Source organism: Anopheles marshallii, chromosome 2 (genome assembly GCF_943734725.1).
Source record: "Anopheles marshallii chromosome 2, idAnoMarsDA_429_01, whole genome shotgun sequence".
NCBI lineage: Eukaryota > Metazoa > Arthropoda > Insecta > Diptera > Culicidae > Anopheles > Anopheles marshallii.
The window spans coordinates 23,037,130-23,171,836 of record NC_071326.1 but is presented as its reverse complement, the minus strand read 5'-3'; the positions used below and the strand labels follow the sequence as shown (position 1 = coordinate 23,171,836).

General features: G+C 47.1%; 1 protein-coding gene across 1 annotated transcript; it reads left to right on the top strand.

Moving 5' to 3' along the window:
- Window positions 1–48,846: 48,846 nt before the first annotated feature.
- On the top strand, window positions 48,847–133,881 carry LOC128719714 (zinc finger protein 395). Its single transcript, XM_053813343.1, has 7 exons — window positions 48,847–49,317; window positions 92,182–92,360; window positions 103,789–103,925; window positions 103,992–104,248; window positions 132,544–132,641; window positions 132,792–133,263; window positions 133,341–133,881. Exons 1-7 carry the CDS (start codon window positions 48,847–48,849, stop codon window positions 133,788–133,790), a joined length of 2,064 nt encoding a protein of 687 aa, XP_053669318.1. The 3' UTR covers window positions 133,791–133,881.
- The last annotated feature ends 826 nt before the right edge of the window (window positions 133,882–134,707 follow it).

Sequence of the window (134,707 nt, the reverse complement as noted above, 5' to 3'; positions counted from 1 at the left end):
CGATAATGGTGACGCTACCCCATCTAATCTGGGTGCGAAGAGAAATGTCAGTTCAAAAACCGCGATAACGCGTTCACTCTGTTCGGAACGCTTGATTTACCCATGGCCAACAGTTCCATCGTTTAACCGTGACGGACGATAAGAGCCGTCGATGAGCTGTTGATGGCAGTGATAGGCTTTGATTCAATATGCACATGAGAAAACCCCCATTTTCCCCGGGCCACCATTAGAAACGGTAGGTTGATGAAGCAAAAGAAAACCATTCCACTACGGCCACGAAAGCCCACAGCCCAGTTCCAGCCCCAGCGAATCAACCATTCTTCCAGCATTGATTAACATTAACCCAGTTAACCAACGGTACGGACCGGTCCGAAAACGAGACACCGGTCCGGTGGGGTTCTTTGTTAGGTTTCCCATGCTCCACCCAAGCTACCGTCGGGCCGGACAGGTTCTTTGTTAAGGGTGCTGGTGCCGTGCGGGAGCAAAACGCATACGAGAACGTTAAAACCCACACGTTTCGTGGTAGCCTTCGCGCGCGTACCAATAGCGTACCAAAACAACTCCACACACACGCACGTGTTAAGTATTATTGTTGCGCTTGCTTACCGTCCCTCCCAAACCCAATATCTAGCACGGTTCCCGTCGGAAAAACGTGATAAACTTATTTGTGTACGATTGCCGGTCGCACGGGGAAGGGGACGCTCGGCCCGGAACAGACAGGACAGAGCAATCGGGCAAACAAACAAGGGAAAACAAATAGTACAGCACAGCGGATCGACCAAACAACCGCTACCGGCAGATAGCGAAACGAGCCCAGCGGTACCGGCCACCGAACGATCGTACCATGATCGATCATTAGCGAAAATGTGTAAAGAAAGATCAAATTTAAACCCCGAAAGGTGATATGGGATGTTTTGGCGGGCGTTTTTTGTTTTGCTCTTCTTGGAAAACCCTCGCCCATTTAGCATTACACAACCGATCACATGCTGCCACTATCGATCGACTCGTTAACAAGCCTGAACTTGACATTTACTTCCCGATCGCGCTCCGTAAGCCAGTGGTGTTTCCTCGTTTGAGTGGATGTGACATAATTAGTGTTAATGCCGTGAAACATAAGCTCTGCACGGGTACAGCATGTTCGGTACCGATGGATTCTTGTCCCGTCGCTAATCATGACGGAAAGGTTTGAAATGACTGCGAAGTATCGATTGCAACCAATGGGGCAACGCGTAGCCCTTCGTAGCTCGAAATCCCTATTGGACAGTCTTACATAAGTCAATGGTATGTGTGTACTTCCGGCCTTGTTGTCTTTGTCTGACAGACAAAGTAGCTTTGTGTTGCGTCGTGGTGATGCATCCGAGCTACTGAGCTAATCAACTGAGCCAAACAGAGCAAAGGCTTTGGCTCGCTCATCTTCTAACTCATATGTCCATCGTGGTCATTTTGCATCGAGTCTCTGTTTAAATGCAAGTCAAGAATCATCAGCAATTAAAAAAAAAATATTTAAAGTATTCAAAGTTTGAAGCACGCGGACCTGCTGCTGGGGTAATTTGAGCTACTCACGAGCAAGCCCCATAGTCATTCAAACTATTATTGCTAACCGGAGGTGGATCGTCCGGTTCCATTTTAATAACACGATCAGCACACTGTATCCAAGCACAAAAGATTTTTCGTAACCGATCGAACGAAACTAATTGATGAATTTTAAACATCTTCATAACATCATCATTTAAATCTATCCTCGAAACTTTGTCTTTAGTCATTGTCACGAAAAATTTTCGTGTTGTATAGTGATATTACGCTCAGTATAATTAATTATTTAGCTAATTTGTAATTATTGCATCATACTTATCTATCTTTCGTAGACAATCACTGGCATCGAAACAAGAATTCTTTGTAGCAAAAAAGATCAACAATGAAAGTGACAGTAATTCCCATAAATTATCAATTATGTCTATATTTATTGCAGGGGTGCAGAGGGTGGCCGGTGGTGTATTGGTAGTGGCGCCGGTCTCCATACGACAGGACCGGTCCAAAATCCCAATCAATCCCAAAATCTAAAATTGAGAAAGTAGTCGCAGTTTAAAATACCTGACGGGCAGATAAGGAATAGTATTACCTCCTCCGTCAAAGGTACTTTGTGAAAGAAGTGGCCAACAATTCACACAACGTCAGAGGATTGTAAGATCATAATATTGAAATTAAATAACACGAGATCAATTCTGTTTAATTACTGATTAATCGTTACGTTTAAGATCTAAGTTATAGTTCTATTAGACAACACAACGTAGAACCTTAATTTAACCGTCAATTAGTTCACAATCCGTGGCCTAGAATGCCAATTATAGTGAAGTTAAAATCAGTTAAAAGTGTGTCAGTAAAACCAATCAATTATGGAAAATTAAAGAACATTATGGCCATGCACGCGTAAGATGATGTATGGCTTACTTTACCAATGAATGATTGGTTTCGTCTGCAGGAAGGGAAAGAGAATAGCGGCAGAAGGTTAATTTGTGTCACCACCTACAATTCCATTACAAAATCAAAAATATAAATTCACACACACACACGCACATTAGCGTGATGGTAGACGTCACCCAGCCAGTTCCGTCTGCCATTGAAGTTTCACCATTTGCGAATCATTATCCGCTTGCGTGCGTCGTCTGTATCCTGTGCGTTCTACCATCCCGCATCACGACCGATGACTAATTTGCGACGGCAACCAGACGGCAACTAAAGTCCCGATACGTCATCAGCTCGCCGAACAACGCCGTGGGTAGCCGTAGGTTGGTTGATTATCAGCACACAACGAGTGCTGCGCAGACGGCACACCATCGACACGACGTCATCGGTTTGATTGTGGGCAGTACCGGGGATAGGGTGCGTCTTCCACTTTTCAGCACCCCGGGACGACATTGGTCAGCATTTATTGCCGACGAGCGCTGCCGGTAACCATTCTTACCGGTTTCTCCCATTTCCCTTTGCTGTTTGTTTTGTCACACAGCCATCAACTGAAGATGTAAGCACCGTCCCGCACCGACCCGCCCGACCCTCCTAATTGACCGGCGGGCGCAACTTGTTGTCGGGTGCTGTTGCTGTTGTCCCCGTTTCCGCTACCTCGATTAGGACTGCTGGGTCACGCCGGTGCTGATTTTGTTCTGTCCCCCGGGGGGGTACCTGCTGTTTGTTTTCGTCGTCGGGCTATCTGCGAACCTGCTGCTGCTGCTGTTGCGTGCGAGAGGATGATAAGTTGAAGGTGCATACGATTGGAAGCACATTATCGTTTGCTTAACCTACCTAGCCACAGTCCAGTTAGCCACCGCGCTGGTTGTGATAATTAATATGAGCCAGATATTGCCGCCATTGTGCGAGATTGTCTGCATCTACCTGGTCGCGGTGATGTCGTTGTTCAATTGGTGCTTGGATGACATTCATTGTTGACAATAAATATGATGATCAGACAGAAAAGGATCCTCGTAAAAAGCGATCAAGGGAGCCCATGCATTAAATACATTGCTAAGACGCTCGATAATGTATATTTACACTGCCGAGTGAAGGAATCTCTATGGCAACAGCAACCAAAAAAACCTCCTCATCCTCACACGCACAGGCCTCACCTCGTTAACACCCAACGCAACATGGGCTTGGCAAACCGTGGTGACAATCGGTTCGCTGTGCCGTTTGAAAGTAAAATTTCGTCCACTTTGGTTTCGCGCAAGCAGGCCACAACATTTCGCACGCCGGTTCTAATCCGCCTGGAACGATGGACGTAAAGCACGCAGATAGACGCAATGGCGCGTCATACGTCAACGTAAGTGACGGCCAGCAAGCAACAACAGTTCGTTCGTGAGGCTTCCCGCACGGGGCAGGTCTATTTACTATCGCTCTTCGGGGTGGCATACAAACACCACCATGATGGTTATGCGTGACAATGCCAGTTATGAAGACCGGGTGTGTAAACGCGGGATTAAAAAGGGTGTCTTTTTTGTCGGGAAGTAGAGAAACTGCCTCTACACAACGCCATCATGCTTACAAGTGTTTCCTAAAGACGAGCAGAACTATTGCGCTCCAGCCCGGATATTGTTATTCGTCAGTCGAAATGACGCATCTTGGGCTGTTTTTCGCTTTCGGCAAACGCGGTAACCGCGTGCCATTGATTCGTCACTTTCACACCGACCCGGTCCGGGTTGATTTTCGTTTGCTCCTAATTTAATTTTTAGCTGCATGCTGCGAAAAGTCATCGCGTGATGAGACGTGTCCCGGGACACGACTTTGACCTGCTTACGGCTGCCAACGGGCAGCCGTCCGGAATTCGGCTAATTGTCGGCCCATTTCCGTTCCGTTATCGACCGTTCGCGACGATCGCCCAACCTCCGTACCGGTGTCTGGAGTTTGTCATAATGTGGTGACACATCTCTTCGTCGCCAACCAAATTTTGGTGGCCGAAATTGGTTTTGTTTAGGGGTGGATGGTTATTCTTTCTCTTTCCGAACAACTCTTGGCAGTCTTGTTCAGGTGATTATAGCATTGCTGATGTATGGTTTCTCATTTAATAGTCTTAATGCGGTTTCAGTTTGCAGATGAATTATGTTGTGGTCAGTATTTGTATTAGCTGAATAGTCTTAACCTAATTACTGAGTGTACCTACTCGAGTTTTTGAATTAATGAAAGTATCACTCAACAATTTGGATGGTTGTGTGAACGTTTGTTCCATAATACTCTAATTTACTTACTAATCAGGCGCTTCAACCGCCTGCTCGTGGTCTTGGCCTGCTGTAGGGGTCACATTCGTCTGCCAATCCATTATCCCGGCCTTTTTGGCAGACTCATCTACGCTAATGTGGATCTCCTCTGTCCATGTGGACGACCTAAAAGGGCTTCACGGGCTGGGTCGTCCGGTGTCATCCTCATGTCCTGAACGATAGCGGGTTCTTCTAACGGCTCGTAAAGTCCATTATTGTAGCAGCTCCTCCATTGTCCATTCCACAAAGATGGGGCCGAAAATCCTTCTTAGCTCGCGACCCTCTCGAACGCGACTATGAGGGTTTCGTAAGTTTTAGACAAGGTCCATGTCTCAGAGGTGTATGTAAGTAATGGACCTATATAAATTATATGTAGTCTCAGCTTCGTATGGCTTTACAAAAGCTGTTTTGACCATAACCACTCAACTTATTCCCATATAAAATTCCAAAATCATCAAACTGTGATAGCATTCTCCTGGAGTTCAGTAAGCGAATAAAAACATCTTTATATACAAAAGTACCTAAATGTTTATATAGAATGTATGCAATGGTTGTAAGAAATTGAAACAAAAAAAAATTATTAAGTACGGCAATCTATCAATTTTGTGACGAAGAATATTGATCATCACACGTTCGCCATTTGTTCTTGAGCGTTTCGAAACAACTCGTCGGTAAGCGATGTCGCTTGGAGGGGCCGCTCGTTCCGAGGACACGCAACCATGTCTGGTAAACGAAGCAAACGTCCACCTTCGCATCACCACCAGCAGCAACAGATACCGCACTCAAACGAACAAACAAACAAACGAAAAAACCTCCATTCTCCCCACAGTTCAAATAAAACATTAACCAAAAAAAAACGAGGTCAAAACCATGTGAAGATTTGCGGTTCTCGCTGGGGGTTGGTTTGCGGGTTATCCCGCAACGAGGCCTTGGTGCATTCTTTTCCTTCCATTTCGTGTAGTTGCGTGTGATTTTTCCTCGCCTCGCTGACCGCTCCAGTCGCCGTATGGTTCCGCAACGAAAGTGAACGCCTTCGGTTCGCTTCCAGGCCCGGTGACAACAGGGTGGCCGTACAACCATTTGTACGCGTCGCTTAGATAGATTTGTGTGCAAACCACGGCTGGGAGCGTGCTATTTGCATTCGATGTTTCCGCTGCACCCATTTGCGTGGCCGAGAGTGAATGCAGTCCGATTACCGGGCCTGCCCGTCCCCATTCTAATGTTTTCGAGTGTTCGAATGTGTGTGTGCGAGTTTCGTACTGTGAGCGATCGTACAAAACGCACAAACTGCATCGTCTGTGGGTGCAGGAACGTAAGCTCGAAATCATCCATCCGTTTGCCAAAAAGAATGCCGGTGGTAGTGGGTGGGGTTATGCAAAACATCTAAACAGTTCCCTACCTAGACCAGAGGTATTAAGCCACCGGCAATACATGCGCCATTGCCGGGTTTCCAAGGCCTCAGAACATAACAGTACCGGCGGTACACCGTTTGAGATTGAGCGGGTGGAAAGGCCACCCAACAAAGTAGGCCATGGACTGACCGGATCCGGCTGTTGGAAAGTATGTGTGGCAGTGTATGCTTACGATTAAAGCAATTCTACATTTAAAAGCTAAACCTAAGCAAAATCTCGTAGATTACACACAAATTCTGCCAAAACACCCATTTCCATGTGTGCTTCCTTCATTCGGATCTCGTTTTAAACACTTATGAGGACCGTTTGTGGTTAAAGCCCATTTACCGACAAGACAAGCGACCTGGGAGAGACCAGAGGATCGGTTGGCTGGTCATTATGTAATCAACCCCCCCTTCCACCCCCCAGTCAATTATCACACAATCAGACGGATTTATGCAAAACACTTCAATGCTGACGGAATGTGCCACTGTACGGCAAAGCAAAAGGGTCGTCTTTTGTTTACACATGCTCTCCCGCCGCGGTGGTGGAACGGATTCAAAAGGGAAATCACCGGCCAATTATTCCACCACGCCATCGACAGTCGCCCTTTTCTCATTTGCATCGCGGGGTGTTTTTGATTGTTTCGCTAGCGGGACAGGTCGAAGGTGCCGACAAGGGTAAGCTGAAAGCAATGTACATTTTGGTTTAAAGTGTGGCCAACATGTAAGCCAAACCAACAACCTAAACAAGGTTAGCAAATAAATAAAGTATACAAGCGTAAACAGTCACTGCAGCAAATTTTGAAAGAACTGTAGCATTGAAGCATATGATATTACAGAAATAATGTGTTTTACAAACAGATAACAAAAAAAAAATCAAGTGAAATAGCACACAGAACTGATTGAAGAGAATCTTTGTCACCACTTATATTAATACAGTGCCTAATATAATGATACGTTTGCTTGATTTTATTTTGATAACAAATAAAATACTTAAAAAGATTGCAAAGCCTGTTTGAATAGGAAAATTATGCGATTACCCATGACTTTGGCATAATTTTGCACATACTTTTACATGTTTCCCTTTGTTCTAGTCTTTATTCTTTATCTTTTATCTTCTTATTGCGATATGGTGAATTTTATTTAGTTTCAAATATCTTTCTTTTATATCATATTTAGTAGATTAATTATAATTATATAGAATATTTAGTAGATTCAATTTCATATTCGTGCAGTCCTGCATATGTTACTAAGGTATATACAAACACACATTAGAGCAATTCTTTCAACCTTGGTACTCCTGCTTTTTACACTTCGCTGATAAAATACATCGGATGTATGAAACATCTTAATTCCATAATGAATTTATGTAATAAAAAGTAGTAAAGTAAAGTAAAAATGAAGTAAAATGTAAAATGTAAATGTAAAACTGTTCTTAAAATCTATCATTATCCGGGATGAGAAGAGTATTGCGCACCTTTTTTTATATATTTTCCCATACTTAATGTTTTACCTTCGTCTATCCTTTATTTCCCTTGGTATATCGTCATTTTTATTCATCTCTTCATCTTTTTTCACTATCATAACTCGAGCAGCTATTCAATTATGTTAAGTCGTTGCATTCAAAGTCGTTGCATTCCATGCTTTGCGTTACTTTAATAATGTGTTTCTGAAAAATAAACCATCACGGTATCACGGTATGTTTTGTTTTATCTGTTTCACATAACTAACAAGATTGCGTCGCTGCAAGCCTTTCCACCGTGGCAAATAGCATCGGAATGCACTGACGTTGCTACGTAACAGCAGCAGAAAAGTGAATAGTTTTCCTACCCCGACCCGTTCGTCCCACCGTTCGTGTTTTTTTTTTCGGGGGTGCTGATTTTCCTCACTTTTCGATTTCGTCACAAGTTTTCGGCTTTCCCTTTGCTGACGCTGTTTATAGCGTGCGGGTTGCGCGTTTTTTTTGTTTCGTCTGTTTATTTCACTTTTTATAATTCACTTCTGCATCATCCAAGCCTAACGAAGCTAATATCACGCTCACTTACACACTTGCAACGTTATATTCACGATCGTGTGAGTGTTTTTTTTTTCTTGGGGGTTTGTTTTTTCGTTGTGTCTATTTATGTTGCTATCTTTTGATTTTGTTCCCCCATTCCACCGCACGCCTTGGGGTCGGGTTTGGCCGTTCCGCGGTCCCGCAAACCCCATTTCCGCCCTGATGGGGCACCACCGCCTTACCCCATTAACCGAACGGATCGCTTTCGTTGGCATGAGTTGTTTGTTGTTGCGCGATGTTGCGCGATTTTATGCTGCCTTTCTCCACCCGTGCCCAGAGCTGCCCGGTCCCAGAAGATGGTAGCAGTGGCCATGGCTTCCCTATCCCCACTGCTTTCGCTACTAAACCTAAACTTCCTACATCCAGCCAGCGGCACAAACTTGAGCATTATTACCGCGTCATTGGTATTTGCATTTTTAAAGCATTGCCATGGCCTAGCCTCTGGCTTAGCCTAGGCCGGGTTGGCCTAGCGATGCCGAACCTGCATTTATGCTCTAGCACTTCACCCTTCCTATCGTCCACTCCCTACACCCTCCCCATCCGCAGGGTATGGGTATGGGTAAGGGGGATCGTGCCGGGTCGACTCCACCACTACGTCCTACTTCGCCGAACGGCATCACGGCACAAAAGTAGGTCAACGCAATAGCGCGTTGCACGTCGTTCCTCCATTTTGTTCCTCGTTCGCCGTTTCCCCCTCCCCACCTTACACCGTACGATCGAGATCGCGCCGTAGCGCGTTGTTGTTGTTGACTGTTGGCAATGGCGATGGCGATTTCCGTTTTTGGAAACTGAGGAGATACAGTTTGCGGTTGTTGTCGTACAGAAGATACACAAACAAAACACAGAACCGTGACTCAGGACGCAGTTTTGTAATTTACGCACAACGCCAATTACTTTCGCCTGGGTGACATTGGACGACCACTGACGAAAGATTCACCGGAGCATCTCCAACCGCACTGCGTGTTGTGGGGTAACAGCTTGGTTGGATTGATCGTGTACAACAATCTAAGACGATCATCTAGTGTGATTGCGTTGCATCAGAGTGATCTTTAACTATTTTGGAGCCGAGGTACGTTGCGACAGTTACGACATGCATCATCAGGGTGAAGATCATCACGCGACGGTGCAGCGAATGTGGTCCACAATTGAGGTGAAATATGTTTGCCTTACTGCAGCACCGTTAAGTCTGACGTTGCTTTGTAATGTTTATTTTGCTCCGTACAATTCCTTTCAACTTTTGGACGTACTTTTCATGCTGCACATGGATGCAAACGATGCTCGTCGATCCTCCCCGTGGCGCACTTCTTTGTGCTTTGATTTATTTATTGTGATTTTTGCAGTGTCTTTCGGACGTACATTACCCTCGGGGCAATGGTGTCCGGTTTCCACACATCTTGCACACTTAGCAAATGGCATGGCGAAAAATGCCAACCGACCGGGAGAAGGCATCCCGGGCACCCTTAACAGCCCGAAAAAATCGTGATCTACCCAAAAGGGAAAGGATGCGATGGAGTGATGCTCGCTTGTAAATGAATCTCACCAAATGCCAGCTAGTACAGCGTACAACATCATGTGCGCAGCTTCCGATTCCGATGCCCGAGTTGCTGCGGAACATCGTAGAAGATACAGACGCAAGATCAAACATCGTGTGGGACAAATTGTGCTAGAGTTCGCCTTTGTCAGGCGAACAAAGCGTCACGTCCCGTCCAGCGACTTGTTGATCGTTTCAAGAACGTGCGTGGTTCGTGTTCTCCCGATTAACCGCAGGGATATTACAACTCGGTTGGAGTTTTAGTACAAAAGTAGTTGGTTTTAGTACAAGAGCGAAGGCAGCGTCAAAGCTGCAACATTGTGCTGTTCTTCCGATCCAATTTTGCAACCTTTCTTTGGCTCCAAAATCCTTGAACGTTCGCAGTAAATAAGAATCGAACGGTCGTGTACACGCATTCTGGCATCTCGTGCCAATCGATTCCATGTGCCGTAATAGTGCCCTCGGACGATGCAGCGAGCGAGGCGCGTGGCACTACAATGAAACCTCCGGGGAAGACATTAAATAACACACAGCCGTCGTGCATTCGCGTGCCCTTCAAGACCGCTGACGGGCTTCCCGTTGCAGGCTTCCCACCAGCACGGAGCAAATTTGAATTTGTTGAATCATTCGCACGTGATGCTCGGATTTCGATATCCAATTTTCCATGGCCACCATGTGTAATGGTATTCGCTTACCCTCCACACCGCCCTTAGCGCATTTCCACGTGAGATTGGTACCAAAACGAAAAAAGAAGACGTAATACACAAGACGGATTAGTGCAGTACTTGAGCGAAGGGACTCTTCACAACGCTGAAGCAGAAAACCGATGCGTACGACGTTTTGCGTCACAAGGTTGTTGAGCGCGTTCGTTCGTTCCTTTGCCGCAAAAAAAAACGCATATAACACAAAATCAATCGACATCGTACTGCCTACCATTCCCTCACCGATGTACCGCATCACAACAACGCCACTGCGTACCGGCAGAAATTAGAACATGTCATTCAGGAACTGCGACCCCGTACCGGCCGCTAGCATGTTGTTTTGCATCATCATTCATGCGATCCCAGGTCCGCCTCCCCTTTGTGCTTGCGTCAACATGTTGCTGTGAGCCCTGTGTTTGCTCAAACGGTTGTTGTTTTGCCGTAGTTAAAGGTTTCGTTTTTGCGGTTTGCGTGCGGGTCACTGAATGCCGGCGCAAGTGACGAACGGCCCGTGTCTGTCTAGCCGATCACGTTGCACGGTTGTTTGAGATTGTTTTGATGAATTGAATTAATCAGAAACGATATGATGGGGGGGGAGGGGCCCGTCGTTACGTGTGTGCGTGTCGTTTTATTGAACGATCATACAACTGGCGGGTTGCGCTGTGAACGTTATCGCCACCAACAAACTGACACCCGAAGATGCCGGCCGGCCGGCATAGTCGCTCGAACATTGCTGGCTACGATAAGGACGCGGTTACGAGGCAGTAGATCATGAAATTTATGCACATTCTTGTTTTGTGTGATTGTCGCATGCCTTTTTTGTTGTCGTAATTTTGGGAACCAGTATAATATTTTTACTGGCCCGGATCACAACCGGTCACTGAGCGCTTTCCCAATAGCAATAAATGATGCAAATCGCTTAAAATACATCGTTTTTTTAACATGGATGACTCAATTAGTTTTAAAATTATAAACACAACTTGCTTATATATGATTTAACATTGTATTCGTTATTGATGTATTCGACGTTTTTAAAACAAAATGTGAGGTCTAAAGTTGATGTTCCTAACATCATGTAATATTATTGAAAAGACGAAAAACGATCACACTTTAGCTCTTTAATTTCAAACAAACTTATTGTCATATTTCGGTCAAAACTTGTGTTATTTTCATTCTGAAACATGCCTTTTAAAGGTTTAAACACTAGAACTATCAAGCGTTTTTCATTGACGATCACTTTAAAAACAATTTCGAAGGTCGGAATTATGTTTGAATATGTTTTGGAGTTTTCACTACAGAATAGAGATGAAAAAGACATATATACATTGCATTAGAACTGTTGAACTTCTGAAAATAATGTGGTAAAAACTAAGCGGCCAAAATGATGGGTCCGGTAGATCTACTTTTATATTAATTTTTCGAAAAAGTGCTTAATGTCAAAATGTTAAACAAACTTTAGGGAATTGAAACTTTTTTTTATGTTAATTATTTTCCCATTCTACTTCTCCCAATACACGAGGATTCAAAACCTCATGATTGGATGGTTTAATGTACAAATATTAACAATTTTATACGAAACTAATACGAATGAGAGTAAACAAATCAACTCCCCAAAACTGGATTCAACGCCTAATGTTCGATGCTGTTCCAGAACGTCACGGAAATGCATGCATGGCTCTGTGTGGCCATGAAATCAAACGTGAAGCGTGTGTGCCTTCATTCTGATCACTTATCGCTCGACCGGGCCGTCACTTACGGCGCGCAAAGAAATGGCGCACCAGTGCAATTGGTGGGTGAACTGGCGGACGGAATCAATGGTATTTTCCACTGCATACCGATGCGCAATCCGGTCATCGGTCGTTCGAGCGCGGGCACTATATGCCCTACACGTGACTCATGTGCCACGGCCGAGAGTTGAGTGTGTTTGTGTGTGATAGTGGCCGGCCGGCCGGTTGTCGTGTACTTGTCCGCAACGTGCCGACGTACGGGAAACTAGTAAGCTTAGTACTTTTGGCCCGAGAAGCCCATTGTCCCGGTTATCTTTGCCCGTCGGGTACAAATTCGGGTAGTGTACGCCGAAAAACGAAAATGAATACTGACCACTGATAAACCACCCTCGGTTGGGATGTCAATGACCGGATTAGCGCACAAGGCTTTGAGACCTGTGCGAGGGGCAGTGTCACGGAAGAACAGAAAAAAACACTATAAAAACAACTCATGTCTAGCAGCGCTCCCTTGAAGGGTGGGCGGAAATGATATGGTCGAGGACTTAGAAATGGAACCATAAGCGACACTGATAACCCTGTGGGGTGCGGGTAGTGCGACCGGAAGAAGGGCAGTGTGTTTGTTTGGTGGCGTGTATGAGGAAAACAAACCCGAACCGGTGCGCAAATGCAATCATTCACAAGATGAGTGCCTGCATAATGAGGTGATTGGAAAATGGTAAACAACGAGCTGTTATTAATGTGTTGCAAGCCGTGCAAGCTAATCCGGCACCAATTGTTGCGGCATCCACGTGCCGCACGTCAAAAAGGCCATCGTATTCAACATATGCCATTGACATTTCAGGGTTTCCCAGAAGGCGGAGCACTCACCCAGCGGGCAGCTCACTTTCGCACACGAGACTTCACAAATATTCACGCGAGAAATGTTATAATTATTTCGCTTCACCGTTAGCTGGGCATAATGCTTAATTGCAACGTGCAGAATTGCACACCCACCCATCCCGCCACCACCAACCTGCCCCAATGTTCCTGTGCTCGCGTCTTGGGCATTGTGTTGTGTGGCGTGCGCCGGCACTAACCGTGCACGATTTGATCTTAGCGCTGACTTTAATTGTTTCACTTTTTACTTTACCGTCAGCGAGCTGTTTGCAACATAATGGAGGGATCTTGTTGTGTTTTTTTTTGTGGTAATGTTGCTGACTGTTTTATCTCACGAAACATTTGAAGTGCGATCTTTTGGCTAGATCACGTACGCCCAGTTTGTTTGGTGAATGTGGCAAACGAATTGAGCCCGGGCTAGCATTATGACAGTGCGATCGCGGGCTGCAATTAAATGCATCACACAGCTGAAGTAGGTTATCTGCCGTCCGTCCAGCTCTAAGTGTGGCGGCAATCTAATCCCACTTCCAGTGAGCGAAGTAATGGAACGTGTGGTGGATAATAAACTCCACTCGCCCGTAGAGTAGGGCTTGAGTCACTGTCGAATGACTTTTGATCTAGAACAGGGCAGAACAATTAAATGCAAGATATCGATCGCAGAAGACCCGTACGAGTCCTCAATTTTCTTAGTGCTTGCTGCGTCTAGACAGAGTATGCGGGTTTCGACATTTGCGGGTAGATTCTTGTTCTAATCACAACACTGAAGGAAGAATGTTAATCGAATAAACATTATTCCGTTGGGAATTGTGCTCAACAATGTTCAATCCAGCGGTAAACATCTCGCGCTATTGATCTTGCATGAGCACTGAGCACTACACTTTGGATCGCGATTACCAGTGGTCTAATACTTGGGCTAAACCCTCCGGTAGCCATGTTTGGACAACGCCACAATTTGTACGTTGAAACACGACCGTACCGACTGCTTACAGAAACCGAACCGATCGGTGTATTTTGCGGGCAATAAGTTGCAGCACTAAATACGCAACCCAAGTATGGTTGATGATCGTGCCCCCCTGGGGGGCCGTTTCCCGACCAAGCCCCAAGCATCCCTTGCTGACGGGTACTTCCATAGCAGGAAGTAAACAATAGCATCCCTTTCGGCACGATAAATGCACACAATACACCCCATTTTGGCATGCAGTGCAATGCATTTGGTGTATGGATTTTGACCGAATGGATTAGTGGCAGCTGATAAGCCACTATGCTATGCCTAGGAGCTAAAGGGAAATGGGCAAACACACATCAAGATGCCCATTGCGGGTAGAATTCCACACGGCTGTGCGTGTGTTTTCGTCTATTGTAGGCTATCGGAATCGTTGGTGAAAATATGGTCATCTTATGTTTTATGGTCACGCGTACTGAGCAAACAGTGTGCAATTGTAAGCAATTGACCCGCGGGCAAAGTTTAATAGATAAAATAGCATAAGCACCATATTTGTACTGTCGCGCTCGCACGGGTGAGATCCAATAGGTCTTGCATATTGTTTATTAATGTAGGATATTATTCTCTGCGTATTTTTTGTTCGATATTATCTTGATACATCACTGAATTGGCGTTAAATAGATTCATATTTAACTAAAAACTTTAAACGTTCATTTCAAATCTTAACCTCTTCATGTGCATGCCTTTGTTGCAGTTTCTATGTAACAATACTGATTTGTTGGGATGGATGCGCTTGACTGATCATTACACATGTTAAAAACAAAAAAAAACAAATTATAGTTTTTTCCATTCCACCCCATGCTAGTGGTGCCATTTTTCATCCGTCTCCATATCGTGACGTGTGATTTACTGTGTTTCTCCTGGGTCATTTGGTTCGCTCGCATCGCAGCAACGCGCTCGTCATCAAGTCATCAACCCAAGGCTGCCACAATCGTCTCCACTTCAGCCACTGCTCCGTTCAACACAAACGCACGGTTTTCTCGTTCTTTCCCCATCGCCAAGATGCATCTTTATCTTGCTGGTCAGGCAGTGGGCCTGCAAGTTGCTTCCGCATTTCAGCGCCATTTGTCTTCCTATTTGCCCTTTTTGTGATCAACAATTATCACAAACACGTCCACCATCAGCCGCGTACAGCTTCATCGGGTCCGAAGCTCCTGCGGCGTGACATTTTTCCTTGCCACAGCGGTGTGTATTTTGCCCAGCCACAACTGACATTCGACGAAAAGCTAACATTTTTATCCATCACACACCCATCGCCTAAACTTTTGGTTCGCTCGATAACCCTCACAGCTAGACGGGTAAGAAAGTCGCGCCACTGGGTTTTTAGTGTCTCGCAGCTCGAACCAAGGACGTGAGGATGCTGCCTGAATGCATGGGATCGGTGCGATCGTGAAGATGATAATGAGGATGTTGATGGGCGATGATCATGACGATCATCGCAGCGGACGCTTGATGGAAGGTGACGCACCATTCGACAAAGCGGAACTGAATCCAATTCACGGTGTGAATCATGGCCAACGCGTAATGGTGGCACGGTTTGGAGTATCGTTCATAACGATAAAGCAAACGGAGTGGAGTAAAGTAATGCGTCGTGTTGTTTCTTGAAGATGTCCAGTGATTGTGCATCTTAACGATCGGTTTAATACGCCGAAGGTCGAGCATCGAATCTGGGCCGGTCAATCGTAGGAAGCAAAAGCCTGATAAGAAAAGTGGCTGTCGGGATGGTGGTGATCGTTTAACACAGAATAATAAGTAAAAAAAGTGTGATTTAAGTACATTATCAGAATTTTTTTAGGATCACTTCGAAGTATGTTCCTAGTTTCGAGCAATAAAGCAACAGCCCTTGGCGTGCTCGCAATCTTTGTGTGAAGGCTCAAGAGATAACTCATTAATAGTTCCTCCTGAGACAGAACACATCTGCTGGCTGTTCGGAAGTTCTCGCAAGTTGGAAGTCATAATCACATATCTCGTTGCATAAGCTCAACTCCCTTCAGTGGCGCATTTGTCTGAACATTAGCAATGTGCCAAAGTGAGTTGTTACTTCTGTTCCTCTTGTCTGAACCGTCTGTCAGGTCGTGCAATGGTCAGTCTTGCTCGGCTGAGTTTTACCAGTTTTTCCAACAGCCAGGTCTTGGGGAATTCCGGATGGGATTTACTATTGACATCGTTGCGTGAATTTCGTCGTGATGCCTATGAAGCTGGTTAGGTATGTGTGTATTCTTCTCCTTCTGGCAGATTGAGACAATAGGTCGAGGCTACCTTGGCGCTATTGTTGAGCCGAAGGTCGCCATTACTATCTATTCATAGATGCTTTGTTACCACTCCATAAAGAATGCTGTACAGTTATTCTTTTAAAGAAAAGGTCAAAATAAAAAAAAATATTTTAAAAAATGCTAAAAGTTTATAAAGATTAAATCATCATATAAGACTTCAGGGTTTTTTGGGGGTTAAGAAAAATGAGGTCTAAAGATTAAATATGATAAAGTTATAGTTATAAGGATATATAAGGATAAGGACAGAGCTTTGGAACATTTAAAGCAAGCCGTTTACTCATCAAATAATTATGTGTACCTTATGTTAGGCATCCCAAAACTTGTTGCATCATTAAATAATAACAAACTATTTCACAACCGCACAGTTTCGAACCAAAAAATTATGTTTTAGTAAACCTGAAAATAAGCATCCATCACGACTTTGTGCTTTGGTTTGTTCGTGTTGCTTGATTTTATTCGCTAATTTTCACACAAAAAATGTCGTGGTAAAATTACTGCTTTGACATCAATGCGTGAATTCAAGCGTTAAAATTCAATCAATAAAATGTAAAAGGAGCAACATATAAAATAATTATTTGTACGTGCATCAACTCGGTTGCCACAAAAACTGCTCACCCAGGTCGAAATAATCGACGGCAAATTAAACCCCATGAATCGATCCATCCCGATCGTCTACCGAAAGCGAAAGAAACCACCTAAAGCGTGGTTCAATTGCAAGAGCTAAGGTGCCCTTGTGGAATACGTTTCAGCCCTCAGGTTCGTCCATCAACCCTTTTTCGTACACACTAACGTCGATAAACTTCGACAGGGTTGGCCACCAGTAACCCCTACCCGGTGGTGATTAGACGATAAAGAACTCTAGTACGAACGGGACAACTGGCCCAAATAGAATGCGGTGCAAAAGGTGTTAATTACTCGGCAATGCAAACGGGGCATCCCGTGTCATCCCTTTCGGCTCATTGAACCATGGCCAGGCAGACCCATTTTCGGATTCTTTCTAACTTTTCCGACAACAGAAAACACAAAAACAAAACCAAACAAAACACACAGAAGACGTCCACGTTCATTGACCGGCCGGGTGGAACGAAAAGTGACATGAGAGTTGTACCCGAATGCATAAGCTTTGTGTGTTTGGGCCGTTGGGGGGAAAGGGGGGTAACACTCCTTAAAGGCAGTGTTTTTCTTTTTTGGCCCAGCAACATCGGGTGGAATTCCGGTTACCGAAAGCATTGTTTCACTCCCCGGCCCAAGCAACCATCAATTGCTGCTTCCTACTTGCGTGCGTTCGCGTTGCTTCCGTTCTACCGGGTCCGGGTTGTTTCATCGTTGAATGAATGCAAACGGAACGGAGGGCACCCGGGGATTCTTCAATTCGATTGTGGACGATTGCTTGGTCTTATTATGTTGCCAAAGTTTTGTTGTTTTTTTCGGGCTGTTACCACCGCATGCTAGCAATTGTCTTCCGTTCCCCTTACACCCACCCATGCTTGATCCCTCGCTCCGCCATCACATCCACACCGAGGGCTGATAATTGAATTCATTGACCTCCGGGGTAGGATCCATTGACGGCCGGCATCCATCTGCCCGGTGGCGTACAGCGTAGAACAGAACGAACGCATTCACAAACATCATACTAATGTGGGTAAAGGGAAGAGATAAAGTAAACTCCGGCCACTAAGAACCCACGTCCCCCTAAAAAAGCATCTTCTAAACGCATAGACAAAAAGGGGCGCCACACACTGGCCAAACGATTGTGTGTGCGACAGGGGAAAATCTGTTTCCATATTTCGGCTGCGTGAAGTTTATTGCTTTTGCCGTTGTTTCCCACCGGTGCAAAGCGTACGTTGATAGCGTTGCGTCCGTAAGAAAATATGGGTCAAAGCAAGCCGCGACGCAATTCGCGCATCGTTGAGAGGGACGAGCGTGCGGCTGTGTGCGAGTGTTTGACTTTCAACCAGCTTCCATTCGGTAAAGGGCAAGAAAGTTAGACGCACCGCGTATTGGTTGCCCTGCAATCACAATCGTACCGCTTTGTGCTGTTGCCGCGTGCGTCCATGAAAACAATCTCACCCACTATTCGGTGCGTCCACTTGGCGTTAGTGGAACCACACGCAGCACAAACACGGAGCAGTCGCATTTCGGCTGGTGTAAACAAAACACGCACGCACGCGACATTTCCTGTCCCATGCTTTCGTCGTACACTTTCCCTCAGCCAGCGTTCCCGTGCGATGTTTGAGCCATATTTGCGCTGCGGCTTGTTGCTTGGATGAATCAACAAATGGCTATAATCGAGTGGTTTTTTTTCTAATATCACACGCACACATACATACAAGAATGCGGTGGTCGAATCGATTCGGAAGTGAAAACCAAATCCGATTCCAACCCCGTGGCCCTATGCCAATTTGCTTTATGCGCTTGGTGAGTTGATTATATATGCACCAGCTTGTTTTGCCGCTGTATGGGTGTTGTTGTTGCTGCTGCTGCTGCTGCCGTTGGAATTTATCGTTCAAGGGAGCCGGGATCGGGAAGGGTAGCATGAAATGAACACACAGGGAATGTCACAAACATTCCCAAAGCCGAAGATCATCATTAGGAGATCACAAAACGGCGGGCGTTTCGCGGCGCTATTCATGCTTTTGGGAAGCGCACAAAGGGCGCATGCGCCTTCCAGGAAATGCACACAGCAACACAAGGCGAAACACGCTACGAAAAGGACAGAAAGGAAAACATGTTGGTCCAAGCGCATATTTTATATGTTTACGATTTATGCTACATTAGATTGGATGGATGTACAACAATGACTTTGTATCACAATGTCACACTACCAATTCCAGTGATGCAAAAAAAAAAACACCAACACAATTGATTGCCGGTGCGAGTGGAAAATGAATTTACCCTGTGTGGAGTTCATCCGCACAAGGAACACGCACATTTCTAATGTTTTGTTTATGCTGCCACGGTGCAGGGGCGCACAACACAAAGAAACCCTTCCGCACCTCCGAGCCCTTTTGATTGGATGCGGACGGGTGTATTGGTGTGTTCGCTGTAGTAGGCATTGATTTCGCACGCAACGGGGCCCTTCATATGCTGCCGTATAGATGTGTGAGTGTATGTTTGCTACCGCTTGATGAAGACCCTTTGATAGGCCGTCGATGTGAAATTTCATCAAGCAGGAAGAAGAATTAATAATGAAAAAAATGTGGTACTACAGAAACTACAGTGAGAGAACCCTTTTATGAAAAAAAATCACAGTAGCCATCCCTTTTCTTTGCGTAAAACAGTGTCAATTGACACATTTGCATACCTTGTCGAAGCGTAAAGTTCACGCTGAATGAACGCTGCCGCAGCATGCATTTGTCGGTGGGCTTTGTTTTGCATTCGATCGACTGGTGTAAATGAGTTTGCAATGAGCTTGTTGCATTGCGTGTGTAATGTCGCTTCCTGGCATGTGTGGCAGCTCGTCCGTTTGATGCGTTTCCATGCAAACCGCCATACAGCGCCCCTCGCTGACCGTCCCAATGCATGCCAATTATGAACATGACTTGTATGCGTCGTCTTTGTGCATGTGTGTGTGTGCTATATCTACACACTACGTTCATCGTATGTGTGCGCTTGTGTGTGTGTGGTTTGTATTTTGAATTTCTGTTGCATTGCTGTCGTACGAACATGACTGCGTCTGTGTGCGTTTATGCTACCACACGCGCGCATTATGTTGAGCGTTGTTTTCTTTTTTTTTTATGTCGCTTCCTTTCTTTCCCGCTTCAAAACGCCAGCCACACACTTATGCTACGACATTTGTTTACGTTTGCATGTTTTTTTTCTTTTCTCTCTCGCGACACCCCGCGGAGCCTTCTCCCTCCCTCCCTTGTAGCCAACGAGAGATCCCGTCTTTGTCTCATCGCGGCTCGTGCACATTGAGCATTGGTGTGTTAACGAACTCACCCCGCCTGGCCACCGCGCCTCACCTCATGTGTGCGTGTGTTTCTCTCGCTCGGCAGGCTCGGGTCTAATGTTGGGTTTGGCGTTGTAGAAATTGCGACTGACCACATCGCAACTTGGCGGCGGATCGTTTGGGAGGAGGTGGGTGTTCGTCTTCCAGCCTAAACAACGCTGGGGCCCTAGCAATGGCACGGCTCGCCGTGCATGTTGTGCTGCAATTTGCTTGTTTTGATTCCATTCCATTCGCCTGGCTAAGATGGCTTTTGCATTTTCCTATCACCATCATCATCATCATCATCACAGCAAGGGCTATGATTTGGGAGGTTTGATTTCGTTCGTTCCAGGGGCAAACCGAGCGTCCTCTAGACGCGCACCGAAAACCATTATTGGGCGCCTTCGGTATGGACGCACGAGCTGCCCGGAGACGCCTGCCGCCCGAGAGGGTTTTAATGCATCACGACACCCAACCTCCCATGTATGGTTACACACACTCTAACACACGGTTCGGCGGCAGTGCTGAGCCGTACAATGCAATTTTCTTGTCTCAAGCGTACGTCCTGTTGCGCAGTCCGAAACAAAAAAGGGATGCTTTTATTTTTTTTTCCAACGCAAAACTTAAGAAAACGAAAAAAAAAGTTAATATATTTAGGGGTTTGTTTTAATTATTTGACATCATTTTACTGCAACATTAAGATACTTTTTTAGAAGCGATCGATTTTGATTAACGGCTCCGGGCTATGGTGCATTTATCGAGTGCATCCCCTGCTTTCAACTTGGTATTTTGGCGCCATCTCGTGCTGGGCGCGACAATGTGGCGTGTACCGGCATTTCCTTGCTTTTTCTTCGTGTCACATTTAGTGCACACTCGTACCTCTCCATGTAAAAGATAATCTTGCTTAAAATTATGCAAATATAATCGAGAGATCTTAAATTGAAGCAAAAAAGGGGTTTCCTAAATAAAAACATAGAATTAGAGTAAAGTTTTTTCGGGTGTTAACAAACCGAATCAAAAAAAATCAAAGCAAACAAAACGATGGGTTTTATTCATCATCGCCTCTGTACTGAAAAATAATGACACGCGTGAATAAGACGCACAACTCTGTTTTGGTATCCCCAAGCAAAAAGGACAACTTGCACTCGTTACGACGTCACCGAAATTCCGCTCGGTTTGCTGTCTCTTTGTCGCCGGTCCGGTAATTTTCACCCTTGCGCATAGGGAAAAATTCAGCCTACCCCGTCGCCACCAACCCACCTACACCCGCACACGTGTTGGTGGTGAAGAAATTGCGTTTTAAATCCAACACCATGCATTTTCCCGGCCTCGGATTCAATATCCTGCTGTGGTGTACCTCGGCACGACTCCAGTTACTATTCATATACGTGTGTGTGTGTGTGTGTGTGTGTCTGGGTACGTTTTTCACGTTTTTCCCCTTTTCATTTCCCAAACATATGCGAAAACTAAAACCCTCCGGTCGTGCGCCGGTTGTTGTAATGTTGTGTTGGGCCATTTGACTGATTTTCGAGCAAGGAGCGCCGGCGGACTGGTGTGGCGGATGGCGTCGCGCCAGCAACTGGAGTTCATTGACCCAATCCAGGCTGCTGCTGCTGCTGGTACCGGGATGGCCGGTGCGTTGTGCCCATCCAAGCCATCCGTCCGCGGGGCAAGTGAGGGTAACGCGCCAAACGCGTATCACGCGCAACACGCGACGCTGCGTTCTCGCGCGGCGTAAAAGCGAGAAAATCGTTCAACCGCAACACCCGTACTACAAAACGAGCGCATAAGGGTACGCGAGCAAAACCGACGCCAAGCCACGGGGATCAAAAACAAAACATATCCCTTGCCCGGTTTTGGTGCAGCAGCCCGGTTTGCGTTTTTTTTGTGCTTTTGCCGCATTTTCTTGTATATTTTGTACCGGTTTTTCATTCCTTTTTCTTCTGGTGGGCCAGATTGTGCTGCTTCCTAGCCTTCCCGTCAGCTTATCGGGCCGTGTGCTCGCGTATCATGGCCACACCGGTACGCAATTGTCCGAAAACGGACATCCGAGCGGGCTGCAGCGCTCTGCTGGTCGATGCACTTTTCGCTTGCGCTTGCCGCGTACACAACAACATATGCTCAGCTGCTCAGTCAGCCACGTCTGGATCGTGGAACTCCGTGATCATGTTTATACGGCGTGGATCGTGCGAAGGTGCGAAGTACGGGCGCAGCAGCGGCAAAGCTGGGAGATGGGTTTGTTGTTGTCGCTTGCCTGGATGTTGAACCGGTTTTTTTTTCTGTTCGCGAAACGATGATCTTTGCAAAAACCTTACCCATCCACGGTCCGCTTCTTCATGCTGCGCTGGTCTAATCTCCTAAGGAGAGCGAAACAAACAAACAAAAAAATCATACAATGTTGCTGCCGGTTTGCAATCGAAACGAATCGGGGAAATGGCGCAGCAACTTCTAGCGGTGGGTTGGGAACTTTATTTAACTTTATCTAGGTAAATCATGCAACTCCAGCAAGAGAGTTGAAAGAGTCGTAATAAATGTTAAATTTAGGGTCGAATAATTATTCTCTTCGAGCGAAATATAATTCCATCTGCCATGAAACGTAAGGAATAGAAACAGCAACAAACGATGACGTTGTAAAGAAATATCATCCAAGCAACACACTGTGCGTCATTTCTGTCACTTCCAACGGCGACGGTGCGTGTATGTGTACAATTACCAAAAATCCAAGCATCAACGCAGTGACGTCATCGAGGCAAGAGTGATTAAAAATCTTCCTTCCTTGTTCTTCTTCCCGCTCGATCATACCAGTGCATGTTTATGCGTGGCGTCACTGTCAGACGAAGCTGCCGCTGCTGCTGCTGCCGAAATGGACCAAACACGAGCGAGATGGGAATGCCGCCATTCGCCGCTCTCGGTACGGTGTTTGTTGATAAACAAACCCAAAGGGCCGATTTGAAAATTCACATGCACACACACTCACGCGTACAATTCAACCTATTGAAGCAATGGCAAGAAAATTCATCCTTTTCGCTGTGTTGCAGGTGTGTGTGTATGTCGGTGCGTACATGCGTATATGTACGGACTCAAACAAAGAGGCATCGAAATGAACAAGCCGGTTATTCCAATAGAACACTACGCACACACAGGCCCAAACAGTATTCATCGCTGCCGTGTAATCTTTCCTGGTCACGCACACACATGCACACGCAGTTGCGTTTTCAATGGTAGTGGTAATAGCGATGGTACCGTCACTCAACGCAGGGACCGGGATGTAAACAAAGAAAAGCGGCTTCTGCGTGACCGATTCTATGACGCCCTTTTCGATGTGTATGTTGTTGGTATTACATTTTTCTTTTGCTAAAAACTTCAATACATTCTTCCGCAATTCAATTATCGGAGGAATAGCATTATTTAACCCACATCTGAGGTTTCTTCCCCATTTTGTCAATTTGGCGCGTCGTTGATAGATAAACGATCCTTGATGTTGTTGTCCTCACACTTTTATTTCTCTAACCGATAGTATTCTGTTTGTTTGTATCTTAAACGTTCCCTTACGTCGCATGCCGGCCGGCACTGAAACGCTACGTTTGTTTTGTGCCTATGTTTACTTAAACCGGAGAGATTAGACCGCGCTAGATGCGTCTAATCAAAGCTATAGAGATACGCATTCGTTGATTCGAAAGGCTTTCGAATCTTCTCCAACACCCTGGAACGTCGGCTGTTTGGGGTTTCCATTAGCAGAAATCCCTTGCCTTCCTGCACCCGCGACCATCATTACCGGGCCAAAAAGGTAATGATTAGCGTGGCTTTTTTTCTGGCAATGATTCCTCTGTACACCCCCGCACCTTCACACCCCGTCTCGGCATACTATCAAGCGCTTGTTATCGGTACAGTTTTGCCTTTCCACCATTATATCTTGTGTGCGTCTTTTCTATTACGACTTACGCGTATCGCACCCCGAAACACGCGTACACGCACAAAGTGCCGTGGAAGATGCGTATCAGCAAACGGCAACGGCAAATGGCGAAGTAGTTGCTGGTGGACCGTTGCAAAACACCTGCAGAACATCGGGCCCGTCCATATCGTGCGTACCGTGTCCCGCACCCTGCCCAGATAACGGCGGAGCAACATTGGAAAAGCAAACGGCACCGGATGTTCGGTTGATGACGCGGCCATTTCGTATGAATGAGGCTTCGCAATACGTCACCACGTACTTGTGACAGGCGTTGGAATTTCCCTTCGCCCGTATCGTACGGTATTGGGGATTTTACGCCTTGTGTCTGTTGCGAATATCTTCAACAAGTTACCTCTTACTTGTAGAGCTTTTTGATATTTAATTCGTAGCAGAGATTGCGGAATAGAATTTTGAGTCATTTTTTTAAATTCCATATCTTCTTGTTTTTTTTTAATGGCCAAACCAAAAAACCGTGATGTCGCATTAATGAAAAGGGATCAAAAAACGCTTTCAGAAGATGGGACGGTTTGTTTTTTTTTTTCTGTGTCATGCTAAACATTTCTTATCGCGATCGCATGGTGAGACTGGCACAATGAGTGAAGCACACTTTCCGGCGCGTGCTGTGTCATGTAGGAACGAGGGTTTTTCAATTTTCTAAACATGTCATAACTAAATAATTCAATCAAGACCACAAATTAAGATACTTTCAAGAGTATCATTGTGCATAACTAAAGCGATTAAATTCGATAAGAATTCATTGTCTAAGGCTAAAACTTCAATGAAATAAAACTATTCCTTTGGAGTCGTTGGACAAATTTTAAATTCTAATTCAGTCATCTTTCCATCTTCAACAGTTCATGTTGTGTTGCGGATGTACGTCACGCTTTGCTTTAGACTTTAATCTTTTTTGGGCCAAGGAACTGTTCGGTACTATTGAGGACCATCGGCTCCAGCCCAAAAATTTCTACTTCACGCTGCAAGGTAAACGGCCTCTTATCAGCCTATTTTCGAGTCGACTACTGTCCTCATCATTCGAAACATCAGGTAGCGAAGTGATTCTTACCGTCGAGCATGAGTAATTGCGTCGTGATGCACCGGCTTTGTTCTGACCGTGCATGCACAAACTTGTTCCCGACCGGTTCCGTTGCGTGCGTTTACATTGGTGGTTTGTTCAATTCCGTTGCGCGATAGGCAGCTGGGAGCCCAGCTGCCCAGTACAGCGCAATGTGCCCTAGAAGTTGGTCCTTCATTAAGGAAACGTTTTGATAACAATCAATACACACACACAGTGTAAGATATGGTTGTGGTAGTATCTTATCTAAGGGTTATCAAAAACGAAGAAAAACAAACCTGCCCGACAAAACAACAACTTCATCGCCCGTTTCCGGCAAATACAAAAAAAAAATCGGCACTTCGGGGAATTTCCTGTCGCTAATGCGAAGTTAATCAATTCGGCACGTATTGGTTGGGCAGCAAATAAACAAAGCAAGGAAACAGAGAAACTCGAACTCCCCTCGCATTCAGCACCATCACCGTCCGTGGCGGGTCTCCTGGTCGATCGGGAACAAAGCAAAAATCCTATAATGCAGTCACTCGCTGCCGGATCTACGTCCATTATCAGTTCAATTAAATTACTCTCCTACCGATTGCCCGTCGCCCTGCCTGACGTTGCGTCTGCTATCGTTCTGTTTGGGTGGTTGGGCTATGAAGATCCTTTCATGCGTTGTTTTTGTTTTACTTTGTGTGTGATTTGTCGACAATGCCATCACTTCATAATGATGCATCACGGTGAGGCTGCTTAGAACGATGGAAGTCTTCGATTGATTGAATGTTTGATTTTTTGTTCGCCTGCTTAAATGTGTTTGTGTGAATAAAGTTCCTGGAGTAATTTTAAAACAATTCAGAAAACTCATAATATACATAGTATTTTAAAGCATTGCTATAACAGATTTACACCCAAGAATGACCTTCACGAAGTCCAGTGACAAAAGAATAAATTTTATGAACATGATAGCTTCCATGGGATAACCGACGAAAGCAACGCGTTCCTATTGCCTTTACCCGGCCCAGGAGCTTTGTCGGTCCCTTTTCATCTCGGACTCTCCCAAAACTCCCACCCTGGGGGAGTTTCATCGTCCCTTTGCTTCATTGTAATGAACATTTCGTACCTTCTTCGATGTGGTCGGACGTCCTCCCCCAATGGAGCAACAAACCAAAAACGCATGTCACCGGCACTGTCCATGAGCCTGTGAAATATGTGCGTTACGGATCCCGTTTGATTCGTCCTGCTCCACTCCTCTGTCGGGCTGTTAGCCACAAAACCGATGCGAACGAACAACTGAATGGCGATGCGTGCGCTGTAATACGCCGATAAGCTGTCGGTGTTTCTTCCTGATCTGGCAAGGTTCTCGTGCTGGTCGTCGAATTAAATTACAACGCCTGCTAACAGTATCCCTTCGGTACGCTCGGTTACTCAGTACCGAATATACGCTTCTGATTGTTGTCACGATGTAATTGTACCGGGGCGTAAGTTCTTATAGGGAGAAGGAACGCGCCAAACGGAACGGTACTATCTGCGTATTTGATATCGGCCACATCAACGACGTCACAAACAATTGTTGGCTTGGTGAATGTTGCGTCGCTTGGTAGCTCCGTGGGTGGGCAGGGCTTGGTCTGAGGGTGTTGCGATGGGAAAACAGGCGTACTTTCACCCGCGAAGCGTTTGATTCTGTACAATGGCAATGTATCCATGTCAGGGTAAATGAATTCGGTCATTATGATTTCGTGAGGCGATTTGTATCATATTAAAAGAATTATTTACTTCTTATGTTCATTTGAAAAAAAAAACAAGAATTTCTTTTAGCAATTTACACAGTTTTGTGTAGGCCTAATCAATAAAAGGTTTGCTCACAATCCAACAGTAAACCAGCATAACAATCATGTGGTCGAATTTTGACCTTTCAAGGCAGCCTTTGGCGATGGTCACACGCAGCCCAAGATGTCACGGTCGGGATCCCATAAACCCTGAGATACCGTCACGACATCATCAACAAAATGAAGGAAGTTGAACGGTGCGTGTTTTGGGCAGCGCAAGCTTTTTTCAATCCGGAAACAACAGCACACCGCCAAACGTTCACCAACACACGATCACCTTGCGCCAGATAGCGGGCAAGCGCGTGAAGGAAGTGTTGCATGGTTCGGAAAATATTGCTGCCACACTGTTTGACGTAAAAATCATTGAATCATAATTTTTAAAACAACGTTTGTTTGAAATGAAATAATTCGGTTGTATAAATTCTTTACCCATCTCTTTCAGGCTTCTTTATTGAAGTTTGACATCGAGTACGATGAGCGTTATGTCAGAAGCTGCTAGCAGTTAGCAACAGCGTTCAGCTCACCTTTTCGCTTCACGAGGTCTGACCTAAACAAGCAATTCTTGCTCATGAGCCTTCGCTCTCGACTAGCTCATGACTCAGCTCCAACTAGGTAGTTCATGATGATAACATAATTGATTTTTGTGTCGTATATTTGGTAAGTTTTCGGCAAAGTGTTAAACACTATGAGCAAAAGGTCATAAGTTAACTGTCATCGGTAGCTCATATGAACTAGCGCTCGTAAAGCTAGTATATTACGATCACTCAGGAGTTCAAATAGATAATTTCGACACAACCTTAAGGGTTCGATTCGAGCCATGTTCTGACGTGCCAAGCCACATCAACTTAATCTCCGCTTAGCACCAATATCAAAGCTAATAAACCTTGAAAACAAACAAACTATTCGATTGATTGTTGAACTGACGTCACACGTCAGATCGTGCGTGATCGATAGACGCGATGCAAAAGCAGTAAATGAGTTCTGATCTACCTCCGCTTATCATAGTTGTTAATTTCCGGGCAATCGAAAGGGCTGCACGCTCAAAACCAAACCGGCATAAATCAAAATCGGATTGCTCGTTAGGTTATTTTTATTGGCTTATATTTATGCTTCCAGGTTTTTACGAGCCTTCATGTGAATAAATTAATATTTTTGTCAGTGTTGATTATGGTAAACGGATGGAAGGATGCATAATACACAAATCATTAAAAAATTATTGCCCACGATTTCTAATAAACCTATTTGGATGGCCGCCTCGGGTTCTTTAACATACGAGGGACCATTCGATGGGTTTAGTACGGCACCGTGACTATATAAAGCAGATAAAACCAAACCTGAAGCCGAACCGAAAATTTGGACGCGTTCGATCCATGGACTTATAAATGGGTGAAAGAGCGTAGAAAAAACAAGATATCCCTTCCTTCCCATAACGTTCCACATATTCGGCCACATGTTGGTGAGTTCTTCCAGGCGCAAATTTATGATGCTTTCTCGGCACACTCAGGGAAATGGGGTGAACCGTTTCCATAACAAACATGACCCACATTGCGGTCACGGGATGCAAATTGAAGCGCAATTCTCGAGGTGACAGTTGCAAACCTACCCGCCCTATCTGCCCCCAAACCCGGGACCAGGACGGGTGTGTGTATTGCTTTTGCTGAGCAGGCAACCGTTTTAAGTACGCGCTGTCACGCAGCAGGGATAGCTGGGTGGGTGGTGGTGGGTTTTTGCGCTTACATTTTTGTGCAGTGGCAAGCAAAGCGTGAACGCAACCGTGCTCTCAGCGTCCATTTAGAAGCAGCTCACCGAAGCGCCGCCGGAAGCATCCTGCTCGCATCCTGAGGTACGATAAGCACGATCAAGGAAGAGGAGGAATGTTTCACTCCTCGGTTCGGCAGTACCATCATGGGCACCAGTACAGTGTGTGCGAGAGACGTTTTTAGAAAATGATACGCACTCGGTCGCATCCAGCGACGCGCAATAAGATATCAATCGAGCGTCGTTTGTGCGGGACTGTGTGCGGGATGACAACTTGAGAAATGGTTTGTGCGGGCAGCATTCTGCCAACAGTGTCGTGGAAAAGGGGGCCAACCATCCAACGCTACCGAACTAATCGGAAAACTCCATCGCCAGTCAGGGGTATAATACACCCGAACCCCGAAACCCCGACCGGCGATGGAAAGGGAAAGCAATAACAACAAATCTTGCCAGTGTTGCAGTGTTGGGTTTGGAATTGGTAACCATAGGGAGGAGGGAAAAACAAATGGCTCCGGATGGTCCTCTCCCCTCTTACCCCCTGCTGTCGATTCTGGATGCTCCAGGCTCAGCGGCGAAGTGACTGGTCGCAGCAATTCTTTCCGATGGAGTTCGAGTTTTGCTTCGGGTTTCTTTGTTTCCGAGCGCCGCGGTTTAGGTTTTGGAGTGCGTCAGTGTGTGACCTAATTTTTACCCCAGCACGGATCACACGGATCGCGCCTGGTTGCGTTTGTACTAGCCCACTGATTAGTGTATGTGGCGGGAGGGTCTTCAGACTCATCAGTCGACCCCAAGAGGGAAACAAGGAAAAAAAAACACAAATCCCGCGGGCGATAACAAGAAGCTGCTGTGCATGTTCGTGGTCTTTGCGGCAGGCGGCAGAAAAAGGTTTCTTCTTCGCTCTCGCGCAACCACTACCAGCATGATTCGGGGTATTCAGTCCGTTGTTTAGGTCAAGCCCTGCAGGCCCTTCTTAGCTGGTGGAAGAAGCGGTCCGCGCTGTGGAGAGAAAGTGCTACATTTCGCTTGAACTGGCGGCCATCTTTTCCACCGCACAACTAGCGCAATTTAGATAAAGCTGTTCGGAACAAGCAGGCAAACTTTTACTGTAAGTCCTGATTTGGGTGGTATCGGTATGGTTAAGAGCACTTTTTCCAGTATTTATCTACAAAAATGAATTTTCCCAAAATTACTTTCCACTCTTGCTGTAACAGTACGTTACCATCATTACCCTGTAACATTGGAGTACAATGGGAAAATGGTTGTAAACTCCCAAAAGATCGAAAAAAATACATTACAATTCCCTTTATATTCCCCAATTTGTTGCGAGGCGAAAGCATAATCACTGTATGACTCAGGTTACAAATTAATGAGAGACTATATAGCAATTACGATATCTTCCAAGTGAATTCGGGTATCTGAATTCCTTCTTCCCTTCAGGTGTAATACGAGTTTTTGGTGGATAATTTTTACCCAATCTTACCCGGTATCCCACTGCCTACATCCGCTACGTCATCATCTGCCGTTTAAAGGTCAAACCAAGGACATGCTCGTCACGGGACACCAACAAGCGGTCCCGAAAAGTGGGAATATTTGGCCATAACGCTGTGCATTCCGCTTCGTTACCGATTCCTTCCACCAATACCACTACGCGGCGACGTGGGAGAAGTTACAGGGCATAGGCGAACAAAAAAAAATATCGGGAATTGAAAAGCAAGTGAAATAAAAAAAACGACAACTCTCTACTCGGTAAGGTGAACCTTTCCAGAAATGGAACCCGTGGAAGGTGAATAGAAAGGACACAGCATGATCATTGCGTTTAAAGTTCTGTACACTGATGCGTGTAAAAATGAACGCACGGATGAAACACTTCACTTGTTCTCATGAAAAGGATTTGTGGCATATTGCTCTCTTCTCACGCAAAGTATGCAATCTCTCTCACACACATACACACACCAATATTTATTTTCTTTTTCTCTCTTTTGCTCTCTCTCTCCTTCTTGTAAAAGTCCTTTTTTACGAGATGAACAACAACAACTATGTTGCTTTGATTACATCTCTCGCTCGAGTCAGAACCGGAGAAGAGTCCTTCGCGTGCGTTCCGTTGCGAGAATGAACCATTGCCGTGTGGTAGTGTTAGTGTGCTTCAGAGAAACGCGACATAAAAAAATGCCGGCGAATGGCGCGAAACTTACGATGCGAAGTAGAGTCCCTTTTTTGTCCCGTTTGCACACGGTGGCTTTACACGCACACTACGCACGGACACGAACACGGCACGTACAAGTTCCACACTTTGACACCAAAGCAATTCCCGGACCACGGATGAATAATGGCAGGCATTTCACAATGTTTTCCAACGGCCAGAACCGTAGTCCAGAAACTGTCGGGACTGTCGGTATTACCTTTGGGGATGTCCCGACATATTTGTCCTTGTGTAATGAGTCGTTACAAACGTTTCGTTCGAGTTGCTGGTTTTGTTTGATTTGCTCGAGCTACAACATTAAGTGCTCGCTCTGCTGGAAGTCCTTTCTTTCCGCTCGGTTATCTCGGTACAAGTTTGATGACGTATGACTTTGTTGCTTTCTACCTTTGCTGGCAACTTTTTTTTTCTACCATCTGGCTTCTACATCTTTTATGAAGTTATGTTACACCCCGAATCAACATTTATAACAGGCACAAAGGAAAACATGAGCATAAATGGAATACACATTTATTAAACGCACACACACACCTATCAACGTTCATCAAAGTAACCTTCATAATCGGTTACCTTTGCCCAGCAGGTAGTGAAAGAAATCGAAATCAAAGTTTCGAACCTGTCCGTAAGCCTATTTCGGGAATCTTGCGTTAGTGTACAATGAAAATACAAAAAAAAAAACGAACTCGACATCCTTTTCGTCCCTTTTCCATTCATTGTGCAAGGAAGCAACATGGGGGCACGAAGTACGTGGTGGCACAGCCGTTGGGGGAAACAAAACACATATCCCTTTCTGAAATGGAGAAATGGGTAAGGCGCATCCGTAAAGAAAAGAATTGGGCTTAGGGAGAAAAAATCAACAAAGCACCATGTCCACCTGCTGCCGACTGTGCACCATGCACTGTGCGTGTGTGTTTGTGCGCTTACTGTGGTTGAATTTCTGAGGCCATCCACCATCCACCACCAAGGATTTCGGACCAACAAACGTTTCGGTGCGATCGTTAGGGAAAGCAACACAGTGAAGCCTTCAAAACCTTCACCGATCCCAAAACAAATGTAAACTCTGCCAGCGGTAATGTTCTAGCGCGTAGCGGAAGTATTTGTACGTGTCTCTGAGCGTTGCACAGCCTTACTTTGGTGTGTGCATATTTATGGAGAGCACCAAACCAAATGTACTGTTAATGTACTTAAGTATGTTTATGTATAGAGAATGTAGTGAAAAGTTCTGGAAATTTAGAAAATGATTTTAATATTTCAAAAACATTTCATACCTAAACTTTCATCTTGGAGTATTCTGCTATTTGATTTAGTGCTATTGGTAGATGCTATTGTGTTCTATACCGATACGATTCAACCAATGCCATATTTTTCATAACGTCTCAACATCTTTTGCAGGACATCACAGGGTTATCGAGTTCAAGTGGTAAAGTTGGATAAATTTACTGGATTCCTTTAAAGTTGATCTGGTAAATGTAGGCATATATGTGGAGTCTTTGTACCTTTATCCGATTCTGATCTCTCCTCAATTGTGGAATACTTAATTCGGAGTTTAGTATCGGAGTAGAATCGATTCTTAATCGATACGGGAAACACAGAACTTGTGTACCAGATATTTCACAAAAAGTTTCCCAACAAATCTGGAAATTCTCTGAAATCCGCGCGTAGAATTAGACATTGAAAGGATTCCCCAAGGACTCTATCGTATAGTTGTGCGAAGGTCATTTTAATATTTATCTGTGGTCGTCGAAGTAGTCTGCCCCGCAAGTTTGTTGTATGACACCATAATGGCAACTGAGATGCATGTCATATGCATGTAATAGTTCAAAATACCTGAATCACAATGTTTCAGAACTCAAGTTTGTTCCAGGGTATAAGTTGGGATCTTCGTTCAGGACAGAAGTATCTTTAATTTCCATTCTTGCAAAGTTTTCCGACATGACGGAAGTGGCAGTGGATCCTACATCTACCTTATCTAATTCTGGTTGAACTAGAAAATTATTCGGAAATATTCGTCCAATTTTAAATCAAATAGGCGATCTCGATATGATTTCACTGTCAGTACTGTCGAATGATGTGAATTTCAGCTTGATTTTTGTATCAACTGTTATATTAATATTTAATAATAATAATAATTATTGCATAATAAATAATTATAATTATAATAAGAATAATATTTGTTGGATATTAACGCAATGGAAGATTTTTCACCTTTAAAATAGAATAATATTTCGTGCCTTGAGCTTGGTTAAGATCATCAAAGCGACTTGCCCGGATCATGCGTTCTAATCGGTTATTTCTATATATTGCCAGTCATAAAGGTTATATAGTCGCGTCTGGAAGGATACGAGCATACCCAATCTGCTTGAAAGATACCACAAACAAGCCGTACACTTAGACGAGCTCGAAAACCAATCAAATGGGGTCGATCGGAAACGTTTAGCACATGCCCACATGCCACTTACCTTCATCCCCGTGCGTGCTGCCCGTGCACATTGTATAATGCAGCATCGGCCACTAATTAAAGCAAAATTAGAAACTAGTTACCCTAGCGCCTTATCGAACGCTCATTAAAACGAACCGTGAGCCGACAGGTAAGGTCCACCACCGGGTCCAAACCACTCCCGCTTTAATCTGCAGCATGGCCAACGCTCTGCCCGGGCTAGTTTACTTTCCATTTTGGCTATTTTACACAGCCGCCACACGCGGGCCAGTTGCGTAAAATTAGATAACGCCCCGTTCTCTCACCGTTCCGTACTCCACGTGGCACGCGGGAGGCCACGCCACCAAACTGTCAACCTTCGGGCCCGGATTTGTACGCGTGTGTGCATTTTGAGCCACACATTTCATTTGCATTCATTTCGTGTCCGTTTTTAAGCAAACGGGAGCAACAAATGCGACGATCGGTAGGAGTTGTGAGCGATTGCATCCGCGATCGTGACAGGGTTGATTTCTCTTCCCATGGTCACACGCCCGATGCTCGAGCGGATTTGCTCTAATCACAGCGTGTAATTAGCCTGTAACGGGGGGGGGGGGGGAAGGTGATTCCCGTTCCACACCAACACTGCGCATCATCGCATACGATCGGTTGACGATGCGCATGACGATTCGAATTAGTGGTTGGACTTATGTGTTGACGATCTTCGACTTCGGTGCTTCCCTCGCGGGATTCGAATGATAGCTTTCCCCCGAGGATGGTGAAGCCTGCATGACACTGCGAACCTGATCCGCCCGTGTGAATAAGGCTCATTTTCTGCGGCTGGAAATGTTCATTTCCTTCCATCGAAGGCGTTAAGATAGCGATCGTGCGCAAGTTCCCGCTAACGGTTGTCCAATGGAGCGGGTGCAACAGAACCACCAGCGCTGGTACGCCCGACACGCTCAGCATACCCACCGGGGAGGGTATCGCTCGTGCATTAAACCCGTCCTGCATTCGGATGCACCGACCGACCGGTGGGCAGGTAGCTGCGACAGCTTCAGGTTTGGTCGGTCCCGCGGGAACCGCAGCTAACTGCCAAGCGTTGTGCCACAGCAAACCCCTTCCGGGGGGCTTCGATCGAGCGCTTTCTCGCCCTCTTCCATACCGAGCGTTCGCAACCAACCCCAAAACCAACCGGTACCACTTTCACTTCTTCTAATCGTGAAAGTTTCGTAACACCATTTTTCACCGTCCGTTGGCCAAAGCCATGCAGCGAACGTCACCAACCCGCCTGTTGCTGGAAGCGGCACGCGAATGCGGACAGGCAATATCTTGTCGGTGAAATATGTCCGCCTATGGTGCGCGCCGCTTGACAGGCGTGCGGATGCCCTTGGCAAAACCGTCGCCGTACCGTGCCAAGTGACGGCGCGAAGGATCTCTTATGCGCACCGTTGACACAATCGTGGACCAGCCGGTCGTACCGGCCGGTGGTTGGGATCTGTGGATTAGTCTTAGACGAAAACAAGCCCTCAGGAATTCTGTCTGATTTATACCACGTACCATGCAGCGTGTCGTCGCTGCGGTGTACGGCGCTGTTGTTGGCCAGGCATTCTTTTTGCGCACTCGTTCCTCTCGGATACCGCGGCCAGGTGCAAATGCAACAACCGAACGTGGAATGTTCGGGAAGGAACATCATTTTTCCACTTGTCAGGCGGCTGGTTAGATCGCTCGATCGGGCTGCGAACGGTGGTGCCGTTAGGATTTTCGCATTCCGATAGCGCTAAGCAAAACTAAATGGCATAAACATGTTCGCGGTTGAGGGAGGAATTTGATGCTACCTAGTGAAAGGGTCATGCAAAGCAAGGGAAAGACGCACGAAATATGTATGCCGGGTTTGCGCGTAGCAATAACAGTAATTCGTTTTCGGTAACGAGCACGACTGCTTAGCATAACTGTTTGAAAAGTTGTTTGTGAGAACAAAATAGACACTTGCAGTGATGGCTGATAGCAAAGAAGCGCTTGGTTGCATTTTATAAAATCCTGCGTTATTTGCTTTATTGTTAGGAATTATTACAGTCTTTTTAAACTGTTATTATTAAGTCTCGTTAGATCATAAAATTACTCATCTTACAATTTGTTCAATAATAGAAATTTGTTTTTTTTTACTTAAAGCAATAGTTCAAGAAGCTTTTATTTATATAAATGTTGCAATTCAATACTCTTTTTTTGTGTATGCGCCGTGAAGGAATAGGACATAACACAAGATTATAAATACATGGTGTCGTTTTTGCTTCCAGTATATATTCAAAATATCCTACGTACGATGGCAGAAAAATTATTTAAAAATGAGAAAATGGTATTTCTTTTGTGTTTACTACAATAATGTGGACTCTATGCTGTACGCCGAATAGCCGGATGTTATCACAGTCGTAACATTGCACCTGTTGTAGTTGTCGAAGAAGTTGATCAAAGTAGGCCAAAACAAAAAATAACTGCCTAAACTGAGAAGCATATTTAATTTATATTTATTGCTTGATTATGATTATCTTTATCAAAAAAAAGAATCAAAAATCACACTGAATTGTCTCATTGAACACTACATAACGGCTATATTGGACCAACCAACCTTCTTACTAACGGTGAAGATCGAAAATTCGGAAAACCGTCTAGAAAAACCTATAAAAAATTGCCTGATGTCGAGTACTTCTGGAATATATGTAAATACAAACCATACAAAGTCCTTGGCTGTTAATCTCCAAGCTCTTCTAATGTGACTCCGCGGGTCAAACGTAGGAGATGAAGCGTTTCACATTGATTGCTTCATCAATCAAAGCTTTTAACCTTGCATGAAATGAAACCAATCGCAACCAACATGGCGCATCAATTGTTGTGTGCGTTCTTGGAGTGATTTGCTGTCCTTGATTGCGATCGAACGAAGTGAAGCGCCCCCCGAAAGATGAGATTATTACACCACTTTAAAGTGAGTGGTATTTCGAACGAAATCATCCTATGCGAGCCAGATGCGTTTGATCAGAGCGATCACATGTTGATGAATATCTTATTTTCCTTTAGTTCGGGCGCTCGATCATTCTGCCGATGGTTGATGGCTGTGGCTTAAACTTCACGGTACTAAATCACTAAACATAATGTCACTGTTGCCTGTCAGCCCGCTAGGCAAAACATGTCTAATGTTCCGCCAGCATAAATCTGCCGCTCAGCATAGCCTTAATGAAAACAAACACAATCAATCTCGACCTTCCATTTTTTTCCATCGAAAATGTTAAAGGAATTCACGCATGCGTGTAACCATAATGTGACACCATCACCACTTTCGTCCTTCAGCTGACTCTCCCCCTCCCTCCATCCACTCATCACTCCTTCCTCCCTTGAAACACGTTTCTAACCACGTCCAAAAAGCCGGCCCGGTTACCAAAAACACGGACGCGTTATGCTTGACTAGCGGCGGTGTGCGGGAGAGAGTTATGCGTGTGCAAACATTGCTAAATGTGCGTGGCCGAAAAAGCCATCCCACCGTCCACGCCAGCTCGGCGCGTCGTGCGGTGCAACCCAACCAAGGCTGGGTGCACAATGGGAGGCACACCGGCACACAGGCCGGACTGGGCCAAACAGGGCCGTCGCCACGGACCTCGCGGAATGCAGTGAGCCGTATCGTGCAAACATTGCCGCGCAATAATGGGCTGGCCTGGTCGTCAGCTTTACCGACAGCAACAACGATCACGGCCGATGCGCAATCGGGGAAGAGAAACAAAACACGGTGCGCGTTGGAAAAATAAAACACCCGAGCGAAAGCGCGATCGCGACTCGTGTTTGCGCGGCCCATGTATGTGTGCTGTTCTTGTTTGCCTGTTTAGGTTTTTATTTGTTTTCCAAAAAGCGCGTGAAATAAAATCACGGTAGAAGGGGTTCGGGAGGGGAGGAGGAAGAATGAAGGGGGAGAGGAGCTAGTGGTGGGTGAAGGGGGGTAAAGGGGAGTGCAGGCGCAGTTTGCCACACGGTACGAAAGTGAGAGTCGAACACGATCACGACACCGAAACACGACCCCCACCGATGGCCGGAACTGTTTCGTTTGTTTTAGATGGCTCGAAGAAGCTTTCCGTTGTATCCGCTTCTTCAGCCTTTTCTAAATTGTTTCCTTCCCAAAAAAAAAGCTTCCGACAACTTTCGATGAAGATCGAGCATGGCCGACTAAATTCACCTGCCGGAGCGATTCACTGTGCGAGTGCTTGGGAATGAAGCTAGTGATGAGAATAACGACTCACATTGGGGAATTGAATCGTAGATATCATTAAGAGTTGAATCCTTCATTCACTCCCGTTAGGGATGCACAGGGAGGAATATTAATGCAGGATGAATAAGTGGAAGACATCTCCGTAAGCATGAGATGTTGGATACTGCGAGTTAAATATCCTAAGTTACTTGCTCATTCTCATTAGTCACCAAGGCTTTCCAATAATCGAGCTCAATATCATCATTTGGAAACTCTTAGGACTTGTTCGGTATCTTATATAATCTGCTGTGGGATATGACTTTTCGAGATATGCAGTTAACATTGATGTCTTCGTCAAAATAACTGAGCTAAATTATTGGTAGTGACTTACATCCCACTCTCAGTGAGATGAACCGAAACAATCTCGCTACTGTAGATTCAATACACGCGTGAGTCTTATGTCTCACGAGTGATTGAAATCAGTGTGAATTGTTAGCTGCCGTGAAGAGTTAACTCATTCTTATTTAACTCACTGATGCTTTTGGAGTTATAATATGCTACGAAGAGATTAAATCGCAAACGAATAAAGATTCCAATTAATTCCCTCATTAGTATGATTTAACACAAGAAGCTCCATTCGGAGGTAATTTAACTAACTCCCTACCATTTATAGCAGAACATTGAAACATCAAAGGAAAGGGAATGTTTTTTTTCCCTCCAGCCATCCGACATGCAACCTGTACCGGGAGGGGGTAAAATGGGGTAAAATAGTTTCAAAAGCTTGTCCGGTTGTAAAATGGTTCCCGTTACCGCATGCACACCTTCACTACCCCCGGTGGCAGCGGTTGCATGTGTCGGCTTGGTTAACCGGCCGGCCGGTCGCACGTTTCAATGCGTTACCGGTATGGCCAATGGAAAGTGAAACTTGAAACCGAAATTTCAAACGCGTACGCGATCAGCCGGCCGGTTGGTTGGCTGTTTGGAAGCGACCGGTAGGGTGGGTAAATACATTTAAAAGACGATAAGAAATCAGTGTGCGGGTAACTGTTGGGAGGTGGGAGAGATTTGCAGTGAGTTATGCTACGTGGCAACAGGTATGGGAATGCGTTTGGAAATGTTTACTTCCTGACGGTGCATTCATCATATGTGAGGCAGAAAAGCAGTTATTGCTTAGTTAGTTTGTTAGTCGATGGGGAAAATGCATATGGCTTGGTGAGGAGTTAATCATATGTATGAACCAGTTAACATTAGTAAAATCTAAAGGAAGATTTAAGTTTTCATGGGCCTCCATTAAAACTCTACCCCGACTTCAACTTTGAATTCCATGATTGAAGTGCCGATAATATTTATTTCCTCCCCCATCCTCATATCACACCTTAACATCAAACCAAAAATAGGAAAATGGTAGCGAATTTATTACAAGCTAGTTGACGAACAAATACGAGCTAAATTACTAAACTTTTAATTGGGTAATTCCATTAATGATAAATATAAACTCAACTTGACTCTTTGTTATGTAGTGAAAGTGATTTTAATTATTTTGAAAAAGTACCACAAGAAAAGGGATAAGAAATTGCTCATTAGAAAAACTCATCCAATCAACTAGAAAATCTAGCATGAAACAAAAAAAAACTTTTTAACTTAAGATTACCTTCTCAACATAAATCGAATCAACCTTAAATTAGAAAACTTTTAAGATAAACTGAAGTATAATACGAGAATCTAGATTTTATAGAAATTACAATGAATACATGCAGTGTAAGTATTCAACCGATTTACTATGAATTGAACTCTTTAAACAAAATATAATACTAACAACAAAAGGCTTATTAAAATTCAGCCTCATGGTAATGAGATCCCGGAAATAATCGATCATTTTAGAGAGCATATGCCTCAGCCGGCTCTTACTTCATTGCAGTGTAAAAGTTGGCGACTCCACTGAACGATCGATCACCGGTTGCATAATGTAGTTAGTGGCAACGGTAAGGCCAAAATCGGTTTTCCACAGTTTTATGACACTTTCCCTCACTCACTTCAGCCACCTTGGAGGCGCTCACCACATTGCGCACTCCTGTGCGTCAGAGTCCCCGCGCAGAGATCTGCACCTAAACCAGGAGGAAGTGAACAAAGATGGCGATACAGTACGGTCACGATCGTGTTCGGGCTTCACCATTAAACCGAGGCAATGCAACAAATTAGAACGAGGCCAAAAGTGTGATCGCATAGCAAAACGTGAACCTTTTCCAGCGTGGCCAACTTTAGAAGCGCTTGGCAGTGTTGGCTTGTGTTGGTGCTGGTGAGTCCTATGTGATTTGTAGAGCGATAGAGAGTAAAAGAAAAAAAAAGAGGCAAAAAAAATACAACACAAACCTAAATCAAGAAAACGGTACTTCCACCCGCTTTGCCATCAGCTCGTGGCTTGGGTTTGGTTGCGTTACGCTACGCGGCTTCTGTTGTAGCCGGCCTGTTGGCCGCGCGCTACGAACGAAACCGTTAGCTTTCGGCGAGAATATCTAGCGCAAAAAGCAGGAAACAATAATAGACAAAGCTGCAATATATGTGTGTGTGTATGTGTTTTTTTTGGGGGGGCTAAGTTTGCGTTGGGTGGTGGGAGGTTTCGTGATGGGGAAATTCAGCCAAAGGAAAAAAAAGGCAGCGGAAAGGCCTGAGCAGCGAGGCACAATTTGCTGCGCGGTTTTTCCTTGCTACTTTTCTATGGTGGTTCGGGCCCGTGGAAAATGGGGTTGAAATAAATGGACGCGAGGAGTGGAGAAGAGCATCAGAGCGGGGCAGTTGAGCCGTGCGATCGGTAGCTCAGTGGTTCAGCTCACGTTTTAGGCGAGATAAACTTTCGCAATTCTTTTGGTGGGCATGGTCGAACCACCGCTCCACACGAGTATGTTGCACGTGTAAGCTGTTTTCGTGAGCAGCGTACAGTCTCAGGTCACTGTCAAACGTGTACTTTTCTCGGTTTTGCTATTAAATATGTGTAATTTAAGTTAAATTTTGCTTCAACTAACAGATATGAAATAAATAAAAAAGTGGGCCGCTCTATTTACTCTTACTTACAGTGAATCTTACTTTAATTCTTGAACTGCTGATATTTCTAGATCTTTCATCACACTGTCAAGTGCTGGAAGATTTAACACTAATATCGAAACAGTTTTAGAATATTGTTGACAATAATACATCAGTTCGCTTCGTACTCCAACATTTTTGAGATGAATTTTTATATCCAAAACTCCAATCCCATGATCATGATCGACTCTCACCCAATCAACGGCTTCTGTCGCACGGCATTACTTTCTTTTTTTTCCACTTCCATTTCCATCGTGTGCCGTAATCGATGTACCTCGCTTTTGCGTCTTAGTTTTGTTCATGTTGAAAAATGGAAGAATACCATTTTGCCCACCCCGTACAGAGTTTCCATCAGCGGCTTTGGACAATCGTTCACCATTTTCCTGCGTGATTTTGAAGCTTGATTCGTAACCTCAATTCGGCACCGGAGCTACCGGATCACGCCAACTCTTGACGACTTTGCGAGAAGCGGCCTCGCCGGAGTATCTCTTTGCTGCTGCCATAGATCAGCCCTGTTTGTAGCCACTAACGACGCTCAAAGCTTTTACTTTCAGTATTTTGGAGGTGGGTTTTCCTTTTGGAACTCGGTGGACCGTCAAAACGGGAGCCATCTTTTGCAGGCCATCACCTCACATGCGGTTGACAATACAAATCGTGTCTGTATAAACCTTGGTGAGGTTGCATGAAAACACGACATGATAAAGGAATTCCTTTTTTCACACTTTCCGCTTTCCTGTCCATTACGAGCTGACGAGTTGCGATGGGAAGGTAATGATTTCCCGCCAACAACGGCTGTGCCGGGCACGGTTTTGATCGAGGAAGCTTAACCTGCTTAACGCCAAACCATTCCGAAACGACGTTAGACGGAGGCGGGAGATTTAAATGCCCATGAAGCAAGTGGACAATAGTTAACCTTCGGATATTAACATTAACCGTCAACACCGTAAATTTGGATCTCAAATGGGCCGGAAAAAGTGGTGCTTTTATTTCTCTTCTTCATTGCGACTCCGGTTGATCTTTGGCCGGAATGGGCCGCTATAAAATGGTATTTCCACAACACACAGTTTCCCACACCCGGCATGCACCGGGGGGGAATTGATCACGGTTGGGTAAGCTTGACGGCGCAGTGTGCTTTGTAGTTGATTTATTTCACTCCTTCATTCGGGTGTCATAAAGTAACCGCTGGTCGTGGTGGCCAAAGTGGTGGCAACCTGTTGAAGTGGGCTGTAAAAGTGTTACTATTTTATTGGTAGCTGGTGGCAAGGTATGGGTTGCACCGTGTTCACTTTCCATTTTCTAATGAGATTGCATCATGCGATGCTGTCAAATCGTTGGCCCTGTGATGTGTTGTGGCAGCATAATTTGTCCAGATTAATGCTTTTATGTATTATGTTTTATTGGGTCTTAACCACACTTCTTGATTTTTTTACCGAATCAGGCCAGCTGTGTGTATGATAAGCTATCGTCTTCACCGCACGTACTAATCGAGATCATGCATGACTACTTTACAACATTGTAGCCCACACCACACCCTGAGAGACCCCAAAAAAAATCAAATGATAAAAGTCAACCATTAAGCACCAAAACCCACCGAAAATAGCAAAATTCCAACAGCAAAACCAACGAAAAAAAAATCTCTCGTAGACAAAACTGTAACTCGTAACATGGTCGTAAAAACGAAAGTGTTAACTAGAAGCAGCAGCAAAAAAATACGATAGCACGATGCAAACATGATAACACCTTACGCGCGAACTTTTGCGCAACGTCAAAACAAACCAAATCGAGGGCACTGTCAAAACAGCAGGAAGCGTAGCAAGTTTTGGGTCGAAAATGGTTGCAAAAAAAGGCAAACAAAATCTAAAGCAAAAAACCATAATCGTACACCAGGGCAGTTATTTTATCGCTTCAATCGTAAAGCAACAGATACAGTACCATACATCATCAGTTCGCTAATTAATGATGCATCGCAAAGCAGTTCGCATGGAAGCCGTGTGCGACTAAATTCGCTAAGTAGTAGTGAGGTAAAGGGAGGAGAAATAAAAAAAAACACACATTACTAGGCTTCAGTGGTTCGTGACGGCAAAATAGCACCGGAAAGTGCGCAAAGAGTGAAACCGGCTGCCTGCAATGGAGGACCCGCTTACTAAAGGGGTCCGAAAATGGTATACATCGCACACGCACACCATTCTGTAACACGTAGTGAGCTGTACAACGAGTGAGAGCGAAACAGAGAGAATGAGAGCGAGAGCGAGAGAGTGCGAAGAAGGATGCTTTTGGCAAGCGCCGGTAATAAACGATCGCGTACGTGAGCAAGGTGTGCGAACGAGAAAGCAAAATGGTTGGTGTGAGTGAGAGATGTGCAAAACAAAAAGTGACCTACCGCAAAAATTCACGAGCGCATGCGCTTTTTTGCATGAAGTAACACCACACACACACACAGGCCCTTACGTACTGATCCAATGTTGGTTTTAGGGCACGAAAGGCATACGGTAACGATGGAAGGGTTTTGTGTAAAGGGAGCGCATATATCCTGCTGGTTTACACGCACACAAGCGTGGGGACGCGTGCCCCAAATAAAAGGGGACCCTCGCAGAATGACGTGCCGTGATAGGGTAGGATGGAGCGAAATTGCTCAGCTGTCAAATTCATTTTTGGCGAATGAAGATCATCTTTCGTTCAGCTTAAAAATTTTACAATTCATAAAATAATTCATGAAATGTGTTGTTATCACTAGAATTATCGAGCATTTTTAAATTTGTTTATTGGCTATTTATAAAAAATTTTGAAGAGCTGAACTCTATTGCATTGTGTTTTGGAGCTTTTACTATAGAATAGATATGTACAAGTTAAACTTCAACTAAGGTAGAATTGTTTAAAATAAATGCGATCGGCAGAAAATATAACAATCAAAATTACTGAGCAAAAAGTTCTAGTGTTATTAGAAAGCCGTCTAAAAGAAGTAACACTTACTACATTTATCAAAGTTGTTAAAGCAAGGTGAACCTATTTATTTATTTCTTAATTTCACATTGTTGGGAGTCTTGTTGAAATCTAAGAATTATTCAAATGTAAATTACTAAATATAATATAAGATAAGCACTAAGCTGAACCTGAAACTTCACAGCAATAACACTTCTAGGTTTTGGAGTTCTTTTTGGAAAAGAACTGTGCCCTGCTTTGCCCTAAATACTCCAAGAAGTTACACACCGAAAGCCGGTCCCGCAAAGTTTCTGCTACGTGGAGAGGAATTGCGTCGCGCAATGTGTCTTCACTCTCTATTTTCTTCATTCCTTTCCTCTCTCTCCGATCTCTTTGATTCTATCATTGCTGTAATGCTCAAAATGATAACGATGTAATCTATCTTCATTAGCGAAAATATAACCTTTTTAACACTATTTGTTCCCCAATTGCAAGGTTCGTTTCTTGATGCTCTATGGCAATGGACGGCCCAACTGTAGCATCCACCATCATTTCGTAACGTAAACAAACCCGTGGCCAAAATGGCTCCCACTTTGCAAGACGCGTAACGCGTACCCCGCAGCGTTACACACCCGTAACGGACTGTTGTAACTCGCGATTGCTAGCAAAACAGCTGGAGTGAGATGTGGTTGTGTGATTGTTTTTTTTTCTTTCTTCGAACTGGGGAACCCAAAACGGGGATCCGAAGCCAAATTGCCACACACATATACACACACAGCACCCCACTTGCTACTTCAACCCCGGCCGCCTCCATTTTGCCAGCGAGATTTAATAATGATGTGCGCGGCGCTGGCGCAGGAAGGCCCGGCAATGTCGGAAGACCACGGAGGAGAAGGTGTTTTTAATGTTGGCGATCGAACCGGGTTTTACGGGCGATGGAGCGATGGAGCACATAGACGACACATAGAACAGGCGAGAGTGAGAGAGTGAGAGATATTAGCTGCGTTCGTCCAGCGCGCACCATCCGCGCACCAACATAATGTTTAGAGACAAAAGGCGACGAAGTAGACGAAGAAGAAGTTGAAGCCTGGAAAGGAAAACGGTTTCTCCTGTAAATATGGGGGGCGGGGGGGGAGGTATGGTTGTGGGGAACCACCTACCCATCCGCTCCCCTGCACCCACAATCTCGCACCATCGCGGATCGTTCGCTACCTTCGATCCGATGGTCTTTATGTTGTTGCCTTGAGCATGGTTTTTAGCTTCCCAGGAGTGGGCGAAAGGGAGCGATGGGTGGCCGGGTGGGCAGAGCTGCTGCTTGGTGTTGCGAACTGGCGACACAACTGGTGGGTGGTGGGGCGACACCGCGTGCAGGGTGCGGATTTAATGGCGCAGAGGGAAATATTGTGTACGGTGGCCCCATTCCAGTGGCCCCATCCAGTGTTGAGAGCTTGCATGGATTCTGGAACCATGTGCGTGTATGTGTGTGTGTGTGTATGGATGCAGTTTTGTGCTTGTGCGATGGGTTTGTGTTCACTTCATTTCCCTTCGCTCCATCGGTGCGGTGTATTGGTGATCTTAAATTTTATGCTCATGCATTCGAGAGCAAAATGAGGGTGAACAAAAAAATGGGAGGCAGGCATCCCCATCGGAGGGTTTGGAGGGATGTTGGTGCGGTTCGCTATATTACAGTTATTATGAATACTTTCCAGCGGGGTTGTTTCTCTTTTCTTTTCCCCTTTTGTGTTTCCTTTTTGTGCTGGTGTGCAGTTCTGGAGAAACTTAGATTTGCAACCGCTGTGCCAGTGCATTGTAATAAACCAAAACACAGTATTATTTATAGCAACGCTTCTAATTATGGTATACATAAAGTAGAAGTATGCTAACATGTTTTTGTGTAATGTCTTTTAAAACTATTTAGTTTATGTTTTTGCTTACTTTTCACACTAAACATTTTATTTCAAACTTGAGAAATATAGTACCAAGACGTAATTGGAAATAACACAAAGAAACTTAACATTGCTCTGTGACAATGAAAAAATATGTGCAAAAACAAGGAAACAATACAAAAAAGTCTTTAATATGCATGCAATCGAGTGAAATAACGTTGAATATTCGGCTACTCTGACAGTTTGTACTGTACTTGTCAAAAAGGACAATACATACTAAAGCCGCTTACCTTTTAGAGCCTCTTTTTCTTTGTATTGTAGTATGACATGATACAAATATGTGGCACGCGTACCATGATTTCTTATCGTTCCACATGTCCACAGCTGTATGCGTACTGCTGCAAGAGCCCACTAACGTCATAAAAGAACAATTTGAAGTGAAACTACCAGCGAAATGTATCGAAGAGGGTGGAAGGACGTGTCTGGCCGTTGCGAGCGGATCAAAAATGAGGCAAATCATTTCAATCACAAAACCCAATACAGCGATTGCTACTGCCAATGCACTAGAAGCACTGGGCCATTTGCTGAATCACCTTCGGCCGTGTCTTCACTTCGCGTTAAGGGCGACCACCACCGTTGGGCGGTGGGCAAAAGCGCATCGGAATGTTTGTTGATTTTGTAGCGACTTGTAGTACGGCGGGTCGCTTCATTCGCCTCGGAACGAAACGCATCGGAAAATCAGCTGCTGCTGTTGCTGTTGATGCTGCCCGTTACTACCCGTTATTATGTAGCACACGGCTCGGCAATCTTACGCACACCAACGCACCATCCTGCCATTGCCGAGCCCCCACCCGAAAAACCATCGTGCGAGCGAGACGGCAAACAAACAAACAACTTCCTACCCGCTCGCACCGTGGTTGCCCACACACGCACACACACTCATGCGCGCGCTCGCTCGCTGCCAACCGCCACACAAAGAAACGGGAAGCCATCGCGCTGCATTCGCTTCGGGTGGGGTGGGGGTGTTTGATTTTTGGGAAGGGATGAACCAGCACGAATGAACCTGCTCGGATGAATTCGGAGGGGAAATCATGTGCCGACACGGGGCTCACACCACTACCAACGCAACCGCACCGACCCGAGCCGGAGCGGTCCGCTACGGTAGCGTACGGTACGGGCTCGCCATTTTAAATTTGACTTCTGCCGAGGGTAAAGGTTTTTCCGCTCCGGGGTTTCATTTATTCGAACGTACAGCTGTGCAGCGCATAACCACACTGTTTTGCAAAAACAAAAACGAAAACAAAATCACAAAAACGGCCGGCATCGGAAGCACGCATCATCGCAAACCGTACGTACTTCGCCTGTGAACCGTGCGCGTTTTTCCGGTTGTGCATTAACTGCTCTGTTTGTTTGCTGAGTGTTGCTGGTCGGGTGGCGTTGTGTACGGTCCCGGCACAGGCAGTGCGTGGGCGGAAAACAGTGGTGTCTTTAAAAAAATAGCCACAAAACGGGCCCAGAACCGTGTAAAACGTGCTGGCAAACGTGACAGAACACACCAAAACCAACGCCTATTCTATGCCTGCTTTGTTGGCACGTCCGGCAAACGGTTCGAGCTAGTGCCGGTGGGTTATGTGTATGTGTGTCCGCCGCATTCCAGTTCAGTCGGTCACAGTAGCAACCGCAACGAAAAAAACAAAACAAAACCTCGTGAAACAGTGCGAAAAGGGTATAAATGTGTGATGGTGCAAAAGGTAGAGAAACAATCGCAGTAGCTATCGCTCCAACGAGTCCTTCGCCAGTGTCGTTTCTCGGTGGTTGAGTCCTGTTACCTATCGCGGTGCTGTAACGTTTGGAACAGCCCGCCACAATACCCAGTGTTTCGCACACCCGCAGGGTAGAAGAAATCTAATTGTGTTTGTGTGTGACGGGTGTCGAACGGTAAGGGTGGGTCGTGGCGAACATTAACGCAGGACCTACGTCAACAGTCACCGGCAGGCGGTGAGAGAAGTGAGTCGCGCTCAAGCTACCAGCTAATAGAAGTTTTGGTGTACGAGGTTCTACATCACGTACATAGTGCCGAATTGAACGCTTAAGAAAAGGAGGAAGAAGGAAAGGAAGGAAGAAAACAAAAAGACAATATATAAACCGAACCCCGCTCCAAAAGTTTCGGCAAAGCCCTTCCTGCACATGCCGAATAATGTTACTGAGCAGCAGGATCGGAACAAGTGTGTACGATCTACTACTACTGCCACTGTTGCAGCGCGACGATGTTGCACTTGCTGAAGCCGCTGGTCCACTCGCTACTACGCTACACGGTGCTGTGACGTGCTTGTCATCGTTGTCGCTAGCCGGAATCGGTAACCAGGCCACGGTCGCGGGCCTGCCACTGTTCGAAGGTGCTGACCACTGTCAGCTGCTACTGGCGCACGAAGCGCTCGCCTGTCGTCCGACACTGTTTGCGACCGGTGGTGGTGCCGGTGGTTCGACTCCGTGCGGCAAAAGCTCGATTAACGAAGCCTACTACAATCTGGACAAGTTGTTCGCGTAGTGCCAGCGTTAGTGCGTGAGAGAGAATACGAAAACTGAGTGAGTTTTGAAGAATAGGCAAAGAATAAACCTCCTGAAACGTGAACGTGTTGTCGGTGGAAAGTGTATTACGGTCCTTCCCAAGTTTAACTGCATTTGGTGTTTGTGCGTGTTGTGCTTTGTGTATGCAGCGAAGAGAATTTGCCAATTCGGGCAAGAAAAATACCAGTGCGTTTATGTGGTGCAACAATTAGATGCGAAAGATCGCAGTAACAAAAGTCAGGTGTGTGGTATACGAATGTTTGCACAGTGATGGTTTGAGTGAAAAGCGAATTGTGGTGGTTGAAAAAAAAGGAAGTAAAAAAAGGGTATCTGGTGGAAAAGAAATTCATCCCCCCCGAAAGTAGGCAGAGCCATCAAGTGTGTGGCAAAACCATACAGAAGCGTGATCGCAATTGTTTCACCCGTGCGTATTTGTGTGTGCGTGTGCAAGTGTACGTTATGTGCCGTTTCGATTGTGCCGAAAGGTAGAAAGTGAGTGAGTGCGAAGCCATTGTTGATCGCGGAAAAATAATCACTGTGATTTTGGAGTTCCGTTCCGTACGGATTTGTGCATTTGTGGTGGAGATATTGAAACTGAGCTAACAGCCGGGAACATCTCGAGATATTTGGAGAAGGGTAACAGACAAGGCGGAGATTATTGAAAGAAGAACAAAACCATAAACACCCCGTCCGAACAGCGACCCCAGCAGCGATCGATCGCCCCACAACCGGCCACCCATATGAAAAAGTACTTTCTCAACAAAATGTCCACCGGCAAGCGTCTGGCGAAGCGCTCGATCGTGGGTACGCGCGTCTGTGCGCCCGGGACCGACGGTATCTGGTACTCGGGCAAGATCGAGTTCGTCAAAACGGCGACGGACCAGCAGAAGGAGCAACCGGGCCGTACCGGGACGGGCGGCGGCAGCGGGGGCAGCAACTTCCTGCCCGGGTTGACAACGCCCGCCCGCTACACCGTGCTGTTCGACAACATGAAGGACGGTGCCCGGCTCGGGCTGGCCCGAGAGTTCCGCGAGACCGAGCTGATCGGGCGCGGCTTTCGCACGATCGCGGACGTGAAGCTGAAACCGGGCCAGAAGGTGTTCCTCACGTACAACGGGCGGGAGAATACTGGCGAGGTGATCGCACACGACGATCTGAAGGATGAGGTGAAGGTGCGCATTGCCGGTGCGGCGAACGGTGCTGCTCAGGAGGTTAGTATGGGTTGGAGGGTTTTTTTTCCAGTTTAGCATATCAGCTTGTAGTTCGAAGATTGGACACCATGTGGACATGAGGATACCATCATTTTCGTATCTTAATCTCTTCGGTCATTAAATATCAATCTGTGCTTCGTTTTTGGAATTTTTCTTGTTTATATGAAGATTTGGAATGTATACTGCTATCCTGTATGTCCAGAGGATTACCAGACATTGTTCTGTCCTTAGGTTATTGTGAGTCACATTGGCTTGTTTGTGTTTGTGGACACAGTCTTCGACTAAGTTGAGTTATTCAGATCTCAAAATTATCCTTCTTCACTTACCGCTCATCACATACCTTATTCTTTTGACTTTTCAATGACTTCCAAGGTTATCGAGCGAAATATCTGGAGGTGCCTTGTACTTTGGGCACTTCAACAGCTTGTATCCAGTCAATAGCTGCTCCATTTTAAATATATGCCAATGCGGAAAGTTTGCAATTCTTTCTTCAGTTCAAGTTTTCAACAAAAAATGGGTGAAAATCCTTAATTATCGTCACACTCTAAGAATAGAAATACTTGCGGATTACAACCTATATTTGGATAACCAAAAAAGGATCTTTTCACAACATTTAGTCGTCCATAGAACTGAAATAGGGTGTGTGTGTGTTTGGGTTTTTTTTTTCTTGAGAAACTATGTTCTGCTAGATTTTTAGTCAAAACTCCATCGTTCCCAATTTGGGCTGTTACTATTTACTACATTGCACGAGCGCAGTATGTCCGTGCGAGTCGTCCCTACTCCACATACAAGCTATGTAAGTGTTACTCACAAAAGTAGGTCAAGGAGAAGCGCGACCCGTTACAACGCTACCTATCTCTACGTTTACATACGAAGAAGAAGCAAACAACGAATCGCACACACACATCCAAAAAGAGGAGCAGACTGATCATTCCTGTTGGTGTGAGCAGCCGAGAACGATTGAAACACAATAGAAGGATCCCTTCCCGGTGCACTGTGGCAGGAAAAGGGACGGAGCATTGCCAGCGGTTGCAAATAGATCCAATATGGCGGTGGCACCTCTAGAACGGGTGCACGAATCCACTGTAACGCGTTACAACGAGATATGGCAGATGGAAAAGTAGGTCAATCCTCCTCCTTCCAGTGCCAATAAACGAAACCCGAGGCAAGTGCATGCGCGTACGCCTGCCCGTGTGTGCCCGTGCGCTTCAATGTATGGGTGCGTCTTGGTGTGGGTACGAACAGGGAATAACCGGGTGCCCTTTTCACAGGGTAGTGAGAAAATGGTGCGTGCGCGATATTACCCTGTTTGAGGGTTGGTTTTTTTTGTTGTCGTGCAGACCGACGCACTAAAGGGGGATCGTTCCCATTTGTGACCCAATTCTGGCTCGGTGTGTACATATATACAACAACGCGTATCCCGAAACATACTCACCGAACCTACGCTAACAAACTCTATGTAAATCCCGCGGGGTTTGTTTGCCAGAAACAATGCAACAATACTGCTGGAATGTAATCAGAACTATGGTGGAAGTTGGAATAATTCCCAGAATTCTATTTCTGATCACGTTTTTGCACTATCAATTTAATCTTTTGCCGTTTAGCATAGCTTTGGGTTGTGACTTGCGTACCTGGATGGTAGGGCGCTTGCTCCGAAGAAAAATGCAAAAAAGCATGTAACTTACACGGCCAGGTCCTGGCAACACTGTTGAAATATAGGTTAAGGTCGAAATAAGGTCACAGCAAAGAGGAAGACCAAATGTTGAAAGCGAACGCGAAGCAGAGCGAAGATTGCACGCGAGATATTATGTGCATAAGACGCGAGCGAAGTAATACGAAGCACCAGGAGCCTCCATCGTGTCGGCCAAACCTTGGCAGAGGACGTACCGAGCAGCTAGCAGTTTTCAGGTCACGGTAGTTTTTTTTTCGGTTGGATTTCAATTTTATGTGCTTGATTTTATAAAACTGGGTTATGCAGTAAGTGGTGGCTGGCGCGTGCAAGTGTGTGGTGGATGATTGTTCTACCAGCGTGTCCTTTTTTGGGCATCCATGGCGTAGGGTAAGTGTTTTGCAAGTCGCCATTCCGTTCTGGTTGCAAGTTGCTTAAAACTGGAGCAAACAAATTACAAAACCTTTGATTGGCTGGCAGTGATTTGTGCTGTGGCGTATATTGATTAAACGGTGGTTGACGGGTGGCAGCAATGACAACCCTTAGGTGCAGCGGGATAAAGCACCGGCCAACAGGCATACAAACACCAGGCGAAAGAAAAAAACCCTTCGACAACCGATAGCACACTCGTTCACGTTCAATTGAATAAATCTAAACGCAAAAAGGCAACGGGTTCAATACTCCAGCGATGGCCACGTGAGGTGCTGCTTTGCCTGTGTCCCATTTTTTTGCCATCCGTATACATTCGTTATGTTACTGAACTCGACCTTTTTGTTTTAAGTCTTGCTGTTTTTCTCCTTTAGTCGTCTGTTCTGTGGAGGTTTTTTTTTTTGTTTGTTTGCTTTGTTCCATTTTGTTCGATCCTCCGTGTTCGTCGGTTTTCGTAGTTCATCGGCACTGATTTCGACGCGTTCGCAATCATTTAGTCTGTTCAATCGCGATCGTTTGATAGGTCCAGGCACACACACACCCACAAACACGGACAATCGTTCGATCGTCGACCCGTATGTTCATTGATCTGCCGGGTGACTGGCGGTTGTTGACGGTAGTTCTTGTTCCACTGACAGCCACACTATGGTGATCGATCTCTGTTCAGCACGATTGGCATGCTGTAAAACATTGCTAATTCTAATGTGAGAAAATAGTGCTAATGCAATATTTAAAGCATCTAATTACACCATATAATCCCGCTTTGGTGAAGTTTAGTCATGCTCCTTTAATTCCCCTCTTCTGGTTTTAATTCTTAATTTGTGTTTCCTACCCGGTCCTTTACCTTTTTCGAGCGTGTGGTTCTAATTTACTTCGTGAATTGCCGTGTTTTACCATCACTGGTGTGATACATATTCAATTACTTGAGTGTGTGTGTGTTTGTGTGTGTTTTCCTTTATCACCCGGACGTTATCGATGGAGAAGCAACAAAACCAGTCGTTAGACTGCAGTCGCATTGCAATGTGTTAATTATAATACAATTTTTTTTTCGTTTCACTAAAAAAAAAACTCTCCCACACACTGCTACACATGATCGCGCATACGAAATGCCCGCTCGGTCGATGATGGTCGGTTCTAATAAATCTGCACCCCGCATGCGACCGGAGGTGTCATGCGGTTGTCGCGGATGGCGATGGCATTCGCTATTTTTATCGATACACCGATACCCACACAAACGCGCGAATGCAGCGAATCAACCGGCCGTTGCGAGGTGACCGTTACGGTGCGTTACGTTCGTTGCAGGAAGGTGCGGGAACGTATTTACCTCCATCGTGCGCGTTCGTTTGCCGGTCACCGGTCATCTGCTCCGTCCCGGGGTTGGTTGGATGTCCGCTTCTTTCCGCTCCTCACCACCCCTAACCTCTCAACTTCCCCGTCGTTCTCCGTTGGACATGCATCAGCCCGTTGGCTGATTGCAGTTCGGATGGTTGTGAATGTCACCAAGTCGATGGTGGCTTCCCAGTTGCTCTGTTTGACGGAATTGCACTTGTTTGCTTCTTTCGCGAGCATTTGTTTTCTTCGCTCGCTGCTATCGTCAGGCTGCCTGTCATACTATCTCGTTTTCACCGAAATGTCACTCTCAACACCCTTCCCCAAGTTCGGTTTCTTTTATGAATGTTTGTTTGTTTGTTTTTTTCTTTTGTGTGGACTGTTTCGTAACCACCCGCTAATATTCAGTTCGTGTTCGTGTGTGTTTTTTTTATTGTTGTTGCCGTTATATGTTTATACGTTTGTTTGTATGTCGTTGCGTTACGGAGCACCCATCGCCCCACAGTGCCACCTTCCGCACGGTGTGTCTGCGCCCACACTGCAGCTGACGGACGGGTCTGTCCTTCAAAAAATCCAATGACCGACCTTCAACTCGCTCGAGAACCTCCCCCAATCCCCGACACGATGGTGACGGTCGTTATGCAGTTTTACAGATTGCGTTATTTTCTTGTTCGCTCCGTTGCACTCTTCTTCCCAATTCCCGAATGTGTTTGCTGTTTGCCTTGCAGCAGAGGGAGTGTTTGCGTAAATTCGCTAAACAGTGCAACCGTTTCTAGCTCCACCGCCTGGCACGGGGTGATTGATTTCGCACCGCCGAGTGCACGGGCCTGATGCGACAACAAAGACGCAGTTTTGAACAGAAGATATGATCAAGCTATTTGTAACGAGTGCAACGCGGTGGATCAGCACAATTTGTTCAAGCAGCAGCCATTTGGGCACAATTGGTGATATTGTTGAGCTACCGCAAAAGTTTCTTATACTAGATATTTCGGTAATTCATCAGAGTTCTGAAAATAAGCGACCCTCCTGCACGCCGATAGCTAAAATAATGGCAAATAAATATCAATGAACCGGGTGGCGAGTCAACCTGGCTCCACGACAGGTTGCTGATGCTATTTCCGTCCCTAGCGAATCCTACGTTGTATCCACCGCCTGCGGATCTCATACTCCACTGGTCAAGTGGTTTCTTTTTTCACCTCGCTACGAAGGCGAATGCGTTTTACCCCGTGACGTCAGAGTGTGAGGGCCCAACGACAGCTTCTCCGACACCGCGCACGCCAACATTCGTTGCGTATGATTATGGGACTATTTTTAAACCCAATCTTCCCACCCCCGGGGTGGGAAGAAGCGTACAACAAACAACCACAACACCTTGCAGTTGACGAAGGCGAAGGCGTCCTATGGACGGTTATGGTGCTTCCTCCCCTTTTGCAGGCATATCTCCCTTCCGGTGCTCTGCGGCGCTTGTTCGCTGCTGCTACTGCTGCGCGGTTGGAGAAAATCAACCGCAGCAGTTCAGTGGTGCTGCTGCCTTGCATTCGACGTATACCGGGCGCTATTTATACACTTACAGTGCGTAGGGACGCCACGTACGGACGATGAATCGCCAAATCGAGCAGCCAAACATGTGATATTGCAATATAGAGCGCGGTGAAGCGAATGATAAACACCAAGTACTCGCGAAAGGTTGTGTGTTTAATGATATAGAAGACACACATGAAGCGTACATTATTCCTTCCAAAAAGTAGTTATTAGGAAATAAAATATAAGATTTACAGCACAATAATGATGTCCCATTCTTTGGAGCTTAACCATGACTTATCTGGGTGAATGTTCAACAGAAATTAATTACTGATAACGAGGTTGCTTTTTGGAGGTTCGACAAACAAATAATGTGTCCTTTGTAAGAGAAATAAAATATCTACCACCTTCCAACCGCATTGACAAAGTAACCCCAGGGTGGCAATAAATTTCCATCCTGCTGCCTCGATGGTGCTATAGCGATTAATGTAGGCTTCAATGCATCTGGGCTGCTGCTCTAAATAAAATATCATCTGGATAGTTCGGTGGTTCCGGTTAAACTGGTGCTGAGCAGGAGTACATGCCGTCATCGAGACATCGAAGCGATTGTTCGTACGTCCGGCACCCATCGGTTTGAGCTCTCCGTGACCTTTACGCAATGGTTTAAGCGCGACATTTTAGCCTGAGTGACTCTGCGGTGCTTCCCTTTTGCTGTCCAGCCCCCGGCACTAGCCATTTTGGTGAAGCCCGATTTCCTTCCCGAGCCTGAAAGGGCAAGGCCGATGGCTACGAATCGTAACAAATCGAGAGATAATGAAAGTGGATGCGCAGGAAGAATAACCGGACCCACAGAGGGGGTGCAAAATCTGGACAGCATGCAAGAACCGCTCTAAAGTGGACCGCACACCAACCATCGGCAAGGACTGTGCTTATGCTGAGCCCATTTGGGGCCGCTTTGGGGAATGCCCGAAATGCTTACGTCATCGTGTGTAATCATCGCGTCATGGTTTATTTTTCGCATCGCCGGTTACCGGTTTGCGAGCGAGTTCGCCTTGAAAGATGCTCCGATCTCGGCGCTCCGTGAGGTACGATAGTACGTGACGGACCACTTGTTGTTGTGGTTTCCGTAGCCCTGCTTATGGTAGCGGTAGCGTTGGTAAAGGCACAGAAAGGCACGAAACAAAAGGCCCTGCCGAGCGACCAACGACTAGACCTTGAGGTAGTCCGAATGGTCGACCATCCCCAAAACGGCCTGTAGCGAACTACACCCTTTGCATAATAGTGTGGCGATCCGGGATCGTGGTGGAAGTGTTGGTGCGGGGATGGTTGAGATCGTGACACGATACGCGAATGTAAACAAACCAATTGGCAAGATCTGAACCACCGCACGTCCGAACGCGGAAGGATTTGCGTATGAATTAGTGATCGAACATCGGACGGGAGCTGCGAGAGCCCGTACAAACGCGTAGCAGGCCTCTGTTACGCGTTCCGAGTCCCTGCTCAAAATAAAGTTGTGCGTATGTGCGTGTACCAGCTTCGATGGCTGCCGGGGGTTTGTCCCAGTGAACTCGCCCGCTTGTCGTGGTACTGCGAAGGTACAAGGTTTGTTGGACTTTCGGGAGTGTTGTGTTTTTGACGCAGTTGATACTGTATATTTATGACGCCACTTTGCCACGCACACACACACACACACATACAGACAGCCCCCTACAGTCGGCTCGCTGCTGATATTATGCTAATGAGCCGGGATCGATACACCGGGGAACGGCGAGGGGTAGTTTAATACCCTCAAGGCGAGCGAGCCTTGGGCCTTAATTAGCCCGCGGAGCTGCGTGGACTTTGCAAAAGCCCAAGAGGAGGGGTTTTTGTTTTAATTTCACACTGCGCGCCATCCATTTACGAGTGACGGTTAACAGTGGCACCGAGCGCGAGGTCATTAGTTTCACGAAATTTGCGATCAAAACAGAGAGGCAACAAAAATTCGTAACTCGCTCGTGTTGCAACGTTTGTTTTGCTTCATCCAACTATGGCTACCGGTTGACCTCTAAAATTAATATTTCTTTTGCAGTGTGTGTGTGTGTGTGTGTGTGTGTGTGTGTGTGTGTGTGTGTGTGGGTTTGTACGTTTGTTTTTGCTACTGTACAATAAATTTTTCTGAAGGTGCGTGCGCAACCTTCAAACATTGGCAAGCGGTTCCAAATGTTGGGATGGGATCACCTTTTGCTCAACATAACGGCACCCGATGGAATGTGGGACGAATGTTTTGTGCCACCAAAAAATATGGCTGCCGTCACCTTTTTTTGTACAATACGGAAGTATTCTCACAGAGTAACCATTGGGGGTTTGATTGCTTTGCAAAAACTGATCCAACTCCTCGAGTGGCAAAACTCGAGTTCACGGCAAAATCCTCGTCTCTTTAAAATTACACTTCTCACCAAAAATATAGACCGCAATGCAATGCAATAAGGCAACAAAATCATTCTGCTCATAAGGGGCCGAAACGAATTTTAATGCCGCCTCTTGCAAGAAACCTCTGTGACACCGTTTGGTGCGTAAACAAGCTCTAACCCAAGTGGCGGACGGCAAACAACAACGCAGCGTCATATAATACGCAACGCTGAGCTGGAACCGTTTTGTTTTATTCTTCCTACTGGCGTCTTGCTCACGCAGCCGATGAAACCTTTGTTCACAGCGCCGGCCGGCCGGCTTCTAACGCCGGGAGTTGGAAGTACGGCGTATGTTTGCTGGTGATGACGATCCGACCCGCGACAAGAGTTGCGCAAACAAATTCCTCCCCCCCCCCAACACACACACTCGTACGTGTACCTACAATAATACAATCGAACGACCGAGAACGGTGTCTGAATGAGGGAAGGGGGTTTTATTTTGCGTGATAAGGGTCTTCCATGATGCTTGCCGGTACACGGCAAGAATGTCCGGTCCGGTGTATGACGTCAGCAGACACGAAAGCATACGGAAGATGCTTTTTTTTACGCGCCCCATAGTTGTTAAAATTTTATAAATCTTTTTTTTTCTTCTTCTTTCTTTGGGTGAAACTATCACCCCTACCCTGTAAAAGGTTTAAACCACCCCGGTGTAGACGGTGACAACGTTATCATTCGCTGTCTGACGGCCTTGAAAACAATATAACGAACACCGGACCGCTTCTTTTTCTCCCTTTTCCGTACGCAATTTGTGTGGGGTGGGTGACGGGGGAGGGGGTTAGTTTGTGTGGGGGTGTGCGTGTATGTGCGTGTACGTTTATGCGAGGGAGTTCGTACTCCAGTTCTCAAAAGCGACTGCCACTCCCCGGCCCGATGAACGTACGCAGCCCGCAGAATGATCCGCTGGCGGCTGCATACGTTGCTTGATCATGCGCACTGAGCATGTGGCGTGCCGTTGTCAGACTGTTTAAGCCGAACCGGTTGCCGATAGTTCCAAGGTCGGTCGGTTCGATCGATTCAATCACGATATCGGTTCGCCAAGCTGACGATCGCATCCGCAGCGACAAGTCCGTCATATTTAACATTCATCCCCAGAGTGGCTGTATCGCTCGGGTGCAGCCAAAAACGCGCATCGGAATGGTGCGCTGGCTTTGTTTTGTTTCGCCTGGTCTGGCTGTATTTTTAGTCGCGTTTCACATTTACCAGTTCAGTACCGGGTAGCGCATAGACAACCGCACCCACACGCTCACAAACACACGCGCGCGCACTACTCCGGCGCAGAGGGCACATGTAAATAAAAGCGCCCCCAAAAAACGATGATGGTTATTGCCATCAACATCATCATCGACTGCTCCGTTTCGTCCGGCTACACTCGAGGGATGAAGATCAGAATGGGTTGGCCTGCTGCCAGCCGTGTTGACCATCACCGGCCGGCTTTCACGTGACTTTGTGTGTGTTGGTATTTTGATTCTTAACCCATTCTAAGTCTTCATTCGCCGGTCGCGCGGATCGCGCTGATGTTCATTCTTTGCGCTTGATTGTGGATAGTTTGTGCTCTCCCAACCCCCGGTATGTTGATTAAGCGAGAAAGACGCAGCGAACCCGCAAAGCAATAGGAAACCGTCCCTAACGCTGGTCCGCTGGTCGACGATGTGCCCTTTGTCCGATTGTGCGTACTTGTTGTGTTGCTGCGCAATGTCACACCAACACGTCCGTCGGTCACTCGCAATCAACATCGCTTTGGGTCGATTGGTAGGCATGAGTTCATGAGTACATGGCGCGGGATGTGCGAGGGTGTGTAATGTTAAGGGTGAACTGATCATTGAACGAATCACGCACACATCCACGGGTGAGCGGGTGCGCGCGCACACCACTGGGCGTCATTGGTGGCGTGTGGAATTCTGCCTGCCCGTGAGCTTTGTACAAATATCTACGCAATACATGACGTGCCTCAGTCCGTCAGTTTGCATCATTGATTGCATTCACCGGTAGACGAAAAAAAGAAAAGAAGTAGACGAAATAAGCGTACGGGCGGCTTCTTGTGTGGTTGCAATTTAGGACCCTGTCACCCTGTAAATAGCTTGACCCAGCTTGACCCTTGCTTTGTAGGTAAATTGTTCCTCCATATTACAACACCAATTTACTGTGCATAATGTTTCGGGCCGGTGCCGGTTGTACCAAATGATTGACGACCTACCCGGCACAAAACGGAACGGAAACCGGCACGTAACACGCCCTCCATTAATACGCTTGCGAAGGAGTCTCCCGCCCGGAAGTGTTATGGCTGGCTTTTCGTTCACTTCGTTCCGCTTGCTTCCGGTGTTGGTTTGACAGACGCGCGTATGAAAATAGTACTTAATGCCCGCACCCGATCGCGCCCTATCAGGTAGATGAAGGGGGGGCGACGAGAAATGATTGCTACTTTCACCGCCACCGTCATTCATTTTGGTGGGAAACAAAAGGGGGTTCGCATTGCAGTGTGGATTTGTTGTTTGAAAAACCATCTTCGAGCATTAATGTATGCTTGTTTCACCAACAGGCTCTACCGGAACTGTACTAACTGTAATGATGCTTCAATCACATCAACTAAACCAGTGAAGTTGAGCGATGCATCACCAAGAACGCGATATCGAAACGAACGCTTCAATATGTCCGTAGAATGTAATGATTTGTAGTTTCGCTCACTGATCGCACACTTCCGGTGTGACGTGACGAAAAACAAAAGGGCACCACTTTCTCGCTCCTAGCAGCAGGTGCGCAAGGATCCAAGACGCGATCAGCGTTGCGCATCACCGATTCCCGACAAAACGCTTCCTGTTGCGCGCGTTGGAAGGGGACGTGGTGCCGTGCCGGTTGAATTTACATCCTTCCCATGCACCTCAGCGTACGTGTGTGTTTGTCATTTTTCCCCCTTCTGCTTTTGTTGTGATACGGAAATGGTTTTGTTTGCTTCGAAACTAATGCTATTTACACTGCCCATCGGGCTGTATGTATTTCGTGTCGTAATTTTGTTTCCTTGTTGAATTTCTTTCGCTATGCAATGCAAACGTTATTGTTGTATTATATGTTAAATTGAAAATGCAAACAAATTGAAGGATGTTTGACTTAATTTGTCCTCTATCTCTCTCTCTCGCTGATTTTAAAACATTTCGATAAAATGTGTACATTTTGGGCCGATTGGTCGCAACATTCTCTATTTTAATAATAGATTTCAGTTTTTTAGGCCAGATAATGTTAAAAAATAACACAAAAGAACTTATTGTTAATAAACTTTCAATATAATAGTTTCAAAATGTAATGAAAATCCTTTTGAATTTGCTTTAAATTTGGTTATTTAAATTTGATAATAACTGAGGTTCAACCGCATTGATGTAATAAATTTAAATTACCTTTCATTCTTTTTTTTAGTGACTGATGGTAAAAGTTACAACATTAAAGAATAAAAGTAAATAAAAGTCAAGCGATAACGAACGATCAGCAATGACTACTGCTGATCGCGAACAATATCAGCAATCATAATGGCGATAGCATGGAAACCGGGTGTTGGGTGGGAACACAAATGAAAGCATCAGTGAGTGGAAAACATGAAATGGCTAAAAAAATGGTTAATTTTGATTATACCGCTCCTTGTCCCACGCCCTTTGCCATATGGCGGTTTGGTGGAAAAGGAGTTACAGGAAAACAAAAACGCAAACAATTTCCAAACCGCCACGCAACCGCGGCGCTGGGAAACATGCGTTTCATCCCCCCCCAAAAGCTAATAAAATGATATGGAAAATACTCACACGAACAACGACCCCTTCCCTCCACCCCATTATGCCGCCTGTATGGGAAGCGGCCATGTTGGGAATGTTGGGGGATGTTTAAAGTTAACAAAAAACACACTTTGATAGCAAAAAAAAAAGAAAATCACCACTCCCGAACCACCATCTTCGCTAACCTGCTTAGATGATGGGAAAGAAAGTGGAGAGAACAAAAATCAAACATTATGCGTAGCCGCTGCCGGACGCTACGCACCGTCTCCGCTGTCATCGTCTGGGCGCACGATGCGCACGAACTGTTGCGCGACCGGACCGGCCAAAGATAACGGTGTTTTTTCGCTGTCGTCTTGAAGATTTGTAGAAGAAGAGAAAAAAAACCGCAAGACACTGCCAGCCAGCCACACACACACACACAAACGCAGAAAGTGATCGTGGGCCACAGCTCATCAGCGAGCATCCGGGCGGGCACGCACCGTTGACGATGCGCGTAAATGCCCCAATCCAGCGCTGCGTAGAGTCGAAAGCGAAGGTAGAAACACACTGGAGGCAAAAGTACGCCCGGCACAGCCCAAACACAACGGCGCATCCGAACGCAACACAGAAAACCGTTGCTTTTTCGCGGCTGGCGTCGCTTGCGTAGCCATTTCTTAGACAACGTTTTCCTCTGCTAGAGTCCAGCCCCACCATCCCCACCCACCGCGTGGCGCACCCGCTTTTGTTTTCCTCGGGCTGGTTGTGGGCCAGCGCTGTTTGCTGAGATTGTGCTTCCCCGGTCGGGGCCCATTCCCGCAAACGCAGGTCCGGTGGAACTGTAAAAGCGGGTTTTGGAATGAAAAGCTTTAGCATCGAATTTTAGATGCTTTGAATTTGAGGTCAGCGAAGTCAGAAAAAAAAAACCACATACACACATACAATACGCACACAGCCGCAAAATAGTGCGTGCTTTTCGCTATGAAAAATCGGTGCGTGAAGAGACCACTAGTTCATCAGTTCTTTCGTTTTTCCAAACTGCGAACAGCGTTTTTCGATTTCAGTACGAAAACATTTCAATCCAACTGACGGCCATTTTAATTTAACTCGCAGCCATTTTGATTTCCATGAATAAAAAAAAAACAACTATCAAAAAAGTATAATTTTTATCACTTATAATTGACAGTCCAACTATCATTTGAACGCTCATTTTCTGTTAACTTTTTTCTCGTTTCTCACTCACCGCATTTACGATGCAAACGGTCTTTACGTTTGCAAAGCTTTCTCCCCGGGAGGTGTCCATCAAATGGAGTCCGATCGTGGAATGGCAATGGCGATTTATCGCCCATCTGCTGGCCATGAATTTTAGCAGCGAAGCCATTTTAGATAAATGGCTTCCCTCTGTCATCTTCAACGGTGAAACTGTCACGTTCCTGCTGCAGCGCTTGATTTGAACGCTGGTGCGATGATTGGTACAACTATTCGCTCTCGCTAACATCACCTTCCGTAGCGTTTGCCAGCGGTGCATAAGGAAATTTATTAGTTACAACTCTTGTTTTTTCTCCTCCACCCTTGGCAAATCTCTTTCGCTTGTTTGACTCCTTGCAACTGTTATGCAATTGCGCGGATCGCAAACACACTGGCCAACGGATAAAATGGTGATCGCTTTCGGATCGCTGCCCTAAGAAAAGCTTCGCCAATGGCCGATGGGCACCGTGCTTTCCCGTGTATGGTTTTCTTCCTTTTTAGCCCCACCATCGTTATGCGTGCGATCATTGCGTACATTGGAAATAACGGCATATTGTGGCAATAAAAAAAACAACCCCCCTCGAGAAGACACACACACATCCCCGTAGCTGGTCTTTTCACGAGGTCGTATTTTTTTCAAAAATCAGAAGGGGATGAAGCGACTCCACGCTTCTCGCCACTGCAGTGATTTGATGATGAGCTGCTGGTGGTGGTATGGGTTTTTATTATATTTTTATTTTGATTTCCTCTCATTTGATCCCATGCTGCGCTTAATGTTATTCTTTTCATTTCACTTTATCGCGGCTACCTTGTGCCTGCCGCAGCAAGCGACAACCTCGCCACTTGTAATCAAACTTTCACCCGATTTTGATTACAATATGTTCATTTTCTTACTCACGGTTTTGACAAGCACGCAGCAGTAAAAAAAAAAGGAAACAACAAAGGTTTTAAAAACCATCCCCAATGTACCTGAAGTCGTGTCGAGTCAGGCGCACACAAACGACGGGAACCTTTGCCGGAAAGGGGGGTTCACGGGTGTTGTTGGTGTTCATTTGGATAGGTTATCTTAACGTTCCCTTAACCCTTCAGCCATGTATCCGCTGTTTACCGTTTGTTTGCCGTTAAATTTCTTCATCACCGTAGAACCGAACACGATCAGTTGTACGATTATCAACGGCTAACAAGCCTTTTGCATCGGGGTTTTTTAAACCAACGAATCATTTTTTTTTGAAATATTCATCTCTAATCTGTATCCCGCTTATTATGTGCGTGAGTGGCCAAGTAAATCAACCCCTGTTTGTCGCACCACAACCTGTGACGAAACGGCAGCCCAGTGTGGTTAGACTTTTAAAAAATGGCCTCAGAAGGGATAGTTTGGCTGAGAGTTTTCTACCTGCTGTCGGTTGTCCCTTTCGTCTATTACTGGCATTCCATCCTAACTCGCGCTCTCTTTCTCTCTACAGCGACAACATTTCATTCATCATCATCAGCCCTTTCTTCATTTCATTTTGTAGTGTGACCCCAATTTTAACACTACCAATCTCAGGTCCCACATCGAACATCACCTATCTGTTGCTCCAAGATCTTTATTTCATCAAACAGAAACAACAACCACACGCGTGTGAGATGGGGCGAGTATTGGTGGGAGGGGATGAAAAGTGGGAGCGCATTTCCCTTTCGAAAAGCACTCAATCCTGGACGAAAGCCCATCTACTGACCACGTCGCAGTAAGGTAAATAATGGCGGACTAATGCAACCCAACACTTTGACAGATATTCAAATGTTACATCGCCACTCACTGAGGATGAAGATGCTACGTTGATGCTTAACTTCATTTCTGCTTGAATCAAGCGGATTTTTGCACTCACATGTACGGAACAGGGGAAACATCGTGAGTTTTTAACAGAACAATTAAAACAGAACTTCAATATTTAGTCTGGCAATATTTTTGGAAAGAGCTCGGGACATGATCGACGAGCGCTTAAGAAAATTGTAGTTTGCGATACTTATTAGCGTTTCATAAAAATATGGAATCTGGAATTTCAAAAATGATGAAAACACCTCAAACTACTAATAAAAACTGGTCACGTACTAGAAAGCTATGTAAAGTGTATCTGATGAACATATGATTCCAATCGGTTCACAGGTCTTCTAGAAATTCGAACTTAAAGTGTACGCGTTTTCGCATGGCAATAAGTTTAAACTTTGGGCAGTAATAGAGAAAGTTCAATGAAAAATATTTGATATTTTCCATTCCAAATATGCTGCCTGTATAACTCCCCTCAGCTGGGAGTTGTGTAAGTTTAAGATGTATATTTTTGTCGAGTTCTGCACTTTGTGCACATTATTTGTGCAATAATTATGAGAAAATATTGCTCCACACTCTTCCACCTCCCTCGCTTTGCCTGAAAAAGTGTGCGAAAAAGCGATAACATCTGACATTAACCAAAATGGCGAATAGATAGACGAGTTTCGATGAGCATAGAGGAAAATGAATGGAATAAAGTTTTCGTCGTGTTATTTAGCTGGGGCAAAACGAAAAGAAAAAAATACTGAAAGGGAACCAGCCGGTGTGGAAAAGTGAGAAAAAGTGAGAGGCGCTTTTTCCTTCGTTTACTTCTTCTTCTTCTTCTGTTTGTTAACTCGACACTCGTCTAGCCACGGCGACGATCGATTGCCGGTTGGCGATGGAATGCGGCAGAAGAAATGGAGCGCCCAACCAAAGATGATCTCCAACGCATGGAGGTTTCTGCGTTGTTGTTTTCGTTCATTTTATTTATTCTTCTTCTTCTTCTTCTTTTCTTCTTCTTTTTTGGACCATACTTTTGTACCGTTTTGGCAAGCGGTTTGGTAGTGGTGGAATAAGAATGGGGATTTTGCCGGCATTTTGGTTACTCAATCAAAAAGTGCACTTTTGCACCTCTGGTTGCTTTGCTTTTGGGAATGTTCGCGCGATTGAAGATCGAAAGGCTTGCGTGAAGTCGAGATAGAGAGAGAGAGAGAGAGAGAAGAAGGGAGAAAGGAGTAGGAGACTACTGTTACCGTTACGTCGTTGTGTTGAAATAGTTCACAGTGCTTACGAACCGAGGAGCGCCGTGTTTTTCCAGCGCGCATCTTCTTCCGCCATTGCTGCGAAATGAATGTGCGCGCAACCCCACCGGCCAAAGGTTTCGTAAGCATGCTTCTACGCTGCATGGCAAATCTGACGTAAGTGTGTCACGGGTTAGCGGAACAAAACTTTTCTTGCGACCAGGCATTGATTTTCCACTCCGCCGACATGGACATGGGCAAACTTTCATGTCGTTTCATGACGTTCCTTCAAAACCATGTACGTGGAAAAGCTTAACTATAGTTATATCAACAACCCCCTCGATCGAAACGCACATTATACATCCGTTGACCTCCTGCTATTGTGCACTAACGGGGGTTTGAATGGCTGCCATAAGGTCATAACGAGTTGGTAAAAAAAAAAGCACCACACCACCTGGCAGGAAGCGGTTACAATTAATTGTGTCTCCATGCGTGTATCCCACCGGAATGTCTGATCAGTTTTCCCGCTTTCATCACTGCTAGAGCTTCACAGACAAAAAAAAACAACACATTTACATTTATATTCTGTACGCAACGGATTTGAAAGTGTGCAGCGCACGATCGCTGCACCGTGGATTAAGTGATGCGACGCGAAGACATCGCTTTTCCACCAAAGCGGCTGTCGTCAGGTTGTCAGGCTGCCCATCCGTGCTCGGAATGGGGCAACACAGAAAAAAAAAACAGTTCGCCAAAACCCTAAAGGCTAGTTGCAGGGAGTTTAAAGTTTTGCTTTTGTTTCATGTCGGTTATTCGTAGCCTCCCCTCCAAGCGCCTCCACTTCATCCCGACCCCGGTGCATTATGCGTGCAGTGCATGACAAATCCTCGTTTCGCGGTGGATGGAGTGATTAAACTAAAAACAAATAAAAAAAACACTATTTTTTAAGGCAAAAAAACAACACTCGACACGAAGCGTTTATGGCCACCTGGACGAAAAAAAAGGGAGCAGACAGACAGAGCAGGAACTCTTGAGAAAATTGCAACCTCGCGCAATAATTACCACTTTTGCCCCGTACTGCCATCTGGCGTCGGGGCCGACCGTGTCCGTGCTTGTACCTTGTCGGTGTAAGGGTTTTGCAGTTTTGCATGTACGGCATGTACGGCTGCAGTTAACCTAAATAATGAATTAAACAGAACAACAGTACACAGAAATTTTGCGTAAAAGAAGCAAGAAACAAAAAAAATAATAATAAAACGTAACACAAACACTTTCGTAACAAGTGACTTCAAGCTGCTTGAACAAACGTGTTAATTAGCTCTTTGTTTGTACAGCAAGCAAGCAGCGAAACTGTTTATTGTTTGTGGTGTGCTTAAAAACATTAACAAAACAGAGCCAATATGCCTGTAAGGATTGTTTTGTTTACATGCAACAAATTGCTTTAGATTTTGTGAGCTTTTTTGTTGCATCTATAGTTGTCTATGTGAGATAATCGTCAAATTAAGTGGACAATACACTGTTTATATTGGCGAGATAAAGAAATATAACTTTAACTCCTTGCTGCTACTTCATCTCTCGTCCTTTTCATCTTCCCTACGGTGTGCAATTTAAATGCAAATGCACTTTCATGTGTGAAATATGCCAATAATGACAGTTAAAGTCAAATAGGCCGGACTGCACTCCGATCCTGCAGCCATCCACAAACGAAAAAAAAACTTATTATTAAAAATTAACCCATTTGCCTTTTGTTTTTCTTGCGCTATTGTGTGTTTGTTGGCATTTGCATTTGGTTTTTGGTACGGGAGATACGTATGGGAAAATATGGCCCCCGGCTCTCTTCAATATTGTTTCCTACATTACTTTCTGTTTTGTCACGCAATTGCATACATAATTACATGCAACCGTATGGTTTACCTTAGTTTGCTTTTGGTTTTTGTTTCGAAGTTGTTGCTGCAAATACAATTTGCATTTTTTGGCAGTGCAAGCCAAGCCAATTACATATCGCCGCAGAACGGCTCAATGAATCGTGCCGGTACGCGTTGTGATGTGTGTGAAATAATTACTTCGCCATAGCACAACCGACGCTATTTCTGGAGATTTTTCACTGCTCCTGCTGATGGGCAAAAGGCTGCACACAAACACCATCCAAGCCAGGGCGCTATTCCACTCCGCGCACAACCTAATGCCTTTCGGGGCCGAACTATTAGCGAACGATGGAGACGCACAGTCGGTTCCATTTTTTTTTTTGTTCCACCCCGATCCAAGCTAATAACTGCATTTGACCGAATGGGAAGGAAAAAGAGGGGCAACGCAAGAGACGGGCATACTGCACAAGCGAACAAGAAAGCCGGCACTTATGCCGGTTGCAATTTTGTTCTAAATATTCAATCAAGCGGCACACGAGCGCAAAAATCGAAGGCGCCTCAGTCGACGGTGGTGGTGACCTAATCGTGTGGCAAATGAAAAAAAATGCATTCAGTGCAGCGGTTCTGTGGGTCCACTGGACCGACTGCCACTGGGTGAGTTTTATGTCTTGCAAATGGAACCCGAGTCGAGTGGTTTGGCGCAAGGCGATGAAAGCAAACCATACACCACACAATATTTATTTTCGTACTTTGCTACCAGTGGTGAACTTTGCCACAAATTAGTTTGCTGTTTGATGTTTCTATTTTCCAGATTCCTTTAACATCGTCTTCGCTTACTGTAAGTCCTATTTGGAACTATTAGTGTACAAAGCAGAAAATCCACTCCACACCAATTTTCCTTCCATTACAGTGTTATTTGGCGGCTCGTTGATTTATCTACCTCGTTTGCTTTCCGAACACACGGCCGCTATGTGAAGGACGCCGAACAATGTGGTCCGGCCGGTTGGGGTCGATTGATTCACGCACCGATCAGCAGCGAACCAGATCGTACCGCTTGGTGTTGCGGAGGGATCGAACAGATCGTCCCACCCGGCCGCAACACCACCTTTCGCTCCCTTTACTCGCCATTATGGCCGCGGCGCGCTTCGATGGTAAAGTTCTGCACCCACCGACCCACCGAAGGGCGGGAAAACAGCAACCTTCACATACCAACCAACTCGCTCGGCCGCGTTCGACACCGTGTGTTTTAAGATTTTTCTTGCCCACAGTGCCCGGCTGCCCTTTTCCGTTTAATAAAATTTGATCGACCTTCGTGCGTGTGTGTGCGTGTGGTTAGGAAATTATTTCGAGGTTGTTGTTGTTGTTTTTTTTCTCTCCTTTCATATCTACATACATTTTTCCCACCATGGTTTCGCGGGGTTTCATTTATCATTTTCAATTGCTGCTGTCACCTCGCACGACGGTAACGGTGGTTTGTGTATGTGTGTGGTTGTTTTTTGTTTCATCTCACTTCCTAACATACGCCGTGCGTAACGCACATGGGCAACGACGCCCTTCTAATGTGGGGTAACCTTGCTGAACCCGTATGGCGATAGATCGATCCGACCAACACTGAGGCAAATGCAAATGTGTCCCTTTCGGTTTGCTACCAGCAGATTGTGTGGCGGTGCCGGGAATGACAAAGAAAGGACGACTAAGGCTGGCTTTTTGCTCTGATTTTGATTTCATCAATCGATTTCGGAGTGATCTGCTGGTGGAACGGAGAACGTGTCGGCAATGGGGTGAGGTCAATGTTGAGATCATCCAGAAACATGGGCCTTGCGTATCCGAAACAGCAGCTAAAAAAAAACCTATCCACCACTGTAGTGACTGAAAAAATACCTTGAAACCAAACAACAGGCAATAGCAACAGTTCTCCATCAGCATAATGCTCTGTTTGACCTTTGCCAACGTAGATCGAAACATTAGGGCAAGCGCGACGATTTAGAGTTCCAAACTGTGTGTGGAGATGAAAAACCCTCCCCGGGCAGCGGCTTGTGTTGAAGTGCTAGCGAGTTCCGTTGGTACAATGATCGCAACAGGACAGGAATTAAATCTCCACATCCCACATGAAACGAATGTCGAAATGACGACCTCGGCTGCCCAGTTGCCAGTGGACATCAGCTCATCCACCAACCGTACCGTCCGTGCCAACCCCCGGCTGTTTTCGGTGATTCGTGAAACACACGGATTGCGCAACGGCATTCGGCTGCGCACAAGTGGTAACCCTCGCAAACCCTTTGGTGGGTTTTCGTTCGTACGGGCGAATGTGCTGCGTTTCCCTGCTCGGATCGCACTCATCCGACTGCAAGCGCTTTACTCGCGTCTACTAGAATCGACCGCCCGGTGTGGTTTTGTGGTCGTTGTTTGAAAGTAGTTTTGTCGAACAACACCACAAACCCTTCATCACAAAAAGGGCACCCATATGAGCTGCACGCTGTAACATACTGGCGACCGGTTTGCTCTAATGCGCAAGAGCGCTCTAGCAAGTCGCTAACGAACGCTCAAGGACGGTGGTAGCCGCGTAGGGCCCAGTCTTTTCGGTATGTGACTGCCGCCTACGTTGCGAGATATCTAAGCCACTATCGACTTCCTTGCGCACACATACACACGGCAAGCTGCATACAAGTGTGGTTTGTGTCCCGTGTATGAAGTCGAGCGTCGTGGTCACTATCTTCTGCCCCGATTGAGCACACTGGCAACGGGCTAGCTTACCAACACACTGGCACCGTGTTGGTAAGCATGTGTGTACCGAAATTAGACCTGTAGGGTGTAGTATCTTCACCAGCTTATTGTGATGCCCTTCGTGAACGTGGAATCAATGTCCGATAAATAGTGTTTACGACTCGGCCGGGGTTTGTGGATGATGATTTGCGGGTTCATGGACACCTTGGAGGACGCACGGTTTGCAGGCTTAAAGGGGTGGGAGATCGTTCGTAATGCTGGTTGTTTGGAAGCGAACATCTGTTAATTCACAGTGGCACAGTGCTTCCCGGTGATGTACATGTATTCGTACTAGCGTAGAATTCGAACTTTTCGAAGATTTCGCTTCCGTTTAGCAAAGCAAACCGTTTGACTAATCCTGGTGCAGCTACAAACAATCCAACCGCACCCCCGCACACACAGACGCACAGTCGACAAAGGTGTGTGCACTGAGCAAGCCGCTCGTTACCTTCGTTTTGCGCAAACCAACTTCAATGTCAGTTCTGTACTGCCGGTTCATTGCAACACTCTACTTCCGTCAGTCGGTGGGTATTGCTAGTCTGAAAAAAAAATTGAATACAAAACCCACCTCCTGTATTGCCAAAACAACATTCCTTGTCCTCGGCTGAGAGTGAACTCCCTTCCCAAAAAAAAAAACAGGCGTCAATTGTACAGGCGCCCTCTCGCTCAGACGGTACGTTTCAATACGGATGTGAAGCGCCTTAAGTCTCTGCACACAATAAGCCACAAAAGGAAGTTTGTTTGGAGCGCGTTTCTGGTGTTACCTTCTGTTGCCTGGTTGTGAAACAAACCCCAGCCGAACTAGTGGGGCACCATTCGCTAGCGACGTCTCTAGGTGTGCCTTCTCGCCATGAATGCCAACGCGGCATCCAAATATTCGTGTTGAATTCCGCATTCGCCGTTGCAATTCGGCCACCGGTTGCGCCATCGGTGTCAATGGCGCCCTGGCTTCGCCTCCCCCTTAGGCGCTCTGCGGTCTTGTAGCCCCGCAGGTCTTCATTGTGCCATTCGTCGGCAAAGTCTGGTGGTGGTGGATTAGCTTCTGGTGGGGAGGGAGGTTTGCAGGTACGCCTCAAACGCGGAAGGCCTTGATGCGTTTGCATTAACGCGCAGGTTCGGTCGAGTGGTTGGATCATGGCTGGATTGCTGCTACGCAGTTGCATCACCGTCAGCGTTAATATCCAACCACACAGTGGTACCGATCACCGATGGACGCTTCGTTCCGGAACTCTGAAATGCGTTGGTTGAATTGTGTGCAGAAGCGTTACCGTGAGTGGTGGTGTGAAAATGCAGCCAGCAGGTTCGAAACCGTCAGAGTCTTCCGAAACTGTTCACTGGTACCGTGTCGCCGTGATTTCCATTCGAATCACCCACCGAACACATTTCACGGCGAATAGTTGGTTACAAATACAATGAGGTCACGGACTCCGTCAAGTATGACACAATTTAAATTCACCACAAAGGTGAGATTACACCACTAAAACAGCACCAAAATGGCCAGGGTAGCTTAGACAATAGTTCCCCCATGGGTTCGTCTAAGAATCTCCAATTGTCCACCGCTGCTTGAAGAGGTACCTGCAATGTCTATGTCCAACTTGTGTCGAGAATCTTAAGCATCTGCTCCATGGCTACCGAGACCGAGTAGTGATAGTTATGCCAAAGTTTTGCAGCTACATTGCGTTACCCTTCCACACGCGGAGATCCACTAAGTCTAACGCTCCAACGCTGGGACGGCCAGGCGGCAAATTCCTAACCAGCGCGCAGCATAAAGTCCTTGGCACACTTAGCCATTTCGAGCGGTTTCGCTCGAGCTTTCACGGATCGGCTGCAGCAGCTGTTGGCGGTGAGCCGCGTACCATCGATCGGTCCATGTCGACATTGGTCCGCGTACCGGAATATGTATGCAGTCGCGTGGCCATTCAGACTGCGGCCTTTACGAGCGCCGCTCGGCCAGCGGTAAACACCGGGGAAACACACAACTATCTAGGCCTAGGCTAAGGCAACGCTTGTGGTGCAACGTTGGGCCACTGCAGTTTTGCCCGCTGCAACTCCACCGACGACCACCGATTGCAACATTGAGGGCTACCGACGAGCAGCCACTCGGATTGCCTTCGGGGCCAAAATCATGTGTCCAATTAACCATACCAGCACTCCTGAGCTCCTTGCTCCCTGCTCGTTTTAATCTTCGCGTTTCCTCACCGCAACCGCATCTCGTACCCAAGCAGGTTTGACCGCTCGCAACGTTCCGAAAACATGAATATCTATGGCAATCATTTACGGCGACCGCTCTCTGATCGCTGGAATGTCGTCGTTGTCGCCGCTGTGGATTTTTGGCGACCGACGACTTGACGACAGTCTGGCCAGCAAATGCATTCTAAGCCAAGCCGGTTTTTGTTGTTTTGTGTGTCTTTCCGTTTTGGAGTCGTCGTCGACGCCCAACTAGGGCGAGTAATCAATTTTTGACAACGGTTGGCACACATGTACCACTCATTGCTTGGCCGTATCGAACTGTCCGTGTCTTCGCTTACACATTTATCTTTCCTCTCGCTGACCTGTTTTGTTGGGCCGCGTAACCATTTCTGCCGTGTCTTCCGTTTCGCATTCCACCAAACTTCTGGAGTCCCCGGTGCCAATCAGCTATCAAACATTTGTTGCGCTAGACTCATTTCAATTGCTTTCCGTACTGTTTGTTAAAATGTGTTTTCTTTTTCTTTTTTCTTTCTTCCTCACAGGTATGTTTCGGACCTATCCAAAGCCAATGAAAGCAACACACACACACTCTCCCTCTGTCTCCTTCACGAGGTGGACGAGAACGCATCAAAGCCATCAGCGTGAGTGCTGACCTCTACCAAACGGCAGTGACACACTTTCGATTGGGCGTTTGGGGTGTTGATTTGATGGAGGTTTTATTTTTATACATCTTTTTTTTGCTGGGATTCTTCACACACTGCGTTTCACACACACACACACAAATGATGAAGAAATGAGATGAGCTAAACGATGAATAGTGCAGCTCCGGAACGTCGGTGAGAAAAGTGACAGGAATGTAATGTTGCATTCGTGCAGGCGTTGCACAATTCCGCACAACCTTTTGAAATGGCACTTTGGTAATAAAAAAAAAAAACCTTTAACTGCACAACTGGAACATCATGCAAATGGCAAGATCTAGTCACGATCGACATCGACACCAACGGTGACGCCATTGCTGGGGCGCGAGTTGCAAAATGAGCGATATTGGGAAAACGAGAGTCATTCTGGATCTTTTATTCAAGGTCAACAGTAAATCGTACAGCAGAACGGTTCGCTTCGTTTGCCGTGTCTGCGTGTACCGACCGAAAAATCTTGCCACTATGTACACAGATGTTTGCGGTAGAATCCAATCCGCACGGTGGTAATGGTGCCGTCCAGACTGGGACGGTTCATCTCGTTCGTGGAGCCGGCACCACGCATTGACCCACTCGCGGGCGGGTTAGTTTATCATTTTCCCTGAGCTCAAAACCTCTTTCACCAGGTAATGCCTAACCGGCCGGTACGTCTTATCAGTATCCGTTCGGTGGGGTTACTTATCAGCAGCCAAAGGAATGGGCACCCCGTTTGCGTGGTGGGGATGGTTTTGAGTTCAAGGTGGCGTTTGCCACGCAAACGCGCCCGCGCTTTTGGCCCAATCAGTTGAGTGATAACGCTGCAGCCTTTTTGTCGGCACGGTATATTTTCAAGGTCTTGCGTTCATGCCGTCACGTGCGATGTGTGATGATGGTACGAGCCACTGCAAGACCAGACGCGGTGCTGCGTGGTCCATTCTTTGCTGTGAAGGTGAACACTTGACGAAACGCTGCTAGTCTAACAGCTTCCCACCCAGAATTCACCTTGGGTAACTGCAGGCGTAGGTGAGAGCGACAGCAGCTTCCATCCTGCAGTGCGGTTATGCAAAACGAATCCCCCTTCCCAAGTGCTCTTTGAATATCTTCCCCCCGGAACAAACAAAGAAATCTTCACCGCATACTTATACCAGATGTGATCTTGTCAAACCGATCAATTCCACTAAAAAAACCGGTACGAATCGTTAGTGGCCCACGCAAACTCACCGCGTCAAGGAAACAGATTTAATGTTTCAACTCGCCACTCACCACTTGGTCTAGATATTCGTATATATTTTTAATACGTGCTCCGAGCGGCCATTTCCTGCCGATCCGGCAACCACGAGCTCCAATACGCAAACGAGGTGAAGCCTTCGGTCTGCGCAGCTGATCTCATTTCGCTCCGCTTACTTTCGCTGGCAAACCTTCAAAAACCTTGAGCCCGGCTTGCGCAACGCAACGCAATGGACAGCAGCAGCTGTGGCCTTTCTTTCCGTGGGTCCCAGCATCTGGGTGGGGCCATCCCTTCGGGGGATAACTTCGTCCACCTTCGCAAAACCGTTGCTCTCAAAACACTAGATTGTGCACGTGCCAGAAGATAGAAGCATTAAAACGGACACACAAACATGAACCAATCATAAAGGTACCAGTACTTTTAGCACCCTTGGAAGCACACAACTAACCGGTTTTGCGTCGGTGTCACTTTTCCAACCGGTCTCTATGTTAGGGCTGTTTGTTAGACGATTCGACGGTGTGTTGTTTCGATGGTTAATCGCAAACAGGCAGAACACCGGTGGGTAAGGATGCAATTAATTTTTCCACTCGAAGATTCGAAACCATGTGTTGTTGGTGTAGGTGCTTCAAGGTGAATTTTACATAAACCAGGCTAGCTGGTGCACGCGGTGGGGGTGATTGGAAGGAAGCGGCAGTGCTGCTAAATACGGTGGCCAGGAACCAGTTGGAACTACCATTTGCCATGATACGGTTGGTGCGACCTCAATCACACGACACGCACTACGCAACGTCGCTCCTACGCAAGAAGCACGATTTAATATGCGCGTGCCGCGGTCGCAAGTACCGCGAACAGCTGATTGGGTAATCTTTGGTGGGGTTGGCGCAAAGAAAACAAGAAGGCAGCGAACAAATTAACAATCACGTAAGCATTCCGAGGTCTACCTTTCCAATCAGTTGAAGGCAAAGTTGTTGTAAAAACGTCTTGTTTTTTTTATTGAGATGCATAGATACATTGGACGTTGTCTCCCTGGAGTCCCCTGGAAAAATCCCGAATGCAACAGGGAAATTAAACCTGTCACCGATCAATGATGGTTTAATTAATCACAAATCGGAGTGTACGCTGGTGGTGTCCCATTTTCATTCCACGTCTAATAGCGCCGTGTCATTCCCGTGCCATTCGCACTGAATGTCCGCACCAGAAAGATACTGGGCAGTGCAACCAGGAAGCACTTTGAAGATCGATCGATCTTGCGATCGAAAGTCATTGGTGCTCGGAGCTTGTGTTGCCCGAACAATGGATAGGGAATGCAAAAGGCACGCTGCTTGGCGTGTTGAAGGTGCAGGTGGTGTATTTATGAAATCTTGACATGTAGTGCCTTTCCATTGGCGATGAGTGGCATTTTTAAGCGAGTACTTCTCGCGCGATTCGACAACCTGCAAGAGGATAAGACTTGGAAAGTATTATTGCAGACTGGCAGATTGCCGTTATGTGTTGGCGGTAACGATCGTGTGGGGCCGGTTCAAAATGTTACTTATTGTGAGCTCTTTTATATCAACCGTAAGGTAACAAATGACTCCTTAAGTTCGCAAGCAATGGCCTGTTTGGAATTGGTCACGAGAAATGAAATCTTCACCATTCATCTATTGCTCAGCTACATCGGCAAGGGTTCCCGCGCCTGTCCCGTCCAACAACGGTGACAATGATAGGCGAGAAAGGTTCGTTAAAAAAACTCACCACTTCGATCAACGGCACAGTAAGAGCAGGAAGAAATCTTGGTAACGCAACAATAAACAAACAAACTCGCGTTCCTTGTAGGCAAGAAGCTGTCTTACCCTGCACAACATTCAAGATTTGCCGTCTGCCCGGTTTCTCTCTCTCTTGAGCTGAGTTGAAAGTAATAATCGCATTTCTCTTCACTCTGTCTGCATGGCCTGGGTGTTCGGCAACGATCTCCGACCCCGTCGAATGGGGCAACCACAACCAGCGCGTGGCAGCATCATTTCCAACTCCCAGCACTCGATCCATTCGATTCCAATTGAATCGAGCAATAAAAGTTAATTACAAACGGCCTCAAACTGTTTGCAGCATCATCACGATCCACCATCAACATCGCGCCATCCAGTGAAGATGATGTGCTGGAAAAGGTGGCCGAGGGTTGCTGGAACATTCGCGTTCGCACTGTTTCGGTTCATGTCGGGTGGGCTGCAAAATCTCGTTCTCCACCGTTCAGCTTGCACACCCTGCTCGATTTGACAACTCCACAGGTTTAGCGCTTCTTTGTTGGGGTAGAGTTGTGTTGGAATCCGATCGTGTTTTTTTTTGTTATATTTCTGCATATCGATGTCGAAACGAGCACACATACTTGACGAAAGCTTCATCAAAACTGCTACATTTCACATTTAACTTCCAACGGGGTTGGGGGTGCGATCTCTCTTGCTATATGGCGCACCACACGCGAGGAAGTGTACGGATGCAAAGGGCACCGCGTTTATGCGACCATGCATCCGCAACATAACAACCGATGAATCGGTATACAGTGTGAATGCTATATCCACTGGTGTAGCGAGCGCAGCTAGCCACGATCATCTAATGTAATAAATTCTATCCGCACCTATTTAGGTCAAGTCAGTAGCACCCAGCAGCAGAGAGATGCGAGGAGCGTGGCGGAAATGTTCGGGACGGATGCAGCAAGTGCTCGTTTTTTTTTTTTTTGCTCTACCCCCTCAAATATTACTTTTCATCAGTTGGCTAGCAGAGCCAATACGCTATGGGACGGCAATCGGAGCGAAAATAGTGAAACGGACTACCGATGAAACCATGGAGTGCGCGTTCTTCATTTTGCACCAGAACGGATTTCTTACCACTGCACACGGTAGCAGGCGCACAGCTGTGCGCATTTAATTCTGACCTCTGGCGTGTACCATCCACCACCAACACGTACCGCCGGCCGTCTATAACCTACTTAGCATTTGGCTGAGCCGTGTGGTCACCACACTGCAAGCGGTCCCGAAGTGTTTCGGGGGCAGGTTACGGTTCTGTGCCGGGTGCTAGCACGAACCGGCCACTCCCTGTGCGCGAACGTTTTGACCTCATTCAAGCCGGCCCAGCACCGGCTTTACAAACTAGCGGGCCCCAGTACCGTAGAAGTGTGCGGGGAAACATTTAGGGATAGCTGCCTTCGCCCAACCGAAAAAGGGTGATCGTTTATGTGAGAATTGGGTTGACATTTAGCCTGCCTTTTTGGAGTGAGTGGTTGGGTAGTTGCTTGCTGCTATGCTAGGCTAGATTTGCGATACAGCTCGCAACTGGTTGATCGATGTTCTGACAATCTATTGCCGACACATGTGCGACGGTGCAACATGTGTGCCAAGCATCCGTGACAGAGTGATCGGTACGCATGTAGTGATGAGTTTCTGCTCCAAGATCCCGGTGGCGTCACCATTCTGTACCAAGGGTCATGGTTTGCCCAATCCCTAAACCGCTGTCGCAACAGGCGTAGCGCGTACTCAGCCGAGAATTCGAACACCAACTACCAACATTGTGACAATAAAGATCTAATGCGTCTACGCGATGTCCCCCCCCGTACAGCTCCACCCCAAAGTTTTTGGCGAGATGTAGTCTCATAATGGTTTCCCCAAGAATAAAGTAATAAATCGTTTAACCGCGTTGCTGAACACGCCGGCCATACGCGTATGCGCAATCGATCAAACTTTCAAACACTTCCCGAACCGTTAGATAAACATCGTACAGTTCGTTCTCAAACAAGCGCGTCATCCCGCACACACCGGTCCGATACGTTCCAGCGGTATCTACGAGGTACGCGAGAACGGTTGCCACCAAGTCTGCCACGATTTCCGCTCGCGGTGCGAAACCCCGAACAGCAGCCATACTGTCACTGTCTGTAGAGCGCGTTCCACGTGAACGATATATCTCGGCTGAAATGCGAACGCGGCACGGGGACGGTGGGACGCAACTACTTGCGCAACCACTTGCGTGACAGGCGAGCTGTGGAAGACTTCCCGAGTTCTAGTCCCCCCCGAAAGGGTGGGTTTTGGGTAGGAGGGTGAGACTGAGCAGTGTTTTACGTCCTACTCCATCGCCAACATTCTACGGTATGACACTGTCGGATGATTGATTTCTCGCAGTGCTTCTGCATTTGGACGGGAGTGGTTTGGAGGTCAAGCACTTCGGTGTGATAGATCAGCCAAACTTCTTCCCAATTCCCGATGAATTCTTGACTGATCTGATGAGCTTTGTGTCCCACGATTCGTACCGAAGTACCCAGTGTGTTCCCAGCGTAGCTTGTGGATATGATTCAGCAACATAAATAGCTTTAAGTTACTCATAGGCAATTAAAGGCTTGTCTGACAACATGTGAAATTTAATTGTTTTTTTGGCCATTTTGCCTATAAATATCCTCTGACAGTTGATTATTGTTGGTCGAGAGGAATACACTACCACTTGCTAATAATATTCACTACGCCTTTCGGATCTTTCTCCAATCAATTCAATCGAGCCGGCCGTTTCGATCAAGATAGCAAAAGGGGTTTTGTTGTCGACACGGCTGTTGTCACGAATTAGGCACGGTTAATGTTAGAAGTCCCGGGTCTCACCATAAAAAAAAACACAACTGGGAGCTTGTCACTGGAATGCGTAAAGCGTCCGGGCAGCCGTCACAATGCCAGAAACCGCTAACGGGCAGAACCGATTTGACAAAGCCGAATAGAAGCCGTGTAAACAGTAAAAACAGTTTTACCTACTACAAAACCGACGGCAAAAACGGGGCATGAAGACACACATGCACATCGCTCGCTGGAGAGATAGTGACGAGATATGGACGTGTGGAACAATCGTCATTTTGTGCGCGGTGTGCGTGATAGCTTCGCAACGATACGGTTCAGTGGTGGCTTCGATTGTGCATCGTAACCTCGTTTTGCCTTTAGCCGGGGCGGCTTCCTCATTCCTTTCTCAGACAACAGCCGTTTACCGTTCGTGCGGCTAATAGTTCAGGCCACAACATCGGCGAATCGTCCATTTGGCTACCGGAGGGTCTATGTAAATGGAAGTTTTTTTTTTGTTTTGGGTGGAGAAGTGGGGTGGGGGAACGATGCTTTCCGCCCTGTTCATGTGTTGCGTTTCGACGATTCGACGCATCATCACGATTATCGTTTTCCGGCTGGCACTTTTTTACATCGCGCCTGTTTTCTTTCACTATTCTCCTTCGTTAGTTTTCTAACTGTATGCATCCTATTGCTATCCCTGTTTTGCTCGCGGTGGCTTTCGTCGACTTTTTATTGTTGCTGTACCAAAAAAAAAGCCCTTTCCGTGGCAGCGAGTGATCTGCACTAGCGCACGGTCTCTCTCTCTCTCTCTGTTCCGTCCATTTGCTGCGTGACTGGCGAGCTAATTTATTCTAATCACGCCACCACAAACACGCAGCCATTCGAACACGTGCAAGCCTGCCACGAGATAGAGGGCTGAAGTTGAATGTGTGTGTGTATGCGAGTGTTTGTTCGATCCCTTCGCGGGCTATTTCGTTTCTCACAGTCGTGCATATTAGTTTCTTTCTTCGCTGCTACTAAACCACTCGGAATCGTGTGTAACAGTTGATGGGGATTTAAATAATGAGGATGCATAGCCACCTTCAGGGGTTACGGGTTTAGACGACTAGCGTTGGACGATCAACTGACCTGCGTTGTGAACCTACAGCCCTTATATCGTATAGCTGTTGGAGTGATAGCGAATAGGCTACAGCTGCTCTGGCTATTGCTGAGTGCGATTTGGGAAGAGGTTCTTGAAATTGACTCCATGAGCCCCATGAGCTCCTACAACTTAGTAAGCACCCAACGCATCCATCCAGAACGAAGTGAAGTCTCTCGGGGAAGACAACCGGTTTGCAATATCCCAATCAACCCCTATTTTTGAACCAATCTACACATTGAACCAATTCTCCCGATTCTTCACGCGACGAACCTGATCCTAACGCTACGCGAAAATGACGAAATGTCTAACGGAACATTTCGGGGCCTGGTCACACTTTTATTGCGAAGCCACAGAAAGACACAGTGAAGCGTAAAACCGATGACGTTTGCGCACCCGAGTTGACGCATCATCGGCCCGGTGGAGGTTCCCGCTGCGTAGTCATAGCTATCTAAGTGACTCACCAGGTAAACCGGCACCCACAAAGGAAGCAAATGATCGTCTTTACAAAAGTTTCAATGTGTTAGAGGAGGGTTATTATTTAAAGCGAAATTCTTGATACAGTCAACCAACTCAAATGTCCCGGTTGACGCAAGTAGTACTTTCTGCAATGTCCAGCCTTTCGTTTTGCATGAAGTTCGTGGTACGAAATCCTTGTGACTGAATGGATTATGTAAAATAGTTTCTCCCTCGTTGTTTTACTTTTTACTCAGCTACACAAATCAGCTTTTCTTGGCAAAAATCAGGAACGTGCGCGTGTTTGCGTTAAAAACAGCCAATGGTGGAATGTAAATCTATTTTTTTTTAAAGATGGCTTGCCTAGTAGCCGCACTGATTCTGCCGCTTCCAAGTGAAAACGAGGCGAAGGCGAAAAATGGATGCTCGCTTTCATAACCGTCGATCGGCCAACCGAACCGGCCATTAGCTGCGCTCCAACACCACAAACCACCAGCGGCGTATGCAAACGCGTACGGGTGTCTGTATGTAAATTCGATGTGCATTGTGACTAAGGGAAGTGAACAGCCAAGAAGGAAGGCATTTGATGCAGTTTGTTTTCACGATTGCCTTGGAACGGAATCGATCGATCAGTTGCTCAAGGATGATCAGGCATGCGATACGCTTTATATAATGATCGAGCAGCCGCAACACACCCTTACGCGCTTAGACGCGATCCGAAAAGTCGAACGATCCGATCTAAAACGCCGGATTCGGTACGATTTTTCCCATCGCCCGGCATCATAACCCTCGGCCCCCATTCCCTTCCACGTCCTCACCTCCCACCCCACCCCGACCCGTTATGTGCAATAAGCGAACGGTGGAAGAGACACCTTCGTTCGCTCCATCGACGCTGCACCGATCGAGCGTGATGCAATCATGAAGCATATCTGTCTAGTGTACAACCCTTTGGCGTTCCGTACCCACCCTCTATATACCCCCCCCCCCCCCCCACCCCTCTCTTCACTCGCCATTTTATCCCTCCCCGCCAAATGCCAGCATAGCGAAAGGGATTGCCGTCATCGCGATGCCCTTTTGGTGCGATGTTTGGCCTCCAGCACACAACCGACAAAGCACTCCGGCCGAAACGATGCACATAGACCGGCCGGCCCTGCCAAGCACTAAAATGGCATCCGGGTGCCGCATTGCCGGCGATCGGTACTGTACGGTACGGGGCCAAACATCGTTGATCGCATTTATGATTAGTAGATCTCGAGGGGGTGGGAGGGGAGGAGGAGGGGTGGGAGGTTTGTGAGTGGTAAGAAAAAATAGCGAGGAGTGAAAAATATAGCAACTGCCGCCAGTCGGTCTCTTTCGTGGTTGCCGTTGTGCAGGGAAGGGCGTTACTAGCGATGCATCCGATCGGAGCTTTGGTGGGGTTCGATCAAGCGTACTAGTACACATATCACTGCTGCTCGTTTGATAGAAACGAGATAGAGAGAGTGTGTAAGAGAGAGAGAGAAATAACAGGGTGGAGGAGTCAGATACAGACGTGAAGGTCTCTTGGATCTAGTTGCAAACCCCATAGTCCAAACGCCATCATCGTCATCACCGTTGCCAATTGCAGTATCACCTTGCGCGGTTGCGCCCGCGGCCATTCGCGATCCCTTCCCCGCCACCCCACCACACCGACCACAGCCTAGCCGCGCGGGAAAATCGAACAGCCGTTTTGGCCGTTTGTGTCTCCCCATGAGCTGGTTTTGTTAGTGTGTGCGCGCGCGACTCGATTGTGAAGGTGCCGGCTTTTGATGTGCAACGCGGCGAACCTGCAAACTGCAGCAACCAGCACGAAATGGTACAAAACAAACCGGTTCAGAGTCTTTACTGTTGCCTTCTCCTTCCTTCGCGCACGGCAGAGGGCAAAGCTAATTATATTGCCCCTCCGCATCCTCCTCCCTCTTCTCCGCTCCGACCTCCCATACACCCCACCGTTTTGCACCCTTTCCCTTCGCAAAGAAAAAAGAAACACTCACAATGGGTCCGTTTTCCGCGCAATCCTTCGCGCACACAAAATGGCGCAAGTGAACGGCGGCATTCGCACTAACCGGCACGCACAACACTATCACATTGCAACATTTGTACATACACACACACCCATTGCAGCGTGTTGAAGGTGCAGTTTGGATGGTGGTGATGCAGCGTGAAGGAGGCGGGGTAGTGTGCGGGGATAGAGAAGTAACCTTCTTCTCTAGTAGCTGACTGCGGACGTGATATTGCGACGCAACGACTGCATCGATCGCGAATAGACACACAAACACAACACACGCGCAGTATACACGCCATTCTCTACCTGTTGCGGTGGTACACTTCCCGTGCTGCATGGTGCTTGATTTTCGCTGTGCAATTGCAACGCTGGCAATGGAAAACTGTGTGATCCTAAAAAAGTTCCTCTGCAAACAAAAACCTTAACACAGCAAGAACAGCCTTTGTGTGCAGTGTGTACGTTCGGTTTATGATGGTTTCTCCGGCATAAGTAATGGTAGGGTACCCGCTGATGTAATGTCACCAAATTGAATTCTAGTCTCCCCTCCCACCCACCATGCATCATGGCGCTGCTGGTTGGCAATTACATGTGTTTATCCGCACAAGCGGGGTTATTTTGTGGTTAGAAGCATGATAAAGCGCCAATTAAAGCTACAAGGCTAACTGCTTAAATAAAGGCGCCTAATGAACGCTTATGAAGTGCAAATGTCATTGTGCGTATCGCTGACAGGCGGGCTGAATTAAACCTCAGTTGCCGTTGGTTGTCTGCGACAAACAGCTCGGAAACTATTAATTTAGGAAACTGGTCTTTGGATACACCATTAAACGGCAGAGGCCTGGAGTATAATTTAGGCAACGCAAAGCGGAAATCCTTTGTAGTGCATTATGCACAATATTGACTTTCTCGTGATGCATCTCTTTGTAGGTTTATGATGTTTACCTTTTTTTTGGTGAACTAAGCACATACGTGATCAGAATTTTAGGTAAACTCCTAAAGCACCCATGCGTGTAGACTTCCTTTGCTCATTATTTTCAACACCAGGGGGCTTTCTTTTGATTTTGATCCTAACATTCAAAAAAATGAGAATTTTACCCGTACGTTACAAAACTCAAACGCTACCTTCAGCCGACATGCACAAATGCTGAAGCAAATACTCATACCGTCGCGTAAATTTCCTAATGAACCTCCACAGCAGTCGCCGTACTACCTACCTCCTTCTTTTTTTTATATTGTTGGCCCACTATCACGCATGCCCATCCCCGAAACCCAACCGGGCGACATTGCAGACTCATTTCTTAAATGCACGCTAATGATCGTAAACACCCGGCATCATGTTCAGCTAAGTACCCTTCACCAGGAAGGAGGAGGAAGAGAAGGGGGGGGGGGAGAGGAGGAAGCGGTGAGTTCGATGGTGGCAGGCAGGGTTTTCTAATTTGTCTACGTCGACGCAACACCTCCGCAACGCGCCGGTTGTACGGCCAGTGTTGACGATTATTACGGGCGACCTTCACTGCGTTCGTCCGCAGGCCGGTACCGCACCGGGCGACATTGCTAATGTGTCATCCTTTCCAGCCGGTTGCCAGCTGAAGCGGGTTCCTATGGTATATTGCCACCTTCCGTCCCGTTCCGTGTGGCCAGCGGTGTGTGCGAATTGTGTAAAGGACGGAGACCAAAGATCCAAAATTGTAAAATCTCCCGACCCGCTGGACCCGGTCTACTACATACCCCATTAACTTTCGCTGTCGGCATTTCGGAAGGGGAGGGGGGGGGGGGGGAGGAGGGGTGGTAGAGATGGAAAGACGAGCGTTCCGGCTCGTCTAATGATGGGGCCCACTCTCAACGCGCCTTTGCTCACTTCACTTGCCCATGGGTTCCCGGGCACATTGTTAGCTTTCGCAATGATACGGACACACGGTAGCCCCGGCGGTTGAGGCAAAGTATTTCCCGTTCATCGCAAGTATCTCCATTGCCGGCTTAGTTTAGCCGTCTCGCTTTTTTTTTCGGTGTATAGGCCTCTTATCCTGCAGCTTCTTGTGTTGCGGCGTTTCTTTAGTATTGCCAGGATTTTCAAGAAGGCCGCCTAGACTGACTGAATTGCATGTCATCCTATAGACGGTGGCCGGTTACACCAGAAAGCAAGGACTTGTGCGCCCTTTGCCATTCATGCTCTGTGCGTGCATTTATCTACCGTCGAGCGTGATATTTTGCCTCTTCCATTGTTTAGCGTAAGCCGGCTTGAAGCCCGGCGGAAGTGTTGCACCAGACGCTAGGGCCCAGGGTCCGCGAGTGTGTGTTCTTAGTGTTTTATTATTTTACTTTCGGACCAATCTCGCCCGTGCGCGCTGCCTACTCCCTTGAGGGGATTGAAAAATGCGCCCGAACAACAACAACAAAAAAACCGGCAAGCGAAATAAGACACACAACAACTACAACAAAAATCACACCGAGCCGTACTAATCAACGTAACGTACTCTCTATCTTGTTTCGCTTCGAGTGCAGTACGGCTAGCCGACCAAAAAAAAAAAAATGTGAATCAACCCAAAGCCAAACACTTCTTCGCCATTATTCCATTCCTTTGAGTTGTGCTTCCTTTGGTGTACGGCATGGTTTGAAAGATTAAGCGCACCAGTTTCCACCCCGAAAGAGAACTCACGAATCTTTCCGTCAACAAAGGTCCAATTGACATGTGCTCGAAGGCGTTTTGTGTGAGATGCTCGATGTGGCGGTAAAGTATCCCAATTTGAAGTGCTCGCTCAAATACAGCGAATATGTACGTATTCTCCTTTTTTTTTGATACCCTATCTTACCGAACCTCCAAAAGTGTACCATGTATGGATGCAAATTTAATTGCCAGCACTCAAACCGACAGAATACCACACCCCAATTAACACCCGATAAATGGTGAATTTTGATTTTTTTTTCGCCCGATAATAGCGCACGCGGACAGTTTTCTATTGGGTGACGACTGTATAAAAAAAATCCAAAAATCCCCATTTTGTAGCGAACGTTCTCAAGTGTGGTTGCGCCCTCAAGTGGCCGGTCTTGAGCTCAAAAATTTTGTACATCCTTGAGCATTACATTCGCGAGCTGCGGAGGATAAGTGTACCCTTTTTAGCACCCACTTTGGCGAGACACAGCGAAAGGTGTACAAGTTCAGACACCGTACGTCGCGTACGTGTGCTTCCGTTTCGGGGTAGCTGCGTTGCACTTTTCCTCAAGTGGGACAACGTGCAATACGCTCAATTTTCGGCTGCCATTTAATTCTTTTGTTGTTGCGAAATTTTGGCAAGTGCTGTTCAATACTTTTCTGTTCTCATCCAGAGCCATGTCGATATTTTGAAGACTGAGGGATATTGGGTAAAAGTAAAAGAAAGTTTTAATGCAGCTTAAAGGATATCTACATTAGTACGTTAGCACAGTATTCAGACTCTGCTATACTCCCAATAAAGCAGGAATTCTCCAAGTACTGAGTCTAAATATAAGAGATCAAAAAGTTAAGGAAATGGAATTCTTCATAACCTAAGCCGAAACCTTGCAACAGATTACATTTGGTTGGAATATTCAACGATCCACTACAACGACGTATCAATATATCTCAGGAACGCCATCTCAAGAAACTGGTTCCTAGAGCAAAGCTACATACGAATATCCAAAGATGTCGACTTACATCCGTTCCGATTTTCGAACGTTTGCCACAAAACGTTTAACGGGCGGAAGTGGTGCAAAACTATTCGAGTGCAAACACACGGAAACGTTTTCTTTTCCCGCTCTTGGGCGCTCGTGCATCGGGGCTCTCGTTACTGCCGACGCCCACACTTCCGGTATCGGGCTCTCTGACTACCATATCTCACCCATCTGAGCGCATCGCTTCCGCAGTGCAATGTTGGGTCAATGGCAACTGTTGTGCCTGCAGTGGTTTGATATGGAGGGTGCTGTCCGAGTGTAATGGTGGATTCTTTCCACCACTTATCGATTACGCACTTTCTCCTTCTACGGTGTCGAATTTGGCTGATGAAATGTTCGACCGCGTGGCGGAACCCTCGTCCAATCGCATTCAAACCACCACGATTGCTGAAAAAGTCTTGAAAATATTGAAAAATGCTTTGCAGAGGGAGGGAAAAATTTAAAGCTACCGCGTATCTCCCTTCTCCTAGCATTGCCTTCACCTGTTTTGATTCGTTTGCCCTCCCTAAACCATGTCCATGTAAAACGAATGCACATTCGAGTCCGGTAGTGAGGGTGGCCTCATTCAAATGCAGGCAGATGTAATTGCACGCTATTCACTTTATCTTTGCCTTCCGGATTTTTCAAATACTTCTATTTCGCTCGCTCTCTTTCTCATTCTCCTGCTGTTGGGTATGAAGGAGGCGAGCCGAGTTCCCGTGCTGGTGAACTAAGCTGACATGCCCTGCTAGAACGACCCATTCCCTGTCCAACAGTACCACCACCCGTGGAAAGGCAAGCCAGCTTTCAACGAGGTGTATTTAGACAGAATGGAAAGTGGTTGCCTTTTGTCCAGAGAGACCCAAACACCAGTCACTGTAGCGAAGGTGTCCTGTAAGCGACATGCTGCAGTACAACCGAAGACAAAAGCGTGCCAGTGAGCTACAACTTGTAGCACACGGAAGATTTCCACAGCATTCCAAGCACATGCGTCCGGCAGCGAGGCAGCGGCAGCGCCGCAACGCTTGATATGAATGGATGCTACTCATTGTTTATTATGCACTTTGGAACATATGATTAATGCTCAAGTTCCTGTGCGACGCGGGAATAAAACGGGAAGCAGAACAAACAAAATCCTCCACCGAAATGCCCCATTCCCCTCGGCCGGTGGCGTCGATGGATGGGACAACTCATGCGATTGCAAATGCTATCGCTCGCAGTGTGTGTCTCAGGTTTTGCTATGGCCAGTTTCAACAACACCTCACCAAGCCCGGTGTACAATGAAAAGTAAACTTACGAATGGGAAAATGATATGGCGTGAATATGTGCGATAAAAGCGCAAGACAAGACGGAGTTCGGAGATGTAGTAGATGGGAATTTGTTTCATTTGGACCTTGTGGACATTAATCTACTGAGGGAATATAGACCGAAGGCAAGTAATTCTTGCTGAAAGGAAAAGCGTTCGATGATCAAACTCACCCCAGACTGAGGCTTGACTGATCTTGCGCCCACCTTCGTGCTGACCCAACTATCCGACGTTAAGACTTTCCGTTTCCATGAAGGCAACACTGGGCGGTGGCACGAAAGGTTGAAAAGGACAACTTTTACTTTTGCCAGCTATTGACCGCACGTTCGATTTCGATCACCGCGTACCGGCGTTACTTCGCCATTTGCCTCCGTTCTTGTTCGGCGCGCTATGGTTCGCATTCAACCGTCAAATCGATTGAAATTTATTCTTACCTTCGTCCAAATCGTAGGCCCCGCAGTTTGGCAGTGTTGCCAGGCAAGCAAAACGCACATACAGTCGCCCTCTCCCCCTAAAAAAACTGCATATTCCATTTTGCTTTAGTCGTCTATTTGTGTTCCGGTGAATACTGCCACAAGGCGGAATTCGCTGCAGTTGAGAGCAGTAACTCAGCAACAAAGTTGTTGAATGCCGCCGTCCGGTTTTGCACGTTGGATATAAATCTGATCGTTGGTTTGTTTTTTTTTTTTGCGCGTGGCCCTTATATTTGTGTTTTCGTTTTTCCTTCTGCATCAAACTGGCCTGCAATTTAGAAAGGAAATAAGCCTTGCACACTTCGGCCGGGTTGGGGGCACAGCCCGAGTGGCAAACAGCGCCCTGCCATGCTCATAAATCATAATCATCTAATCTGTCCGCTTCCCGTTCCCGGGGTAAAGTGGTAACGCTTTGACCTCTAGTGCGGTCAGAGGCTTCGGAGGGAAGGTATTGGGGTTCCTGCTGCGCTGTGGATGCTGGTTCATGATTGCGAAAGTATGATTTTGTCCGACGCGATTAAATGAATTGTTGCACTGAGCTTACTGTCAATTAAGTTGAAGAATTTGTTCTACGTAGAATTACCCATGTTCATGGTTTTATTGAATTTTGCCTTTATGCCTTATAGACCGTTCGCAATCGGAATCTAGTGCGCGGCTTGTTTGCCATTAATTTGCCTGCAGACCGGCCTCCCCCACTACTTTTCCTCATGGTTGGCCTCATTTGTAAGCCGTGTGAGTCACCGACCAAACAGAAATGCCGGCCCGTGGACCTGGGAAACTCTGGTGTATGCGATCGGCGTGGATCACCACCGAATGGGGGGCAGGCTGCAGAACACTTTACATTTATTTTTATAAAAATATTCGAATGTGCAACGTATTCGGTGACAGTAACACATTACGTTGTTGCACAATCGTGCCGTAAATGTGATATTCACGAAAATGATCACTACTGCAAAACCAAAGCAGGTAACGATCTACAGCTGCATTAGACAGCACGGCATCATTCACAGTGCTGTGCGCTCTCATCCGGTTCTAAACCACACCCATTGCCAGCATTTCTAACAGAATCAAGCTTGATTTGTGCCTTAATTCCGAACCGTTGGAGTACGGTTTCGCCCACTGGGTCAAGCGAGTGGAATGTTCTGCGAACGTTGTGTGTCGCTCTTTCAGCTGCAGTTTTTCGCTTGCAGCCGGCCGGCACTGCACTCGCAACCGTGGTTGGACCGTGCGGCCCGGATTTGAACTATTTTTAAAATAATACATGAACGCCAAACGCCGTGTTCGGTCAGTCAGGACAAAGCAAAAAAAACCGACGACCACTCGGTCCGCCCCGAATTGCGGTGGACCGATCGAAACAGGGCAACAGATTCGGTGGCAAGAGGTTCACAACAACCTGCCTTCCAACAAATACACTCGACAACCACATCTGTCCACCGGTGAGGAACGTTTGCCTCAAGTGTCTTTCGTACCTTGAGCCAGAATTCATGCCCTGTTCGTGCGCGCTAGTGGATGTGTTTGTGGCTTGCAGTTTACGATGCAAATGCAACGGTTTGCGTATGTGTGATCGTATTTCATGCGACGAGCGACGTCACCCGCTAATAAACTGAGTGATGTGGTACAGCCACCTCTACAGGCAAAATGATTAAAAATAGTTTCCCAACCGGCCGGCCGGCTTCTTCTGCTGAATGACAGCCATCAACAATTCGATGTTGGGCATTGTAAATCAAATGAAAACAAAATTCTTGAATAAAAAGACAAGTTTGTTAATTGTTGCATTCTACACATAGTGTGCAAGAAAATGTTCGTTTACAAGCTTTTTAATTTGTTTCCCTTTTGGCTAATATTGCATCCCACCGAGAACTGATAAAGTATCAAAATGGAGTCTTGGCTGGGGACTGATCGTAAAGCTGAAAAACTTTCAAAATGACCCTACAACCATTTTCTACCTTTTCAATTAAAACGTTGCCATTTGCCATTCGAAATGATGATTAAACCGATCATCAAATGCGTAATCGTACCCTAACAAAAAATCAACAAAGAAGACGCCGGCCCGGTTGGACAATTAAATCCCTTCACCAACGTGCTTCGGCTGCTCATCATCCGCCTCGTTGGGCACACTGCTCGCACTGCCCAACAAGTCACTTCCATCAGCTGACCACCAACGAATTTATATGCACCCCTCAGCATGAAAAAGGAAAAGGCTTGCCTTCGTTCCTTAATTGATCGGCTAAGTAGCAAGCGGCTTACATGAAATTAAAACCGCGACATAAAGCAAAAGCAGATTTGGCCATACGCAGTGACATCTCGGGCGATTTATGGCCCCGGCAGTCATTCGTTCGCGACAAGCATCAATTGACGGATGGGTTGTGTTTTTGTTTCGTTTTCCATTTCCCTTTGAGTGGTTTTAAATATGCGCACCTTAAGGTGTTAAAGTTCTGCCGCTTTTATTTTATTTTAGTGCTGTCGAACATTAGTGGTGGACTTGTGTCCATGGTTGATTTACTTCTTCTGCTTGAAATGCTTTTAATCAGTGATTTTTGTTCGCAGTAAGTGGTGATGTTATCAACCAATAAGAAGTAAGCATTCTTAATGATACTTTTGAATCATCATCACGCATGCTCCTATGAACTCTGTACGAAATCTGGCATTCATATGGTCAACTAGTGATATATTCGACACGTTGAAACCTTTCTTGCCGATCGTGAATATTATGGCATAGCTGATATATTTTAAGACACTTCCGTGCGATGAAGTAACAGAAAGGTTTCAACCAAAACCAAGCCAACCGACAATCTCTTGCCAAGTGGAAAACAATTTTGGGATTCATTTCGAATGTACAAAACGAAGGGCATGAAGGTATATAAACGTTCAGAGACTCATAAAAAAAAGAATTATTAGAAATCTTGATGTGCTTCGGGGCAATTGTCATTCAAAGTGTATCTCGCGCACGAATATTGTGAACGAGTCAGCCTCAAACAGATTAACCTTTATTTATACAGCAATGACATCGATGCATCCGGAAATGAGTGAAACTCGCCGTTGTTCCCATGGTAATCACCTGAAAATACCCTAACTTTTTTCTTTTGGTTGATTGTGTCATACGCAGTTTTACTTTCCATTTCCTGAGCACCGGTTTCCAACTGTTTCACTCGTTCCATCTCATACCTTTTGCTTCATCGCGGTTAGTTGGCGTTGTTTTTTTTTTTGGAACATCTCGCTTCATTCGCTGCAGTGAAAGTGAAGCCAATAGCACACTTCAAACCATGCGATCAGCGGTAGCGGGATCAAGGTGGACCGGTTTGCCGCTATATCCGCCCCATGCGGTGCAACACCTGGAAATAAAATGTAATCGCCAAGTACTGCACCAATTCTACGCTGCATGGATTCACAGTCAGTCCAGTTAGCGAGTAAAATGCACCATAACTATTTAAGGTTTGCATCGCTCTGCACTCTGTCTTGCCGTGCGATACCAAACCGAGGACCATCACGATCTGTCCGATCTCTGTGCTGCCGTGTGTGCCGTGCCTTTCTCTTGTCGGTGTACGGGGTCTTACGAAACATTTCGTACGATCAGCGATGCAGAAAGCGGTCGGATAACGCGCCACCCACACCCCACGTCGCACCCGCGCCCACCCACCTGGCAGCAAAACAGTTTTGACATTAACAAATACAGCACCACCGCGCGTGTCACGGTATGCAACCGTGCTGGACGCGTACACGTACCATCAATCAGCTGTTGAAGATCGCGTCGTTGTTGCGATCGGCCAACAGGTGTCGTGAAATCGTGGCAATAGAAATCGGGACAGGCGCGAACGGAAGATGTGGTACGGGATAAACAGCCCCAACTGCTCCGATGCGCAACACGCACACGCGCAGTGGTTGGCATTTTTGCTGACAGCGTCCGGAGTCCGGCGATAAAGGCGATGATGAATTGCTGCTCAAACAACGAAATAAAACCTAAAACACACAAAACGTGATGAAACGCAGGAAGGTGAAATGGAAAATGGCCAGGGGGTTGGTATTGAAAATGAAAACTCCAACGGATCTCACAATTTAATGGGTAAGAAATGAAAGTCTCTTACGTCGCACTATTCGTGGAGGGGGGTTGGTTCCCTTCTGTGCATCTCAGCATGTGCACCGTGAGTGAGCTGTGCGAGCCACCAGGTGTTACTGGTGCGCGACCTGAACCTGAAGATTTTGCGTAATTTTCCGCATCCGCTCCCTGTGTTCGTTTTCGATTTCCCATTTGCTCGATTTCACTTTCTGGCACTGGCTCGCTGACATCGGTCGAATCGATGTTCGGAGAGTTTTCGATCTTTTTCGCCACTCACTGCGGTGTGCCCTGTATTGTGATCTTGAGATGTCAGAGTGGTAATTACTGCATTGTGCAGTGTTTCTTTCTGGGTTTTATTTCCATTGCGTGATCCAAAATCGAAGTGCTGTGGTTTGTAAAAATGCAACAGTAGCACACATCCCCCCGGCGTATCAGCTGTACTGGTACAGACGCGAATTATGTTGTTGCTATGCCACCAGTCATTATTGTGATTTTCGCGATTGCCATGATTCGGGGCACAAACTGCCGGAACAAAATAACACCGTACGATGCATTTCGAACACGCGAATTCGCTAACCGTGGCGAGGGTGATATTTTGAATGTCGTACATTGCCTCGGGAACTGGACACAAATATGACACGGCGTCGTCTGTCGAAATTTCACGTCTGACACAGACCGGCCAGACGAACGATGCACGAATACGTCCAAAACCCCGACAACCGGGAATTACATCAGCGTGCCGACACAGCCAGCGGTGGTGACCTTTATTCTCCCAACGAAATGGCGGATATTTCCTACGACATTGGATACATTGCAAATGCTGGCCGCTGTGGGAAGCGTTCAAGTAGTAAACATGTTCGGTCCAGACGAGTAGAGCCATAAAATTGTAGCTAAATTATAGCTCGATGGTTGCGAATGATTATCGTGCGGGTTTAAGTGGATTCGTACATTCAATTTGTAATAATATTTTCGTCTGATTTAAAAAAAAAAAAAACATTTTAGAAACACCAAAACTTTGTCATTACGATATATGCTTTACCTTTTGTTTTTCTCCTTTCCCATTCTCCACAGGCTCCGATCGAGCTGACCAAGCGCTTGGAAGAGATACGACTGCTGGAGTCGCGCCGCTCCCAGCGACTGGCCGTCCAGGAGAAAGATACGGACTTTGCCCGGCTGGCGGATATGGCCGGCGATCGTCGACGACAATCAAACAGCATCGATGTGCCATTCTCACTGACGCAACAGAACGGGTAAGTGAGCGGAAACTGAAGCGGCGAAGCGGTGGGAAATAATCATGGAACCTGTTCCGGTTGCCGCACACAGCTCGACACAAGGGACAGCTGGTTAACATATCAGCTAACACATGATGGCTACGAGCCTGCAAAGATCAGGGCTGATGGTTTAAGGTGGACCAGTTCCCACTGCCACAGATGCGAACGATGCCGAGATACATACAATGTCTCCGTGGTACTTGCAGTGTTAAAAACCAACAGCAGCAGCTTCTGCAGTGCTGTGGGACATATTCTGGGCGCCACACTTCTACGATCTTGAGCTCAATTGCCGACACGAGCAGCGTGACACGATCACCATCACCTTCTCCGACGTCTTAGGTGACGTTTGTGGCCTTTTTGAGCCGTTTATGGCGATCGGTGCGATCGCATTCAGGTTGACCTTCTTCGTAGAAGGGAGTTTCCTAGTCTATATTGGTTGTATTATGGAAGGTCGTCGAAGGTAATGGAGACACTCATGTAAAAGACTGAAGTTACTGTCAAGCGGTGCCTAGGTATACGCTTCTGGGGCAACCGTTTTTAACACATCCATCTTCAACATTCGCCCCTCCTTCTGACAGGTTACAAAAGTCAAACATTGGCAAATGCATCTGCGATCACCTCCCGGTCACTAGCTGACAGTGTAAAATTGCTCAACAACTCGGCTAGCATTAAGCGCTAGCACCCAACAAGACACTATAAATCGGCTCGCTGCCAATACACGCGCCACTGTTTGGATATTTTTGTGTACCGTTGCGAGTGTTCCCGCTTTATAGCTCCGTTGAAGGGCACCCATCCATAATGGCGAAGTGAATGATTTAAATTGCCGTAACCGGCAACTTACCGGGTGTTTAACTGACGACGTATATTTACCCTCCGCAATGGCGATGACTCACCGTGTGTGTTGAGTTCGTGCAAATATTTTGCCAATGCAATATAGCTAACGTGCACCGGCCGGCGTAATGAAAAGTGCAGCAAATGTGAACCACCCCTTCGGTCCACCATGCGCATCCGGCTTAAGCTTCTGCTTTCCGATGCAAACTGGACGATCGTTACGCGCTCGTTGCGCATTGGATGCGAAGATCTCGCAGTTCATCTCTTCTAAACCGACCCGAAACAAACACTACACCGTTGCATTTCACTCGTTTTTTTTTGCCAATGTCCCACTTTTGTCTTCGTGGACTTTGTTGCACTCGTTGCATGTCCTCATTACACGCGAATAAAATATGCTTGGGCATTTATTTAATGCAAGCGAACAAGTGGCCACGATTTACCGTTTTTTTTTGCTTTAGTCGAGTCAAGCTAAATGTTTTTAAGGCATCAAAATGCATTAAACTTACGCAAAGTTTAACATATTTGCGCCGAAAGCTGGCATAGAAATTAAACCCTTGAATCACGGTGGTTGTGAATTTTCACTAAAATTAAACACTGGTAGCAAAAGGGAAGGAAAACAAACACGCAAAAGGGGTGGAAAATAAAGAGATACGCACCGTGCCCTGAGATACACAACGCTCGCGCACACTCGCGCACTCGCTCATTTGCGAAATTTTCATCCCGCACCGGTTTGCCGAACAGCGCGATCATCTGTTTTTTTTTTGTGTTGTGTTGTTGTTGCTTCCTTTCTTTCTTTCAAGCTGTTTACAAGCGGGGCCCAGCTGATGAAGGGATTGACGATCGTGTGCGTGTGGTTTATATTTGCGCGAGCACGATCATGCCGAAACGTTGACAGACGGGGTTGGCAGCAACAACACAAAAAAAGGAAATGAAAACGCAACAGAAAAACAAGAAGCCAAAAAAAGGGTTTGATGAAGGGAAGGGGGTCGATAGGGGTGGAGGGAAGGAGAAAATGGCGAATGAGAGTGAGTGTGGAAAGCGCGCCGACCGCAATAATTTGCGATTCGCTGGCCTTTTTTTTACCTCCCCCCCCCCCCCCCTCCCTTCTCCGTATGCCCCTTCCTAGCGCTGACGATGCGCAGTTACGGCGAAAGAAAACGAAACTTGCCCAAGGTCAGGGCATTTTTGGCGAACATATATTTTGCACGCGAAAACACACACACACGCGCGCGCGCGCTTGCAAACAGGGCAAGAATGAAGCAGGTTTGCAAACATTGCGTCGATCGTCGGGTCGCGATCGGACCGTACCCTGATGCCGCAGTTGTTGTTACCAAGGGTTCTTTTTCCTCCGTTTTCGGCCGTTGTCGGCGTTTCCTTCGCTGCTGGGTGATTTAATACCACGCCAAAAAACCGATGCGCAAGAAGTGTTGCGAATTTTTGGGTGTTTGTTTTTTGTTTTTCTTTTCGTTTCATTTTGGGGGTTTTTTTCTTGCATCCCCATTTGTGCAGTTGCTTTCGCCCCGTTGGGGTTGGTGGTGGGGTGTTTTTTTTTTGCTCCGTGACCTGCCGTCTTTAGGATTTTCCTTTTACTCTCCTACCGCCGGGCTCACTTGCGCTTAAACCCATTTTTCTTGGCAAATTTTACCAAACCAGATACCGCGATGAGGTGCGCCGGCTTGCTCTGTTTCGCCTGGTCGGTACATTTTTGGCTAACGGGGCTTTTGGCATACTTCACTTTTCACGGGGACGGTCGAGCGGTTTTTCACGTTGCGTTTCTCCAACTGACCCGCTTCCGCGGTTGCCGACTGTTTGCACGGGCCGTTTGGCTGGGGGGTGGGGTGGGGGTGAAAACATCGGTTGGCCACCATATGATTGGTGGTATTGGTGCCAAATTAGCAGCCATCGTGGCGACGTTCCTTTCGTCGAACAATGCACCGCGAAGGGAACGGGAAGAGCGTGCAGGAATGTGGAGAAATATGTCACCACGCCTTGTTTTCGTATGGCGAGGCAAAAGATTTCAGTGAGAGTGTGGACCGTGTTGGCCGAATGTCGACGAGGGAGAAAGCGAAACGTACCGGGATGGTAATGATTTTCTCGAACGGACACTCGGTTTTGAGCTCAATTTTGTGTCTGTCAATTTAACGGCACTGATGTAATCGATTCGGCGCAAGTTACTTTAAAGAGTTTTGAAGATGTAGGTTTATTCGAATTTGCTTACCAATCTCGAATTAAATATTATAGAGAAAGCAATTGTTAAGTTTCATCTTTCAGCTAAAAAATAGCTCAAAACATATAAAGTCGAGTAAATTCATCAAAGAAAATAAATAAACGATTCTACTAGGTCTGATTTATTTGAAAGTCTGAACCGTCACGGAAATGCATGAGAAATACATGATGTAATAATCCAAGCGTCTTGTGAGTCATCGCTGCAGTTTTTCTGTGTTGTTCGGCACCATTCTCCAAATTTTGCGTCACTTTTGCCGATGAAAGTAAGCGATGACTTCATCACGCAAGTATTTGTTTTGTCTCTAATTATGCTACTTTTCCTCCTTCCACAAACCAATTCAAAACAGAGACATTGAATATGGCGCACATCGACATTCCGTTGCCGTGTTTTGTTGCGTGCAATCCTTACCCATTTGCTTCGTTTTTAGTCCGTATGGTGAAGTTCTTTTATCTGGGATGTTAATTGAGCTTAATGAGTACGCCCTAACGCTCAGCACACAGAAGCCGATATCACCCACACGCCAATATGGCCACGCAGCATGGCAGAAATCCTTCAGACACGCCACGATGAAGTTAACGTTTTGGAATATCTGTGACTAGGTCAGGTGATGAATAATGGTGCGGAACCGGGGGAAGAAAAAAGGTTTTTGCCCAAAAGTGGTCCTATTACCTTGGGCCATTACTTTGAAACGATGCCAAGGTTTTGGCCGGACCGTCTCCAATGGTTTGCTAATGAGGGAAAGGAAGAAAGTGTTTACTTAATAAATTGTTATTACCGCTATTTGTCTGCGCTTTGTTTAAATTAATATCCAAATTAGTAAGACACCGTGGGAGAAAAGCTTCTACATTACCTCAACTATCGTTCCATAGTCTCCGACATAGCTTCTTTCGATACTTGTTTGGTCTACTTGCCTATGTTGACCATGGTCAAGAGTCAGACGATTTTTTTATGATATCCATCATACGATGTTTATTTATCGACTTCTTTTTAACTCTCGCTTACCCTCGCTTAAGGTTCTCATTAGTAGCTCTCTCTCACGTGTGGTTTTTCTCATCACACATCGCGCCGATGCCATTCCATTCTGCCAGATAGCTTTCTAGCAGAAAGCCCTATTGATGATGAGCAGAAAGTTTTGCCCCAAAATGTGCTCTACTAAATTGCAATCAATTTTTATGGCACCTGTACCCTAACCTGCACAACATTCGTGTTCATCTGCGACATGCGGGATGCTGTCTCTGAGTCAGCACAAACAGCATTTCATCGGAAGAATCTCAACGACACGATTTTCCTCCACTCATTTCCACCCCAAATCCGGACACGGGGTGGAAGAAAAAGTAAATTAACAAACCCTAGTGCCAATCATCACCCGAAAATCGTTACTTTTACCAAAAAAAAAAACCACCAAAACCGTACCAGCTGTTTGCAGTTTCGCGTGTACTGGAACGCTCGAAACCGTTTTGTGGTTTTTTGTTGCGGAAAGTTTTTGTGTTAATTTTTGCCAACAGTGCCACTTCACTCGATACGGCGCTTTCTTCGGCAGGCAAGCTCACTACGGCTACGCTTACTTCGCAGACAGCCGGCAAGCCACGCCAGACGTAGTTTACCGACCGATCAACCCAAGACCGAAGCAATGGGACGTGATTTTCTGTTGGCGTAGGTTAAATTTATCCTCCCCGATGCGTCTGGCGGGCGTCGGTCCTTCGCCCATTCCGTCTGGCTCGCCGCACGATCGCTCGCCCGAACGCGGCGGGGTGAGTTTTCCGATAGCTGGGTGGAGCAGGTCATAATTTCCCAAAGCCACCCAAGTCTACCAGCACTCACATACACCCTGCTCCGGTGCGAAACCAGTGCTGTCTCGATACGCCCTTGTTCGAAAAATGTTCAACGAGCAAGAAGAGCGAGTGAGTGGTGCGAGCGAGTTGGGTTGCAAATGGACAAAAAAGGATCGAATTTTGGGGGCACCGACGAAAAGCTTGCGCCACCTATGGAAAATGTCCATGACCTTTGGATGAGTTTGTCATTCACTGAAGGTCGAATGCGAATTGTGGCCCGTTGGCTAATGCGGAAAAATGGCACCAGACAGGTGACAGACGGGGTTAGTGGGGATGGTGGGACGGGCGAATGGTGAACGAAGACACCGCACAGCGCACGGATCGAATTATGGCCGGTTGTTGTGTTGGAGATTGGATTGTAGTATTTTTGTTTTTTTTTTTGGTCGGACCCAAGCGACAGACTGTCTGGTCTTTCTTTTCTTTGCCGTTCGTAAAAATGTCCTTTTTTCGCCGGAAGGTTACCGAAAGGAACTGTATTCCACGTGTGGTGGCTGCCACGGTCGCTAGTAAGTGTGTGCCAACGTTCGCGGCCAGCGTGTGCACCCAAACATGTGCTGTGCATATCAAACTTTCTTCAAACAGCTGCTGAGACGCATTGTCTCCCAGTAGGGGCATGCTCAATTTGTTTGTTTATTTGTGGTTATGTTTTCCAAACGAGCGATGAAGGTGAAATATTTTGCATTAGTTTGTGAGATGTAATGTGTTTAATGTCTTTCGCATAACTAATTGCAAACCGTTCTACTCGCACGCTAGCGACGGTAGCTTAAATTCCTTTGTTTACCAACCAACGACCGGAACACGATCTCGTTTTGAGATGGAACCTGTTGTAACACATACGACCGTCTGTATTGATCGCTTTTTTTTCGCCTGTCACTTCTGTGCATCGTAGACGGCCGGTCTGGCCCATTACGGTAGGACAAAGGCTCAATTTACATCGGAAAAATGATTTTGTCACCGTATGGTGGAAAAAAATGAAGCCCCAAAGTTGCGGGGTGTTTGAAAACAATAAAAAAAACAAACAAACCCCAGAACAGAGAGAGGGATAGATGAACGAATTGCGTGCACAAGAAATGGTGCGACTCAAAAACGGGTGCGTTTTTTGGAGTTTTTGCTTGTTTGTCTGATAGGTTTGTTCTTGGAAACAATTTGCGATATAAGTTTGATTTTTGTGGCAGTGTTGCAATTTGCCCATCGATGGCATTTTTATTATTTTGAACGATTTCCAGTTGTCTCTACCTCTAGTTGTTATTATTTTGGCACCTAATTAATTGTCGATTGGTAGGTCTTAGCAGACACTTTCAGGTTTAGCATATTTTAGGGTTTTCTGCGAATTGTGACACAGTTACCTCATCCAAATTAACTTCAAGGAACTTATTAGGCCTCAAAAGCCTTATTGAGTGCTGCAATTTTCTTACGTTTCTTTCATGCTTATTTCTTATCAGAAAATACCCACCGTGCCGACAGTTGGAATTAATTTTTGTTTTTTGTTAGAAATTGTTCTTTTTGGTCTAATACCTTCCCAAGACACCTGAGCTCCCGAATCCCGGCATGCTGGGGATCACTTTCGTGTGTGATGAAACCTGTAACTGACTCTGTTTTTTGTGTGTAAATGCCAACTTCACACCCCAATTGAAGCACACCTCCAAATTTCACCGTCTCGCGCACTCTTCCCCCTTAATCCCTTCGGGTCTCTTCTAATCGGTGTTCAATTACCAGCAAAGATGGCCCATTAAATGGTCCGCCAGACGGGTAGCCTAAGCCCCAACCGAACCTGTATTGCGGTCGGCATACTGCGACACTGTGTCACCGTGCTCATCTCGGTACGGAGCGGTATCCTTTGTGCTTTGTCCGCATTCTACGTTACACGCATCTACCGCAAAGAGCGCAAATAAAACTCTCAGAATAAAAACTTACCAACCAGAACGTTTCACGAAACAACCGAAAAACCAAAGCCTGCAAGAAGACCGCGAAATTGACGTGGACCCCGGGGCTGCGCTTCTGCGTGCAACTTTGCAGCGTTTTTTTTTTTTTTGGAAAAAAGGTCAGCTGAAGGTGAGATGCGATCACGAAAGAGCTCAACGTCAGTCAAGCCCAATCGTCAGTGTGCCGGGTGAAGCACCAAACCCAAACCAGCAAGAAGAAACGCACCCCGAACACCGATTGCATAGTCTGCAGCTCCGGTTTCGGTAGGTTTAAATTGCGTTCCGTCCGTGTTGCAGATTCTTCTTTCGCTCTTGCTACTCGTTGCGTTCATGGTTCGATCGGTTGGAATTTTCGCCCGGTTTTTCGTTAGCTTTTGTATCGAGCGCTTGGTTACACAGATGCATTAGATTTACCGCATGGTAGCGGTGCACTTTTCCACCATCGGACGCAACCAGTCGCCACCACTTTACGCTAGTTTGGTGGCGTATAGAGGTGGATGGAAATGGATGGGACGAAAAGCTGGGAGGGTAGCGGTGCTGCATTTGGTATTTGAAGGTTGTCTTCCAAAAGTGTGTTTTCTTGTTTTCTTGCAGCTTTGATGCTGAATTTTGTGCAACCGTCCGAGACGCACGCGGCGGGGTTTTGTTTCCCATGTTGAGCTCACGCCGAGTGAAACTGGAAGATAATAAAATATTACTACCATCGTCAAACAGCGACCGAGACTGTGCTTGAATTCGGTGAGCGGGACGTGGGGACCACTGTTCGGGCGGGCCACCAAGACGGAATGTCTGAACAGGGGCGGTATAGATGTTGCTTTAAGCTGCAAGCACCACCAGCGGCAGCCACGGGGCAATAGAATTTGTGGGTCTGTTCAACCTGTCTGGTGGCCTAGATTTCCCACCGTTGCTGTCACATCCCAAATATTTAGAAGCCGGGGCTTCACTTCGATTAACCTTATTACAAGCAATCAAGGGAGTTTTGTAACCATCGCCACCCGAGACGTAACGCAATCTCGATAGTTCTTCCACTCAAATTCGGAGAAGCGCAGAAGAGGAGAAGAGAAATATTCCCGTCCTGCTGTTTCGGGGGAATGTGAGATTGCGAGACAACGGTTGCATTATCGCAAAAGCTACCCCATCCTTTACGGTTGCACGGCAACACGAATTGGGGGTTCGGTACTGCACGTCAGAAAAGACAGTGAAAGACGCTATAATATTCGATAGTGCCACACTCACCACGGTGACGATGAACTCCTCAGCCAGAGCGCCAACCATTGACATCGTTAAATGCAATATCCCCGGGGTTCGGTCTCGATTTTCTGGAGGTCGTTTACTCGCCTCCCGCGAATCTCCACCGTGGGCACGGTATGTTTTAATGAGCTGCAGGATTTTTGTTGACACAAAAACTGGCTGCTGCACGCTGTATTTGGAGATGGTTGTCGTTCGGGTCGTTCTTTTGTTTTTTTTTTTTTTCGTTGATACCATCATTGATTTTCGAGGGTATTAAGAACGGCAAACGATGGGGACCCCGTCAGGTCGTCAGCAGCTGCGTGTCTGGAGTCGGTCAACCAACCTACCTCAACCGAATCTCGCGAGACCCCAGTGAAATGTTTGCCGACAATTCGACCCACCATTTCCCATTCTCCACTGATTGCCCACGTTTCATCGGTGACGATGAAGCGAAAGGTCGATGGTTGGGTAGCGTTTACGTTTCGTAAGATTCAACGATTTCTGAAAACGATTCTACCCACCTTATACTTTACCCGTTGCCCAAGGACTTTCAGCGTGAGTAGAGGTGGTGTGCTCGAATACCATCTTCAATCAACGTGCGAGACGCCGTTCGAGGTGATGAAATTCGATGTTTCGATGATTGCCTTCTGTCTGGAGCTAGCTACCAAGAACATCACACAATGATGTCTGGGATGTTGGTCAGCGTTTTAGTAATACATGCTCAATATGCTTCTGTGTCACATTAGCTTAGGTCAGGACGTGCTTAGAGCACTGTAAGCATTAAGGTTTCATCCCACAATGTTTCTGGCAATTCCACAATGCATCACTGTGCTAAGATCAGCTATTGAAATGAGCTGTTCAAGATACATGTTGCGTTTTGCTCATAATTAGAAACACTTGTTTTTCCCCCTCGCTTACCATTGATTGATGGATGGAAAGAGTTGGTATGTTTCTTGCAATCATTACAATGGCAAACGGTACACGCAATAAGAAATTCCCTTTGCATCGTCATTCCTGTACGTATATCCGTACATGCCATGATGACGTTTGCACAATGATTGCTTTCTTGAAGCATGTTCACGGGATTACCCGATCGTCACAAAGAAGCACGGTAAGGAAATCGTCATTTAATATAACAAAGGCATACAGGAGTGATGAAATTTATAGCGTTTTAGAGGACGGTTGAAATGTACCCATATTATTGAAGTGACCGTTTCCATGGCTTTGGATAATAAGAAATAAAAACATTCAACTGCACACCGCCATCGTTCGGCCGTCATGTCCATTATCTTCGATGCACTGTGCATCGCGGAATGACGACAAAAGTCGACGGGGCTCGATCGCCGAAGCAGATAGCCTCGGTCAAATTAGCGGTCATGGTTACATGTTCGGACATGCGAAAAGAGGGAAAGAGAGAAAGACAGAGAGAGAGAGAGAGAGAGAGAGAGAGAGAGAAATCCGCTATCAGTGGGCAGTAAACCCAAATCTCGTGAACAAAAAAAAATCAGAAAAGAAAACTTCCCTTGACGCAAATACTGACCACGGTAACAGTGGCACCAACTCAGCAACAACTCCTCGGACAAAGCCCTCCGCCCATGCCGTGGCCTGCATGGAGCGCTGCAATGGTCGCGAACGGGAACGGTAATGTTATGGATTCGCGGCCAACGACTTCTCCATTCCGGGCTCCACCATCATTGATCGGCGGTGACCGCCAATGGTTGGTGACTGGACATTATCGCCACCCTCTCCCTTTGTTCGGTGCGCAACGCGAAGGCCACCCGGACCAAGAAACCGAGCAAGATAATATTAAATAAGAAAACAATAACAAAAAAAAAATGGAGTACGAAAAGTTAACCGCGATATACTGCCAAACGCGAGAGAGAAAGAGAGTTCCGTGCGGCCAAGCCTGTTGCAGCTTGCAGTTTCGCTTTGGGGTTGCGCTTTGGGGTGCGCTGATAAGGGGTGGTTGCAATTTTCTGGCTTGTTACTCTCGCACCTCCGCATACTACGCAACGCCATGCTTCACACAGAGGGATCCCTCCCTCCCTCCACCGCCCATTCGATAGGCACATGCGACACGGTGGTGGAATCTAGCGACGATAAGAGCGCATTGTTGCATTGTGTGCGGCACGGGTGCAATGATTGGTGGGTGGGGTGCTTTTGCGTTTAATGATGTTTTTGCTGCCCAATGCAGCTTTCTCTTATCTACCGGTCATTATCCGATTGCACTAGCTTTGAACTTGATCTAGCTTAAATCGAAAATGTGGACCGCGCACAGTTGGATGTGTTTATTTCAAGATCTTGCTGTGTTTTTTTTTAACAGCCCACTACCACCACATTACTACGGTTCGAATTCGTCGACGACGTTAGTGGTTATCAACGCGCAACCTGTACGCCGCGTCTGTACGAGGGGTTGTCTTTTATTGTTTTCCTTTTTGGCAAATGTTGCGAGCCTCCGAGGGCAAAAACAACGAATGCGGTGATACTCTCCCGGCAGCATTCGAGATACGCGGTGCGGTGGGCTTGCAGTCTGGTGCAGTAGACCAAGGTATCAGCAGCAACAAACAAAAAAAAAACAAAAATCCGCACACCGAAATAGGTTGATTGACCGATAATACATTGAACCCGGTCGGCTGTTTTCGTCTGCGTGGTTGTTGTTGGAGTAACCTCTTCCTCGACTTTTTCTTGCATAGTACGCGACCATTCCTGAGACACACGGTGTTTGCTGTTTCTTTCCATTTTTGTGAGAATGAGTGGTACAAAACAGATGATACGACCCAACAAAAAAAAAACAAAAAACAAAACACACGACACTGTCAGGTTTATGCGTCTATATACTGCTGCTGCAGTTCACGGTGCAAGTGTGCTGCTACCGAAACCGAAACAAACAACCATCCATTCGGGCGACCCGATACCCTGTAGGTGTACACCGTACGCGATTAAGCAGCGCACTGTCAAATTCTTTGCCCCTGTCAAATGTGGCCTAGATTTTAAGAATCGAGCTTTACGAGGGTTTAACATTTTCTTCGAAAAATAAGAGCTGCTATCATAAATAAAGTTGATAAAGCGTTCGGTGCATATGGCTGTGATATTCCTACTGCATTACGTGACCATTGCGTCCCCAACAGGTATCTCGCAAGCAAACGATCGAAGCCATACTTACTTCCAACTTTGTAGGGTTCCGCCTTGTGGAGAACCCATAAGGTTTCGCGCTGGAGGAGCTGGTGTTTTGCAGCTGTTATTTTTTTCCATGCCACCCTCTACGTTTGTGCAGCTCTGTTGCACACAGTATCCCGCACCAACCCACAAACTAATGATCGCTTTGTCTCGTTTTTCTCCTTTGTTTCGGGCACGTCTGCCAACAGATCTCGCAAACGACGGCCCTCGTACTCGCAGGACGATCGAGAGTACTACAGTATTAACGACGACGATCCGATGGACGAATGTAACGCCGCACTGGTACTTATGAGCCTGTCCTGCTCGCCGAACTCATCCGTGCACGGTTGGTACCCGCACTGCGAAATCCGTCCCGAGACCCTCCACTCTAACGCATCCTCTCTTACATCAGGTTACGAAACAATTCTTGGCACCAGTTCGGGCAGCAGCACCACCAGCTGGAGTACCGGATCGACTTCGCCGCCGCTGAGCGAGGATGGACATTCCACACCACCGACGCACCACTACCAGCACGAGCTGAACCATCACCATCATCATCACAATGGCCGTCACCAGGCGGCGGGCGGTCCGGGCCGGGGGGCGCGCACCACCTCCCTGTCCACGTCGGATGAGGGCATCGGCATGGAGGACATGCCGAGGAAGCGTCGGGTAAGTTTGGCCAAATTTATTCCTTTATTGCGGGTGTGGGGCAATACCGCATTTCGGTGCGATCTTTCGTTCGGACACGCGACTTCTCGTGCACGTGCGAGTGCTGGTGACATTGCCGACCAGGTCAAAAAAAAAACTTCACCATTAAGCCAACCCTGCCAGCCAGTCTCGGGTGTCATAATCGTCAACGGAGCCGATTGCGGGGAAAAAAAAGGTCGTGTAGAGGTGATCAGGTGTCCCGTAGGTAAAATGGTTTGGTAGGGAGCATATGTTCACCTTCCATTCCGGGTGGCAATCAGCTGAATATCTCGGCAACGGACACATCACCTCAGTGCTCAGTAACCTTCCCTACCAATTAGTGCCGGGAAACGCAACGGTTGTTTTTCGACCACAGCACATTTTGCGGTGGCGTAACAATCACAACCCGTTCGCTAGCTGTGCGAACAGATGCACCAAACGGCACGTGTACGTACTAATGTGCGAAGGTAGAGAGCGAGAGAGAAGAGTGCAGTTGTATGTCATAATATCGCTGATCGATTGCCGTGTTGGGGGAGACGATCCGCCGGCAAGATGCCTGCGGGAACGCGCATACGCGTGCATGAGCGAACCATTTTGACAGCTGTGATTGACATGCAGCCGATGTTTTTAACATCCACCAAGACGCACGGCATTGAGTGTCGGAAGATACTCCGTGCCAGAAGTGATCGTTAAGCCTGCAGTATGCTTAGTTTTGTTACCCAGTAAAGTTGACTGTGACGAGGTCAAGGTTTATACACACCGTGTACTCACAGCTTCACCAAATCGTACCTGTGGATGTGTTTTCTACCCGACAATGCACATCTCCACGGCGCGTAATCTTGGCTTCACCCCACCGCTTCCCGAAAACAGGTGATGGAAAGGTGAGAGCACCGGATTCGCGGCACGTGTGCATCGGCCTTTAGCTGAGGACATAAAACCTCAAGTTCATTTGCTCAGCTCGTCAACGATCAGCTGAGTGTGCAGGGGGGGTGGATGTGTCGCTTACACAAACAGCCGGGCTTTGCATATCGCCTAGTTAGCCCCCCCCCCCCCCCCCCCTCCATGTGTGGTAAATGTTATGGCATTCGTTCTGGAGAGCTCATGTGGAGCGTTCCAACCCTTTAAGCTGCCCCGTCTGGAAGGTTTATTGCTGTTGTTTTTCATTCTTTTACAGTAGCTCCCTTTTTTTTGTCACCGTTGCCGTTGTGCACCGTTGTTGTAATGAGTGGGCACAGCTCAGCTGAGAGCGTGCCGCTGGTGTGTTGCCCTTGAAGCTCGTGTTTACCCTCGCCGACGGTGCTCCCTGGCGGATGCCATAGAACTGAAAGCATTGCAACGATATTGCACGTGTCGGACGGTTACGCGACCATCGGCCATTAGGGGGAGCGAATAGCAAAAGAAAAGAAAGAAAAAACAACGAAAATCAACATGTTCACCGCATCCGTTCGGGAACCTCCATTTGCACACAAAGTCTTTTTTTTTAATTGTGATAAATTGAAGTAAAAAAAAACACACACACACAAACTTAATTAAACCGTTTTATCTACGGTTGCATTCCTACTTGACGGCAAGTGACAGGTGGTGTAGTAAATAATTCATAACAGTGCGCCGATAGTAGCAGCGATATCAGTCTACTGTGCCACTGATTTGCTCATTTTCTCACGTCCTGTTTGGAAGATGTCCGTACCGGTGGCGGTACGTTTAAGGTGTGCTGTGCATATATTTACCATAACTCCTTCCTTTGTTGCATAAAGCTTCCTTCTTTTACGAGCGATAAGCTGTGAAAAACACCCAAACTATTCGACTGTTGCGTCTAAAAATGCGAGCCTTGCTTTATGCAAGCTGCGCTTTCCAATATTTGCTTCACTTTTGAACATCGTTTCAAGCATTTTGTTTGTTATTTGTTGCAATTCTTCGCTTCAACCACACTCCACGGTTGCAATAGTGTAGGTTCGTAGTGTAGCTATTTTTTGCACCTCATGCGCATAATGTGCAACGTACAGAACTGCTGCCCGCTGATGAGTAGGTTTATTCAATTTTGAGTATATTTTTGTTTTCCGACCCATTCCGCACCTCTTCTTCACCCTTCCCACATGATCATAAATCGTTCCTGTGTGCGTCCCTGCACACAAATGCAGCTTGAATCTAATGCTCGAACGGCGGGGGGAAAAATACGCTCACCTTGAAAAGTGAGCTGCACCACTCAAGAGGGGGTTGATGGGGCAACAAGTTCCCTGCTTCCCCTCTTCCTACCCTTCTAACATCCCGCAATTTCAATGCGTCCTGTCCCGCGGTATCCGGCAGACACACACACACACACCCGGTGGCAATAGATTTCCTGCCGATCTGCATCCGCCAAACTGCTGCCATTCGCATGCAAACACAACCCATGACGCACGGCCCATAATGGTGAGGTGGTATCTTTACCGGGTGTCACCGGGGGCTGCAAACGATTGATCCGCTCTGCATGTGTGTTTGCGACCGTGGCGAAACGGTTTTAATGATGTCTGATGCGCGCTGACGTACTGCGCCCAGACATGGAACCGTCAAGCTTTGGCGGAAGGATCGTGATAGATTTTTTTTTCTTCTTTATTGCCGATGGTTGTGTGTGCGATTTTATTACCTCTTTCTTGCCAATCGACAAGGTCAGTGTGGCATCTTCGGCTGCAAGCTTAATGGGAAGGAATAGAGGGACAGCAACAAAAAAAAAACACCTCGTGCAGAGGATAGCCGCGAGTTTTACCGCAGTGTTGTCGTGTGTAATAAATGCATTCGACTCAACAGTTTTATGACCAGTTTTCCTTTTCCGATATTGGTTCGAATGCGTGGAACGAGGCAAACGAATAAAAAAAAAGCAACACATCTTGCCAATCTCACAGCATTTGCAATTTTGAACCTGCTTTGGAATGAACTTGACTTAGCCGTCAATGTCGACGAGTTGGGTGAGCTTTGCTCGATGTTTGGTTGAGGGGTTTTTTTTTTTTGATGGATTTATAACGCACCTCAAACAGCGTGCGAAGGTGATACGGGCGCTAGTTGATTGAACCATGATGCACAATGCTTCCTGGATGTTAATGAGGATTTTTCAACCCGAGTGCATTTTCCACCACGTCATTGCTTCAAATTAAATTCAATTACACTCTGAAGGCTTTTTTTCTCTATTCGACTTCTCAACCTTCCAATTCGTTGCTTGCGTTATAATTCAACGAAAGCAAAAGAATAAAGCCCTGCCGGTGAACTGATGCGGCACTGAGCCGAACGAGATTGTTTACCGAACGATCGATCGTGGTCGTGATCTTCACACATCCGATCTGATGCATCTGGATCGTTGTTATGGCTACGGTGCATCATCCTTCGTTCGGTGCGTTTGTCACTGCAACTCTTATCAGCACCGCTTCGAAACGAAGATTCATCCGTCTCTTCACACGGCTTTGCCTTTGCATCAGCTGAGTAGGGAAAGAAACCCCAAGCCATGACATGCTTCGACCACTAAAACACACTCAAGAGAATCGAAACTGTTTACGCAACGGTTTCATGACGGGTTCTGTTCGCTCTCCGCCCAAAGCTGGCCAGCGACATTGATGTCGCACACGGCCGATGGCGTGTGCCAGGATTATCTCATCTCGCACTCAATAAACAACGCACGATGCAGTCGCAACTTCGCGTGTGCCTTTCCAGTGCTCCACATTGGATTTAACACTGAGAGTTGCTCTCAAACATATACCATGACGCCAACCCCCAGGTTCCATTCCGGGCACGTGTCGATTGGTGTGTTGGCTCGCTCGGTTTTTGTTTTTTCTTCCAGGATGTCATTGCCGGTCGGGATGCAGTTCGCTCCAGTTATTGTTCTACGTCGAATAAATAAAATCGTGACATTGGATTTTTGGTCTTGTTTGTTGTCCCCTGATGGCGACGCAATCCTACGACCACTAGGTCACACAATGATTAGACCACGGTTGGTGCAGCATCATGCGAGATGATGGAGGATTGCATAAACGGGCCTGCACTTGCTGCTAGCCCGCTCCAGCATTAGTCGTTATTTATTACGAATGCCCGGTACTACTCCCCACAGGGCAGTGATGGAGCTATTTTAAAGTCACTTCGCCTGCCCCGGTTTCCCGGTTTTGCCTAACCCCCTTTGGTGTGACACAAGGTTTGTCCCGCTTGCTCGCACCGGTGCTCACTATCGCTAGGGCCCCGATCTCGGCACTCCATCTAGCGGCAGTATCTAAATTGGATGCATTGGGAGTGTTGGGGCGGTTGCATGCATCTGGTTCGAGTGCATTCTGAAATGCGTGTTCCCTATGTTCCCTCGAACCTGCCCGACCCGTGCCAAACATCTCTGGAAGGTGTTTGCATGTGTGTGCGTGTGGGTGTCGGTTAGCCGGTTGGCACACATCGCAACTGCAGCACAGTGCGCAAAAGCTGCATCTTACCACTACCATCACATGACACGTGCCATCGCTGCACCGCGCCCAGCTCTCCAACTCCCGTCACGTTGCCCGGCTTCAACCGTTGCGAGGCCACACTGCCGGCTCATTTAAGTTGCCTTGAAGTGTGTGTTTTTTGCCGGTATTGTTTCGTGTTTTTTTTTTTGTTTTGTTCAACCTTTGCCACCCTGGAACGGTGAGTAAAAAAAAGCCACCCCTTGTGAGCGGTTGTGCATGTGTTGTACGGCTATTTGCTATTATTGTTTCATACATTTGTGCATGACTTCAACAAAACCATACCGAGGACACGTTGCCAGATGGTGTTGTAGTCCGTGACTAAAGAGCGCTTCTGGGTGTGTATTCTTTTTGTTTGGTCCAACTCACTACAAATCTGTGAAGTGAGAGGTTTCCTTCACTGGTTTAAGATTGCTGGAGAAAAACAATTTTCTTTCAGAGTTCCAACAAAAATAAAGAAAAGAACTCCAAATAATGCGCGTGAGTAACAACGGAATGCATTAAATCAAGGTGTGCTTTATGCATGTACGTGCATCGGAATTCCGGAAGGGTGGGGGGGTTGAACTTGAAAATTCTCCTACCCGTTCGCACAAAAATCACCGTGCGAGCAAGAATGGGAAAACCAGCCATTTCCTCAACAATCGAGGTCAATTAGTAGAGGAGAGTGCGAGAGAGAGTGAGTGAGAGGTTATTTGTTGTTGCCAGGCTTGCCAATGTTCAAAACGAACATGCCAACACACACATCAGGTTGATGTTTTTTATTTGCTTTTTCTTTCGCTTATTCGGCTTATTCTTTTGCCTTCCTTCCCAAAACACGGCCACATGCAATCGATTTTCCCACTGTCAAGTACAGTACCGAACGCCTTATGATCGTTCCCGCACGGTGCGCTTTGCTTTTGCTCTTGCTCTTGCCACCATTGCGCCGACAGTACCGGGTGCGACTTATTGCAACTGCACCGAACGCAGAGAGCAAAGAACGGGGAACCCCTTCGCCAAGATGACCTTGATTTGCACTGCACCCTTGTGTGAAATGAGCGGCCCGGTGCAGCTAGGATGTCTTCCGGCTGGAAGCTTTTCCTTTTCACTGGACAGGATACTATTGCAATTTTCATCGTCAAACGTACGGAGCGGCACAAAAGGAAGTAGTATCCGTTCGAAGAAGCCACACCGAGAGCATCGAGCTAATGTTTCAGGTTCGACTTTTCCGGGAGAGCTTCGTGATGGATGTGGCAGCAAGCGAAGAAAAACCGGTGCGAAGCAACGTGTGAAGCTCGAAGCAAAACTATCTGCCGACACCATTCTCGAAGCGGCTCGACTTTGCACCGCGTTGCGTTTGTGCAAGTGTGTGCATTGGCAGGGATTAGGATGCACAAGTGTGCAAAATGCTGATTTTAGCTACAGCCGCTCGTACCCGGGCGGAAAAAAAACCGTACGACAAAACGGGACATAATCCTTCACGTCATTTGCGTATGTTATAGCGCAAACGAAAGTAAGATAGCAAGCAACGCGTGCGAGTGCAAAGGAGAAAACCGCCCGGAATGCAAAGTGCACTGTGCAAAATGGATCGATAGTGCCGGAAAATCGGATCACGGTGTGCATCGTGTGCGAAATGGAACGCTACGCGAAAATGAACTTGAACTTGAACGTGAAAAAAAGCTTGCCTTGGACGAGCCGAGAACGCAACGTAAGCTTTGCTGTCTGTTCACCTTGCTAACAGCACGATTCGTCGTCGATTGATGGCTGTGGCGCATCTTTGTCACATTCTATTTTAGTTTATTTATTTACCGTTTTATTGCAAATCGAAGAAGCATTTCCAAACAATACTTATACTTGTATTTCAATCATTTTTTTCTCGCTTGTCTCTTGATGTACCAGAGTAATAACTATTATTTTGAACGCTACCTTTATAAACGAGTAAGGTTCAAACTTCTTGTGAATTGTTTTACATTCTTAAACATATCACGCCTTAATCTATTTTATGTGACACACATAAGCAAACATGTCTGAAACTGTTTTTTGCATATTTCCCATGCTTAATATTCTTTCCGACACACGCACAAAAGTAAAGCTGGGAGTGCAATTATAAATATACTTCATCCATGAAGCCATAAAACCACCATACGTCGTGGATAATTTGTCAGTTGTCGCACGTGCCGCAGCTGATTCCAAGGTAGTCCCAACAAACAAAAAAGCCCGTCCGTGACCATGTACTAAAGGGTGTCGCGTGATGATGGAATGGGATGGAATATTTAGTTTCGAGGCCCGAGTGACTCGCGGGTCGAAAGCTCTGCCCCCGCTGCGGCTTAATCCGTTGGTGGGCTCAAAAAAAAAAGCAGTAGCATGGAACAAGCCGACGCCCCGTACTGTGTTTTTGGAGAGGCAGAAATAATTAAAAGTACAAAAAGACCCTCTATCGAAACGGTTTGCTTTCAAACGAGCATATAAAAAATCAGCGCGCGTGTTTGACCTTCATTGCAGTTTCTAGCATCGTTTTTTTTCCTTTCGTTGTGGATCTCTCTCGCTCTCTCGCAGCATTTCTGTTTTTGTCTCACGTTTTCATTCTACCGTTATGGAATTGACGACCCAAGGGAGTATGGGGGTGGGGGGGGGTGGGGGAGGGTTGCAAGCCACAGCCATTTTCCGCTTCCGAGCCATCTTTATGCGCTATTCACCGCCGTGTGTTTGTGCTCTGGTCCCACCTGCCCATTCCATTCTCGTTCCGCTCTCCTTAAGCGCGCTTTAAATTTATTTCATTCATTCCCAACCAATGCCGTTGAATCTCGTCTGATTATCGCTGGATGGGACGGTTTCGCACGCTCATCGATCGATGCTCGCCAGTCACACCGGGCTGGGCCGGCAGCCTGAATGCAGTCGCTGCACGATGCTACGACGCGAACTGGGTTCGCAATGTATTTCGGCGACTAATGATTTCCTGAAACCGAAACAAAATACTTTGCTCTATCGATTTTTATGTTTGGCCTCCATTTATTGAAGACCACCCAGCAGTTGAACTGTCTGCAATGGAGCCGTGATTTTAACATTCTTGCTACGTGTCCCCAACGGTTCTGGCACCAGTTTGAGGTTCAATGTTGGTAGAAGACGTAAGGCAAATTGAAACCAAAATCGCCAAATGCTCAAATCAAAATAGCAGCAACGTGATAGGAATGGAAAGCCCGGAATAATTTCAAGAAATCCGCTCATCGAAGAATGGTCGAAGGGTAAATAGGGGTGTGAAATGCATTTGAACTTAAAGTCTAATGTTTGACGCGATGGACGTTGTGTTCTAAGCAAAGCTTTCATATTCCGTATTTTTTTTAGGCAAAATTTGTGTATCACCAATAGTGCTCCCTTGCGATGGCTAGCCTAGTAGCGCGGTAATTGGACATGTCGGTGCATTCGGTGCACACTGCAAAAGGCTGCATCGTGCTCATGCGAGTGTGCGCATGCGAAACAGTTGCAGCCGCTGCTCCACCATCAATTGTGGCTGCGTTCTGTTGGCAGTGTGGGTTATTCTGCCAACGCGTTGTTTTTTTTCCTCTCTCTCCATCATCCGGTAGCCATGAAGCTGCATCGCAAACCAACAAGTCCGCAGAAGCAGCGTTCCGGAATGGGCACGGTTAGCGAGCGGTTTTTCGGCGGCGGAGCGCGGGAAAACCGAAAACCGTTCCAACTCGGCACGTGTTTGACCTTCATTCGTCGGTCGGACGATGGGCAAGGTCAGGGAAAATTTTCGGTTTTGTCTTGCTTTTCCCACCTTGAATTACCGCGCACACAACTAGTGCGGGTTTTGGGTCCGACACTAGCGGAGCGTGTGCAGTTTTGCACTATAAAAAAAATGTGCATTTAACAAACGCACACAGTTGGCGCAGCTCGGTTGGGGGTTGGAATTGGTGTGGAAAAAAAACCCTGGTTTTCGTGACTAGCAGAGTTTATTGATCGCAAAGTAAATATATTTATTTGTTCACGAAACTGATCCAACATAAACTTCAATCAATCAACCAAATGGACTACGTTCAACATTGCTTAACCATAAAATTATGAAGTTCTTCTTTCTTCTTTTTTCTGCATTTAATCTTTAACGTTGCATGTATAGATTGAATTCCAACCTAATCAAATAAACTCGATTGGATGGAATTAAAAAAAATTGTATATTAGGAAAAGTCTAGCTATGCATTGTTACTCCACACACCAAAGCAATTTATAGGACACTTGTTCATCTAAAGTTATGCCAATAAAAGCATTTTATTCACAAATTCTAGACATTTTTCATGCGTTGTTTGACAGAAAAAAAGACTGCACAGAAACCAAGATAAGGAGTCGAACCCACTACCTGCGGTGTGTAAAACCGAACGCCGTGGAACGAGACCATGAGGAAACCCCACTTTATGTAACGCTAATTGCTATTAAGTGAAATAATGATCATGGAATGTGCAACTATTTCTCTATTTGAGCAACTGGTAAACCGCCAAATGAACCTTAAAGTTTTGAAATAATAGGTTATAAACGACTTACAATAATTTTAAAACCAACAGCAACTGCACAATTCAATTATAGACCACACTCTACATCCTTCCTCAACGTTATCGCAATCCATTGCATACGTAATTATCCACCGGTGAGCCAGGACTTTTATTGCACCTCACTAAAAGAAACAAAAAACAAACGGTGAAACCTTCGTTTACTGCCGCATTGGCTTTCACTTTTTGCTTTATCGTTATCCAAAAGCAGTAGGTGGCCATTTACGATTGCAGTACGTGCATTTTCCATGCAGAACACATTCATGCCTAGTCACCAAAGCCATTTGTTGCCGACGCTGTGTAAATTATTGTTCGATAAAGGGGGAATTTGGAGCATGCGAGTGCACTTTGTTGTTGTTTCCACTAGCTGAAATAGGTGAATGTTTATGATGTGTTTTTTTTGTTTGTCTGGTTATCGAAGCACTGCGTAGGTGACTTTCAATGAGCCACTTATTTTACATTTGCATTTGCGACACTAAATGTACACTTTGCGTAAAAGCTTGCTGGCGTAAGGTTGTACTACTCGCCTTGCAATAATTGGCCTTTTGTAAAGCGAATGTTTCATAAATCTCCTTTCATGGACGTTTGCAACAAAATATTTTACAGACACCCTGTTGTTGGACCCTGCATTTGTTGGAACACCCTGTAGGAGAACCAATTTTTAATGGTCGATTTAATTATTTGTTGAGTTTTGCCTCACAGTAAACAACGCTTTTTTCCCCGACAAAACATATCATTCGGCAAGCAACAATCCGAAGACGATTGCCCGTCCGCGTAAATACCATCGTTCGGCTTATTATATTCAAATTATCAGCAAATCGGTCATCGATCGTTTTGCCGCGCCGCGATGTCGTCCCAATCTCGGTAACGATCTCATAAATGATTGGACAGTTGGAATTTCTCATGGGTTTGGTGCGTCGCACGACCTACACTCGCGACCGATGCGCTGCGTCCGTTGACACACATAGAAGTCTTGCACTTCCAGGAAAAGTATCAACCGCTGTGTGTAGATGGCAAACCGACGCCTGTAAGTGGTAGCCCGCACTCAAAGGGTCCGACCGGTATTGGTGGAGTTGCCTGGTGTGGGGTGGGGTGTCGGCATGAAAGGAAACGGTAATAAATAACAAGTGCTGTGGCGAAGATCATCGACATTTGAAAGCGAGCAGAATGGAACGGCGAACGGCAATCTGCGGCCGGGGTTTTTTTTTAGCACCGGACCGGTACAGCCGCGCTAAAACCAGTCGACAACCTGCGGGTGGGAGGTGCAGAGGGGAACGGTGGAAGGTGGAAATAATCACTTTCCAGGGAAAATGCACCCCTCACATACACACATCGCCCTGAACTCCCCCCCTAACCCTGATGCAACTGGCCAAGAAACAAAGAAGGGTTATGGAACTCCTCCCGCGCGGTGCAAGTGCATCGCGAGTAACGGATCGATGAGGGATAAAGAAAAGCACAATAACAAACACCAAAAGAAAAACACCCGAAGAAGAAACAGTAACACGAAAACAGGCAAATAGAAGCAGGCGGGTGGAAAATGGACGAATCTCCGTGGCCACCCCCGGGTTCCGGGCGAGGCTTTCCTCCATCACAGTGCATTAGTTGCACCGGCGTTAGCTGTTTTTGCTCGCTGCACAAATGGAGTTGGTGTGGTGTAGGGTGAGGGGGAGAGGCGGGGGGGGGGCGGTACTGGGGCGTGTAATTGCAGCCCAGCACGGAAATCTAGTTAAGTTGCACGACTGCGGGCGCGAGCCGCTGCTGTTTTGCTTCGGATTCGGACGACCTGACGCCGGCCTACTTTGCTGATCGATGGATGGGGTGCCGGGGTCCCAAGCGGGGCCTTCGCTCTGCGGGCGGGTAGAGTTCCATGTTCGGTGCATGTTTGATTTCTTTAGGAAAAAAAAATCGGCTTACATGTGTCAATATTGAGTTGATTTGCCTACCAAAACTCCTTTATTGGACGGTGTCTTCGGCACTGTACTGTTCTTTGTTTGCCTCTTACTCTTTCATACACCCTGCACCCAGTGGGGTGCAGAAGGGCAGGGTGTGGGTGGTAAATGTTCGCATATGCATGACGCCACGCGATTTGGTTTTGATTAGCAGCGGACGAAGAGTCGGAACCGGACTCTTCCTATGAAAATCACGCACGATTTAGCTGCTCGCTTCCCTGCCGTACCGTACCCACCCTCGGATCCTTCTTTGGGCCCGGGTCCACCAGTACCCCCTTCCCAGGGGCGACTCATAAATACATGATGCGCAGCGATCCATATTGAGGACCCGTTCGGTGTAATGTGTGTAATTTTGCCTCCACTTGTACGTGTGCCCCGGCACGATAAAGATGGGCAAAGGTGCCGTTTTGAGGTCCTTGTCCTCCGAGCGTTCGATGGGGGCAGAAGCGAAGGTGACAGCATGTCGTGCGGTAAAGGGGAGGAGGGAAAAGATGATGCAAGCATGCAACTCTCAACCCACCCCTTGGGAAGGCGAAGGCTGCATCTTCCGTAGGTTGAGCGTACGTACTTTCGGTGGTTGTGGTAGTAGTGCCCAACCATATCGAGGGTACTACATCTAGCGTACGGAGCGCCATTGCCGGCGCGAAGGCAGAAGATCGCGTGCAACAAGCGCTCGAGCTGACGCTGGTGTAGGGCGGCGGGACACGGTGGCAAACATTCCTGGAAACATGGAATAGCGCGAAACACCGGGAACTGACCAGCCGTACGGTGAAACCGATTGCAACCCGAGGACGACGGCATAATTTTTGCCCCATCAATATTACAATGGCCACACTTCCCGCGTCCGACGCTGGCGGTTGTGGTTGGCTGTGATGATAATAATAGACACCAGTTACTGGATTGCTTCCAGCGCACAACCGGCCTGAAACATGGCCAATTTGTGTGCCCTTTCATGTAAAGTTGTGTACAGAGCGGTCTCCACTCTCCGATGGTGATCCGGTCTGGTAATATTAAAAGCGAAATATTTAGTGGATGTAATAGCAATGTAATGTGTTGTTATGTTCGACAAAAAAAACGCACACACACAATAAAAGAAAAGGGAGACAAAAAGGAATGAACTGCAACGACGCATCACACAGGTGCAAGCGGTAAGGTCGCGTTGGCCATGCACGTGGGTTTTATGTGCCCGAGTTTGTGTTTTGTTTCGCTACCCTGAGTACACTGACCTCCCCACGGAGAAACAATGGTCCAGCCGATTGGCAGGGGAATGGGGGGAAATTGGTATGTGGTAGCCATGCGTTTTTTTTATATTTGCCGATTGACGCCAATGACTTGACCACGATGGAGGGTCAACGCGGTGAGGTCATAGACACCTGGGCCAAACACTGAAGCGGTGACATCTAGCATTCGAACCGTCGAACCCGGTTGCCGATTTTGTGTTAAACCGAATGAACGGTCTTTTACCTCACAGGTGCGGGTACACCAAGCCCCCCCCTCCTCCTCAAAATGGCGTCGCGATGTTAAGAATGATTAATCACGCTTGCACAAATGGTCGTAAAGATGGGGAACCCAACGATCGTACACACCTTTTCGGACACAGTGCTTGTTCCATTCTTCGCCCTGTTTTTTTTAAAGAACAATATCACAAACACTTTTCCGATGCTTGAGTTATATTAAATTTCGTTCGCAACCATGTCGCTATAGTTGGGCAGAAATTTATTGTTCTACACCGGTGAAAACCCCTCTGCGAACTCTGCAGCGCAATCTGGGACTGAAAAATAAAAACCGGTAGTTTAAAAACTGCTAACCATCTGTTGCTGGCCGGGGAGCAATACACCGCACCGTTGCTCGTTATCATAACATCGAGGGAAACGAAAAGCGAACTCAAACCCTGTACGACCTTCGGTGAGTTTTGTGTGTGTGTGTGTGCTTTTTTTTAAGAATACTTCTCCAGCCGGTGTGGCTGTATGCGTGAAAGGTACATGTCTGCGCAACTAATCGGTTGATGACGCCGGCCGGCATTTTGTACGCTCGGGAACTCGGGGGAACCTCGAGGGGTATTGGCGTGTTTACGTACACACGAAACCATCTTTAACATAAAAATCTTCAACTTTTTGGTGAAATTACGGTTAAGGGATGGGAAGGGCGGAGGGTAGGAAGAGAGGGATGAAGGAGAATCATCTTCGAAGGCGAAAAGGCAGTGCACCGATGAACCGGCGTGATAAAAGGAAGAGACAGATAATTTCGGCCAAAGCAGCACAAAACTGGCCGACGCTTTCATGGCGAAGATGTTTAGCAAAACTAAGTAAAGGAAAAACGGGAAACAAATCCAAAACAGCGATCTTCAACTATCTCCTTGAAGCTGGAGGTGGATGGCTATGGGTGTGTGTGTGTGTGAGTGTGGGTGTGGGTGCCGGCTGTTGGAGTGAACGATCTTCTCGTGACTCAGGGTTCAACATCCGACCGCGCCGAAGAAGCCATCGCCCTTCGGATCGTGGCCGGGCGTCCTTTACCCCAAGGCACCAGGCCGACGCCGCGGCACCGGGATGGAATCGTTGGAAAGGAATGGAACGAAAACAGAATAAAATAGAGAGCACGATCAAGCCGCGAAACGTACGGCGGCGCGAGCCGTCGCCCGTCGTCGAACACCGGGCGTGATCATCAGTTTTTTGTTGTGTGCTTTCGGTTCGGTTACGATATATTGCTGCCCTCCAACATTCTGTTCTGCTGTGTCTGACCGGTTTTTTTTTGTTGTCCCGTTGTTGTCGTTTCTTTTCGATCGCATCCCCTTGGCCTTTGTTTGGACGGTTTGAGGTCTTTTTGTTTCGCTTTTCGCTGACTACCGTAGTCCGTGTCGGTGGAATTGTCAGTTGGGTCCGGGGGCCTGTTGAGTTGAGGACCCATTTTCAGATACGCGCCAGACGGTTGCGCTGGAACCATTTTTCTTGTGTGATCGCGGCGTTCCTCCCCTCCCCTCTCCCCTGCAACACCGGGTCAGTGGCCCCGCGAATTGTGGAGCGCGAAAGGAACGAACCGAGAAAAAGGGAACGCGCAAAAACAAAAACACACACAAAATTGCTCACCCGTGTGCGCTCCGGGCAGACACGATGCGAACCACCACCAGCTCGAGGTTTGGGGCATCTTTTATTCTCCACGGGGCTCCCTCCCCCTTCCCCCCTGATTCTTGGGGCAGGTTGTTGGCAGAACCCGAAACGGGCCCAGATCAGACATTGTTTGCAGCGCGTTCTTTGCGCTCCAAATGCTTTTCAAGGTAAGCATGGGCAAGCAGCAAGCCCGGTGGGCAACGAACTCGCGATCGGTTTTAAGGGTACAACTTCCCTAAAAAGGGATGCGCACAACGATCGGTGCATGTATGCGTGAACGGTGGTGAATTGTAGGTGCGCGGTGAGGATCCTGGCGTGCAGGAAGTGTGTATCTTTTCATTTCTTTTTTGTTTCCCGGATCACGTAAGCTTCATATGGCCTCGGATCGGAACAATGGAAACGCGCAGCAATGCAACTACGAAGGATAAATGAAGGAAAAGAAGCTCTGGTGAAATAAGAAAAAACTAAAACAAAAACAGGCAGAAGAGGGTCAAAGAAATTACCCACAGAAGGTATGGATGTTTTAAGGTATTTGTGGAAGTTAATAAAAACTTCTTCCAATAATACCCTCGAAGTAGAAATAAAAGAGAAACATGAAAATTTGCTCTCTTTTGAATAAACATAAGGAAATGTTTGCTTAAAACCTGCAACACCGGAAAAGGCAGATGCGCTAATTAGTGAAGTTCCTAAAGAGCAATAAAGCCTCGTACAGAGACGTAGGAATATTTCTGCACCGGCAGGCGGACTTCGCCAAGATGCAAAAAGCAGCAACTCCTTTCAAGGAGTGTCCAAAAATCACAAGCGTTAACTTCGTGGTATGAAACATTAAATATGGCGGGCGCAAAAGGCACAGCCAAAACATTGCCACCACCGGAAGATGCGCACAAGAGTCTGTCTAGACGAGGGCATGTTTCAAAACCTGATGAAACCAGAGTGGTGATCCACAAGAGCACACAAAAACAGAACACCCTCAAACAAGCCTGTGGAACACCACCGAAAGGTCTCAGTTTCGGGTGAGGGCCAAAAACCGGATTTGATCCCGTTGCACCCGCAGCAAAAGTTTTTTTTACGGTCGTCCAGCGCCCGTCCGGAACCTCCGCACCCGGGCAGGGTAGCTCAAAAACGAAGCACAGCACAAGTATTGCGTTAGGTACTCAGCAGTTACTCACCACACTCGAATCAGCTGCTTTGGTGGGCAGTGGATTGCGGAGGATCCGATGGATGGGAATTGAAATTGGGATTGGGATTAGCTATTGTGTGTTTCTCGAGGTTGAATATCAGCCCCTGGCCAGCCGCTTCCCGCCGGTAATACAGCAACCTAGGGGTGATAAAGCAGAGGGCGCAAGAAAAATGCTCAACCACAAACATAATAGAGATCATTCAAGCCCGGTTGGAGGGCAACGAACGGACGAGAATACGATACAAAAGCGTTGAATTCAAAAAATCGAGCTGAGCGTGTTTTTTTTTTGTGCTGCTGTACTGAGCAAACTGCTGCGATGCCGGGGTTGGTTTACAGCTCGTTGTTAAGTTCTCAGCTGTTCCTGTCACCCGTGCACTGTGTCACTGACCGATCATTATTTTCAATGCAACCAAATAAAATTCCATCGCCGTTGATGCCTTTCGGTTCATTGCTCTACCTTCTCCCTTAATGTTGGTATTTCTCATCGTAAAATTGTTATAAAACCCTTCGATACACTGGGGGGTAGTACGATCAGGTACCGGGAACGCATCAGTCGAGCTGGTGCTGATGCTGACGAGATTGCATCAAGGGTCGTAATACTCAATGGCCGGAAGTCCTTGAGACAGACCGAACCGAACGTTGCACAGCAGTCAGAGCTGCTGTGGGTCCTTTCCCTCCGAAAGCGAAAAGGAACGAAAGGATAGCGCGTGAATAAACATTTCACAGCTAATAAGCTATGCGGGCCGATACCTTCTTGGCGTGGCGTTGGAAAACCCAACTTAAAATCGACAAAAAAAACACACAAAGAGACACTGACAAAACAGCTAAAACAGATACAAACTTGCTTGCTCGCTCTCGCTTTCAGTGCGTTTCCGTAGCCTTTGTGACCTTTAGTAATGGAAAATGCATTTTTTTTTTCATACACGATCAAGGTGTTTATTCGAAGCATAACATTATCTCGATCGGTAGACGGACCGAGTAAACGAGACAGGCCCGATCGGGAACCTTTTCGGACCCGGCGAATAACACCGCGGCATCGTGCGTTCATCGACCGCTTCCCAATTGCCGGCAGCATCTTCAGCATCTGTGTGTTGGTTCAAGAATGCGTTCAAGATGCGTGCCGTCAACCGTGCCCTGGTACGGACCAGTTCACTGATCTCGACCCCAAAAACCGGGATGCACCCCGGGACCGATTATGGATTGTGAGTCAGTAGCATGTCTCGTTGCATTTTTGACAGTTTGGAATCACTGTACCAGAGCAGGAACTCCTGCGGTTATTGATACTGTTTATTTTTTTAAATCCTCACAACTTCATCTGTGGAATGCCATCCCAGGGGGGGATTTTCTTTAAGGAAATGTGGATATACAACGAAAGATAGTATGCTCATACGCGTCAATCATTTTTTAAGCTCCAGAGTAATTTGATCTCTACCAGCTGGAATTGGAATCACAGCCGAATTGCTTAGCAGACGAGTCCGGATTTATATCTCCGAATTTCGACCAAGTTTCGACTGTCTTAAATGACAAGAATGTCTAGTTGACGTGCATCGCACCGCACCGTATGCTGCAGTGAAGTTGATGCTGACGTAAATATTACCGCTCTTGGCAGCTTTTCGACGTGCACAAGCCAAGATTCTACTGGGTGACAGCAAGTGGACACGAAAACCAGGATGCAAGAGGTATTAACCTTTGATTGTTTGCAAATTTCTTTCAACCTACACAACTGTATACCTTCAGCATCACAACCATCAGCAGACTTGCTCTTTTTGTGACCGAAAGCCCACGCACTTTTATCTTCCGCTGCCGATTAGGATACGCTCAATGGCTTCGTCCGACGGAAAACACTTCATTGTTGCATCCTTTCCGTCCAAATTCAATAATTCGTTCATATCGTGCGCGTGGGTGCTAACGCTTGAGACTGCCGATCGATGGCTTCGTCCTTTGACTCACGGCCCGTCTGGCTGTAACACATCGTCCAGCTTTGAGTTCGTGGTGCAGAATCAACCATTTCCATGAACGCATACGGCCACGTGCGTACTCACCTCACGTGTGTAAATTTGGGTAAAAAAAAATCAGGCAAAATGTTAATTTTCCTACGCGGATAGAGCTTTGGCTTCGGGGCCGAGTGGGAGCACAGACGATAAACGTGTGGGAGCGTAATTGGTTGGCCTTTTAAGATGGCTTTACTGTGGGATTTGGTAAAGGTCGCGGATCGGTCGCTTTTATTTCGCTAAATGCGTTTCTTGGTGTCTATTAAAATGTGAACTTCAAAAAATGCTTTGCTGCGTTTACGGATTAAACAAATATAATCAGCTCATGAAGCTTCCATTTATGTTATCTTACACCGCTTGTTATTGCTCTGTTTGAAACAATTCTGATGTTTAACATGTTTAATTCTTGTAGTCTTTTTAAAATATGTTTCAATATTTTATGAATAAGACATTTGAATTCTGTTTGCTGTTAGTCAGTATGTATTGGAAAGCAAATGCAACATCAGTACAACAATGTTATATATTTCTAATTATCTATGAAATTTAATAAGGATATCATGGCGGCGTATCAACTGCTGTACCAGCGTACAACTTTTTTATTTTTTACTTTACGCCTAACGCCGACGACCACCGTGAGTGGGATGAAAATATAAACAAAAACCCAAATTTACATCAACTTTTCCATGCGGCAGAAGAGGAGAGTGAACCGGAAGGAGATAAAGCTCGTTTGGTGCTACGGTACGGCTGAGCCTGCGTAGTAAATATCCTCACTGGGCACAACGCTGCAAAACGCGAAACCGCCAATCTACCGGCCGGTAAAACCGTGCCTGACCTTGACGTGCCATGCACAGGCATGCTACGAGTTTTCAGAAAACCGCCCAATGTTGCGCTTCGGTTTTGGGCTGATTTTGGGTATAGTCTCGCGTTTTGGTACTGTCTTTGCGATAGAAAAACATTTTGAGCTGTAGGAACCAAACTGAAGATTTGTTTTTATGTTTCTGATCGATCAATCGATCGGTGGTGAATGACGCTTTCGAAAAGCTCCCACGGTCATTTTCCATTTTGTCAATATGGCGTCCGGTGTGCCGTTGCCGGCTCAACATTCGTGTTCCATATGCCTCACAACTGTCCACCCTTCTGATGCACCGCAGGCTCATCATCATCCCCCCATATAAACATCAGCTGGTTGGCGAGAGCGAGAGAGTGAACCGAACTGAAACCGAGAGAGGCGAATTTTCCCGGCCGGTGAAAAATAAAAATACACTTTCTTCCATTTTGTGTTGATGGATTATTTTTCTTCACCAACATCTTCTCCCGGATGCGCGAGTGGGGGCCCCCACAACCGTCCATGGCTTCACCCGACCCGGTTGCTTGCCTGAGCGACACTCTCACCGCTCCGGGAAATCGCGTTCTCGGCTGTGTGGACTGGTGGAGAAAAACCGGAAGCTTCCACAGCTGCTTTCCATTCGAGCAATGCAACTCCCGTGAGCTGCGAAGCTTTCGGATCGGCACCGCAAATCAAAGCGAAAGCTCTCTACAGTAGCTTCCACATGCTCTCGCGTTTCTAGCTCGCTCTCTCTCTCTCTCCCTTGCAATTTTCTGTTCTCTATTGAACCGATCTTGCGCAGTACCATTTTCCGGACCGGCCGGGACCGAGAAAAAACAACAATACAACCAGCTCCGAAAGCTCCCGGTGGCGAAGGGGGCCAGGGGAGGGATTTTTCCGCCGTTCCGGTAACATGCGGCCCTCGCACGTGTCTGTCGCCGCACAAAACACTCGGTACGACGTCGCGAGGCAGTGTGTCACCTGAAGCATTTCCCGGAACCATACACCCAGCCTCGGAGGGGTTTTCTTGTTCTTCTTCTTCGCATCATGCGCGGAAGGTGGAGAGGAGCGAAGGGAGAGAGAGAGAGAAGGCGAAGGGGAAGGGAAGGAAAGGACTACAAGCGGAAACCGGCGACGTCCGTCTAGGCAAATGTGTGTGGGCAACGCGACGGTGGAACGGTGGAAACATTGGAAACAGAGCCCTGAGAGAACATTTCCCATTCCGGCGTGAGTGTGGCTGTGCTCGGAAAAGTCACACGACTGTGTCTCTGGGATTTTCTGTTGTTGCTGTTGATGTGTTTTATCTGCCCAACCGCTGCTTTCGGAGGCTATCTGGTAGAAACCGTTCGTTGGTTCGTTCGCTCGTGCGTTCGTACATTTCTTCGCTCAGCGGCGTTCCAGTATCCGCCATAGCGCGCACGCCAGTACTACGCAAACTGGTCCGGTGTAGGAAAACGCTACGAAATTTCGCCTTGTTTCTTTTTGCGATTGGCCTGTCCTGTCCGCGTGTGTGCCATTTCGCCACCCCGGGCGTTTGCAAAATCTATCGTCCGGTGAAGCGGGAACCCAAACCGGGAAGGTGACGACACCAAAAGGTCACAAGGTTACTTCTAGCAGTACCGCACGGAGCATCGAATAATAATAGGAACGATTAGGAACTGCGTTCACACATCCGGTAGTGGGTGGATGGGTTACGAATCCTCCCCCTACCTCTCAAGCAAAGGAAGATACATCCGCAAGCAGGCCGGAGTGTGTGCCTGGTTGGGTTAGAATCAGCAATGAATTTCCGGTGAACGTGAACACGGAACATTAACGCGGTTGTTCGAATTATTGTGATTGTCTGCCGAGTCGCTGCAGGGTTTTGACCGAGTGCTACCAGCAACAGGACCGGTAGCAAGTGACATAAATTGTATGTGCAATCCCAACCCCAACTTGACTGATACAGTGATCATGTGAGAAGGTGTTTGGAGTGGTTTTTTTTGTTTGATTTCCTTGTCCTCCAAATGCTTCGTTCTACAAGTGAAAGAGAGAGTGACTGATCGATACTGAAGAACGAGTGCAAAACCCAGGCAATGAAGCTGTAAACCATCCCATTTTCGTTGGTTCCCATTCACATCGGTTCCGGACTGCGAGGACTGATCTGACGCGACCGTGCACCATCGTTCCCGTGGGGGGGCTGGGAATTATGTACGCGAAGCGCAGATATCCGCCGGCCAAGTGCGAAACCGTGCGAACGTAGAGACTAACCCAAGGCGACACACCGTCCATACCGGAGCCCCCGGGGCCGGGGGCGCTCGGGCGGTTATATGTGGGGCGAGGTGCTGTACGGTGCGGGTCATCAGTACGACACAGCGTTACTGCCAGCGTTAGTGCGTCAGCGGCCGTTCGGCGGCCTGTGGCCCCCGGAAGAACCACCAACAGCGCGGTCAGCAAGGAAGCGACCGAGGGGCAGTACGACGTCCGGGGCGGCCCACGGTAGGCGCCCGGAAGCGGCGACCCTCGGGGTCGGTGTCGGTGTCGGTGCCGGCAGTTACGGTTTCTGCCCGACGACACCAGCAACAGCGGGGCTTATGCAAGGAGTGCTGCCGAAGACCGTAAGCATAGACAGTTTCGGGAAGATGGTGCTCATGAATCGGGACAAGGGAAGAGATACTTATGCCAAGATGGACATTTTATTGCTTGTTGCCGTAGGGTTGCGAAGCAGGTTGTTCGGGGGAAAAACAATCCTTCTTTCGTTTATTGCCCATTACGTGCAGTATTAGTTGCAGCATTAGCTAAGGCCGAACAGTACAGAAATTCTCCACCTAGAAAGCCATCAATTTCATCTTCTAACTTCAACTCTTAACCATATCCTTTCCCGATCCTGGGGCTGTAAGATGGGCATGCTCCTAGGTCAGGTGTAAAACCACAAATTGGGAACATTCTTGACAGAGTCGACAGAGAGACGGAGAGCAAACGGTGGGCAAAGTTTCCAGGTTGAGAGATGTGCACAACGTGAGAGCCTCTTAAATGTGTGTTAATATCTACGCATCACTCAAGATGGTACGCCAAAGAACCATTGCACAGGCAAAAGCTTGCCCGTTGTAACGCTCTCACAGGTATCTTTTGCAAAAAAACCCCAAGAAAACTCTTCCCCAAGGAAGAGCTTTTCCAAGCTCGTTTCGCTCTCGCCTTGCTCTCGGTTCCCACTGTCTCGCTGGCTCAACACTTTTGTTGTGTTTTTGTACCACCGAATTCAAAGTCATCAGGACACGGAGCTTCCAAAACCAACCGCAAGAAATTCTACATTGCGTTACAAAGTTCTCGCTCCGGTCGGTGTGCACGGGGTTGGCCCATTCTCGCACGGCGTGAGAACTGTGTTAATGGTGCGAATCTGTTTCCCGAGAGCGTTTTGTCGCGAAAATGCGGAAGGATATTTGGCCGTCTCCTTCTCGCGCGCATAGCGTTGGAATGTTTGGTCACGCTTGTGCTGGTATTTGGCCCAGCGAGCAAAACCTTACCCATTGCCGGCAAAACACGGATGAAAATACTCACACCAATGCATAGTCCGAAAGGACTTCGCCATTTTCAGTACCGAGTGTGAGGGAGAGAGAACTACCAGCGGGCTGCTGACTATTCTTTCGATAACCGTTCGGTACCATAGTTTGGTTTTGCCACCTGCGCAATCATCTGCGGATGGTGAGGCCAACGCCAAAACTAGGTTTCGGGATCACGGGAGCAAATCTCCCGGCATCTTGGTCGGTTCGGCAGGAGCGCATTTGTGTACGTATGTGTGTGTGCAACATACTAGACCTGCACTATTATGTCACCGTGTAACGAACATCGTGGCCATCACAACTACTGGAAAAAAGACGCCATTCGATGGTGCTGTAGCACACGAACGGGAGCTCGTGCTGGTACTACTAGAAGCTTGCTATGGAAAAATGTGTATGTGTGAAGCAATGCAACAAAATTGCGCACCGGTAACCGGCAAACCTGGTCAACAATTCATCGAATGTAACAAAACTATGGCAAACATAAATTATTTGCCATGAACAATTAATACTGTTAATTGTTTTACTGAGTATACTTAGTAAAACGACACTTTTGTATCTTTTTAGAGTATATTACATAGAATTTTAGCAAAAAACAACTACATATTAAAACCACTCTATCTCAATCGTGTTTTATAAATGCATATTTAAATTCTTTTGAAAGTACAGAAAAAGTGACTGAACAAAACAAAATGCAAGCGTCGTTTAAATGGCGGCGTTACATGGCGTAACGCTCGCACAGTTTGTAACGCTAACCAAGCTTACTTTGTTGCACGCCAACTGCGCGCGCTCGAATTTCCCTCCCTTCGTTCGTGGAAATTGTTTTCCTTGTACATAGCACCCTCCGGCTTGCACTCCACCGTTCGCCGCCGGTACGCTTACCGAAGGGAACATGTTCCCGCGGGAAGTGAAAATCGATTTTCGCCCTCTCGCTCGCTCACTCCCGCTCACTCCTCGGGCATCCAGTTTCACCATCCTCGAAAACTCCTGATTACATTATTTACTTTCTCTCGACCGGTGTGCGAGTGTGTGTGTGTGTGCGATATGCGAGCTCGTTGGCCACCGGGCGGGAGTAAAGAAATATCCCGAGAAGCATGTTTACATGCCGGCTTTAGCACATCGGCACTGATACGCGCCGAGGCATGATTCGAATTTCGGGATTCCATGTTTTGTTATTGTAACTGGAAGGGAATGAGCTGCTAGCAGCACACGAAGCGAACCGTTAGCTGGTGGTGATGGATTAGAGACGAGATCAAGGGGCTGTTTGGTGTGTGGGTGGATGTGGGAGAGGTGCGTAGAATCTCAATTTTGGCAAACCTTTTCTTTTTCTGTTCGTTTTTTTTGTTCTCATGCTACGTTCCAGACCATCGCCAATGGTAATGTCCAATTTTTTTTGCTCCATTGCGCGACAAAAGACCCGCAAGATTATACCTTTTCGAGGGACTTCATTTTTTTTTTTTGGGGAGGTTTTTTCGAAGCGTATAACAATGATGGTGATGAATGTTGCAAGGACTAGCGTTCGGCAAACGGAACGACCAACGGTAGGCCTTCGGGTTCATTAATTGTTGTAACTGCTTCCCATGTGGTTCCCCCAAAATTGTGTGTTAAGAGGAAAGAGGTTTCCCAATCCGAACGAAAAAACCCCCCCCCCCATACAGTATCAAATTTCTCACAACTGGTCGGGAGCAGACGATTTCCGGCACGCTTTTCACTTTTCAATATTGAATTAGTAGGTAACCGTTACCGTGCGCTAATGATGTCACGGCCACGGGATGTGCGTCGAGTAAATTCGCATGCTCAACTTTAGCTGCAAAAGGTGACAGCCTGTCAAACCGAGCACATTATCTGATGGGGGGGGGAGGGAACAATACACAACTCCATTTAATGTGATTAACGCCGCGTTACGCGTGAGAGCGGCGACACAAAATCTTTCAAATTTCGTGTCGAAAAACCAACAAAAAAGCGCGCAAGATAAACGAACCCCTTAAACGAAGGGTGTTAGTCTAATTATAGAACTTTCCTCCCAAAAATTTAATTATGACCCTTGGACAAAACACGCACCCCCACACACCTGGCCTTGAATGCCTCCTGCTTATGTATTTATGGTACAAGGACAATCGCAATCGATCCGAAGTCAGGCAGGCAGGGTTAGAATTTGTTGGATAATTGCTTCATTACAAAATGAGTGCCCGATCGCAAACCAACGACACCGCAAATGGTAACACAATGCGAACGCGTACGGTGTTGGGAAACTTCAAACGAATGATCGGCTCGTCTCGCGATGGGAGAGCTCGCCAGCGATGCATGCAATTAGTTATTATGTCAATGGGCTACGGAACCTTATGCGACAGTAGGCGGAACCGAGCAGGACTACCAGGATCCGTTTAAGTGAAACCCGTCACGTTAATTAGTGTGGAGCACAATGCAGTACCCTAGCGTGTTTTAACTTTCATCCTGTTAATCAGTAAGCCAGTATATAAGCAGGTATACGGTCTACTCAACCATTTCCACTTGAGGCCGGCACCTGCTGTGCAGATAAAGAATATGGCTTCGCTTGAATTTTATCACTTTAGCCGCTATTCTTGAAAGCGCTTACCGGGCGCAACATTAGCGCAACTTTCGTTTGAACTAACTAGCATCGTACCATCTTTGATGGGCCGGCGGAATATCCTTCTATTGTACTTCTGGAATATTCATAGGATTAGCTACATTGACCAGGCCGCACAAGGCAAGGTTGTGCAAAAACGCCGTTACTATTATTGGACCACCATTTTACATGGAGCTGCGAAAAGGGATGAACACCCCATACTTCTCGTCCTTCTTTACCGCCCGAGTTCTACACGCATCCAAAAGTAGGTCATCGGCAACACTCGGCGGTTGATGTTGGGAGCTCCGAGTGTGGAACAAAAAAAAACAACAACACTTGGCTAGTTACGTTACTTGGTTCCGAAAATTCTGCACCCGTTTTCCACCGTGCCCAGCTCCCTAAAGTGTGAACACAGAGGGAAACAAACGCGGCAGAACGAAGGAAAAACTGCATTCGATGGCCTCATTACACAGTAACACAATTTAAGTGCCAGAGCCGCCACACAAAATGGCCGTACGTGTGCATCCATTTTGTGTCGCTTGGGCAGGGTGGAAAAAAATGCAGCAACACGCACACACTGTTGGATGTTGTGGTCTGGACACGAATTTTGCCCTGCTCCACAAGGCACCAAGCTGACCCATATGTGGGTCAACCTTGCTTTGGGCCTGCCCAATAAAATGTAACGTGCAAATTGAGCGAGCGGAACGAATTCAGAATTCTTTGCTTTGTTCTGCAAACGATCACCACCTAGATGGTATCTGCTGCCAGTGATAAAGGCGTTACCATGGTTCAACCACAATGGGAACTCCTTTTTTTTTGTTTGGCAGACTCCCTGTTTACAAACGTGCTAGGAAGAAAATTAGGTCAACCGTGAAAGGGACGACCTCGCAGGAAAAAAAAGATAAGCCAATATCTTCACTCTCTTCAGGAGTGAAATGTTTTACGATTGGAAACTTCAATTTCCGAGCTCCGAACCGTGGGCGAAATCTTTAAAATCTACCATTTGAACGGTAAGGATTTCCGTTGCCCGGTCGGCGCTGTGAGCAACGGGCTCAAGAGATTCCATCCAATCGTGTTTGATGGAAACCTTTTTGTAAGTGAAGCGTTACCCAATGGTTACGGTCGTCTTCCTTCCCGGTGGTGGCTATTGCTGGGTTACCGAAACTCTCCTATGCCATCGAGCCACGGGACGAAGCATTTCCCCAAAAGCAGGTTAACGCAACCGTAGAACTAACGGTACGTAAACACCAGAACTACGGCCATGTTGCGATAGGACATAAATATGCTGAGTCCGAACGGGAGAGGGCAAAAGAAACTCCTCGCGCGCGTGATGTGAGCTGGGAAAATGCTTCATGCTAATAGAAATCAAGGCGCATAGAAAGCCAAGAAAACCAAAACCAAATCCACTGATTCACGAAACTAATCGCAAAGAAAAACATACCCACCACCCCCATAACAGCTCACCAGGGGTGTTCGATGGAACATAAGGCTTTCGATAAGGATAAGCGTTCGAAGCCCCGCCTCGGAGGGCGTTTCGTGCCACACTTGCAGGCCCCAAGGCCCCGAAGATACCCCGGCCCAGCGTCAACCCGCAAAACCCGTCAAATTATAAACAAAAACAAATTTTTGGTAACTCCTGTGTACATAACGAGGGGGAAGCCAGTAGCGGGACTCTTGGTGGAACTCACAACACACCAACACACCGCTCCGTAGTCCCTTACAATGTACAAACTCCGCCGGAAAGTAGGTCAATCGATAACGCAAAAACGGGAATGGTTTGAAACGGTGCCGTTCCTGCAGGATATCCCAAACCGCCATTTCGTGCGACATCTTTGCTTCGTTATCGCTGGTGAGAAGATTCCCAAACCGCCGCCTGGTACATTCGGACCGGTACCTTTGTTTACGAACCATCGCCGAATCTTCCCGCACCACACAGAGAGCAGCAGCACCGGCCGGAAATTTCGAGCAGAAGACTGCGTCCCGTGGTAGCCTTTTGTACATAGTACCGTGGGCCCTGCGCAATATTTACCATCGCCCAACAGATGGTACGGAACCAAAACATGGCTGACCGACAGCGGTGACGCATGAGCAGGAAAGGCCCTGCCCGCGGGTTGGGTGGGGATGGTGACCGTGTGAGTGAGAAGCGAATCACTTTGCCAGAGCAATCATCGGCAACAGAACGGCACAGTTTTCCCGGCCGGCGCTACTGCCGGTGCATGGTTTTTCCATTCAGCCCCTTATCGGGGTGTGAGTTTTGTGTACGCATCGTACATAAAATGCCAATGTAATGGCGTTTACTACCACCGTCCAATATTGATCACACACAGGTTTTAACCCACCCGTGTGTGTCACTTGCGTGTGTGCGGGTGCAAGGGTGGAAAGAAAATTCCAACACCCCCGTTACCCGGTACCATGTACGACCGCGTTACAGTGGGCAGTGGGAAAAGCGCGCGCAATTTATTCGAAACGAGTTGCCCACACTAACACCACTGCCCATTGGCGGTAGTCGTGAAGCGCCTGCAGGAAGAATCGGGACTCGCCACAAACGAACACACACACACACACACATGGACGGGCCTGTGTGCAGTGGGTCACCAGGACGCAGGATGCTCTCTGGACGAACTTCCAAAACCCAAAACCATCTTCCGTGTGAGCGTAAATGGCACACTCCGGTACACTCTCCTTCACACCAACGCGTCATCAGGTTTGTGTTTGGCGTGTAGAATGTATTACATTGTAGCCCGGTTTCGGTTGCTTATGTACTTGCTGGTGGTGTTCCTGTGGGATATCCCTGGTATGTACTGGTTTGGTACGGGAAAGCGTATTCGGGGCGAAGCCACGACAGGACGCAACACCCACCCGGTGTGGCTGGGGAAATTCTTGTTACGGAAAATAAGGGCCTTTCCTACTCCGGGCTTTTTTTTTTTGGTTTTGTTTTACTCCCTACGCTGGAGGGTAGGAAAATGTGCCCCACAGGACAGGAACCGGAAGAAATGTCCACGGTGCCGTTTTACATGTGTTTGTGCTCCTTGTGGCAAAGTTTGGAGCGCTCCCGAATGCTGGCGAATGTACCGTCCGATGCTGGCAAGTAAACAATGTAACACACCGTAAACAAGCCGTCGGAAAGGCGGGGAAGTATATGGGGCGAGCGTGCAGGGCTGTGCCGTCCGTGCGGGTGTATTAGTGTGGATGGGGCCGAACGGTGCTCGTTACAGCGCGCTGGTCGCCCGGAGTATGTAAAGCGCTTCACGTCCGTTCCGTTCCGTGCCCTAGAACGCAAAACTAGGTCACCCCGAAAGCAAAATAACGCTATCGGAGCGGTAGTGAGGCGGTGAAACCGAACAAAAAGTACGTAAAAAAATAACCCCGCGAAAGGTTGGGTGAAGCAAAATTCGCATCCATTCGACCCATTCGCACACACCCGGGTGAGGAAGATCCGGTTCCGGCCGTGGGTTAGGCAATGGCGGCCCTCTCCCGTTGCAAAATAACGCCGAGTAACGCTCTTTCGGCACCCGAACGGAAACCAAAAGCGCGCTGGGTAGGAAGGGAAGGGACGAAGGAAAGAGAGAGAGCGAGAGGAAGCTGTGGGAGGTGCCGAACGTATGAGAAGAAAAAAAACCCCCCCGAGCGGGCAAAACGCGGCGAAACGCAGCGGCCACGACCGTTTCTGTAACGCGACCCGCCAGTAACGCGACGCTACGCAAGCGGCAACGACGCAGCTACGACGAAGCTGCGTCACAGAATAAAACATTTCCCTTTTTTCTTCGTGTGGCTGTGTGTGTGTGCGTTTGTTGTGAGGATAACAAGGCGTATACGGGGACGTATCGGAGAGGGTGAAAAGGCTAGATAAAGCGTGACCATACTGGGTTGGCCAACGATGGCCAGTGGCCAAGTCCTAATGTCGCGTTCCTGTGTCGCCCGCAGGACGCAAGTGTTCAAACCGAAAGTGCGAAATGTAAGAATTTCTACCGTGTTTCAGGCAGCCGAGCACAGCAACATGCGTGTTGATGTTGTATTCGTCCTCTTTGTGCTGACCTTACACTCATTACTGTCGTGTTTTGAAACGTTGGGATCTGTAGCTTTGTTCTACCATTTTTACGACTACGTTTGACTAAAAAGCCTTCCTTGCTTGCTTACTCTTACAGGTCAGTCAGCGAATTTTCAAATGCACCTGGAAAGGTTGTGGCGTCATCTATACTACATGTCCCGAAATCACACAACACATTAGGAACGCACATCTTGGGTAAGTACGGGATGTTGGGCGAAAGGTCAGAACTCTGGCAAATAGCAACAAACAAGTGGCGGCCACAGCGATCCAGCGATGAATTCTTGCTAATTTATCACCTTTTCTTACCTTTCTTCTCGCCCTTCAACCCCTCCCCCACACCCTTAGCCCTCGTAAGCCGAACGAGTACAGCGACGAGGAGGATTTCTTCTTCACCGAAACCGAGGATGAGAGCGACGAGAGCGCGCCGAATCCACCCTCGCCACCGACGCTGAGCCATCGCGACATGGCACGTCCCCCGCACGAGGATCCCGAATATCAGCGCCAGATCGTTGGCACCTACCGGCAGGGGTTGCTCTCGCAATCGCAGGCCCTCCAGCAGCAGGCGGCCGCCCAACAGCAGCAGCAGCAACAGCATCAAGCGCAACAGCAGATCGCCTCGATCAAGCCACCGCTACCGGCCGGCTTAACGGTGGCGGCACTGAGCGGCACCAACGGCACCGCGTCCAGCAACGGTGCCGGCACGAACGGTAACAGCAGCAACAGCAATGGTAGCAGCAGTAGCAATGGTGCGGTCAATCCACACAGCAGCGTATCACCGCTGATCCATCACAATTACACCTGGTCCCAGGTGAGCCCGGTAAGTAACGTCACGCATAACCGCCCAATTGGTATGTCCAACTCACTGTTCTTTTTTTTTACGACCTGGCAATCCAGACGTCACCACAGAAGCACGTACGACTATCGCCCCGTCCGTCGGCCTCGTATCCGTACCCGTCGCCGAACTACCAGCATCACTACCAGGCGCAGGCCGCCCAACAGCAGCAGCAGCACCATCAGCAGCAGCTCGGCCACATCCAGCTGTCGCCGGGCGGTGCGAGCAGTGGTGCCAACAACGGTACGGCCGCCTACCACCAACTGCTGGCCGGTGCGGCCGGTGCGTCCGGTGCGATCGCGCTCGGCTCGTACAGCACCAGCCCGAGCTCGAGCGGTGGCGGCAGCAGCGTGGGCAGTGCGGGCAGCGGCCAGCACCGGTCGCCGGTGTCACCGAACCGGAGGACGCGCGGCGAGAACAAGAAATGCCGCAAGGTGTACGGCATGGACCACAAGGACCAGTGGTGCACCCAGTGCAAGTGGAAGAAGGCTTGCAGCCGGTTCGGCGACTGATCCAAGCCGTCCGCCGGCAACCGCAAAGCAGCAGCAGCAGCAACACCACCGAACAGTAGCAGCAGCGCCAAGTTGCCACCGCCGGCCGTTGGGCCGGGTGGTGCACTGCCGGGAGTCGCCGCCCCGTCTACTTCGCCATCGTCTTCACAGTCGCTGTGGATATCGTCGTCGTCGTCGTCGTCGTCCTCCTCTTCCTCGTCCTCATCGTCGTCCTGCTCGTCGTCGTCCGCGGTCGCGATGGTCAAACAGGTGATCCAGTTGCCGTCGCAACCGCTCCAACTGCAGCCGGCCGCACCATCGTCGCTGCTGCTACACAACCAGCACAGCCAGCAGCAACAATCGCACCGTTTCAGTGTGCAGTACGCACAACCGCAGCAACCACGTCCACGCGCACCGGGCATGGCGGTGGTTTGATGTGACAGCCGTCACACGCAGCCGAAGAGCCGACCGCCCAACGCCATCGCGATGCGCGACCATCCGGATTGCACCTAACCGTTGATGGCGTACGGCTGGAACGTACCAAAACTTCCCGCCAACATTCAAGTCTGCCGGCAACTCACCAGGCGCCACCGCTCATCGACGATAGGAGCATCAAAACCGTAAGTAACCGATAGACAGAAGCAAAAAACAACCCCGTGTAATATGTAAGACTAAACGCAAGGTAAAAACCTAGGCTGATAAAACCAAGGCAAAGAAGGACGAACGGTTCAGCTACAGGCAGTGGCGCATACATAAGGAAAAACAAAATGGAGAGAAAAAAAACACAAACACACAATTACTAGAAGATCTTAACAAACAAAACGAAATACGAAAACCACAAGACATCAAAGGCTGATTTAGTTTTAACATGCGGATTAAACCAGAAGAAAGCAGCAAAAAAAAAAGAAACAGACATACAATCTTAAGCCGAACCGAAC

Bases quoted from the DNA above. Each gene is read 5' to 3' on its own strand.
- LOC128719714 (XM_053813343.1), top strand. From the start codon at position 48,847: ATGAAAAAGTACTTTCTCAACAAAATGTCCACCGGCAAGCGTCTGGCG. The intron at 104,249-132,543 runs GTAAGTTTGGCC...TTACTCTTACAG, and splicing joins ACATGCCGAGGAAGCGTCGG to GTCAGTCAGCGAATTTTCAA. The intron at 132,642-132,791 runs GTAAGTACGGGA...CCACACCCTTAG, and splicing joins ATTAGGAACGCACATCTTGG to CCCTCGTAAGCCGAACGAGT.